General features: G+C 29.6%; 10 protein-coding genes across 15 annotated transcripts; 5 read left to right on the forward strand and 5 right to left on the reverse strand.

Moving 5' to 3' along the window:
* Window positions 1-18134: 18134 nt before the first annotated feature.
* Window positions 18135-21838, forward strand: LOC113848885 (pentatricopeptide repeat-containing protein At2g30100, chloroplastic). Of its 2 annotated transcripts, XM_027478275.1 has the most exons (3): window positions 18135-19222; window positions 20234-20915; window positions 21679-21838. In XM_027478275.1, the coding sequence occupies exons 1-3, from the start codon at window positions 18464-18466 to the stop codon at window positions 21699-21701; spliced, it is 1464 nt and encodes a 487-aa protein (XP_027334076.1). In that variant the 5' UTR covers window positions 18135-18463; the 3' UTR covers window positions 21702-21838. The 2 variants fall into 2 exon arrangements, with proteins under 2 accessions (XP_027334076.1, XP_027334075.1); XM_027478274.1 differs by lacking the exon at window positions 21679-21838 and having other exon boundaries at window positions 20234-21604.
* A 4580-nt stretch (window positions 21839-26418) lies between these two features.
* LOC113848882 (ethylene-overproduction protein 1) lies at window positions 26419-31257 on the forward strand. Of its 2 annotated transcripts, XM_027478272.1 has the most exons (5): window positions 26493-27129; window positions 27235-29037; window positions 29275-29566; window positions 29650-29959; window positions 30570-31257. In XM_027478272.1, exons 1-5 carry the CDS (start codon window positions 27065-27067, stop codon window positions 30788-30790), a joined length of 2691 nt encoding a protein of 896 aa, XP_027334073.1. In that variant the 5' UTR covers window positions 26493-27064; the 3' UTR covers window positions 30791-31257. The 2 variants fall into 2 exon arrangements, with proteins under 2 accessions (XP_027334072.1, XP_027334073.1); XM_027478271.1 differs by having other exon boundaries at window positions 26419-29037.
* A 398-nt stretch (window positions 31258-31655) lies between these two features.
* LOC113848884 (inactive receptor-like serine/threonine-protein kinase At2g40270) lies at window positions 31656-36908 on the reverse strand. Its single transcript, XM_027478273.1, has 10 exons — window positions 36734-36908; window positions 36498-36621; window positions 36089-36227; window positions 34637-34708; window positions 34413-34559; window positions 34182-34322; window positions 33411-33958; window positions 33050-33240; window positions 32845-32977; window positions 31656-32407 (listed from the first exon to the last, which is right to left on the reverse strand). The coding sequence occupies exons 2-10, from the start codon at window positions 36601-36603 to the stop codon at window positions 31797-31799; spliced, it is 2088 nt and encodes a 695-aa protein (XP_027334074.1). The 5' UTR covers window positions 36604-36621; window positions 36734-36908; the 3' UTR covers window positions 31656-31796.
* Window positions 36909-41927: 5019 nt separating this feature from the next.
* Window positions 41928-46551, reverse strand: LOC113848886 (amino acid transporter AVT1I-like). The gene is made up of 3 exons (XM_027478277.1): window positions 46142-46551; window positions 43220-43827; window positions 41928-42698 (listed from the first exon to the last, which is right to left on the reverse strand). The coding sequence occupies exons 1-3, from the start codon at window positions 46332-46334 to the stop codon at window positions 42183-42185; spliced, it is 1317 nt and encodes a 438-aa protein (XP_027334078.1). The 5' UTR covers window positions 46335-46551; the 3' UTR covers window positions 41928-42182.
* A 7950-nt stretch (window positions 46552-54501) lies between these two features.
* LOC113848888 (uncharacterized protein At5g39865) lies at window positions 54502-55931 on the reverse strand. Its single transcript, XM_027478280.1, has one exon. It carries the CDS (start codon window positions 55494-55496, stop codon window positions 54804-54806), a length of 693 nt encoding a protein of 230 aa, XP_027334081.1. The 5' UTR covers window positions 55497-55931; the 3' UTR covers window positions 54502-54803.
* Window positions 55932-61022: 5091 nt separating this feature from the next.
* LOC113848887 (LRR repeats and ubiquitin-like domain-containing protein At2g30105) lies at window positions 61023-66628 on the forward strand. Of its 2 annotated transcripts, XM_027478278.1 has the most exons (10): window positions 61023-61339; window positions 61430-61524; window positions 62081-62236; window positions 63458-63568; window positions 63677-63777; window positions 64136-64273; window positions 64860-64908; window positions 65062-65127; window positions 66060-66179; window positions 66311-66628. In XM_027478278.1, exons 1-10 carry the CDS (start codon window positions 61180-61182, stop codon window positions 66419-66421), a joined length of 1107 nt encoding a protein of 368 aa, XP_027334079.1. In that variant the 5' UTR covers window positions 61023-61179; the 3' UTR covers window positions 66422-66628. The 2 variants fall into 2 exon arrangements, with proteins under 2 accessions (XP_027334079.1, XP_027334080.1); XM_027478279.1 differs by lacking the exon at window positions 63458-63568 and having other exon boundaries at window positions 66311-66491.
* A 1555-nt stretch (window positions 66629-68183) lies between these two features.
* On the reverse strand, window positions 68184-77425 carry LOC113848881 (ubiquitin-activating enzyme E1 1). Of its 3 annotated transcripts, none has more exons than XM_027478270.1 (7): window positions 76973-77425; window positions 76369-76712; window positions 75431-75648; window positions 74163-74957; window positions 69847-70715; window positions 69305-69737; window positions 68184-69071 (listed from the first exon to the last, which is right to left on the reverse strand). In XM_027478270.1, exons 2-7 carry the CDS (start codon window positions 76697-76699, stop codon window positions 68475-68477), a joined length of 3243 nt encoding a protein of 1080 aa, XP_027334071.1. In that variant the 5' UTR covers window positions 76700-76712; window positions 76973-77425; the 3' UTR covers window positions 68184-68474. The 3 variants fall into 3 exon arrangements, with proteins under 3 accessions (XP_027334071.1, XP_027334070.1, XP_027334069.1); XM_027478269.1 differs by having other exon boundaries at window positions 68280-69071; window positions 76369-76715; window positions 76973-77329; XM_027478268.1 differs by having other exon boundaries at window positions 68280-69071; window positions 76369-77305.
* A 3319-nt stretch (window positions 77426-80744) lies between these two features.
* On the reverse strand, window positions 80745-84615 carry LOC113851638. Its single transcript, XM_027482179.1, has 3 exons — window positions 84142-84615; window positions 82422-83514; window positions 80745-81035 (listed from the first exon to the last, which is right to left on the reverse strand). The coding sequence occupies exons 1-3, from the start codon at window positions 84489-84491 to the stop codon at window positions 80745-80747; spliced, it is 1734 nt and encodes a 577-aa protein (XP_027337980.1). The 5' UTR covers window positions 84492-84615.
* A 5314-nt stretch (window positions 84616-89929) lies between these two features.
* On the forward strand, window positions 89930-103605 carry LOC113851637 (rab3 GTPase-activating protein catalytic subunit). The gene is made up of 22 exons (XM_027482178.1): window positions 89930-90211; window positions 90311-90354; window positions 90478-90541; window positions 90765-90876; window positions 90963-91039; window positions 91130-91227; window positions 91531-91702; window positions 92409-92622; window positions 93836-93947; window positions 94440-94549; window positions 94662-94754; window positions 96183-96311; window positions 96459-96592; window positions 97017-97106; window positions 97214-97287; window positions 99454-99604; window positions 99713-99784; window positions 101290-101329; window positions 101953-102245; window positions 102715-102892; window positions 102962-103173; window positions 103276-103605. Exons 1-22 carry the CDS (start codon window positions 90113-90115, stop codon window positions 103570-103572), a joined length of 2865 nt encoding a protein of 954 aa, XP_027337979.1. The 5' UTR covers window positions 89930-90112; the 3' UTR covers window positions 103573-103605.
* A 16360-nt stretch (window positions 103606-119965) lies between these two features.
* LOC113851207 (protein LIGHT-DEPENDENT SHORT HYPOCOTYLS 6-like) lies at window positions 119966-123075 on the forward strand. The gene is made up of 3 exons (XM_027481679.1): window positions 119966-120726; window positions 122841-122894; window positions 122987-123075. The coding sequence occupies exons 1-3, from the start codon at window positions 120204-120206 to the stop codon at window positions 123073-123075; spliced, it is 666 nt and encodes a 221-aa protein (XP_027337480.1). The 5' UTR covers window positions 119966-120203.
* The last annotated feature ends 3921 nt before the right edge of the window (window positions 123076-126996 follow it).

The following is a 126996-nucleotide window of genomic DNA, read 5'->3' on the forward strand; positions in this document are numbered from 1 at the left end:
AAGATATTTGTGATTTTGACTGAAATAAAAAAGCAGTTAAAAAATAATAAAAATAGAAACTTACTTTCAGAGAAAAAATATAGAAATTCAAAAGCTTAAAAAAATAATTTTAAATAAATCAGAATTACTTTGTGATTGTGCCGTAATCAATAAAAATATTTCATAAAACTTAGCAACTTAATTATCCTACTGTATAGAATCAAATTACATACATAATTCAATTGGTTGATTAATTTATTTAAGTTAACAAAATTATATATATTTTTATTTATTGATGAAAATATCTTAAAAAGGTGTAAATGTTTTAGATTAAATGTCTTAATAGATGCTATATGTAGCATAGTTCTAGGAGACAAACCTAATTATTATATACATAATAAACTATCCCTCAATCAGCAATAATAATATACAAGCAATCATAAACTGCATGTACTATTCTTGATGTTAGTCACTCTTCCCCGTCCCCTTGATTATACTCCTTTTCTTTTATTTCTTTTAATCTATGAACTCTTTTCGAATCGGTAATTAAACGGTTGGTTTGAATTAATATTGAAAAAAAAAAAACTAAATGGTATTAATTTATTTTAAGCAAAATCTTTTCAAAAAGGAAAAGTATGAAAAAAGCTAGTATGTTATCAGTTTTTCATTTACTTTTTAAGTCTTACAATTATCTATAACTAATTGATAAGTAACCAATTGTGTCAATATTCGTATAAAATCTTTTGTATCAAATAATTTTTTGAAAAAAAAAATCATTCTAATACTGCAACAATAATAAAGGCTCATTTGTTTTAAAATAGGCTAGAATTAATAAATTTAAAATCATTGATTACTAATAAGATGTGTTTAAATTAATTCCCACAATAAATTTCACATTAAAACATATGTCACGCTAAGAGAAACTGATTCTCATTAAGTGCATCCACGCAAACTCATTCTTTAATTATTTCAAATTTGTATATATATCTTGGCCTGATTTCCTTTCACTTTTATTGTTTGAATAACAAGTTGCAGAAAATGCAATGGAGGCTGAACACATGCAGGTGGATAGCATAGCAGCTGAGCAAAACCTGACAGAGGAAAACGAGATGTACTATGTACCCACCATGCCGGATATACATGAAACCAACCACTTGACTGTGTGCAACTGCTTGGGACCGATGGACCCAGATTTTACAAGCGAAATCCTTCCGAATCCTAGCCTTAGCCATCATCGTTTTACATGAAACTGCGCGTTGTATTTGCATTGGTTGTCGTGTCATGGATCGTTTATTGTGTGTTTTATTTATGTTTTATATTTTTGACAATGCGTGTTTGTAAGACATTTTAGCTACAATTTGTGAGATTTCCCAATTTTATGATTGCTTGAATATGATGAGCTTGCAATTTCATGGTTGGTTTTCGTCTTTAATTAATGTGCATCTATATACTTGACTTGTATCTTGTCAAGTAGCTGTGACCACACTTAACAACGAAAGATTGAGGATTTTAAAATCTTGTATATTTGTATATACGAGTGTGAAAAATATCATATCTTTAAAGTAACTGCAATTATAAGCAGATTAATTTTATTTATTTATAATATTAAGGATTGTTATATAACCACAATTGTAGTTTAAAATACTGATAAATGGAGTTATTAAAGAGATCTTGAAGGAGAATAGAGAGGAGTATGAGTGCAAATGACTCTTTTTCCGAAAGACAATAACAGGTATACAAAAAGTGAAGGTGAAATAATGGAGGTTGAAAATTATCGAGATTTTGTCACGTAGGCATGATAAGATAGCTCTTCTCCATCCACAAATTGCAGTCCATAAAATTTGCTAGCGATTATTGTTGATTGAGCAGCATAAATTGAAAATACAAATGACTGTTCGTGAAAAAGAGAGAATACTTCTAGAAGGTACTGACATGTCTTATCTTTAATTTCTCTAGCATTAACTTTCGTATGATCTCTTTCATCTGATGATGAGTATAGAATTGTGTTGTCAGTGGATATTTTAAAGAACAAAGAGAAAGTGAATAAGCCGAGCCAACTCCAAAAGAAATTAATAGTTGAAGGACGGGCAAGAATGGGTGCTACTTGCAAATTAAGTCTAATCTGACCTCTATTACTTATGGCTTTCAAAGGTTGTCTTCGATATAAAAAGTCTTATATTAGCAGACTACTAACAAATTATAACATAGATTATAAGTCTAAATTGTTAGTGGGTTATAATTCAAAAGCTTTTTCTTTAAGTAAAAAAAGTATTTATTTTGAAAAATAAATATCTTAAACGTCCTCTAGATTCAGTACACTTGACTTGTTCATATATACTATTGATGAAATGAATGAGTCTATTCCAGGCTAAAAGATTAACATACTAAAAAAGTATAATTATTCATTGGGAATCATTTATCACATTTAATCGTTATGTCTCATTTGGTTAATGGTGAAAATGAAATAGAATGCATCAAAAGTTTGATAAAACCTTCAAAATGAAAATGTGGTCATCCAAAAGGGAATTTGGTATTGCCTAAAAATTTAGATGAAATTGACATTACATTTCATTAATATCCAGAATGCTTAAAAGCAAATGTAAATTCATTTAACTAATTTATTTGTTTAGCACACACCAAAATTAAAGTTCAAAAAATAATTCTTCAATTTCAATTGGGCTAACTCTGTTTATCTAAGACTAAAGTAAACTTTGAAGTGATATCTCTTAAAAAGTAACTCATTAAATTTTATAATCTTATTTTAAATTTATCTTTTAAGAATTGGAATGCAATATTATGTCCCTTTTAATTAATAATATAAAGTCAATCTACATTATTTTTCTTAAGATATTATTAATCTTAAGTAAGATTTTATTTATACAAATATTTTTTTATTATTCTGTTAAATATTATTTTGAGTTTCTTAATGAATTTAGCAGAGTGGAAGATGGAATTTTAACCATGACAGAAAGATAAGAAAAATGTCAAACAAAAGAAATTCAAAAATCTAATACATCAACCTAAGAATTCAATCATATGTGGCATAATTCACCATAGATATCATTTAACTTGTTTTGAATTTCAATAAGCTGTTAATATCCAAATTCACACTAAAAATTCTCCTAGAATTCAATCAATATGTGATAACACATCCACAATTGGAGAACCTATATCTTTAGATCCCATTGTTGAACCTAAGTTAATTATAAGTGTTTTCTTCTAATTTATTTGATTCTCTATTTCAAATTTTAAGAGAATATATTATTCTAGAAATTTTAACTATAATGTAACTTTTGAATTAAAAAAATATAAAATTAATAAATAGTTTTAACTTTAATTTAAAAATTTTTATTTTTAACTTTAACTATAAAATAAATTTTAAAATTTTTAGCAAATTAAATCTTAACTGGCATGTCAGTGGAAAAATTGGCTGCACTAGGATTAAGGATCCGTTTCAAAGTGTGAGGGGTTCTTCTGGCATGAAAGTTCCACTGGAGACAGCTTTCATTTTTAGCCTAATTAGCAACTTGTCCCTTAATTACCGTATCAACGCACACTAGTATCGGGATAAACATACTTCACATACAGCATCAATATTAACGATGCTTCAGATATTTTAATTGACCAAATTACCCAATCCAATTACCATAGAAATTTTAAAAAAAATAAATTGAAGACTTATTTATTATTCAATTGAAGTAAGTTAAGATTATAAAATATTTTAATTTAAATTAATAGATAATGATTAAGGAGAGTTAATTTAAGTGATACATCCTTCTTTTTTTAAAATAAGACTTATAATTAGAATTTTTCAAATTAAAAAAATTCCTGGGAGAACTAAATTCGTCACATTGTAAATATTCTCTACTCAATTAAGAATGTCTCTTACCAAAAAATACTTGTGGTCTAAGAAAATCAATAATTAACAATAAATAAACTCTTTTTTATTTTATAAATAGTATTACTTTAAAAGAACAAAATCCAATTGACAATAAATAAACTATTTTTATTTTATAAATCTTATTAGTTTAAAAGAAGAAAATCCAATTCAGTGACAGTTTTGCATGATTTATATATTTTCATTTTCATTTGTGTTGTATACAAAATGAATATTTCAAAGTATAATAATACTTGAATTTTTCTTTAATTAAAAGGGTAAAATAGGGGCATAATTGGCAAACAATGGTGTGTAGTGTGAATCTGCTTAGGACAAAAAAAACTATAAGAACAGCTTGCAGTCCATAGCATGGAGAAAGCATAAGGTTGATTCTGAAACTGTGAGTAGAAATTCCTCTTTCTCATTCACCAACATTCAAGTCTATTTTTCTTGATCAGGCTTCATTTACATTAAAGTGTGCATGTGTAGATCTTAAATCAATCCGTTATTTCTTCTTTTGCAGGACCATAGATAGAGAACAGTGAATATGGATGCAAACAGAAAAATGGTTGGTAGTGTTCAGAAGAGTGGGCAACCAGAACCAGAGATCACAGCTCATCCTAAACCCCCTTTGAGGCCTTCACCATTTCAAATGTTCAAAAAGAATATCTATGGTGATGCTGCTGGCACTAGCAGTTTTCCACCTCAAGCAGGTGAAAACAACATGGTAGGGACCCTTCCAACTACAGATGCAGCTTCTGGTGCTGTCATTCTTGACTCTACCGCAAAACAAGATGATCAAATCCAAGATCCACGTGATGTTGATAAGAGGCGAAGAAGGTGGGTTATTTTATTTTACTTTTAAGTCGTAATTATGAGATTAAGATTGTTTAATTTGGTTTCCATACTTGTCATTAATTTTTCCTCTTTAATTTCTTTGCAGGGTCATGTCAAACCGACGCTCAGCCCAAAAATCAAGGATAAAGAAGCTTAATTATTTAGCTGAGTTAGAAAATGAAGCTAAAACTTATAAGGTAATTAGTTCTTTGAAAATTAATGGTTTTAAGAAGTCTTAACACTGGCAAAATTGATGTTGCTTGCCACTAGAGATTAGAAATTCAAATTTTAGATGTTAATCCAGACAAAACGTAGGTACAGTTTTTTATTAAGTGGTTTTGATATTATTTTTTTATTTAAAAGTAGATACTATGAACATTTAATATTGTTACAGCTTATCAAGAAAAAAAAAATTAATTAAAAAATAACACTAAAAACATCTTTAAAAGCTGCATTTGAATTTTATCCCATTAATCTTCTCCGGATTCCATTAAATGAGAGTCTCATGCATTGAACATCCCATTAAATTAAATCAATATTGTTATGTTAGTGTGGCTCCATATCTGACCATGTTTTAAACATATCTAAGTTACTCTAAGGTTACTGTGTTTAATGCATATGTGCAGGATCAAATTACTGAACTTGAACCACAACTTGCCTTCTACCAAAACCAGAGGCAGCTCTTGATGTCGGAAAACCAGACATTGGGCAATGAAATGGCAGTTCTTGAGAGAGAAACATCAGTCAGTGATGGTAATTAACGTTACTATTAAGCTATCATCAGAGTCTTATCTGTAGCACGTAGTTTTATTTGTTTCTTTTTGTCTTTGCATGCCCACAGCAAAGTTGTTTCATATATTCCAACTGGCAAAACATTACTAGTCGAATATTTTCATTAATTTTGAGGCTCTGTCCTTTAGCTGAAATCAAGAAGTACGAATGGGCATTGAAAATGTTGAAGAAACTAAAAGTGGCGCAACTACAGCACTTGCAAGAACAAATTATTGTTTGTGATACTAGTCTGGTGGAGCCAGTGTCCAATGATCCAATCTCAAGTTCTCATCCGGATTCATACCAAGGTAATTATTATATAACACTGCATTTGTTTTTATTTTTGCAATGAGCTAACATAAATTTGTTTTATAGCACATAAATTGTTTCTTTTCTGTTTGGGTGCATATTGGAATTTGTGTTTCAACATGTTTACTTACCATTACCATGAGAAAGATACAAGAAGACAATAAAGATAAGTTTAAGATAAGATTATTAATATAATGCATAGAAATAGAAATAAAAGTATTATAAAAAAAATATTGCAAAAATGTATTAATTATATAAATAGTATAATTTTTTAAAAATAATATTGAAGTGAAGGTTAGTGACAGTTTTTTTGTGTCCAAGTGATGTACAGTTGTATACATTAAACAATACTATAAGAGTTGATTACAAGTTGTAATAGCACCTGACAACTTCTCTTGAATCATATATCTGTATAAAAGCTGATTACAAGTTGTCCTTGTTCTAGAAATCCTGAAAAGTGAGAATGTTTTAGACAAAAAACTAATTGTCTGTATCCACGCAAACTCACTCTTTAATTTTACTGTTTGAATTAAAAGTTGCAGAAGAAGATGGAATGGAGGCTGAACACATGCAGGTGGATAACATAGCAGCAGAGCAAAACCAGACAGAGGAAAACGAGATGTACTATGTACCCACCATGCCGAGTATGCATGAAACCAACGACTTGACTGTGTGCAACTGCTTGGGATCGATGGACACAGATTTTATAAGCCGAAACCCTTCCGATTCCTAACCTTAATCATCATCCATTTACATGAAAATGTGTGTTGTTTTTGCTGGATGGGATGGTTTCATGTTAAGTGCTTTACTTATGTTTTATATTTGTCGTATTTCGTAGTGAGCTTGGACATGATACTTGCAGTTTCATGGTGGTTTTCGTCTTTAACGTGTGTATATCTCGTATCTATAAAAAATTAATTACTAAAACATTAACTGCTACAAGAAGACAATTTAATTTATAGACGTTAGATTCCAACTTTTGATTAATGGCATTTTTTATGTCTGATTTTGAATTCAAAATTTAAATTTTTTTCTTTTATTTTAATAAATTAAATTTTAAAATTTGAATTTTATTTAAAGTGAAAAAAAATCTAGTGAGTTCCAATTTTTATTTTTGGAACGACTTTGAATTTAAAATTTACATTTTAGTTTTTCTTATTTTAATAAATTTAATTTTAAATTTTGAATTTTAACTTTAAATAAAATAAAAAAATTTATTTAAAATTCAAATTCAAATTATAATATCGAAATGCATCACATATGACATGTAACATGTTCTTATATATGAAAACAAAGTGTATAACATTCGTTAATTAATAACATTTCCGTTTCTCAATTTGAAATATGATTACTGTATGTGATTCATCATTGGTTTAAACTCAACTTAAACACTCGTACTGGATTTTTATTTTTACTTTTTTAACAAAATTGAATTCGTCTGTCTACTAAAAAAATGTTGATTTAGAGAAAAAATTAAAAACAAAAATATTCGTATATCTATTAAAGACAAAAGGACAAAAGTAAAGACAAATTTTATAATATAAAGACGAAACTTAGAAATTAAAATAAAATAAAATATTTAATATTTCAATGGATCGATACAATTTATCTTTAATTCTATTTTTATTTTGAGAATATATATAAAAAAAATAGATTAAAGACAAATTTTAGAAATGTAACTAAGTAGTCTCAAAACATTCTGTCTCTAGTTTTAGCTCTACCTAATAAAATTGTTTTAAAAGAATAGTATAGAAAAATAAAATTTGTCTTAAATCTATTTTTCTCTCTAACCTTAATACTATTTTGATAATAATTTTAAAATGATTAAAAATAACACTGCTAAATTATAATTATTACCTGTAAATATTTCCTGCAATTTTTTTTTTAGAAAATTCTTACAAAATTTCATGCAAATTTAGAGAAATTTTGTTTATTTTCTATAAAAAAAATTAGTATAAAAATTTACAACAATTTATTAAGTTTCCTACAAAAATTTTCAGAAATTAAAAAGATAAGAAAAGATCATAATTTTCTACAATTGTTTTTACTAATATTTTCATAAGAAAAATTTGAAAAACAATTGCAGTAACTCTTAAAACTTCTTAGGTTGTTTCTTTGTAATAAAAATAATAGAAAAAGTTTAATATTTCTTAAACATTTTTGTGAAAAATTTTTATAGAAAAAATTACATATAAATTTATAGAAAAACTTAACGATCTTATAATTTTGACCGTCAAATTATTGTAGGAAATATTTGCAGCAAAATCTATAAAAAAATACTTTTTTGAAATTTAAAATAAAATATTAATTATTCACAAAAAATTAATGAACTAATTTTCTCATTATAAGAAAATAAAATTAATTTTTTAAAATATAAAATAATTTAAAGATATTTATAAATAATTTAAGAAAATTTTATATTAATTTAAATAAAAATATTTTCTATTGACAAAAGATATTAATTGATTTGAAGTTAAATAATAATTTTAATTTTTTATATGATTTACTTAATATTTTAGTATTTATGTGAAAAAAATTATATTTTGACTCGTATAATTTTGTTAAAATTAATTTTTATTATTATTGAAATTATAAAAGAATATTAATATATTTTATTAGATATTAAAATAAAAATAATATATTATATGTAATATTAAATTATAAAAATTTTCTAAAAGATTAAAAGTTAATTTTTAATTAAAATTTTATTCACGTTTTTTTTTTCGGTTTTCATTCTTGTAAAGATAAAAGAAGTCGTTCACACTTCTTCAGTTACTCTTACTCGACCTCTCATCTTAGCTTGGATGGATTTCTAAAAGTATGAAAATCTCTTGGTAGAGTGGGTAAGTATGTTGACGACTCAGTCTTAGAAACAGTACAGTGCTGTGAAGATTTTACTTTCTCAAGAATCTTAAACTGTTGCATAATCTAAATTTCTTGTAGAATCCACAGCATTAATATCAACAAACTCGGAATCTAAAGTTGACTAGAAGGTCTGCGGTGAAGCGACCCCTCCATTTACACTGTTCTTATAAACTCCTGGTTGCTCAAAATTCACATTTTTCCAACTTCATGCCAGTATCATATTCAGTTTCTCTTCCTCGTCATTTTATTTTTTCTTTTTCCATTTTAAAAATCTTCAAACTATTTTATAATTTGCAAAACCTAATAACTTTAGCTTAACTTTTGTTTTTTATGTTGAATGCGTTATTATTATTATTATTATGTTGGATGCGGCTGAAAATCTTTGAACGTGGAAGAATTTTTCAAGTGTTTATATTAACTGAAAATCTTTTCCAAATTTATATGTTCAAATGTCCTCCATCTTATGTTATCTACCTGATGAAAAATTCTTCAAAACAGTATCAGGATTTTGACTAAGTTAAGAACAGAGTTACAAGTGAGGTTGAGAAGAAGAGATGTGGTCAAACTCACAACTTAAAACACTAGTATAGTTCTGAAATTGATATTATTAGTTAATTTAATCTTAATATTATAAAAAATAATAAATTTAAAAGAATTTTCTACCATTGACTTGGTCTCTGAAACTAGAAACAGAAAATAAATGAAAATAAAAAGGCGAAATCCACCACCTCCGACTCTTAAGTAACATGAGTGAAGGCACCACCACTTTCTGCTGGAACATGTCTTTTTTTCCTTTTTTCCAGTGCAGTTAATGTCCAGAATAAAGAAGTGAACTTTTATCTTCTGTTATGAATAGGAGTCGGGCTTTATTTCTGTAGATTAACCGCAAACTGTAGTCACAAATTAACAGTCTAAAAGTTGTAAAGTATTTATAGTCACAAATTTGTTTGATTTATGTTTTATATATATACTTTATAAAGGTGGTGATATGAAGAGAGAGCAAGAGACATGTCATGCCATAGAATTTATATCCATGAATTGCTTTTCCCATATTTTGGCAATAACGTTAACATATGTGTGCAAATGTAATCCATTCTCTCACATCTACAACCCTATCTCAAGTTGTTCTAATGCAATGGTGGAGCTTCTTTGTTGTGATTATTAATTTATTAAATTCACCGTATCTATATATCTAGTGTCATATCATTTCTGTATTTGAACATGTGATTATCATGTATTGTCATTTCATTTGAAATTTTTTAGTGTATTATTTTTAAATTTTATCTCATAATTTTTGTTAAAATTACTTTCAAATTTCATAAGCTTGTGTCAATAAGTTCCATGTATTTATTTACTAGTACTAATTTTTCACATGAAAATATTTATTGTTAAAAAGCATAAATTTCTTTTTTTTAGTAAATTTTTATTTATTTATGTATCATTTCTTGATTTTACACATAATTTTTACTTTTACACTCATAGAAGAAAAGATCATAGTTGGATGAGTCCTTATGCAAAATCTACTTATATATGTTTCATGTCCCTATAATTTATTTAACACATGATTTACTTTAATATTTGATCTCATTGATTATGTGTTTATTGACCGTTAAAGTTAGTTGTTATCTTAAACTTATTTATTTTTATTTCAACTTGATTTAGGAAAAATTTGAATAAAAGAAGCTTGAATTATCTTCTCAACATTCATCTTTGGAAGGAGATGATGGCAATGGCAATGAAAAATTAATAAACGTGCCACATAATATTGATATATGGTAAGAAAAAATCAAAAATCTTTAGTCTTGGATCTATAAGTATGATTTTAGTTGCATCTTCAAGTCAACCAACAAATTTAGAGGATGTTGATGTAACTAGAAATCAAGTTCAAGTTCTAAATGAGTCATTACAAAGGCAAGAGTAAGAAAAAATAGAGATGAAAAAGAAATTGAACAAAACTAGAGAAATGAAAAAATAGTTAAGTGATACTAAAAAAGCTTTAATGCAATATTTAGAATTTACTGCATCTATCTCTCATCCATTGTCATCACTTCAATATAGTAGTGAAAATAATAGTGATGATTATAATAATATTTGATTGTAATGATTATAATAGTTTTAAGAATTACATTTAATATAACATTTGACTATGTTTTTTAATTACATTTTTTTATACTATATGTGGACATAGACAGAAGTAAACATTGTGGTTATTTGTTTCAAATTTTAAAAGTTCACTAGATTATAAGATTTTCTACAAATTTACTTATTTGGCATTATTGACTTTATCTTTAGTAATGTTACAGTGCTCTAAAACTCTAAATATAATATATTATGATAAATTGCCTTATTATCTTTGTCAAAATTTATATAAACAATTGCAACCGTATCACAACCTCTCATACAAATCATTTTATTGATTTACAAAATTTTCTACAAATTTATTTGTAAAATTAGTTGTATAAAGTATTTTCTTTTTGTAAATTTTTTTTAAAAAATTTCTTATTTTCTTAGAAAATTTTTCAATGATAAATTTGTAAGAAATTTACTTATGGACTTTCTTGAAAATTTCTTAAAAAAATTAAAAATACTTACAAATTTGCTTACAAAATTTCTTGAGATTTTTTTATAATTTTTTTATAAAAAATGTACACGCATATTTTTGTAAATTTTTCTTAGAATTTATCTGCAAATTTATTTGTATATTTTTTAAGAGATTTTATTGCAAACTATTTTTGCAAGAAAGTATCTATAAATTTATTCCTATTAAAATTTATAGAAAATTACCTACAGATTTTATTTTTCGCAGAAATAATTATCCACGAAAGTTTTTCTTGTGATAACAAATTTGCATGAGGTATGCTTTTTTTTTTTTGCAAATTTTTGCAAAAAAAATCCTAAAATTCTAGTAGTGGTATAAGAAATTACTTGTAAAAGTGTAATAAATTGTTTACAAATTAATTTAGAATATTTTTTCAACTAGTGATGTAAACTTTCAATTTTTTTAATTATAAATTGATATAATTAGTTTATAGCTTGAAGAATTACTATTTTTTAATTTATATATTTATTTCTTTGTAAAAATATATTCATTAGTATTAGTATATTAGAATTACGGATAAACATAAAAATATGAATTAATTGAATAAAATATTTCAACAGATTGAACATATTAAATTAATATACTAAATTTTAGTTAATAATCTTAAAAAATATTATTTATTTATTTCAGAATTTTAAATACTAGAGTGAGTTCAGTAGTTAAATCTAAACAATTTTATGATAAATTAATATTAATAAAAAATTTAAAATCGATGAACATATTTTTTAATCAGTTATGCTATTTTGTAGTAATTGAATTTTGTTTTACGAATTGTATTGGTAACTAAGTCAGAGTGGCAAGATGGATTCAATTTGCAAGAAGATATATTTTATCCCAATGTTGCATGGTTTGCGATATAATTTGGGGCGTGGTATGTAAACATGGCATGTGACTTCCTAGATACAAGAATTGGGAGGCTATACTTATTTAGATTTCTATTTTATGAATCGAAATTTACATAGCATTGGATTACTAGGCATTCTAATCCTATTTTTTTGTTTTATTTTGTAAGTTATTCAAAATCCTAATTATGTTTTATTTTATCTTCTTATTTATCCTAATTTCTAATAATATTTTTCCTGCTTTGTCTTCTGATTTACCTAGAATTTAATTTTATTTACTTACTTGTTATTATGTTCTATGTTGTAACATTATCTAAAATTGAAATGTTCTAAAGGTGTTTTGGGTCACAAAGGATCCATGATTAGGACTAAAGTTTTAAAACGTGATAGGGAGATGTTAATGAACTATGCAACTAGGCATAAAAATAGGTGCTTTACTTTAATTAGGTTATGTATGTAACATAATTATTATATATAAGTTTTGTTTGTTACTTGTTAAAGGTCTTATTTTTAGCCTAACTTATCCTGTTTGGATGGTTTGATCTAGCTTAAAGTTTGCTGTAAAAAAATCTCTTAATAAGCCACTAGACTTAAGTAAGTAAATAGACTTAAAACAGGCCAATAAATACACAACAATCAGATCATAAACAAACTTTTAAATACTAATTTTTGAATAATAATATTATATATATATATATATATATATATATATATATATATTAGTCAATCAGGCTTAATAGGCTTCGTAAATAGTTCAGGTCAATCATATTTACTTAAACATACTTTCAAAAAAATTTAAATTTTATTTATTTATTAAAAAAGTTAAAACAAACTAAGGTCGCAGTCAGACTAACTAAATTGTTTTCATCTCTACATGCAATAATATTCTATTAACGATTCACACTTTTTTCTGAATATTTCATTAAAAAGTTTTTGTTGGATTATTCATTTTGCAATCATTTTCCTTGAATAGTTATGCTATTCAATATGAATTTCATTGCACAAAGTTCGTATATGTGTAGGTCTTTTAATCACATGATGCGGCCACAACATCTTAATAGTTTTAACTGCTTCAACATCGAAATTAACTATATCAAGTTGCAATATTGCAACCTACAATGGTCACATTAGGCCATATCCAACTGCATCACAATCATGTTTCACCCTCATCAAAGTTCCAAACTCCTAGAATCTATGTTTAGCCCAAAATGCAGAATATCAGGTTTAAGCTGCTCATAACCACGGTCTAAACCATAGCTAATTAAAAAGATTAACAATCTTGACCAATAAGATCTGTTGGCCAATTTATCATGATTTTCATAAGTGAATCTAAATGTCAAGTCATTATTGGCAAAGAGTCATCTTCCATTATGCATTAATGCTTCCTTTTTGGTATATAGTCCAGAATATCCATAATATACTGATGTTAACTTTTTTAGCGAGGTTATTTTTTCATAAACAAGATTCGAATTCAAACTTCTGCTTAGTGAAGAATTAGGTTAATTTTCCTATTACATGTGTGGCACGACCGGCAAATGAAGCTCCATTTTGCAGGTTAGTGTAAATTTGTGTGGTTACCTCTAAATTGGAGTTCAATCTACTGACATAGTTTAGAATGTTCCTTAAGCTTTCATTCAACTAGCATGGTAAGAGCAACAGTGTTTCATTTCAACATTCTTTATCCATTTTTGTAGAAAAAATGCTAAAAATATAACTAAAAAAATCATAGTAATTATACAATTTTTTGAAGAACAAAAAACTTCAAAAGGAAACAATTATCATATAGAACTACTATTTTTTTTAAAAGTAAAAACAAACCACCTGTAAAAACAAGAATTAAAAAGAAAATAAAGCATGCATATCATGACATCCGTTTTTGACCTTTTTAGGGCCTTACACAAAATAGAAAATTAGGTCCATTTTAAAAAAATTATAAAATGTAATAAAATAAAATAAAATAAAAATATATGCAAATAATTTTATTAAAATAATACGACTTTCTTAAGTGAATACAATTTTTTTAATAAAATTACAAAAAAAATGTTCTTTCATTCAAATAATTCCTATTATATAATTAATTACAAAAACATAAAAAATTATAAAAAATAAGTTCTATGAATATTTTGAGATGTAAAATCATTAAAGATAATATTAACATCAATGTTTTCTAAATATTCCTTCTCGATTGATAAAATTATGAGATTATTCAACTGTTTTTGTGACATTGATGACTTTAGGTAGATTTTGATCAATTTTAGTTTTGAAAAAAATTCTTTTAGCTGATTATAATCTTTGGGACTGTAAAAAAAATAAAAATCTATAAGTAATTAAAACATTTAGATAGTAATATACAAATTTGACAAACTCAAGAATTGTTTAATTTTAAAAAAAATTAAAATTCTCCATAAACTTTAATACTATGAAGAGTAGAATTTGAGAATTAAATGAAGTTTTAAATTTAGAGAAGTTAAAGAGTTAACTATGTTTATGACAAGTGAGATACAATAAATTAAAAGATCTTTTTTATTTTTTTTAACTACAAACTATAATTAAAAGCTAGAATTTTTTTTCACCTAAAAATAAAACATAATTTTTTCGAGCTTAAACTTTAAACGATCGCGCTTATAAACTATCCTCAGTGATTGTAGCATGATTATTGTATTAGCATATTAGTATTACAAATGTTAACCAACAGGTATATATATGGTGGCTTGTTTTGATATACATGCCTAATTTTTCTTTAAAAATGTATCAAATTCAAATATTGCGTATCAGATCATGTTATGCACGCTTTAATTCAAATAAAATTGCTTGCCATAGAGAATACATTCTAGACTACAAAAATATATTATCTAAAATCAAAATTAGGCTTTTGGTCAACTTTTCCTTCTGAGCTGAACTTAGAGAACAATTAAAGGACAGATTGAGTTATAAAAAAAAAAATAATAAAGAGGAGCAAGCAGGAGTGCACATAGATATAAGGCGAAAAAACACGTGCAGAAAATGAAAAAATAAAAAAACATGAGCCCATGCTTTGGAGGAATAACCATAGGACACGTTATCATGGATATACCAAGATGTTATTTCAATCAGTAATGTGTGTAAGTTAACTTCAATCATTAACTTGGTTTATAAAAATACTTCAATTCAAATCAGTGACGAATAATGTTACTTTACTAAGTCGTCGTTGATTGAACTATGTATAGGTAATAAATATAAATAATTAAAATATAATCATAAAATAGTAGTTGTGGCATGATGGTATTTACCTAAAATAATTATAAAGTTAAATAATCATTCGTTAACTATTTTAATTGCATAATCAATTTAATAATCTATTCGAACCGATTATGCTGTACTAGTCAGTAGTTAAAACCAGGTTTTACAACCTTATCTGTGTTCAACTGATCAAAAGTAGATCACTTGCAGTTCAACCCCTGTAAGTAGCAGCAACAACCACCATCATTCACCACCATAAAATACCACAACCTTGTTTTATATATATATATATATATCAGAAACGAGAAACATGCACGGAATTCTTCAGTCACGACCAATCCCCTGTCACTATCGAAACCTCACCCACAGCAATAAAAGCCTTGTTTATGGGGGCCCAAGTTATTAGACGAAAATATCCTCAAGATACCTTTGAAAATTGAATTTTAAATATATATATATATATATATATATATATATATATATATCTTATTTAAAAGTTATAAGAGATATATAATATTATAAAAATTTATAGTAATTTTTTTTTGGAAGGATAATCGGTTTTGGTGTTGGACATCTTTGCTAGAGAAATAAAAATTATTTAAGAATTAAGGCTTTAGTAGTAAAATGAGTGTAGTTAGAAAGAATTTAAGCAACGGTTGCAATTATTATAATAATGATGAAATAAATATACATTTTAAATTGTTAAATCATTTGCTTACATTTTTTTATAACTATGATATGTCGGTACATAATATGGTTTAATGTTAATTTCAGTAGTGTTTTTTTTTTTACTAGTTTATGTTGCTCACTTTTTAACGACTAGATTAAAAAAATTTAATTGTATCTTATATATATATATATAATTTATTTTGAGTTTAGTGACCCAATATTTAATAAAATTTAAAAATTTTAATTGCTTATGTTAAATAATAAAAATTTTATTTTTATATTTTAACATATATTATATTAATTTTGATATATATATATATATATATATATATCAATAAAGTATCAAAAAAATTTTACAAACATGTGATAAAAATTTTAATCTAATGATATTTTACAATAAATTTATTTAAATTGATAACATTTAATGTCAGCGATAATTGACTTTAACAATGTTAAAATTTATAGTGACAAGTGCACAATGAATCGATGTTATATTTATTATTGTTTATGTTGTTTATACGATAAAAGCTTTTTAACTGATTTTATACTTATTTTAACCGATATGTATAATATAAAATTATTTATTTTACTTAAAAACGTTGGTTTGAGTAGTAAGTGATTTAATATCGCTTTAGCAATATTTTGAGTTCAAATTTATTTAATTTATAATTAAAATAATAAAAACTTTAGTATGCAAATCTAATTTAAGAATAAGTAATATTGAATTTAAGCTTGAGTGTCTTACTCTATATAGATTTGAGACTAACTTTTGTTTTTCTTTTTATTGGCTAAATTTTTTTATACCACAAATCTTTTTTTTTTTAATGATGTTTGACACCTTTTAAAAAAATTGTCTTTTTAATTATTTTTATTTGAACTCTAATATCATATAAAGATTTTAGTATGTGATTCCAATTTAAATAAAGAGGAAAATGATTAGTCTTAACTCTTAAACTTGAGTGACCAATTTATTTAAAATATTTATATTTAAACTTTAGGCCTTCTATTTTATATATCTATTTTTATTGTTGGCTAAGAATAAAAGTTGCACAATTTAGTCCAATATTAAGTGCTTTTGGCATTCGGCAGTTCCATCCACATTATAGGCAATGCTGCCTTCTTTTGGAAATTACCAAGTAAATCAACTGGTAAGTGTCAGAATCACTCCTTTTGGGCAATACCTACGCTAAGATCTTTCAACACTTGCCAGAGAGTGGCTTACTTGAGATGGATCCATACTCCATGGTCCCTAACTGGAGAATTTAGGGTCACTAAGGTAGCGTTTGGTCTCGGTCGAGCTGGGACATTGGTGTCTCTTCTCCTTTAAACTTGTGTCCACGTGTTTTTTTATGTTTGTGTTTTTTCAGCGAGTGTTTTTGTGTCTCTGTTCCAATTTTTTTATCTCTGAACCAAACACTACTGTGATAACCCGTAGCCAGTAGCCACTCCACACAATACAAGAGCATCAATCACGAAATGTTGATGCTTTTAAAGTTTCCATGATATCTCAGCTAGTTTGAAGGGATCCATCGAGTCATGGGGTAAAATTAAATGTACAATATAACCATTTTAAGATAAATGTATAATGAATTTCTGTTTTCACATTTTCTTGTGCATAATTAGACGCGGAATCTTATCTCAATTTGGTAGATCAATTTTATATTCTTAAAAAGAGATTTTTGGGTGGCTATATATTTTATTTTCCCTTAAATACTTTTTAATCGTTCTGTTAGGGGTCCTAATCCTGATAATAATTGAACTTAATTGAATGATATTAATTGTGTACCACGCATAATAAACATATGGTATTATTGCACCTAAAGTCCCTGCCCCCTACAATTGTTTATATATGTATATAATCCCACATTAAAATAACATTACAATACAATAATGTAAATGAAATGTGAAAACTATCTTATAGTGAGAAACACACGTTATTTCTCTTCTTGTGCCCAATGGCTTGTTTCGTTTGGTTTCTTTAGACTAAACGGTGCAGTAGCGGTGAGAACTGTGTAGTAGCGGTTGGTACACGTATTCTCACCTTAAATTAGCCCTCAAAGGTTCAAACCTTAGCAAATTGCAACTCATGCTGTCTCTGTCTTTGTTTCAGTGCCAAAACAGACACTTTCTAGCCCCATTCTCTTCTCTTTTTTGTTATTTTTTTTCTCTTTTTTCTCACTTAATCTCTTCCGTTGAATTTTTATGGCACCAATTATCGCCTTTCAATTTTCTCTCTTCTCCCCAGTCACTTTCTTTCTTCTTAGTTGGATGGATTAAATTTGAGCGGCTTCTTGTTTGGATGCTGAGAAAAGCGGGTTTTTCTTTCTCTTCTCTGTTTCTTGGGCTTAATTTTGACTTGAGAATTCACTGAACTCAGAAACAAAAATTCAATCTTCTTCCAATTCCCATTATTTTTCTCTGCTCTGGCTGCGGATGGACACTTCTCTGTATCACTGAAGTGAATTTTTTTAATCAGAGAAAGAGAGAGAAAAGAAAATGGCCTATGCACATGGGTTTGCTCCAATATTCAAATTGGGTTTTGTGTTTTCTTCTCTTTCACCATCACAACAGAGTTACCCTTTGATGTTTCCCGCGTCACACTGTGGATTTTCCCTCAAATTCCTTGATGGGGTATCTGTCACCAGATCCTTCAAGTTTCAAAACCCTTGCTTTGGTGCAAGACACGGTTCAATAAGGGGTTTGAGGGCTTTGAAATCGGTGGAACTGGACCAGTTTGTGACCAGTGACGATGAAGAAGATGAAATGAGTGAAGGGTTCTTCGAGGCAATTGAGGAGCTTGAGAGGATGACAAGGGAACCCTCTGATGTTCTTGAAGAGATGAATGATCGTCTTTCTGCACGGGAACTTCAGCTTGTGTTGGTGTATTTCTCCCAAGATGGAAGGGATTCATGGTGTGCTTTGGAGGTGTTTGATTGGCTTAGGAAGGAGAATAGGGTAGATAAGGAGACCATGGAGCTCATGGTTGCCATCATGTGTGGTTGGGTGAAAAAATTGATTCATGAGCAGCACGGTGTTGGGGATGTGGTTGACTTGCTTGTGGACATGGATTGTGTGGGGTTGAGGCCTGGCTTTAGCATGATTGAGAAGGTGATTTCCTTGTATTGGGAAATGGGGGAGAAGGAAGGTGCTGTCTTGTTTGTGGAAGAGGTTTTGAGGCGTGGAATCCCTTATGCTCAGAATGACAATGAAGGCCATAAAGGAGGGCCAACTGGGTATCTTGCTTGGAAGATGATGGTAAGCAAGCATTTGATGTTTAATGTGTAGGTTCTTTACTTGGTTGGAGTGTCAGCTCTTGTTTGAAACTCTGAATTTGTATTGCAGAACATCTTAGTTGAATGAGTCGTTGTGTTTGTGTGAGTTGTTTATCATTTGGTTCCCTTGTCTTAGATGTTTTGTTAATTGGAGCTGAGGAAATCACTTCTTTCTGTTTTGCATTGCTAATTTGCATTCATTGTTTGGTATTGCTCTGCTTTTAGTCAGTTGATGACATTGTTGGTTAGTGGGTTGTCATTGTTAAGGTTAGTCTGTATGATATATAAGACTGGCTTTTAATTAGTGGTATTGAATTTGAGTCCTTGGGAATGCAGCTGTATTAAATAATTGGAAAGAGAGCGTTGCTGCTTATAGTAAACCTATTTAGTTTGAAAAAAAATTGCTTCCCGCAGCGGATACATGTGGTCTATATTTATATAGATATATGATTGGGTTATTCTTTCAAGGAGGGGGAATGTGTCCTCCCAATCTTGGTTTATCGTTGAATATCTAGCAATAATGGAATGGAAGGGAATGAAATGGAAACAAAACAATTTTGGGTAATTTTCCCCAATCGTTCACGTGAATTGGTGCTTCTGGTTTATTACCAGATGTACTTTTTGGAAACTAGAATAGCGTGTTTTTGGTTGTTATTCATCTTCATTTAGTCATATATGGCTTCTTCGATTCTGAATTTAAATTTACAAGTCATATCTGTGGCAAGAGCAGTGTGTGACTCCTGGCTCACCTTGTCTTTAGTATCTAAGGCCTATGATGTCCCGTATGCTCTTTATGCCAGTTTTTTGTTTCTTGGGGCAGAGAAGGTTAGGGAAATTCTTTTCTGATTACCTTGTATTTAGCCCAGTTTGTGGAACAATATTAATACTACCAAGATAGCCCCAATGTTTACAGTACTCTTCTTGGATACTCGCAATTTTGTTTCAAGACTATCTTTGAAAGGATGAGTTACTGAATAAATGTTTTCTTTTGCAGGCTGAGGGTGATTATAGAGGTGCTGTTAGATTGGTAATTCGCTTTAGAGAATCTGGCTTGAAGCCAGAGGTCTACAGTTACCTTGTTGCAATGACTGCGGTGGTGAAGGAGCTGAATGAATTTGCCAAAGCTCTTCGCAAGTTGAAAAACTTTGCGAGGGCTGGGTTGATAGCTGAGTTAGATCTAGAAGATGTTGAGCTTACGGAGAAGTATCAATCAGATCTACTATCTGATGGAGTGCGCTTGTCTGATTGGGTGATTCAAGATGGCAGCCCATCGCTTCATGGAATCGTTCACGAGAGGCTCCTTGCTATGTATATTTGTGCTGGTCATGGAATTGAGGCCGAGAGGCAGTTGTGGGAGATGAAGCTTGTAGGTAAGGAGGCCGATGGAGATCTCTATGACATCGTTCTTGCCATTTGTGCTTCACAGAAGGAAGCCACTGCCACTGCAAGGCTGCTGACACGGTTAGAGATTGCAAGCTCGCCACAGAAGAAGAAAAGTCTGTCGTGGCTGTTAAGAGGGTATATCAAAGGTGGCCATTTCAACGAAGCAGCAGAAACTGTCATGAAAATGCTTGAATTGGGATTCTATCCAGAGTATTTGGATAGGGCTGCTGTACTGCAAGGTTTAAGGAAAAGGATCCAACAATATGGAAATCTAGATGCTTATATCAAACTCTGTAAGTCCCTCTCTGATGCTAATCTGATAGGTCCTTGTCTTGTATATTTGTATATAAGGAAATATAAACTTTGGGTTGTGAAAATGCTATAAAGGCTATGAATGTGTTGATAGAAAATGAAATAGTGTGGAATGAAATGGCATCATATTCAGTTCCATTGTTTGGATTATTTAAAATTGGATGGAATGGAATGGAACAGAACATGAAGAAATGAATTCCATTCCATTGCATTCAGAACCTCTCTTTTTCCTCCCTTCTAATTCGGGGAATTATAGGATGGAATGCCTATTCTATTATAAAATATCCAAAACATTGGAATGGTAACTTTGTTTTATTTCACTCTATTCTGTTCCATTACGTTCCATATTAGATAGAAAACGAAATGGTACTGTGCCAAGTTTACTACCTCTGGTTTTGGAGGCATGCTTGTATACCTCAAGCACTGATTCTTGGTGCTTGCTTGCTTGTATAATTTTGTATAGTTTTAATGTCAAATGGACCAATTCTAGTGGAAGAGCAATCTTATAATGAGTATGTAAGATTATTAGAATCTTCTCCGGAATTAATTGATTTTGCTATTGATAGTTGATGTCATAATATTGTCATTGCTTCAACTTGGATGTTAATACACACAAGAGCATGATTTTATCTTGAGAAATGGTTAATGATGCTAAGAATACTTTTTATCTTTATTTTTTAGTGAGAAACATTGGCATTGATGAACCTGTGCTGTATAATGTCTAACATAAGATTGCTTTTACAGTACAAATGTGTGGGAAAAACTGACAGAGAGAAATTCGCATGCATTAATTTAATTTTATTAAAAAAATAAATTTTTAAAAAGCTTCATCCGTTTTGAAGTTTGTAAGCTGTGAGTTGTATTTTGTCCTACTCTAGTAATGTAATCTAATGCCATGGAATTTGAACACGTTCGTCTTGGGTTTACTGATTTTAACATATTCTTTCGCATTTGTTTATTTTTCAATGGCCCCTCGTAGGATTTTTTTTTTTTTTTTCTGATTCTCCAATTAAACCCAAATATATATATAATATGTAATTATTTGAAGACGATACTATTGCGTTGTCATTTCAATAGTTGACTTTGCTGTATTACGTTTTTGCTTGATTGTCTCCTTTCTTCAATCTAATTATGTTAAAAATACTATTGTCTTTCTAATCCAATTTTTAAGAGGTAAAGTCAAATTGTCACACTTACATTTGTTAAATATTCTTAATTTTTTTATTTTTATTTTAATCTTATACTATTTTTTAAACTATTTAATTAATCCTTCACCTTACTTTTATTTTTTAGTAATAACTTTTTGTCATTACTAATAATATTTGAATCGAAGTTTGTAATTTGTTAGATGATTAGTTCTAAAATCAATATCTTATAGAATTTAATAATTCAATTTATAAAAATTTGAATATTAAATTTACATAACCTAATAATTTATGATAAATTCACAATAAAAAAATTAATAGTTAGTAATTTTTCATTCATACTAAGTTTATAAATAATCTTTATATGAATCCATTTGCAACAATTTTTTATATCTTTTTTTTCTAAATCCATTATCTTAAACATGAATTTTTTTAATGCTCTTGATAGTACATGATGTATAAACATAATAGATATTACAATAAAAAAAATTTAACGAAGCTCTTGATCAAGGAAGAATACTATTTTATACAAGCTTAATAATAACATTCTTAATGACATCAAATATAACTTCTATATTCTTCATTTAATTTAATTGTTGTTGTGTTTCAATAAAATATTACTACATTACTTTTTGCATATTTAAAAATTTCTATGAATTCTATAAGTTTCAACACTCTATATTAGTATGTTGACAACGAATAGTAAAAGTCAATACTTCTTTTCCTCTTAACTCTAGAAAACTTATTAAATATTTTTAAAAAAAATTGATATATTTGATATAATAAGTTTATATCAATGTAATGCGTACCTATTTCTGGCATGTCACTCTATCTTTTCTATAAATATAATACTTAAAAGATAATTTGTTTTATATGCATATAATGTCAAATATAACTCTAAGCATAATAAATATTAAACATTATGTTTAGTATCCGATTGACAAGGGAGGCATCTATTATTTTGATGAGGGTGTCTTCAAGTGACAATGAAGCAATTCAAGGTAAGATATGACTGTCTTGCAAGGAAACACTTAACATTTAAATTAGAGGTATAAAACTGAAGAATATATGTAAAGAAGAGTGAGTAACAAGCCTAAATTTTCTTCCTTTGTATAGATATTAATTTACTCTTTGGCTTGGGTTTCATCATTACGGTGACATAAATTATTGAGTTGAAGCCGCACAACGATGAGCCTACTAAGCGTGATTTAAGGTTCACAGTAGATTTTAGTTAAGTTAACCTTTTCAAGTTTACAGCTATGCCCAGAAGTTTTGATGCACATTAATGGTTAATAATATTTAGATTAATTTTGAATCACAATTTACAGAGCCAGCATTGTTTATTCCAACCGGATAATAATATCTGATTCATCGAGAGCATGGACGATACTTATATATTTACACCTTTGTTATATACGTTTATGGGATTTTACTAATGAAAAGATTCTTATATTTTATTTCTTAAAATTAAAATAAAATGATCAAACATTTTTCCCACTACTATCACGTTGATTGTTGCTTCCCAGTTGATCAACGAAATGGTTTGAGGCAAAAGAGGCTTGCCATTCTTGGAACTGAAGCATTTCTGGTTTATTTTCTTATTCATGGTGTTACCACTACTATTCATTTTTTAAAACACTTTTATCTGAAATGTGATTCTTTTTTTTTTCTCAAGCACGTTGCTCATCTATTTCTGCTTTCAAAAGAAAAATCTTTTGCTCCATCAGTAGTGTTTTCTTTTACTAGTAAAAATGAAAAACAAAAAAACTAACTTGTTGCAACTTTTTAAGAAAAATAATCTAAACACAATTGTATCCTATTCTAGGAATTCATCCGACTTGCATTTTGAAAATGCTTAGATTCACATTTAAATAATCATTAATTCATATTTATTTTAATATTATTAATTAAAACTTTTGTATTAGATTCACATTTAGAACATTTTTTTTACATATTTTTAAACACCCACTTAGTCTAACATTTTGATAGACACAAAAAATTGTGCTATGAAATTCTGACGGAAGATAGAAGTAAATGAAAACTAAGAAATATCCCATCAGGCTATCAGAACTCAGAAGCAAACATGACCACAAAAGTGGTGTGATGAAATTAATGAATTAAGGTGCATGTCCATATCAAGAAATTATTCTTAGTCACCTGAACAACTCATCATGTGTCAACTTGTTTATCATCCATCACGTGATGATGTACTTGGGTTTTGATTTTCCTGGCAAAACATATATGATGGTTGGATAGTTTTACCAGAAAAAAAAAAAAAAAAGAGTAAATATACAAATTGATCTCTGAAATGATATTTTATTTGTTTTATTTCTAAAAATTTGGCTCGCATTTTGGTCCTGTGAAAATAATTATTGGTTCTAAAAAATATTAGTGGGTACAAATCGATCTCCAAATATGTTAATTTTGTTTATATTTTAGTTTCTTACTTACATTTTTGGGAGAGAAAAACTAAAATGTGAATAAATTAACACTGTAAAGACTAAATTATACAGATCAAAACTTAAAAAAACAAACATAATGACACTTTCAGGGCTCAGTTTATACATCTACTAAAAAAAATTAGTAATATTTTGTTAGTGATTATTAGTTATTAGTGATTAAATTTTGCAGCCCCGTGTCCATTGCAGAATTTGTCAGATGCAGCAAAGCACAACATTTACTTCATTTTTTAATGCATTTCATTCAATACTTTTTCTTCCCTTCATTGCTCATTTGTGAATATTCTTATTCTTTCCGCTTAGAATAAAAAGGAAATTATATATAAAAAACCTTTCTTTACTCTAGTACCAGTCTTCAAATAAGATGAAATTAGTTGAATAAACGAAAATTTTAAAAAAAATGGACAAACTGACTTGATATTTATGAATCACCAAATATATAAAATGATATTATGATATACGTCATTTTTACTTCATAATAAAAACTTTAATTTAAATATATGATAAACCAAAACATATCCATAGAAGTGATAAGATGCCTCCTCAACTCCTTTATATAATTTCATAACCTGAACATATGATCTTAAAATTTCCAACTTGTGTCAGAAGTTAATATACTTCACTGGGAGATTTGACCTAGAGATACTGCAAACAAAAGACTTGAGTTCTGTGCCACAAAAAAATGTGCCATTTGACAAATCACATTCATGAATTATTAACTATTCTGATTTGCATAGATTTGAGGAATTTTTTTCTTAAAGCTATTTGAGTCATTTTCCACAATTTGCTTTGAAGTTTCCTGGTGGGACCGCATTAAGGAAGAACATACTTCAGTAGTGTCACATGGTGATTGTAGGGATATGATCCTTTCTTGTCATTTTGCTATCTTGAGATGGGTATATATTCTCCGCTTGCTTTTGTTCTTCTAACATGAGCTCCAACTTGTGTTGATGTGCAGATATTATTCTTTTGTACATACATCAAACATACATCCAATTATTGATAGAATCTCTATGCCAAAGAGCCATCATATAGGTTGATGATGTTATAAGTAATGAATAAATAAATTTTACAAAGGTGTTGCTAGCTAGATCTACTATATATCTTCCTGACCCATCAATAATTAGGAGCCCGACCACTAACATTATTGGCTTATTTGGTCAGATTTGATGTTTTTTACCCCTTAATTTAGATGTGATCAAGCGTATCCTTGCAAATTCATGTGCTGTGGAGATGTAGTGGACCATTGTTAATTATTTAGCACATAATATTATATGCTACACATCTTAATTGGATTATATGCTGTGCAAAGAATATATAATAGAATATTAATGCTACAAAAGGAAATGCAGTTCCTCAAATCACCCTATAACTTTTCCCCCCGAAGAAAAAACAAATAAAGTGCCACGCATGATTTTGACATCCAACCAATATGAACAATAATAATAATAATAATAATAATAATTTATGGTGTCGATCACCATTTGATTAGGCAATACGTTATAAATCGATTTTGTAGGAGAAAAGAGTAAACAGAAGTGAAAGCTTAAATTATTAATATTATTATTGGGGAGGAGAGGGGGGATATTTTAAAATGTGAATACTTGTTTGTTGTTGATAAGACCACCTAACTTAAAAATAATAATTGGATTGGTTACACAACTCACTCCACCTTATGCACCTTTGCTTGACATGCAATTTCATCTCAATCCTAATATTTGAAGCTTTAATGAAAACTTAATTAATTAAGGTAAAGTTGCCTAGCAAATAATCGAGGTGCGTTTCACTTTGTTGGTGGAATAATTAAATAATCTGTGACCCTATGTCCTACTTTTTTAATACAACAAAAAGAAAAGAAAAGAAAATGATCATGGAACCAGTTGACCAGTCCAGCATGCTCATGTCTCGTATTGGAGTGGTTCTTTTGAAGGATCTGTCACTATGTATGTATGGTTCTCTCTCTGCTCTCTCTCTCTCTCTCTCTCTCTCTGGTGAAGTCAAAAATGGAGTAAGTTACTGGCTCTGGCTGAGCATAGCAGCTTGACCTGATCACACCGAGAAATTATACAAGTAGCTCCTTACTTGGTTTATTTTCCCCTTAGAGACGCACTAACCTTTTCATTCATTGAGTCCTATTCTTTGATTCTAAAAACACACATTATCTAAAGCCTGAATTTTCCACTCCTTTTTAGCATAAAGAAGATGCCAAGTTCAGTTTAGGCCATTGGTCTTCATCATCACCCATCCACCGTCTTTCTCTTCTCTGCAAACCACCCTGAAAAAACACTAGCACCTAGAAACAAAAACCATTCCCTTTTCTGCAAGATACCTAAAACTGCATAGGCCCTTTAACTTATAACTCCCCTTCCTCCCCTCTCTCTCTCTCTCTCTATCTATCTATCTATAGTTGCAAGTACAAAATGAAGTTCTTTTCCTTAAAGGATCACAACCCAAGTTTATTTTTATTCAAAGTTCAACACTTCAGCATAAGGGATTGAAAGCAAAGTACTTATATTTGCATTAGAGATGCGTGGTCTTAAGCTCACTGAACGTTTCAAGAGCACTCAAGTTCATGCTCTCAATTCCTCTTCATCAGAAACCAACGGTGGCAATAGCAACAAAGCCTCAGTGGTTACCACCACCAAATCTCATAACAACCTTAACAGAAACCGAACTATACTATCATCTTGGTCAAAAACCAAATCCAGCACCAACAACAACTCAACCTCAGCATTTGCAAACCTTGTCCCTCTTCAACTCCCTTCCACTGACACCATTGAACCCTCCATAGAACCTCATGTTAAGCCCATCAACCTTGTGGAGACCTTAGCAGAACTCTATCAGCGCAGAGAGTGTTGTTCACAGTCCAAGAAAGCATCACTGTGTGTGGAACAGTACTCTCTCTTGCGTAGCCTTGGTGACCAGAAAATACTCCGAAGATGTCTCAGGATAGCAAGGGAGAATGCTGAGGATGTACTCTCCAAGGTTGTGTTGTCTGCATGGTTGAGGTATGAGAGGAGGGATGATGAGCTTGTTGGTGTGTCTTCAATGGATTGTGGTGGTTATGTTCTTGAGTGTCCAAAGAAGAATTTAGAAAACGGGTTTAGTCCTTGTTCAGTTAATGATCAATGCCAGTGTCAGCAAGAGCCAAATCAAGAAAGTTCCATTGAGAATGTGTGTTTGTCAGATGAGGAAAGTGATGTTTTGTTTTGTGTTGGGAATGAAGATATCAGTTGTGTAAGGTGCAGGATTGCTTCACTTTCTGATCCGTTAAATGCCATGCTTTATGGTGGGTTTGCTGAGTCCAAAATGAGCAAGATTGATTTCTCAGGAAATGGGATATGCCCCAAAGGAATGAGGGCAGTGGAGTTTTACAGCAGGACCAAAAGATTGGATCTTTTCTGTCCCATGACTGTTTTGGAGCTTCTGTCCTTTGCCAATAGGTTTTGTTGTGAGGAGATGAAATCTGCCTGTGATGCCCATTTGGCTTCAATTGTTGTGAACATTGAAGATGCATTGACACTTATTGAATATGGATTGGAAGAGAGAGCCACCCTTCTTGTAGTGTCTTGCTTACAAGTGTTGCTTAGGGAGCTTCCTAATTCTCTGCATGATCCAAAGATGGTAAAAATATTCTCTAGTTCTGAGGCAAAGGAAAGGTTGGCCAATCTGGGGTGTGCTTCTTTTTTATTGTACTATTTCCTGAGTCAAGTGGCTATGGAGGAAAGCATGACATCTAAAACAACAATGATGTTACTAGAGAGAATGAAAGAATGTGCTATAGAAAGATGGCAGAAGGCCCTTGCATTCCACCAATTGGGGTGTGTGTTGCTAGAAAGGAAAGAATACAAAGATGCTCAGCATTGTTTTGAGGAAGCAGTTGAGGAAGGTCATGTTTATTCTTTGGCTGGTGTGGCCAGAACTAAGCATAAGCAGGGTCAACCATATTCAGCATATAAGTTAATTAGTTCTCTCATATTTGAGTATAAACCAGCTGGGTGGATGTATCAGGAGCGTGCACTGTACAATATGGGAAAGGAAAAGAGTTTTGATTTAGATGTTGCAACTGAATTGGATCCCTCCCTTTCATTTCCATATAAGTATAGAGCCCTGGCAAAGGTGGAAGAGAAGCAGATAAAGGAAGGAATTATGGAGTTGAACAAGTTTATTGGATTTAAGCTCTCCCCTGATTGCCTAGAATTGAGGGCTTGGTTGTTTATTGCACTTGAGGAAAATGACAGTGCAATAAGAGATATTAGAGCATTATTAACCATAGAACCTAACTATATAACTTTACATGGGAAGATCAAAGGGGAAAACTTGCTCGAACTTCTAAGCCATGGAGTTCAGCAGAAGAGTCAGGCTGATTGCTGGATGCAATTATACCAACAATGGTCTTCTGTAGATGACATTGGTTCTTTGGCTATTATACATCAAATGCTAGAGAATGAGCCTGGAAAGAGCCTGCTAGAGTTTCGTCAGTCTCTACTCCTGTTGAGGTTAGCATCCCTAAAACTGAACTAAAAGTATCCGAGTGTTTTTAACTTTTAATTCTCATTGTGTGTATTGTCACATTGTCATGGATCATTGCATGTGACAATGACTAGCTTATTAAAATAATGTAAAGTCTATTTTATTCCTCTCTATGCTTCCTAGTATTTTTGCACAATGTAGCTATTTTCTGTCTTGAAATTAGTATTCAGCACTATTTACAGTACCAAGAGAATTCCTCACAGGTTGAATTGTCAAAAGGCTGCAATGCAGAGTTTACGTTTGGCTAGAAATCATTCTAGCTCATTGCAAGAAAGGCTAATTTATGAAGGATGGATTCTGTATGATACTGGCTATCGCGAAGAAGCTTTGGAGAGGGCAGATAAATCCATTACAATTCAGAGATCATTTGAAGCTTTTTTCCTAAAAGCATATGTTTTGGCGGATACAACTCTGGACCCTGAATCTTCCTCCTATGTTATTAAGCTTCTAAAAGAAGCACTTAAATGTCCTTCAGATGGTCTTCGCAAAGGACAAGTGAGTGATCTCTAATACTATTCCTACTGCTAGTGAAGTAAGTATCATACACTTATTTGATTGTCTTGTGCAATATCTTGCAGGCATTGAATAACTTAGGTAGTATTTATGTGGATTGTGGCAAGCTAGAACATGCAAAAGAATGCTACAAGAATGCTCTTGCAATTAGGCACACAAGAGCTCATCAAGGTCTGGCACGTGTTTATCATCAGAAAAATCAACGAAAAGCTGCATATGATGAGATGACCAAGCTGATTGAGAAGGCAGAGAACAATGCCTCAGCATATGAGAAAAGATCAGAATACTGTGACCGTGAGATGGCAAAGGCTGATCTTGATTTTGCAACTCAACTTGATCCCCTAAGGACATATCCATATAGATATAGGGCAGCAGGTACTTTCCCTTATTTAGTACTCTCCTAATTACCATTTGATTTTACTAATTTGAGACACAGATTCAGATAATAATGTGCCAGCCTTGATATATCAATCTGCAACCACTAATCAGTTCCATTTTCATGGTTGGTGAAAACTTTTAACTTCAAATTTGTGTTCTGATTCTTACGCCAAAATCATCATGCAATTGACGAAAAGAGAGAAAAAAAATGTAGTAGCATATTTAATTTGGAGAGATCATCAAGTTCAGAAATGTATCCAAGTTCTATCTATAGTTTCATTCCTACTTTAAACGAAGTTTTGGGTATACACATTGAAAAGAAGTTCATAGAATTTGAATTTCTACAGGACAGTTACTACTTCAGAAAATAAGTATAATTACTACTTCATCTGTTGTCCTTGCTTTCTTTGGTCGTCAAAAATATATTATGAAGTTTCAGTTTGAAATTTTATGTTTTAGATGACTTGGTATCGACGGAGTAGGTAATAAACCCAATAGGTAGATACTTTAATCTTTACACCATTCAAATTTCACATATTTTGCCACCAAAGATAAAAATATAAATATAATAATGATTATTTACATATAATGTCACATGTATGAACAGTGATGATGGATGAGCAAAAGGAAACTGAAGCAGTTGAAGAACTCACCAAAGCCATAAAATTCAGGCCTGACCTGCAAATGCTTCATCTTCGAGCAGCATTTTATGAGTCAATGGGGGACCTATCATCTGCTCTTCAAGATTGTCAGGCTGCACTTTGCTTAGATCCAAACCATGCAGGGACACTTGATCTGTATCAAAGGACTAAAAACTTGAACTTTTAATCTCAAAAGTATATTGCATCAGAAAGATAAAATGTGGTAATACTGGTTAGACAATTAATCGGACACTCCCAAAAGACCAAGTTTTTCCCTCAAATCTCACAGCAACCGCCTAAGAACAAAGAGAATGGGATGGAGGATATCATATGGATTGTGGAAACAAAAACAGGAAGCAATACTTTTTTGGATGAATCAAGAAAAAGATGGATGAAAATGACGAAGTTATGTGTTTATATTATCAAATAGGGAGGATGATTAAGATATAAATTGTAAGAATTTCAGAACAGTAACTCCATTGATATGATATGTATTCTTGTGAGTCATATTTACAGAATTTGTCTCACGGTATTTAAACGTCCTCTTGTACAGTTACAAGGTTATAAAGAGATTCATACCACTTGATTCCTACAATGTATAATTCATTTCCTGCACTTTTTTCTTTTTACTAAAAATAAAATTAATCTTCCCGGTTTGTTGCTGTTCTTGATCCATAGTATTTCGTACATCAAGTGAACAAACAAATCCCCAGTGGAAATGATGAGATAGTATTAATTTTTGGTCTCTGCCTCAATCTGCAAATTCTATCTTATCTTAAGATACCATAGTGATATTATTTTCCAAGGCCAATATTTTAGTGAAAAACAATTCCTTAATGTCTTGATTTTATCTTCATATGACAAAAGGGTGGAACTCGTTTCTTTGTCATCGAAAACCAACATAATCATTTCTCTTGCTCTGAGCCTTTTCCACACTAGAAGGAAAACAATATTCTCTTAGAAAATCATAAAAACAAAAGGATATATAGGAAGTAATCTTCATTCCTCAAATATTTACAAAAATCAATTGCTCTATTAAAACAAAAGTTGTCTCTTCTATTCACCTGACTTCTGTTAGCTTCAAAAGAAGAATCTATAACATAAGAAAAAAAAATTAAAAAATGGCATCAAACTCCAAATTCGGAGTAGATGCTCAGATTATTATCCCAATACACAATTTTCTTTATATGGCGTTATGGATTAAAGTCTGAACTTAAGTCAGTGGACATAATTTCTATTTCTGCCCACCAAAGAGGGGATGGTTTGGGAGTTGCTCCGTCAGGTCCCATAGCAGTGATTTCCTTCAACTTAGCAGCAACCTCTCTCATAGTTGGCCTTTTTCCGGGATCTGGATGAACACAGCTGTTGATCACTTGTGACCATTTTTCAATTTCATCTGCTCTCAAAGAGTTAAGGCTTGTATCTACCAACTCTCTCAAGGGTTGCTCCCTTATATATTCTGCTGCCCAATCTGTAACTAAGCCATTGTCTACTGCATAGGGAACTCTACCAGTAATCAATTCAAACAATATTACTCCAAAGCTATAAATATTAGATTTTATACAAGCTGAAGTTGTTTCTGCAACTTGTGTGGCTTCAGAACCCTTCTTTGTATCAACTATGTCATTCCAGAAACTAAGATCTGATAATTTAGCAGCATAATCTTCAGTCAGGTATATAGAGGAAGATTGGAGGTTTCTGTGGGCAATGGGTGGTGTTAGCTGATGCAAGTGCTCTAAACAGTAGGCTATTCCCATAGCTATCCTCATTCTCATTCCCCAGTCTAGTTGTTCTGCTTCTCTAACTGCAAGACATACATGAATGATGTCAAAACAAAACACTAATTACCAGTAAAAGACACAACTTTCAACTTGTGAAAGAACTAATCAATTTGAATACTTAAGTTTTGAATTGAAATCCCAAGACTGATTTTCTATTACCATGCATAAACTCTCCTCTCTTATTTGATCAAACAATCTTTGATATCTATCATATTATGAAACTGATAAACCTTTTGGATAAAGATGTATGGTAAAGGCCTAATAATAGCGTTTCATTATATTTCTAACACAAGAAATTGCTGATAAAAGCTATGTTAATAACTTCTTACTAATAAGTATCGAGTAATAAGGGAAGGATACACCATAAATATAATAGTTGCGTGTTAGGATGCAATGATTCTTAAATCATATGCTTGGCAATGTAATCACGCAAGTAAAATTTGAACAAAACAGCACTCACTGTGTAGATGTTCAAATAGTGATCCATTTGGAACATACTCAAAAACCATCATCCTTGTGAATGGATTATTCTCTTCACAATGTCCAATAAGATTCACAAAATTCTTGTGGTTTACTCTTGATAGCATCTCGATCTGGAATCACAAAAAGGAAAAAGTTTAGAACAAAAACCAAATCAAAAAGTGTGGTGAGTTTGCTAAGCATACCTTCTTTCTGAATTTAGCTTCGACATGTTTTGACCAATTTTTGGATGAAGTCACTGTAGAGCATGCTACAGCTATTTCAACTCCACTAGAGAGAGTTCCTTTATAAATAGTCCCATTTGGCAGAGAACCAATAATGTTGCTGAAGTCTTCACAAGCTGCTTCAAGTTCTGTTCGTTTTAGACTTGGAACACCTAAATCACATGCACAATGAGTATGCATATTCCAAATAAAGAAATATTGTAAAAGAAGGAAAAAGACTACAACATAAACTTTATTAGGTAGAGTTAATTTGAAATTTTCAGTTTTAAATCTATAACAGAACTTGTCAATGATGCAAGTAAAATATATGAGCACAAGTTACCTGTTACAAATGCTTTCTGCAACTGGCCACTCAACCCTGTGGCCCAAGGTTTTACAGCTACAACCTTGCTGCTTCTGATGCAAACAAAAGCAATGCATGACACCAAAATCAGGAAGAAGCCTCCAACTGTGGACCAAATAATCACAAGATGTTGCTTTGGTTTTGAACTGTTTGAATTCCCTTGGTTTAAAGATGAAGCAGGAGAAGGTGTTGAAACCCAGTTGGAATGTGGTGGTTTGGACACAACAATAGGTGGATTTGCTGGAGTTGGTGCTACCATAGGTGAAGGTGAAAGAGTGAAAAAGACACTAGAAAGAGATGGAGAAGGTGAAGGGGAAACTTCTGGAGATGTTGGTGAATCTGAGGGACTTTCTGATGGTGATGGTGATGGGGGAAAAGGCTCAGAAACTGGTGATAGTAAAGAGGAAAAGGGTGATGGTGATGGTGAAAGAGTCTCTTTGTCATCAACCCTCTTAGTTTTGGGTGAGTTAGGTGCTACTTGGAGAAGTTGCCTTCTGTATGCTATATCCCCACGCCGGTCAATGCGCCTGTCACAAGCACACGATTTTAAACATAATTTGATGTATCATATATGAAAAATCTAATGAAAAAAAAAAAAAAAAACACTCTAAGCAATATTGGACTTATAAGAAAATAAAAAGAAAAACCATTAAGATCTATGCTGTGGATAAAAGGAATGTAAAGCAAAAGCAAAGTTTAATTCAGCACTAACATAAGCATTTTTTACTAGCTGCATGATTAATTGCTTACCATATATTAGATATGCTAACACATGCTTCTCTAGAGGTGGCACCAGTTAGTTGTTCTTCATGCACATGCAATTCAGAAAACTTCTTGAGCTCATACACTTCTGGAGCTAAGTTGGCAAGATAGTTATTATTGTCCAATAAACTGTGGTACAAATTTGATGATTTAACTACAAAAAATCAGAAAAAAAAAAAAGAAGAAATTTGTGTGTATTGCATGAAAAATTCAACTTACAGGGTAGTTAGGGAAGGATTGTTGCCAAGGTCTTCAGATGGAAATGGTCCGCTAAAGTTGTTAAATCCTAAGTCAAGAACTTCCAATTCCTCTAGTTGCAGTATTTCCTTGGGGATGTCTCCAAAGAAATAATTGTTACGCAATATGCTGCATATGATTATAAGGGTTGTTGACAAATTCTCATTATTTTGGCATAGTCAATAATGGCATGCACATGTTCTTACATTGATTTTATATGAACCAGCTTCCCAATTTCGGGTCCTAGTGTTCCGTGCAGACACAGATCTTTTAAATTCCTGCATGTTGAATAACCCTTAATTCATGTACATTGGATATACAATGTTCATTGGACATTTGTGGCGAGTAATTATTAATTAACAATAATAATATGGACTGGCAAGATGAAAAGCATAGCTCATTCAATTTCCCAAAAGCAGACTCGTCCAAATCAGAAGCAAAACAAATACAGTTTTGAAATAAGTAAGAAATTTATAATCACAAAAAATAAGTTGAATTAAATAAATCTCTAATCAAACTATAATTATTTTATTAACAGTGGCATGGTTACCTAGAAAAAACCTTAGGCTATTCCAAGCTTTATTGTTATATTTTGTCTCTAAAATATAATAGTAGCACAAAATTATTAAACTCGATAAAAAATTAAATTTTCAAAAATTAAATTTTCAAAATATTTAAGAAATCAAAATCATAATCAATAATATATATATATATATATATGTATATGTATATGTATATATATTTTCGATTGTCAATTTTTTTCCCAAATTGTTAATATATTATACTTAGATTACATGGTCAACTCCCCCATGCAACTTATACCCAATTACGTTTTATTTTTGGTCGATGGGTAACTACTGTTGGCGTTACAAGCCACATCAATGAGAATTTCAAGTATTAGTAATAATTAATCAGAGCCCAATTGGACTGTGAGCCCAACTAGTTATTTTATAATTGATCTGTTTCTTTTTTTTATCCTAATTTGTCCAATTTTTCTGGGTTTATTATATTATTATTATTATTATATATTTTTTAAATTTTTATTTAATACCTTATTTATCTTAACGACAAAAATGCTACAAAAATGGTTTCGTCATGAATCTGCACCGTGTATCCCAAAAATGTAACAACTCAAATATTTATCCATTTTCTAATTTATTATTCCTAATATATTTTAAACTATTAGTCAAATTTTATTAAAAAACTATAAAATCACGTAAATGTCACTCTTATTCATAATTTTATACGGTTTTAAGAAATTTCAACCAATAAAATATATTAAAAAGTATGTTGTGTTCTTCTTAGGAGTGAGACTCTGGTATATGCAGGACAATAACTAGTACCAACAAACACAACGCTCCCAAATATTCATGTGTACAAGTTTATGTTCAGTCATAAACTAAGCACGGGAAAACAATTGTAAAAAGAAAATTGCAGGTTGACATGAATATGCAACTTTTTATCATGTAACTTCTTAATAAACTTCATGTATGGTTATTGAATATAAAAGCTTGATAATATATAAACTGAGATATAAAGAATTTAACATGCATTGGTAGATATATATATATATATAAAGAGTTCGGATGATGATAAATGCAAAATCATATAAAAGAGAATTAGCGTGAAAGAGAAGCAGCATAAGAGGGGTTGCTTACAAGGAAACAACATTGCCGTGGGAGCACTCTACTCCGAACCAAGAGCAAGGATCAACCACTCCTTCTTCACCATTCCAACTTGATAAAGCCCCCAATGGATCTCTCACCATTCTCTCCCTCATCTTTTGCATCGCCAACCCTACACCATCTCACACCAAACCACATAAATCTATGAAACAACCTCAAGAAAAATAAACCCGTGATAATAAGGGTCTTATTAATTTTACATATTATGTCAACTTTTTTATTAAAATTCACGTAAAAATATATCTTGTGGACGCTGGTTAACATTCTTTAATGACAATTATGAAGTGGTATACATTATTAAAAATAATTATACATTATTAAAAACAATTAAAATACACACATAAACTGATCTTGAATCATACGTTTATTTGATGCAACTCACCTTCACTGTTGAGAGTGGAACACCAAATATGTTCCATGGAGAACGAGAATAAAGAGACCACCACAACAAACACGCGGCAGAGGTTGAATCTCCACGGTTCTTCCATTGTACGAGAAAAGCACTTCTGAAACAATATTCGATGGTTTGGTCCACTTTGTTCTTCTTCTCACACACACACACACACACATATATAGAATAAAGGACAGAATGATTGGAGAAAATCAAATCAAACTCACCGACACAAAGTATTTTGAGTTAACAAAATGAAACGGAGGAAACGTGGGACAGTGTTCAGGGAAAGTGAGACAGAGTCCGATAAAACGGCTTATTTGATTTAACGTTTTTGCGGCAATCAAGTGTTTGACGGCACGGTGGTTTTTTGTTCACCGTTTCAGAGGATTGAATGTTGGATTGTGTCGTGGAGTTGGAGAAGTCAGATACTCTCATATATTCTATTTATACGTGTAATGATTTTGTTTTCACCTCCTACATAAACGCACGTGTTCATCATATACACTCTATCTTGCTTTATTGAAACAGGTCGAAATTTTAAATAATTTTCAAATATCCAAGGTTTTTTTTTAAATATTACTAGCTATACAAATCGCATAAATAACCTTGCATGTACGAGAGGAGTTTTAGTATTTATAATAGTTAATTTTACAGTTGATAATAATTCTACTCGTTTCAAATAAAATTTTATTTTTGGACGATATTAATGTAAAATTTTTTATATTATCAATCAATTAGAATATATCATAAATATAATTTGTATTAATTATTACAAAATTAATAACTTTTACTGGTATGACAATAGATGATCGGGTGATGGTGTAAATTTTTTTTAATACTATCAGTATATTTAAATTAAAATTTATGTTAAAATTCAATTCATATGGTTAAAAATGATCTTTTAATGTACTTCAAGGTGTATAATAAATAATATAAGATAATAAGTACAAGATACATGAATAAAATAGACGTAAAGAAGAAGTAGTGATGGAACAGACTTTATTACTGCAGTCAGCCTAATTAACCAGAATCAAAGATTTTATGCTCAATCTAATTGATTATATTTTATCAAATAGATATAAGTTCTCTGTCAAGCTTTAGGTGATATTAAAGTTCTTTTATTATAATTGTTACATGATATTTCTTTGAAAAAAATATTCTTTTAAATATTTTAATTTATTAGTTTATTTATTAACTTTATTACTATTTTTGTACTTTTTAATTTTTGACCTTTCAAAGTTTTGGTTTTAAAAAATGAATAATAATAAATATTGTTTTAATATTATTTATGTATTCTTACATAATTATACTCTGTAACACCGCTGTCAATATTCATTAACAATATCATGCCGTGTTTAACAATTTGTGTAAATAAATTCTTCAAGTACTTGAAATAAGCACATATCAGTCTGCTATCGAAATAAGATTTTGATTAATCATTTATAACTCAGTTGACGTAGGATCACAACTGCAATTTTAATATTTGGATGTAACGCTACCGTTTGGGATTCAATTCTAATGTCCCTTTTTTGTTTCCCTTACCTAAATATTTGTACCTTTAATGCATAACAAGCTAAAGCTTTGATATATACTATAGCTGATCTAAATGTAAGTGAAAATTATTATAAATTATTTAATATGTAAGATTATAATATCTTTAAATACTCACATAATTTTATTTTATGCCAGAACATAATATATAACTGTATAATTTTTAAGATAGTATGACTCTTCAATAGAAGAAACAGCACAGGGTAATTAGATGTACGGATTCAGACCAATAAAAATATTCAGCATCATGTTTGAAAAATTATTGCTTGTTTGAAGTTTTAAAAGTGATTCAACCGTTGTGAAATGGTTTTTTTTTTTTAACTAGTGTTTAAGACATATTTAAAATTTCAATAAATAATGCGTTTTTATTGAAAATTGTAGTATTGAATATTATTAATGTCTTAAATTCTATAATATATTATATTTAAATACAAATTTATGATACATATTTTTTATTACATATTGTTAAGTACGGGTTAGAAATGTTATTATTATAAAACTAAAAATATACACAAAATCCATAGCATTTGACCTTTACACAACTCATCACTTGGCTCTTTTGTTTTGTCTAGATCAATTGCACTAAGTCTTAATTTTCTTAAAATTACAACATTTTATAATTAAAGTTAACATAGTATTATATTATTAAGCAAAGCATATACATATATACGAAAAATTCTACGTGGGTTTTGGCAGCATAGGAACATTAACTGCTTATACGTCACTCATATATGGGCCAACATGATATGAAACATATATTTTTATACAAGCATACACCTATTGGCAAAGATGTTAAGCCTAACTTTTACGGTGATGGCTGGCTTGAAATTTAATTTCTCAACTGGGTGGGAGATATTTGAATAGGTCCACACCTCCACATATGTATCATTTGATTGGAGTATCTAAGAATCTTCTTATATATGTTTTCTTGACCTACCTAAAAGCCTGCAAGAGACATAACATATATATAACCCTTAAACTTCAATGTTTTAGAATATACCCTTAATTCATATATTTTGGTGCTGCTGGTCCTGACTATAACTTACATTGTTTATGCCATAAATATTATTAAACTCGGACTTGTATGAGTGCCATGCATGTGGACCAAAGTATACATATGGATATTAAAGTTAAGGATAAACTTAAAAATTGAAAAGAAAAGAAAAAAGGATTAGCTAGTTAATTTATGCATGTTGATGTTTATTATCAAATGAGAAAACTTGGCGAACAATGGAAGAAGAAAAGATCATGGCGTGAAAGACAAGTACGGACAATGTTGGGGTGGGTGTTTGAGTTATAACATCTCATTTAGCAAAAAGAAAAAGATGAGGGATAACGAAATCCAATCTTCTCTGAATGGGAGATGAGAGAAATTAAATGGTGACTTGTGATAATTATTCATTACCTTTCTTTCAACAATTTTTTTCCAAAGATGATAATATATTATCGTGGGAAAACACCACGTTAAAAAATATCTTTCCTCTACCACCAAATTGGCTAAGTGAAATAACTGAAAAAGAACAAAATTTGCGACCACATCCCAAAAAATAGAATAAAACTATCTTCTAGAAACTTTGGTGTATTGATGTTCGATCTTTTAATCTTCGTTTCGAGCTTACATTTTGTGTCCGATTTTGCAAATGGTCCCATTGTTATGGAAATTATTTAATTCAACGGAAAGATAAAATCTCTTAATTTGATTCTTCATGAGCTCGAGCAAATTACTGAGAAGAGAGTTATATTTAAAATACAACACATATTAATTTATGTAATATCTTACATAGTTTAAAATTGAGTTTAAACATTTAAAAAAATTATTAATAACCTCAGTAAAAAGTTATCACTTTTAGTTATTTTTCATGGATCAACTAGATCAATTTTAGATAACATTTTCTATATATTTTAAACACACCCTCTCTTTTATTTAATGCCGAAGAAGGTCATTCAAAGCCAACATCACAATGACATCGGAATTACCAAGAAATTGATGTGCCACCTTATGCATTAACTTTGAGTAAGCACTATCGTTGGTATCAGTTAAGGTGGTGATATCAAATTTTTAAAGCTATAAAGTCTGTTATGTTGAACATGCCAGAAAAGTTTTTTATGGCCCATCCATCATGTATTTTATATGTATAACACATGTACGTATAATAATAGATTGTACACCTTAAAATGTCTCAAGGTGAGGGCTACAAAATTCATTAACTTCCTGAATCTTTGTATATGCAGTGCGGTTTATTTAATTTAATTAATGGAGTCATGCTCATGAGCTAAAGTGGGCCTGGGTTCATCTCTTCTTTATGAGCAAATAGACAAGACAACCTCCTTGTTTTAGCAGAAAACGGTGTACAACCTGCTCCCAATGTGACACTCAATCATCTCCACACCATACCTTATCTTATTCACATGCTTCTTAATCTTGTTCAGTGGAAGGTTTGGGAGATCCCTGTTCCATTCATACATCACAAGACTTGACTTTGTTGGGAATGGTTCGAGAGGAGTATTAGGAATATAATCTTTAAATTTTTAATTCTTTAAATAAAACATAAAATTAAATGAGTCATAATATCAATTCTTAACACGATGTAAAAATTTTGATTTTCATACATTTCAAGATATAAAGGTGCTAATCTCACTGTCTAGATATTTTTCAGAAGTCTTTTTTTTTTTCCAGTTTAAACGACGAAGTAATCTTTCAATTAAGTGTTTGAAGATTTTACAATCTTTCAATATTTATGAGGAAAACAAATAATGCTATTTTTCGTGACTTATAAAAGATAAGCTACAATAGCTAATAATTTTTTTTTCCTCAAAGAATAACTAACTCAAATTATTAAAAGAATAAATTGAATGAGATTTGGAAACTATTAAATGTGATTTCTCATTAACTAAACAACATTACTTAATTTTTTTTGTAAAAAAAAAAAAAAAGACAAACTACTGTAAACTATTTAGAACTATAAGTCTAAAATTGCATTCGAAATTATTTGCTAGTGTTGTTCCTATTATTCATTTAGTAAAATAACTATAATTTGTTGCAATTGATAACTAACCCTATTGATTTTTAATGTGCATCAATCAAAATCAACCATCTATTGATCATGAGAGCAGTTCATAAGAAACAGAAGTGTTATTTGCTAAACTTTTAGAATATAAATGATAGGTCTAAATACATAATAATGCATACTCTAATAAATAAATTTATTAGAGAATATAAGATGTGTGTACCTAAAAAAAATTAAATTCATTCTTTTTTAGTTTCAATAATTACCTTATATTTTGAATTTCTATTTTCACTTTTTTGTTATGAAGCTATCACGTTATTTTTATTTTATTTTCTATAATTTTGTACAAGAAACATTAAAAATGTTTTTTTTTTTTTGCTACTTTATCTACAAATCTTTAAAACTAACAAAATGAAAAGAATATAATAATTTTGTAATAAAATTTTAAATATATATATATATAGAGAAGAGAACAAAATCTTTTCACACTAATATAAATCTAAAAATTTTCATTTAACTTACATCTAACAAGTTATAATTTTTTACTTCATTAACTAATTTTTAAACTTACACTAATATAAAAAAATTCTTCCTCGTATATACATAAACGATTTTTTTAAAACTAAGCAGTTTCTAAATTTTTCTTACAATCCAAGCACTCAATTTTATATGAAGTAACATATATAAGTACATCCATGAGAGCAAGATATATGACCCAACTCACAACAGTTCATTCTCATTTAAAAGCCCAATACCCTACATTCACATTATAATTAAATAATATATTTTTTTTTTCATTATTAATATTATTCAAATAATTCAATATTATTATTTTAATAAATAAATATGCTAATCATTACGAAAATTCAACACTATTTTCATTTTTATTATTTATTCTCTCCCTTGCATGAAACAAGTGGTCAAAACATCATGGGATTTCCTATAGGAAAACAATTCTCTCAAACATGATCAAATGAAAGTAAATATCTGACAAAGATTAAGCCTCACAAAATGTTGATACAATCAATCGAAATATTAACAGAAGCACATCTTTACACATTCATGAAGCTCCAATTATTGCAACTTCCACGGAGATTGATTGTGCACTTGACACTTACAAATTGTGAATTATATCTAACAGAGATGTATATGTACCCACAACAGCAATAGTAACACCCATTACTATTATTGAATAGTTTATTATCATTTCAGACCCAAATCTCTTGTAAGCTTCTGAAATCTTCAAATAGCACACTGATGGTACTATAATTGAAGCTGAGACGCTTAGTAATGCCCCAATAAATGACATGAGGTATCCATATAAGGGAATGGCCACAGCTACAATAAGAGTACTAATGAGCATTAAGGTACTAACAAGTATATGTGTGAGCCTTTTGTTGTTATAGCATGAAACCTTATTTTTTACAGCATTTATGACTGGACTAAGCATCAATGCATATTTGGCTATGGGATTGACCAAGGTAGTGTATATTGCTACTTGTGAACTGAATTTCCCTGTTGGGAGGTTCAAAGTCACCTGTGAGTCAACCTCTTCCCCAAACATTAAGTAGCCCAAAAAACCTGCTGCTGCATAACCAAGTGTGCATACAGAAAAGCATACAAAGAGAACCTGCCAAAGCACGGATTTAAACTTATAATTTAGTATTTAAAAGCAAAATTATGAAAATGAAGAAGCACTAATCCATGTTTCTTTAACAATGCATTGGGTAAATAATTAATTAGACACTTAGGTACGTTTTGAAACTCGACTAATAAGTTATATTTGACCATAAAATTTTCAGAAATAAATTAAAAAGAACTTATTCTAATAAGTTATGTCGAATAACTTATTCAAATTAAATGAAAAGAGTTTATGAGAGCTTTACGTTCTTCTAGACAAGACCTTATTTTTTATCACATACGAACTTACGTTACAAATGCTTAATATAGCAAGCAGAATTTTTAAATATAGAAGGGTACTAGAATAAGCTTATTTCAATACATGTAAACATTATTGAAACAAGTTAAAAAAAAGTTTATAGAAAGGTCATAGGTCATTTCCATAAACTTAACCAAACACTTCCAATTTACAACTTAAGTGTTTATACGTAAGTCCAAATAAACTTCATATATAAACTGTTTTGTACTTACCCTTGAGAACTGGCTTTTGTTTCTCATAGAATGGTAGAGAGTGGGAAGAATTGGATGAGCACTGTAACAAAAGGCATATAAACTAACTGCAGCAGGTATTCCACTCAATCTGAAAAATGTTCCCTTTGCATGAAATCCTGTGCCATCAATGGTGCCATTCCAAAATAGAGAGAGGAGAAAAATGGAAGAAGCCAAAGCTCCACTAGCAGAGACATAAGATAGCAAACTCAAATCCTCTAACAAAACAGTAGGCAAAATAACAAGGGCAGCAACCATGGCAAAAATTGTTGTTCCACTAATTGTTGACCCGGCGAGGTCAAGTTGCACATTTGGTACCAGTTTGTTTAAATTATCACCCTCTAAAATCAGAAAACCTGTTACAACAAGGTAGAGCTCAGAATTCATCGCAATTGACACAATTAGCCTCCCTTTGTCTCCAAATGCGCGTTGACCTATGTCAGGGAAGGTTCTTATATCAGGGTCCATATCCATGCATCTTTTGACCAACATGCCAGTGTAACAGCAAGCAATTGCAATCACAAATAGCAGTGATATGCTTAACCATCCCCCAGATGCCAGTGCATAAGGCATCGATATAATACCAACTCCTGAAACCATAGCAAAGATAAATCATGGTAATGTAAGTTTTAATAACTCTTAACAACAACTTAGTATATTTCTTTTCTTTTCTTTTCTTTTCTTGGATCAATCCATTGAATAAAGAGAAAACTACAGATAAACTTTTCTTGCTTTTATTTTTAACCAGTTGAAGAAGTGAAAATCAGAAAATGAAAGTCTCTTCCTGTTTTTCATTATCCTCTATTAGTGAATTAAACTTTACTGAACTAATAATTGACTAAACATGAAAGGTAATAGGATCACACGTAAATGTTCTTTTATTGAGAAGTGATGTGTTTTATTGTATAATAAATTTATTTTCAAAAATTGATGCTTGACACAATAACAATTTTGGGTACACGACCTCGCAATACATGAAGACAATAACACAAATCATGTTGAATTTAGATTTGAGAAAGCCTGCCAATATATTTTATAATATATTTTTAAGTTTTAGTTAAATTTTATTAAAAATTATAAAAATATAAGAAAAATCATTAAATTAAAAATAGAACAGACAGTTTTTTTAATTTCTCAATAAATTTTAACAAATAATAAAAGTGTCTCAGAGGATATATTTTATAATAAATTTTAACAAATAACAAATATATATTATTACTGGTATAATTTTCTTTTCAACATAATCATATACTATTAATAGTATAAAACAATCCAAATTCTTTTATACACTTACTCAGTATTTTTATTTTATTTTTCATCTCTCTTCTTATTACATTGTTTATATATTATCAATAGTTCTCTCTTATCTTTTTATTTTTATTCTTTATGCGTGTATAACAACAATCTTTAAATCATATCACCGCAAAAGTTGTTTCTGGAAATGGGACAGCATCCACATAAGGGAATATGTTACAGTATTCTTTATGCCGACACTGTGTCCTATTCAAGAAATAGGATACAGATAAATATTTAGTTTAGTGTGTTTATATAAAGCTTTTAAAAGGAGTCTGTGCACTGTGATTCCACTTTTCTTACTTCAATCTGGGTGAATAATTTTACTACCAACCTGATATTTTTATATTCCATTTCTCTCAATTACCTGCACTCTCTTAATCCACTGTTACATAATTTTATCAACTTTTCATGTTTTTCTCTCTATTCTTCAACAAGGGTGTAAAATGATCATTGTTCTGATATTACTTTATTACTGCATTTTTATGTTATAACAGCACATGTTTAAACAAATGATATAATGTTAAAAGAACTCAAATAATGTGAAAATACATTAATAATTGATAAATATTCAAATTAATTAATGGAACGTTTTTGTTCACACTATTCTATGAATCATTCAAACATCTATATCGATAAAGTGTTTTTTCTTTTTAAAGTTACTTTATCGATGAAGTTATCATGTCAACGTTCCACTTCCACTGCGATATCTCAGTCATGAGTTGTCATCTATATCGTATAAATACATAATAAATTACAAAAGTAGAGACAAACAAAAACAGAGTAGGAATATTAAATATAAAATAAATCAGAGAGGCGTATGAGACTCTGTGCTGATTCAACTTAATCGATCTGATCTAGGATGATATTTTTATTGAATAATTTTGAGCAAAAACTTATTAAAAAATTATTTAATTAAAATATTAAGTCATGAAAAACATTTTGTCCTTAGCAGATCATCATGCATTTAAGAAAATAAAAATACATCTTTTTCTGATGGTTTTTATTTACTATTATATTAAATGTTTAATGTAACGTGTTAGTCATATTTTTTATATTTTTTTCTTTTCTCCTTAAGATAAACAAATTATTAAATAAAATTTTAAACAAAAGTAAATTTTTTTTAGAAAAATCAAATAAAACTTTAAACTTATTAATATTAATTAAATTAATAAGTCAAAGTTTCCCTCTGACAGAGTAAAGGGAAAGTGAGAAGAAAGAAAGAAATGTTAAACTTACACTGAAAAAGTAAATTAGGGATTAAAAGTTTGAATTTTTATTTTTAAAAATTGACTTTTTCTTTACTTAATTTGTAATATGTCTTGGCATTAATTATTCTTACCCTAATTTAAAATCTGAAAAGCAAATCTTTCTCCTTCCATTAGTACCATATATTTTAAAATGTACATTTTGTCTAATAACAAGATCTTCAATCCTCAATAGATAGATAAAAATAATTAAGCTAAAGGGTAAAGTTGAATTCCAACAAAAAGCCTTGCCGAAACAAAGATACAAAAATGGGAGCAAAACGCTGGATAGATGACATGGTAACAAACAAAGATTGTGAATGAAAGACAAGAAGAAAAAAGAAAGGGCATGCAAGAGAAGAACCTGAGAGGGCATTAATAAGATGGAAGCATGTCTTGTAAAAGGAGGTGTTACCCACATAAGGGGTGTGTGAATCACAAGTCTTGGCCACCAAAGCTTCAATATTTGAGTCATTCACTTGGTGCACTTTTTCTTCACCCAAAAGGGGTATGGTGATGGAGGAGCAACTATCACCTTGTTCCCCAGCCATGGACATGAGTAGAAGGCTGTGACTCTGTGTGCTTGTGGCTACAACAATATCTTATTATCTCTCTGTATGTGGTGAGAAACAGATACACATACAAACACACAGAGAGAGTACCAAGGTCCCTTCTTTCTTTTGTAATTTGATACACAACAAAAGAAAATGATTACAATTGGACCTTAAAATTAGTGGTGTACCTATCCAGGACTCCTCTCGTGGCTAGGCTCATGGGGACTTGAGTCAGGAAATTCACTTATATATAAAAAATAAAATAAAATTAAACATATTTCTAAAAACAAATTGTTTGTTCACATACTTTTTCTTCATACGCCATTATGTTTGCCAGGTAAGATATATTTTATAATTGTTTTATTTTATGACACCAATTTATTAAATTTTTATATTAAATTATTTTTTCCTTTTTTATTATATATCAATAAAATAATTTTCTATATTTTTATGGATATATAAATTTTTCTTTATTTCTTTCTTTTTTATGTACAATTAATTTAGAAAATTTATGATTCTTAATATGACATATTTTATAAATTTTAAAAATATTTATTCTTTTTAATATTTATTTCTTATAAATATCAAACCTTTCTGATGTCTTAGCTAGTAATATGATTATGAAGATTAATTTTAAGCAGGGATAAATTTAGAATTTCATCGTTAATTTTTCTTTGTGTTAACAGAAGAAATAAAAATATTAATACAAATATTAAAACATTTTAAACATTAATAAATTGTATTAAATATTTTCTTCCTTCAATAATTAAGTAAGATCTGAATTGAAGGATGTAGAATTATTCTTTGTGAAGTCCTTAAATTCAGTAGGCATGCCTGCTCCCAACTCTCTCTCTTCCTTTACTTTCTTTGGTGAATCTCATGGGAAGTACCAACCACTAACATTAAAAAGAGATCTTGCCTTCAAATATAAAATTTCCCAAATGCTGGATTTTCCATAGTTTGTTTCAAACCATTGAAGATGATGATCCAAGTGGGAGAAAATAATACCTTATTAGGTCGCATTCACATGTATCTGAACCTAACTTTTTGACTTCAGATAACTCCACACATGTGGAAAGTCTCCAGAGAAAACCTCAAATGCAAAGACTTATCTATATTTAAAAAAAAAAGAGTTTATCGTAATCAAGTCTCTAACACTAAAATACACATGCCAACCACGTGTTGCACCACCAAAACCTTTGTTTTTTTTATCGTGAGCGTGCAGAGAGTATGACCACATGATTCCCGCTTTACACGAGACAGAAAAAATATATATATAATATTTTTTATACAAAAGTAAATATTTATTATAAAATATTGTAAAATAATTTCATAAAATTTAACATTCCATTTATGGCTATACATATAAAATCATATATATATTGAATATGACCAAATGGGAATGGAATTAGCTTTCAATCAATTTTGAAGCTGTTACTCAGGGGTCAATGATTTAACGTGAGAGACGACTGCACTCAAAAATCAATGTCCCGCTCTTGACTGAAAAATTGAAACGGCAACTAATATCACTTAATCTTTGTTAACGACGCTCAATACAAGAGCGATTGTTAATTAACATAGCATGAATTATTTTAATAGTATTCATGCTCTCCGTAATATTCTATTATTTTAATAAAAATTATTATATATAATTTTTTACTGTGTATTTTTAAATATAAATTAAATTTTTATTTTTATCTAATATGATAGATGAATTTATTATTATAAATTTTTTATATACATAATAATTCAAACTCAAAATTTTAGTTAAGTGACTCTAACTAACTTCATTTTAAAGTTGCATTAGTGAATTTTTTTAAATAATTTTATTTTTTGAGTGGGTGAATCATGGTAGCATGTGCAGAATTCCATTGCATTAATTTTGGTCATGTGAGTAGAAAGGCAAACAACGTAGCTCTCGCACTTTAGGAAAGTATTCCCTTCCGTATGGATCTAAGAAATTCCTAGAATGTATTTTTTTCTGCTTTAGTCATGCTAATAATATTTTTTAAAATATTTTAATATTTTATTCCATTTTTTTATTAAAATAGTAACTTTTATTTTTGTATTCATAAAAATATAAAGACACAATTTAAGATACATTATTTTTTATTATTTTATTTATTATAATACTGATATCAATAAAGTATTTATTCATTCATATGAAAAAATAAAATTTAGATGTAGTTTTACATATATTATTAATATTATTCTCTAATTAAAGTTATAGTTTCACTTCAAAAAATTACACAATAATGATTGAGATTGAATATCAACACAATTGCCTTAAAAGTTAGCGCACATTATTAAGGTAAAATTTTAATTTTAATTAAACAATGACGTAAATAATACTGATAATAATATATTTATATATTTAAATTTTATCTTTACTCATACAAGTGAATATATTTACCTACGAGTTATTAATTTTATTATTTAATTATTTTTTAAATATATTATAAATTTGTTATATATAATTATTTTGTATAGATTTTGATGAATTAGTTATTTTTAATAAAAAAATATTTTATGACTAATCAAAATTTTTAAAATTAATTATTATTAAAAATTATTTTATTTATAAGACATATAATTTAATAGTTTAAAAGATATGTTAGTAGCAGTTCTTATTAACGAAGTCCATCCTTTGACGCTAGAAGACAAGAATATTTACTAAATTTCATTAAATGACTGTAATTATTTTTAAAAAAATATTTATTTTATTTTTTAATCATAATTTTTTACTTAAATTAATTGTTAGTTCTTATAAAAATTTTAATGTTAATTCTTATATATTATAGTAACTTTCATTCTAGTTAACAACAAACCAAATCAATACTCTCACAGATATCATAATATTTATATAAGTATGTTTCTGTTCGTATAAATATCTAAAATTTTATTTAAAATCGTTAAAAGTATTTTACATTATTATAGGTTTGTATTTTCTTTAAAATTTAATTATTTTATATTTTTTAAGTAATAAATTAGATACATATGTGTGGTAGTGTTAAGGAATAATTTTGTAATAGAGATGTCTTATCACAAATAACTTCGCGCAGACATACTTATTTACGCCGTGATTGATAACATACGCTGTGAGGTATCTTTCCCTTTCGTGTTTCTATTTACGCCACATTCTGTGGAGACAAAAAGACCAACTTAGCGACGTGTTGGCCATGATTGGATTCATGCTCAAAACACTTGTATTAATGTGACCTATTTTCACTGCAACTCCTATTTACTGTCTCTCTTCCTTGTTTTTCAACTAAAATATTATAATGAAAGGAATGTTGATAACATATTTGATAATTATTTTTTATTATTGATTTAAATTTATTAAAAATTAAAAAAAAAAATTGAAGTTAAAAAGAGTGTATTAAAGAAAGTACTATTACTCTTAAAAAATAATGTTATAAAGACTTAGTTTGAGTGATCATAATGCATAATACTCCAGATTTACACTTTTCACTTTCATGTAAGAAAATTATTTCAGTGAAAACAGTCTCATAATATGTAATCATAATTATAAAATATGCTATCTCAGTAGATACGTAGCATATACAGACTTAGCTGGTTCTGCAATTGCCAGATTATCAAACATTGAATGCTTCAGGCAGTGCTGCATGGGGTTTTTACCCCATTCTGCCACGAAGAAATCGATGATCAGTGACAATTAATGCGGACTCACCAAAAGATTCAAACCTCTATATATACATTGGGAGGTTCGGTATCATGGTAATTGGTCATTCAATGTGCTATCTATTCAATTCTAAATAATTGAAGCTCTTTATGATGAGGAGATATGAAACTCAACTTTTGCTGGGGGCATTTGTATCTTTATTTTTATTTTTATTATATTGCATCACTTATCATATATACGTGTGTGTGTATATATATACATCATTTTCCTTGCAGAAGTAGCCTTCATTAGAATAAATTACGAAAGGCAATATATAGCTTCTGGTTTAAAGCAAAAAATGGAGGAAAACAAAACACTACACAAGATCCCCTACTTTTTTTTATATGTCTACATTAAATATAATGTCCACTACCTTAAACACACACCAGACAAAGAATTTAATCCCTTACTATAATATACTGTTACAAACGACAGATAAAGCCCCCACAAGTCACGACCTACAGGTATATACAAACTCATAGACCCATATCATAGTTTTGTTTTTAATGTATAAAAGAAAATTTGGATCCCCTGCAAGTTCTCTCTAGTAAAATATTTATCATTAATTTTTTTTATTGAATTGATAAAAATTTAAATTGGACAAATTATATATAATTGATCCATATTAGCTGTTTAATAGTCAAAATTTTACCAGAGAAAATTCTGCTAAAGGATTCAAATCCCTATATGAGAATGCATAACTTTTAAAACAACGACTCAAAATTATACCATATATAGATATTGTTGATAGGAATTATGACCCACGATTATTAATTAACTCCTTTATATTTTATGCACAGATGCTGACCTGTACTGTACCCTATGTCATGCAAAAGATCAAATGATTGGAGGGAAGATTCACTGTTATCCCTTTTATAATAATATATGCATGTAGATGCAGTACCACATATGTATCATGCCTAAATCCTTCAACTTCATTTGAAGGTTTTATTTCCGATTGAGCAATAATGCAGATCATGTTTCTTTTCATTCCCACTCCAAATATTAAAAAAAGGACGAAGTTCGAAATTTTTAAAAGGGAAAAAGAGAGCAAGCGTTTACTTTGACTTGGGACTATTTCTTTTCCTCTTTAGCTATATATGACTCCACTAAAGTATAGGCTGTAATTTAGAAATTAAAGTGCATAAAGATTTAACTGTTAATAATTATAAATTTAAATTCTGACTCATTTAGGGTGGTTTCACGTTATATTAATTTTTGAAAATAATAATTATTAAGTAAAAAAAAATATATTGACAAGTTTAAACCTCATTCTACATTTCATATCTCTTTAACTTTATTTAACTTTATTATGAAGTTATCAACCGAAAAACTATTCAATTAGTCTCTAAAATTATATTAGTATAGTCTCTAATATTAAAGTCTTGTTCATTTTATATGTATTAGACAAATTTAAAGACTAACGAATAGTGATATTATCACATTAAGCATTAAATTGATTAAAAATTATTACCAAGCACGTGGATTATTTGATATTGATTATTTCAACTTTATCATTTACGGTGATTTTATCAGACTTGAAGAGAATTACCTTCAATGAAATATACTTATAGTTTAATTTTAGGAGTTAAACTATTTGATAAATAAACATTGATAATTTTACTAATCATTTTAATGTATTATTTTAGGATAACAAGCATAGGGGTAGTGTTGATTTTAGATCAAATTAAGAAATATGACACAAATAGATTTTGCCTTTCTTGCTGGTACTTTGGAGTGGAACTCACTTTTTTTATAGAAATATTTGTAATGTATTTTTTTAAACATATTTTTATTATTAATTAAAAATTATTTAAATTTATGAAATTATGTTGTTTTTAGTTTAATAAATTTCACTAGTAATAAAAAAATCATTTCATAATTAAAAAATAGTGAAAATGTGAAAAATCTGGCGGAATTTCCCTAACCTAGCTGGTCTCACCATTGTGATTCTTTGGTAATGAACCCAGTCTTATCATGGACCAATCAGAATAAATAGCAGGCATGCATTGTAATATGGATCCAAAGATATTTGAGAGGGGTGAAGGAATATGTTGGGAACAAGTTCTTGGGTGAGGAAGGGGTGAAACTTCTAAAGCATGTGCTATAGTCCATGGTCCAAGGGGCTTGAAACTGAGTAGCAATGAAGGAGGAGGGGTGGGATCGATTTGGGTGGAACTTAGAGTTTTGAATTTTGGGTGTGCATATTCATCCTATTGTGAGTTCTGGAGCATCAGACTTTGAGGAATTTAATGCAGACATCAATGCCTTGCCTTAACCATTGAAATCATCTTCCCAATAAAGTATGTTTGGCTGTGAAGCTTATAACCATTCTTTCATAGGATAAAAAGAAATGAAGTACATATTACAATGAGAGGCACCGTATTAAGAAGTTGGCACTGGATTTGAACATCAAAAAACATTAAATTTTGACTTTTGATTACATGATATTTTTAAAAAATACATATATATGCATGATAAACAATGAAGCCACCAATGACTACAAGTGATTTTCCAGCTTCAGCTATATTTGTTAATGGGCCCTATTAAACATATATACTTCATTATTGGTAAAGAAAATAAAATTATATAGATTGTGAATGACGATTCAGCGCAATGGAACTAGCTTCACTTCACGACAAGAAAATGATGTTTACAGGATTATCTGATTTAAGTTTGATTTTTCTATCTGGGTATTTTGTGTTTTGTAATTCTGAAGAACTTTTGATGTTCTTTAGTCATAAACTTACTGAATTGGGAACTTGTTTATTTTATCTGTGAGCAATAGCTCGATATTATCTGATTAAATTTTCCTTAGTGAAACGATTTTATCATTTTCCTACATTGAGTGCACGCATGAATTGAATTGTGAACTTGTCTTTGTAGTTTAGTGTTTGGAATAGTGTGGTCTTTGAGGCAACAAAGCTCTCTTGCATAATTTAGGGGAACTGATGGTTGTATTACTTGTACTAGTTAATCTTATGAATGTGCTGATTGGGGTTTTAATGAACATCGTGAAATTCACTTTCAAAATTATAATAATAATAATAAATGCTTCCAAAACTTTACATAACTTTAATTAAACTGAACCGAACATGTTATTAGGCATTAGTCTATCAACTCATAAACCAAACTTTTTTTCTTTTTGCATTGTTTGTTTTTAAGAATCACACTACTCCTTTAAAAAAATAAAATCATATTAGTCATTTTCGGAAATTAAATTTAAAAATCCACTTTAGAAATCTAATATTTTGAAGTATTTTTGGAAGGGTGGTGGTAAAAGCAATTACCTTTTGCCCCTCAACTAAACAAGTCCCCAACTTTGGTTTTGTCCAATCTGAAACAAACCGCAAGTTTGAAACAAGGCAAACATGAACTAGTATAGATCGTTGAATAAGAAAAAAGAGAAAATTTATCCAATATTAAAAATTATCATATTATTTATCCAATATTAAAACTCATCTCAAATCCCTGTCAAATTTTCAAATTATTAGACCAATTAGTAAAAGAGTTCTTAAAAAATTCAAAAATTTGACATATAAAATTAGAAATTAGTAACTTAAATTTAATATTTCTCAAAACAAAATTCATATAACTTATGCATGCTAGAACTTTTTTTAAATTATCTTTTAGATAGTATAATATACCTACAATTTTTTTTTTGTAAAAATACTCTTAAGATATAGATCAAAGAATCAATAAATAATATATTTTTTTTATCAAAAGTCATTTAAAATACATGAAAAAATGGCAATAAGTACATTTTTATGATTTTTTAACAAATTTTTTTTATTACGACTTGTTAGCATTTTCTTATATATAATTTTTTTGAAAGATTTTGAAGAAAAAGTCTAGTGAGTCATAATTCAATTGCATGATTTACTTTTGAAATTAAAAAGAAATCTCATGTATAACACATGACATTTTAGGATTTTTAAAATACATTGTTTTACTTATATTTCATATTTTGAAGGTATTACTTGATTGTTTAAATTAAAAATCTTCTATAAATTTATAATGAACTAATAACAATCATATATATTAAAAACACCTTTTCAATCTAAATTTAGAATCTAATATCAAAGATACATAATTTACCCTGAAATATTAATTTATTGTAAGTTAAATTAAATCAGTAATTGTTAAGCTATGCTTTTTTAAACCACCTCATTACACTAACTGATTTCAAATCCAAACTCTATTATATCCAAATTTCAATTACACAACTTAGATTAAAAGTCATTTTTCATTTGGTTCTTAATTTTTTACTACTGAGAAGAAAAATAAACCACTAAAGATAACAATCCAGAAGCATTCTCAACCCCACTTTTTTTTATAAGGAAGAAAAAGGAGCCTAGCTTATTTTCTTCTTATGATAAAAATGTACATAATTTATTCGTGGTTACATAAACTTGATTTTGCAAATATTTGTTTGAGAATAAAGAAAATCCAATATATATATATAATCATACAATTAGCTTAGGCAAAAAGAGAAGAATGTGATTAGGTAAGAAAGACGAGTTAGCCAGCATGGGCTTCACATTCCATTCATCTACACCTCTTGGGCCTACACATTGCTTACAATGCCCATAAAACTATAAAAACTGAATAACCCAAAAAAAATAAAATATATATATATATAACCAAAAAAAAAAAAAACTAAATATTTGAAAAAAAAATTGTCTTTTTTTATTTTAATTATGTTGGTCCCACTCACTCAAACTGCGACGAGAAAAAGATCATCATGATTCATGAGAGAGAGAGAAAGAAGAAGATGCGGGTGCACATAGTCAACAAGAGCAAGAGATGCACCTGATCAGGCCACTCTCATTGCAAGCAGCACACGTCTTGAACCCACCTTTCTCCGCGTACACCTTGCGCGCACCGGAACACTCCCCGCAAAGAACAAACCTATGATCATCGCACACGTGGCACGAGCGCAAGTGAGAATCAGCTGCGGGCAATCCTTCGAGTAGCTTCTTGAGCTCGCCACTCTCGTGCAGCCACCTCACCTCCTCGGCCCCACCGACGTACCTCCCGTTAATAAAAACACGTGGCAGGGTGAACCCGGTTTTCCGACCAGTGACCCGACGAAGCTCCGAAAGAAAACCCGAATCCATGGACACGTCTCGCTCGTCCAAAGCGACGCGAAACCCACGCAAGATGGAACACACCGTTTTGCAATCCTCGAACGTGGGACGGACTACGCGCAGGCTCGTGAAGTAGACCACCACGCGCTGCTCCGAACGAGGAGGGCGCGGTTGGATGGCGCGTGGATCGTCGGGGGCGTGAGGGGAGACGGAATAGGTGAGTTTGGGGTGAGTTGACCAGGCTCGAAGGAGCGAGTTGGCGAGTGTGACTCGGTGGAAGATGGAGGGTTTGGGTTTGGCAGTGGAGGGTTCATCTAAGAAGAGGGTTTGAATGTCTTTGAAGGAAGAACAAGAGAATGAAGATGAAGTTGATTTGTTCCATGGTCGCCACATTGAAGGTGGAAACTAAAATCGAAGCAAGCTTGTTTTTAATTTAGGGTTATTTAGTGAGTTTGGTAGGGAAAAAGGTGAGATTTTTGAAAGAATTAGTAAATGGGGTGTTTTGGATTTTGTTTTGTTTGTTTGTTTGGAATAAAGGGTAGAATTGATTAAAGTTTGGATTTTGGTGACTGGGGAAGGAGATGCAGAAGTGGAAGGTTTGTATCTTTTGTTGTTTATGAGAGAAAGAGAGAGGTTGAAGGATTAGGGAGTGAGTGTGAAAGAGGTAATAGTATGAAGATGGAGGAAGAGTGGAGAGGGAGATTGTGGGGGTGGTTAAGGTAGTTGAAGGGTTGGTTTATTTTGCTTTTATGGGGGGTTTAAGAGGGAAAAAGGATAGATTGGGAAAGATTGAGAGGCCCATGTTGAAGTTTGAATAAACATGAACTCATTTTGAAAAAACAAAGATGAAAAAACAAATATATATACATCCTAATTACAGGCTCCACATGCTGCAGAAGCACTTTCGTCACCTTAATTAGAAGTACATGGTTAATGTACTAGTTTGCCATAATTTCAGAATGAGATTACCATGTTCTATCTTTGCTTGATCCGGTTTAATAAAACTTCAGATCGTTACCATATTGTAACTCTTATTAAATAATTAAATTTGATACTTTAGTTTCATTGTGTGTTTTAAATAATTTAATATTTTTATACTATGTACTCGCATGCACGCAACAGAGAGTCGAATGAAAAATGTGTAGCAAAATAATACAAAGGATAAGAGCTCTCTCCCTGCAGGTAAATACCATGAATTTGATTACAGTATTTTAAAATGTAACATTAATGGGAAATGAAAATTCAAGATTTGCGGCAGAGTGAAGTGAAATTGGCCATAAAGGATGGTTCATCAATACTCGAGAATGACTCGAGAGGGTGATGTTTTGAAGCTACAGAGCCGAATGCTCATTAATTGCACAGATCAACACTTGCTTGAATCATCCTCTCTACCAGCAGACACTGGCAGCACAACCAACACCAATTAGGACAGCATTGATGTTTCTTTTGTTATTATAGTATCATTTTCTTTTCTATTGTAGGTTTGAAGAGGAGAAAATAAATAAATAAATAAATAAATAGGTTTTTTTTTAATGTTGGTTTTGATATATCCTACTTAACACATGTATCAGTTCATAGAGGTTATTTTAATTTAATATATAATTTTAAGTTTGAATTTTTAGAGGAAGAATTTTATTATTTATAATAATTGTACTTAATTTAAATAGGATTAATGGCCTTTAATAAAAAAATATTTACATTCTAGATGAAAAAAAAAGATACATAATAACAACCTATGTATAATTATTTTTTAGTTTAATTATATTTTTATTCTTACAAAAATAATATTTTTTAAAATTAGTCATTCAAAAAAGTTGTTAAGATTTAGTTTCTAGTATTTTTTAAATGTAAAAATTTAGTTTTTATTGTCAATTATTTTAATATTATATTTTTGAAATATCAAAATTTGTAAAATTGTCTCTTTTTTCTCAATTTAGTTTTCTTCTCTCTTTTAACTTTTGTTCTTCCTCATTATGTAGATGAAGTTATGGAAAACAATAAAGTCAATTATTTTTAATATTATATTATTGAAATATTAAAATTTGTAAAAGAGTATCTTTTTTCAATTTAATTTTCTTTTTTCCTAACCTTTATTCTTCTTCACTGGTAGATGAAGTTGTGGAAAACAACAAAACACTGGTGTTTATTAATAACTTTGATGGAGTTTTGTCTTGACTTGAAATTTCAATAAATGAATAAAATGAAATTTGAAATGACAGAGAAATTGCATGACTCATAACCATTGTTTGTCTCGTAGTTAAATTGAGAATTTTCTAAATGTGATTAGGATTTTGGTTAGATCCTTCTCTTCTTGCTCTTCTTGCTCTTCTTGCTTTGTGAATGTTCCTTTATTTCTTCCACAGTACATATAAGCCTCTTATCCTTCTCGGTGGCACTTTTTCTAATTTCAATAAACAATGTTTTTTGCTCTTAATCAACCACATTATCATTTCTCTTCTCTGACTAAAGTTTTCCTTTGAGTTATGGGACACTCTATTCGAAACTCATTTTCTTTTGAGTTTTGGGGGAAAAATTGGAAATACAAAATGTCTATAAACCATATACCCTTTTTACTCCCAAAATGCCTTAAGGAGAAACTAGGGGTCTTTATTTAATATTCAAGTCGAAGACCTTTTTGAGTTCAAGGTTGATATAAGATTCATTCTTGGAATCACATCCCGTAATGGTTGGAATAACTCGCAAAATCTAAGTACAATTTTTTTTTTCAAAGCTCATGCACTACTTTAGGGTTATTCATTGTGTGATTTTGAATTCTATTGTTTGAGATTTTTTAAATGGATTCTATTTAGTTGAATGATTTTATGTTGATTGCATTTGAAACAGGTATTTTGTAGATTTTTTTTTTTCTACATGACACAGATATAAAACAAAAAAGTTTAGTATTTCTTCATTTGTGTCCTTAAACCCACATAAAAAAAATCGATAAAAGAAATAAAAAGTAAAAATTAACTATACTAAGCAGTATATATTAAAGAATGTAAAAGGGCAAGGGAATTGCTCATGTGACTACTTGGGTCATATGCAATTATAACTGGATCAAGGAATAAGGCATGCTTGAAAGTACATAATCAATGGCTTCCAAAAAGCTAAAGGTTTTAATCCACCAACACCAAGTGGGTGGATACTGAAAAGTTTCACATGGTGGTAGCAGCAAGCAGGGTAAGAAAAAGTGAGAGGGAGGAAGGATCCAAGATGGTAAACACTAAGTCCAACCCACATGCAATGTTGTGACTAATCTAACATTGAACAATCTAGAATGCTCACCTTTTCTTGTTTACATTCATGTGAACCAATGTTGAGGTTTTTCTTGATTTGGGTGAAGCATTGTGCATTACACATTGCTAGCCTTGACTGCTCAGGCACCCTTATATTTTTTACATTTAAATAAACATTTCACACTCACTACCAGAAGAGTATTCAGAAACTTAGAAAATCTGTCTCGCACTATTGACTACACCATGGTTTGGTGTTGGGATCACAGCCTGGCTTAAAGGCAAATTTATAGGATTCCATTGCATCAATTTTTTAATCACCAATGGGGTACCCTGCCACAAAACAGTATGTTAAATGATAATATTAACATTAAGATATATCCAAAGAGAAGGTTGATTTATATACTTATAAACATTTTAGATATATCAGTTGTTCAATTCTTTCTGTCTCCTTATCTATTGTGAGAATTATAATAATCAAACATTTACTCATTATTTATACAAGTTACTATATTCATTTATGTATTTTTAGAATATACTATAAATTTATGATATATAATTAATTTTTTATTTTGAAGAATTAGTTATTTATTTTTTATAAAAAAAAATAGAAAGAATGTATAAGTAACTTTTATCTTGGAGTAGGATGTGATTTGATGTGCTTAGATATTTAGCATTTAAGATGGAAAATACTTTAAAGAGTGGGAGGGTGTAATTTGTAAGGGCTAACCATCAAACATGAATGAGTAAATACTTATTTAATATTTAATAATGTTATATAAAGGATGTCACGAAACTTTTTGTTAGAAGGAAGAAAGTTAGACAGCAGTGTAACACAAAGTAGCTTAAATAATGTTTGATTTGTAGGGTTATGCAGATTCTATTTTGTTTTTCTTTTCCTATTTTATGATTAAGGTATCTAAAGTTGGATAACAGCTTCCATGAAAAGTCACTCTTCACATTCTGAACATAAGAAAAAGTTGTTAATATTAATATTCAAGATTGAATTTAAGTAAATATAAATAATAAAATATTTTTATATTTTTGCATTAATAATATAAAAATATTTTTAATAAAAAATTATTATTATTGTGTGTTTAAAATTAACTTTTAATATTGAAAATAACATAATTGTAATAATAATAGGGCACTATTTACATAATTAAAAGTAAATAAATTATTAAAATATGATATTAATAAATTTTAACAATATTTTTAATAAAAAATACTTTTAATTTCTTAACCTATAAAAAACATATTAACATCAATTCTGATAACTAATTTTGAATATTTAAAAATAGTATTTCTTATTAAAAATGGAAATATTTATTATATTTTTAATATAACAAATATTTTTCAATAAATTTTTTAAAGTTTAAAATAAATCCTAATAACAACACACAAAATTCTATATTTACAATTTCTGCCACATTGGAAGGTATTTATTTTGGTAAACCAAAGTCATCAAAGCCCAAGTACCTAGCCAACTATTGTTTATAACATCATCAGAATGGGGATATGTAATTTAAAAATTGGAATCAGTTTGGATCATAATTTTCTTTTAACATGGTTGGATTCTTATATTAATTAATCCAACTAAGGGAGGGGATTGCCACAAGATGTGCTTAATTGAGGTTCTCTTGTTCAATCAGTTTATTTTTTAAAATTTAAAAAAAAAAAGTTAAATGAGAAATTTTTTTAAATAATTTATTTTTAATTTAAAAGAAAAAAATTTCTTTTAATAATTTTTGTAAAAATCTATTCAAATTACAGCAATGTAACAAATAAGATTAAAAACCAAGCCAAACAAATGTTTTAATGTTTTTGCTCAACACACTAACCCCAAATCAATTCCCACATTCTTTGAAGAAACACTTTATTATAAGATTGTCCAACTTATGAGTAATACTTTGACCACATAGACCAATATGGGATCTTAGCTTCTTTTTGCCGTCTACTATCTTAAAAGTGCTTCTGAGTTCTTACAGTGAACTTTCTTGATTAATCCCAGTTCACACATGGCCACATGATTCTATTGTCATCAAGTAATTCATGGGCTGTGAGCAACTCCAATTTTGCTTTATTATCAGTCAGCACTGAAAATATTTTTTATTCATAGCCAGCCAGAATTACATTACCATATCCAGCATGAAAAATGTTAAAGGTACTCTTTAATTTCCCTCATTGGAACCTCGGTAATACCATGTGAACAAGAACAGTTCTGTACTAGATCCAGGTGTTTCTTCTAACCCTCCAAGGAATGGCCAGAGAGTCAATGTTAGAAAATAATCAGATCAATTTACCAAGATCAGTTTTCAACTTACAGATACATAAAACAAATACATGTTAAAGGCATATATTGAGAATTTAGAATTCCAAGTGTGTACTTGGCTAAGAATTAAAACATCATTATAAAAGGAAAAGACAAAAAAGTTTTATAGTAGGATCTTAACTATAAAAAATATTTTTTAATTATAAAGGATCTTAACTGTAAAAATTGTGCAACTTATAACTTGAAAATATTATAAACATAAACGTATTAGATATTAAATGCCGTTTTTTAATTTCATTTTTCCTATTTAAATTAAAAGAATAAAAATGAAATTAAATCCTTAATATTATATACTTGCTATGTATACTTAAAAAAAAAAAAAAAAAGAGCAAGACATAAGCCAGAGAGGAGACCCTGGCATTACTGATGCAAAATCTATTGTTATTTGAATCCTTCCAAAACCAACTACGATAGAGTGTGTTGTGTGATGTTCTGTTCCTAACTTCGTAATACATGGTCTTCCTCGAATACTCACAACAGGCTTCGTTTCAATATCATAGGAAACGCTGAAATGGAACACAATTCGGATGCCACCATAACGATCAGCGTCAAGTTCAGTGGTGGCTCTATACCCATCTCAATCTCACCCAATTCAACTATCAAAGATCTCAAATCCCTTCTTCTACCTGCCACCAATGTTCTTCCACGGGGCCAGAAACTCATTTTCAAAGGTTTCACATTTTTTTTCTCTTTCACGAAACCCCTTTTATTCATTGATGTGTGAAATGAATGAACCAATGAATGAATGAATCATCTAACAGGAAAGGTTTTGGAAGACCCCATGACGTTGACCGCATCCAATTTGACTAATGGGTCCAAACTCATGCTTGTGGCTTCCCAAGGTTTACATCAAGGGGTATTCTATGTTCTAATATTCATTTCTTCTTTTCCCTTTGTTGAGAATGTTAGTTTCATGATCTTTCTCTATATTCTGGTGGGCGTGTGTGTGTGTGTGTGTTTTGCTATGGAGATAATTTCAATAATTTTTTATCTTGAAGCAAAAATAAATTCGACTATGTTTATAGCATGATGGCTCCAACTTCAGTTAGTGAGATAAAGCTTTGTATTTATTGTATAGCATGATGGATCATTAACTATACTGTATGATTTGATCATTATGTTTAATTATAGCTTTATGGTTATGGGGTGATGTGAACAAATGGAAAAGGTTCACAAAAATGCTTTGACTTTGTCAAGCTGGTTATGAACAGACTTGATGGATCTTTTCATATGGGAGATGAATGGGGCTAGTTAGTAGTTACTAGGTAGAAGTGGTAATGATAAGATGAGATTGATAAACTTTATCAAGCTTCTCATTGGAAATAAAAACTGTTTATAGATGTGAATAGTTTGCGTTTGTTTATATGGCAATCAGAAAAATACAGCTTGAAGATTTCAAATTTCTTGTATAGGATGGTCCCGTCTTGAAAAACGCACAGGTTGTCCCCAGACTGAGGAAAGATAGCCACCCAGACTCTAGCAATGACATGAAGAAATTTCCTGTTAAGAACAGATTGGAACGGTGGAAAGCAACAGGAGTTATAGCACTGTCTGAATGCAACTTGGAGGTAATAAACTGTTTATGGTGTTGTCACATATTTCAACTACTCGTCTAGATTCTTAGATTTTGATGTCAAGTGGAAATTGAGCTATGAAGTATGGACACTTCTCTTGCTTGAAGGGTTGGAGTGTCCAATACATTTTTTACACCAATATGACACATGTTGAACTCTCCTCATTAATTGTTTGATCAAAAATATATTTTTGGTTAGTTTGGATGCTTGAGCTGACACCTCTATATGGATGAGCACTAGTTTTAGAAAAAAAAAATTCAGACATTCTAAAAGCAAACTTAGAATACAAAATATTAAAAAATAGCATCCCTCTTTTATTCTGTGAGACTCATTATCATAGGAAGAAGGTGAATATGCAAGAATATACAAATCTTGATTATCAATTTAGATCTTTTGTTGTTTTACATAATTTCATGTGATTTGTGTGTGCATGTGTTGTCCCAGTGTCCTATAATTTGGACCTTAGTTGTGTCAAAGTGTGTCCTTGTTGGGGTCATGTCAGTATCATGCCTAAGTCTATGCTTTATAGAAATTGAGAGATTAGGAACACACTAAGTGTTACTAATGACAAACTTTTGAAGACATTTTGCATTGAAATCATATTATTCAAATGATATTATATGGTTTCAAAATATAACGTGATTAGAGTTAGGCTATTAGCTCCATTTACAAAACAATCCATCAAAGCATCATAATGCATAGTAGATTTTTCCCCCTCAGTATAAGAAAATTTTAGGGGGATCTGATAAGGAATTTGAAATCTACAGTTTGCAACTTTTCAGGCATAATCTATTGTTATTAACCATTTAGTAACCTTGTTCTAGTGGAAGGATAGTTGCCCAGTATCATCATTTATGGCAGGCTTGTAAACAGTATACATCACTCATCTTGGATTCTTCATTACATGACATAATCCTAAGCAACATTGAGTGAGCTGATGCGAACATGGGGGCTATGAATCAAGGAACATTGTTAATCAAAAGCAAAAATTAATAATATTGGCTAGTCCTTTAGAGTAACCATGCCTAATGTCGATTATTCATGACTAAGAAATTGCTCTGTACCTTACTGAATCCAGAAAGGTGAGAGAGTATTAAGCAGCCTATAAGGGAAAAGAAAACCCACAAAAATAAAATTATTTTTCTTTTCATGAGATTTAATTGCTCGTCAATTGTTGTATGAAATGTCTTATTTCTTAAAAATTTCATTAAATAGGCCGTACCTAATGAAGTGTGGGTTTGTGGACGTTCTGCAAGAGTTCTAGATTGCAACAACAATTTGATTAAAAATGTCCCTATAGAAATTACTCGTCTTACTGGTCTAGAGGTAACCCAAACTTCTGTCTCTCTCTTTTTAGGTTTTTTGTTTCGTCTACATTCAGACATATTTGTTGGGTAATATTTAACACAACTTGCTATTTTCAAAATGTTGCAGAAACTATTCATTAATGCAAATGACATAGTGGATGAATCAATTAGCTGGGAAGGACTAACAACTCTGAAGTTCCTTACTGTATTATCATTGAACCATAATAAGTGAGTAAATATAATCATTTACAATTTCAATGCATGCCTGTTTTCTTTTACTTGCATTAAACAACAAATAAAATTTTGATTGTATATACTCCATACCATCATAATTTGCAATAGTTGGCTTTTGGAGTTTAATGTAAAATACTAGAGGTTGCTTGCATTGTGTCTCATGCTAATATTACCCCTTATTTCAGGTATTCCTTATTATTAATGTTATTTTTGTTCATCTTGTTCAATTCTTTGCATATTTGGAAGAATTACTTCAATTCTTTTTACCTAACCTTGCCTGATCTTTATGTTTCAAGTTCATTGAGAATTTTGTCCCTTGATGTCATTTGCTTATTTAACATGTCTTCTACAGTTTAACTACTTTGCCATCTGCACTAGGACCTCTAACCTCTTTAAGGGAGCTGCATGTCTCCAATAATAAATTGGGTGGCCTTCCTAATGAAATACGTCATTTGACACAATTAGAAGTTTTGCGCGCCAACAATAATAGGTATCATTTAAAACTCTGTACCTGTATTTATTTACTTACTCATACAATTGTAAGTTTGATCAAATTTTGTAGAACGCTGTTTCATCGATGTCCTATACTTGACTTGTTTATTTGGTCCATCTAATTGATTTATAGGTGCTAGGTTTACATGTTGGTCCATTCTGTGTTATATTTCGAATGCATGAGTATATAGTTACATGCTACCCTTGTATCAAACCTCTCCTTGTGTATCAAAATAAATAGAAGATATTAATGAATTTAATATTTTATATTTAAACAAAAATCCAATCCTTATTTTTTTAGCCAACAAATAAAATAAAATTGCAAAGGTCAGATTCAAACCCGTGTTGTTCTTGTGCCAGTACAAGAATATGTCATAAGTAGCCCTTATCCATCTTTTTCATCAAATTTTAGTCAAGTCTATGGGACAATGCTAATGACATCAATTAGCTGAATGAACAAGTTTATGCAAAACCCATCTACCTCTTGCAGTAAATTCTATTATGATAACTTTATTAACAAATTACTAAGTGATGTTAGGTAAAGAATTGTTATTTTGATTGGTTTGTGTTTCTTTTTTCTTCAGGATGAGTACCATCAGTGAATTTATAGGGAACTGCCATTCTCTTGTTGAGGTAGAGTTGTTCTTCTGCTTCTCATTCATTTCTTTCTTTTTTCAGAAGGATCTACCTAGTTGACACAGCATTTCAATTTATAACATTAACTGAAAAGAATCTTTTTTCTTAGATGATGTCTGAACTCTTCATATGCTTGTCTAAGTTGCGCAGGTTGATTTCTCATCGAATTTTCTGTCAGAATTGCCAGAGACATTTAGCAGTTTGAGCAATTTGAAGGTAACCTTTTTCCCCAGTTTACACAATAAGAAAAGAAAATTTAAGGTGGATTTGTTTTCAGCGGTTTATTAACAATTTAGTTTGTTATCTTTAAATAATTTGAAAAGTTTAGGAACTGTGATCATATGATGTTTCGGTTTCATTCTTGTACCTGAGAACTACACTCTGACTACTCTATGTTGATGCATTAAATGAAGCCCTTAATTTAATTTCTAAAAAACCACATATAACGGTTGGTTAATATTTAACATATAGACTCGACTTTCCCAGTTTTATAATAGTGAATTTTCACGTGTGCATCCCTTTTAGCATGTGAATTATATAGATTTTGCCTTGATGTATAGGTGAAATCACACATACACCCCTTCTTTTGGAAATTATTGATAGTAAGACAGTCCCGCCCCCATGATAAGTTCCCACTAGAGATGTATACCTTCAAATATGTTAGTGTTTGTTTTCCTTTTTAAAAACAGTTTTCTGTTTTTAAAAATAAAATTCAATACAAATTTGTATTATATTTTATTTTTAAAAACAGAAAACTGTTTTTAAAACACTAATCAAATATACCCTTAGTGTATTTATTTTAACAATACTCTTCTCCTTCTCAGGCATTTAATAAATTTGAATCTTCATGGTAGGGAATAAGGAAGGAAAAACGTGCATAAATTTAAGTTTGCAAGTGCCTAGGAATCTTTCTTCATATATATAACCTACATTCACTTATTTTAGAAGGAATATTTATAACTTGCTAAAATACTGTCTAAATTATAAGTTGTATATTAGCAAATACATACACACACATATATACATATATTTGCATACTGTAAGGAAGGTTGTAATTAACTGTGTATATGTATCAATCTTCCCTACATATATCTTACTCATGCCTCAATTAAAATGCATCTTACTCCTATACTCTGTTCACTATGCAGGCATTGTATCTTAGTAACAATGGGATGAAGTCTCTTCCATCTAAACTATTCAAGACCTGCCTTCAGCTTTCCACTTTGGATCTCCATAACACACAAATAACAATCGATCTCCTTCGCCAGGTCTGCACTCTTAATTTTGCATTACATATTTTGAAACACAACAAATAACTAATTAGTTGTGTCAGTTCATTGAAGCATAAAATGCCTAAAAAACAACAGCTACATGACAGTGATGCATGAATTTCTTGCAGTTTGAAGGGTGGGACAATTTCGATGAGCGCCGGCGTTCTAAACATCAGAAACAACTGGATTTCCGGGTTGGAGTTGCAAAAGATTTTGATGAAGGTGCTGATAAAAACTAAATAGAAATGAGTTTGATCATAATTAATGCTTTTCAGATAATCTTCATGAAGTTCATATCCAAAATTGATGGCAGTGCTTACCTTGCCTATGGTGGCAAACTGAATTTGTGATATGACTTTGTTCTACAGAGATTTCCTTTAAGTGATTGATAAATACAATTTAGTTATCCTAAAACTGTGATTATTATTATTATTATTATTATTGTGCTAACCAGGGATAGTGCCTCGCTCTTTTAGCTATTGCATGCCCTGTGTCTTCTAGAGTAAATATTTTTGTTAATAAGAATAAATATTTTATTGTGATAAATTTGACTAAATTAAAGATATGAGATTTTTTAATTAAAAAATAAATTATAGAAAGGTAAAATTAAAATTAAGATTGACTTCAAAAATTAAATATTCAATGCAAGAGAAGTCAAATGATGAAATGAGAACAAATAAATCTTAAAAATGTTCTCATCTAAATTTACCACTAAATTTTAGAATACTAAAATAAAAAATAGTAACCTAGTTTTTATGCAATAACATGAATGATTTCTCCCCCTCCTTTAAATGAAAGCTACTTTATTTAGTTGAAGAGGAAGAGAGAACTTGGAGGAGTGGGTACCGTTATTTAGTTAATAAACTATTATATCATTATAAAAAATTTAATAAATTAAAGATAACTTTGTTAGTATAATCTATAGCATAATAAAATAAAAGAATTTTAAACTCCCTCCCCCTCATTTTCCCTCACCTCCCTTCTAATTTTGTAAACTAAAAATAAATATAAAAATAAAACCCTCCCGGGGCTCTGACTTCCACACCAAGGATAAAACATCAATCACATTATTCTTTAGAATATGAAAATTATGTTCGTAGTCCCCAAACTTGAAGATTAATTTACTAGCAAAATACAAATTGAAATTAATTTAACAATTAATTACATATTTAAAATCACCCAAGCAATTTTCATAAGTTTAACTTTTCACTTTGCACCATATAAAAGTGAGTAATATCATTAATTTATAAAATTATAAATGTTAAATAAATTAGTCTGTGAAACTTTTATATAGACTTATTAGTTTTTATTAAACAATTTAATTTAATTATCAATTTTTATCATAATGATATCAATTTTATATTCTTAAGTAATACGTAAATGGCAAAACTAACACTCACCCTCCCACTATCGATGCTCTCATTTCTCCTCCCTATTGTCCACCACTACTTGCCTTGAGTTGCGGTTTGTCGATTTGAATTTTCAAATCAAGGAGGGAAATAGTTTATGTGAAATTGGACCAAGTGACAGAATAGTGTTATTTTGTATTTTTGGCCATATATCTTCGAGTATGGAGAGGTGCAAAATATTCTAGAATAGAAGGGGTGTCATTGATAAGGAGCAAAAAGACTTCAAGAAGAAAAGTTAGAGAATGTTGAGATAGTGAGTGAGTATCGTTGTTATTTACATGAGGTTACTTTTTGAAGTTACTTTAAGAGATTAAAATTAAATAGTCAACGAAAAAATCTAATTATTTGAATGCTAAGAAAATTTACAATCTTTATTTATTTAAATTTACTTAATCCAACTTTCTAAATTTTTAAAATTAATTTTCTTTCTATTTACTATTTTTTATCTTAACAAAATTTATTATCATAATTTTTGTTTGTGTTTCTTAATAACGGAGTAGTTAAAGATTTTAACTATCAGTCCTGTGAATACTTCAGTTGATCCTCCTTTTTAGTGATACTTCTCGACAGCACCTGCTTATTCATTGATTTGAAACATCAATAACCAATCATTTACCCACCTAACAGAAATCACAACCAAAAAACGAGAAGGGAAGGGGATGTGATGCAGAAGAACAGTTAGGTCAGGATTGAAGAAAGATCCCAAAAGCATTGAAAGAAAGACAACGTACTACGAATGAAAGTTGCTCTTTCAATTCATATATGAACTTTGACATGGTCAAGAATGTGCCTTTATCCATTATGAATATGGAGCATGAGAATCAAACTTGCTGTCCTTTTTACCTATAAGTCTCAAACACACCTCTTACAAGATGAAAGCAACCTAACGAAAATAAATTGATATTTGAGGGATGTCAATATCATTATCTTCATCATCCTCACATGCCACAACAACATCCAAGTGACGACGGTATGAAGGAATGTCCAGCTTGGCTACTTCCTTAGCTAGATCTGCAATTTTTTTGTCCATTCGCTCTTTATGCCTAGGGAACATACTATTATAGAGAAGGCAACTTCCACAAGAAATACTATAAGCATTCAAGCCTTTTGCCTTCAGCCACTGCAGAAGTTCCCTGAGGGTAGGATTGTCTCCAAGAATCCATCTGTCCCAAACAGTCCAACTCATATCTTGATGCTTGATAACCTTCGGTGGAACAGGTTCGGCCATTGAAAAAAGAGGCAGTGCTAAGTTAGCAAAGGTATTTCTGTAGTCTTCAACCTTGTGCCCCCCATCCAAAACTTTGTAGAGCTCCAGGCAGACAAGACCAGTGGCCATGGCAGTTGAGGTTGCAATTGCAGGAATGATCCTTCCAGCAATAAACTTGGCTTTAAGTTTGTCAACCTCAGGAATGCTGTAATTCCGAGCCCTCATATTGGCAAGCCCAGCAATAACATCCATATGGTAGTTTGTATCATCATCCTGAGATATTATGGCAGAAAGAAAGTTCATCAGTTAATAAAATATAATTACAAGAAGCACACACATACATGTATGTAATGAAGAATGAGTTCATATCCGAGCAAGCAAACAAAACCTACACCAGTCAAACAATTTCAGACATAACTACAAAATGAGACAATTGAGAAGATCACAGAAGGAACATCAAAGTAAAAATCCAGTTAGAAGAAAAGTGCAATTATGGAAAAACAGACCTTCTCAAACTGAATAGGTTTCATTCTGAATGTTGGTGGCAGATTACTCCGGCACCTCTCTAATTTGATTATTAGATCATTAATAACCGCTGCATCATCCACTGAAGCAGTGGAGAGAGTGGTGGCTTTCTCATCTGTTACTATTTTTGCATCTTTCTTGGGTTGAAAGTCAGGTACTATCACCTTATCAACAGCTTCAGCCACCTTCCTCTGGTTCTTCACCCAATCAGGGATTGGGATACCAAATGTTTCTGCCCGTAAAATAGCAGCTGCCATCACAAAGTGTAGATGACCCAGATCAGAGGAAGACAACTGTAGCGGATGAGGAAATCTTTTTGGTGCAGACCAGAAAGGAGCTCCAGTACTGGTTGCAGCATCTTCAGGGAAAGTGTAGATCAACTGCTTCACCCGGTTAGCAAAATAATCCTCAAATCTGTGGGAAAAATAAGTGTGTAAATGAAGGACACAGAAAACTTAAGATGTTCTGACCACACTAATATGTAAGAACAGATAGACAAGTATATACTATCAAAGGAACATACTTTAGCCGAGCCCAAGTAATGCAATCTTCAAAATTTTCACACTTTTCTGAGTCAAGGCACTCAAGAACACGCTCCAAGTTATCCCTTGCTTGAGCATCTCCAGCATTTGTCATTCCATTAGTATATTCAATTGGGTTAGACAAATATGCATTTACTTCAGCGGGAGTTTTCTCAAGTAAACCCTCAAACTCTGATCGCGCCCATGTCAAGCAATGGTCGATGTTGTGTGGAAATGAGTGTACAGTGCACATGGGTGCCTGTTTCTCAGGTGGATCTCTTGATGCACCATAGTTTTCAGTTATGTGGGGAATGACCATCTGGGTATTGCATTTAGCTCCAAGAGTTCCGGACTCAAGAAGAGGCTTTTGAAAATACAAGCATCTCTGATCAACATATAGTCTTGCATTCACATTGTCCAGTGCATTTATTACAACACTCAAGTTTTCCCAGAAGGTATCATTAAACACATTTTCAGTTTCAGTGCCAACTCGATTTTGTAGAGCTTCAATATTAAAACTAGAATTTATAGATGCAGCAGCTGAAGCAGCAACTGTGGACTTAGCCTGTCCAATATTCCAATCACGGAAAAGGAACTGCCTGCTTAGGTTACTCTTCTCTATCACATCATCATCAGTAATAGTCAACTTCCCCTGACTTCCACAAGAAACTCCCATGAGAGCAAGATTTTTCAAAAATTCACATCCCAGAGCACCAGATCCAACAACAAAAACCTTAGAATCCTCCAATTTATTCTGTAACTTCCGTCCAAATACTGAAATCTGTGCATCATAACGACTATTTATTGGCCTGAAATCATTTGGGTCCACTTGTTCTGAAGGGAGTGATTCCACAGAGTCAAAGTAGAAAAACTGCAGAGGAACAGAAGTTAAAATCATAATAAATAATAAAAACAAGAGTATTATATGCTTGATAATAATTCTCATTGAAGAGACAGAAGACAATACTTCAAAATACCATAATATCATGACTGTTGAGTATGATGCATCACTACTTCAAAACAACAATAAATTAAGTTTAAACCAGCCAGAATATATCACTATGCTTTTATTCTATAATCTCTTGACTTGCACTGGATTATGTGCACTCACAATATCATGTTTGTAAAAATCCTCTAATGCACAAGAAAAGGGGTGTAAGATCACAGAAATCTACCTCAATTATGTCAATAGAAGACCATACTATTCCCACGATTCACACACAGCAAAAATGACACATGACAGGGAAAGAAAGCAGCTACAGACACTTCCATGAATTTATCCTATGTTGCAATTAATCAATACTACTCAGGTGATGCATCCACAGCTTTTTTTTTTTCTCCTCCTCCCACCCTCTTTCTAGGACACACGAATCAAGCTCGGATAGTAACATGGCGGCCAGCACCAAAAATGATATGGCAAGATGATCAGTATTCAGAAATTTTAAGTACAAATTAGATAATTTATACTATACATATACATGCTCAAAAATTTTAAAAATAAACTCAACATCCATGACATACTCAAAATTAAAAAGTCAAAGCTCTTAAGCAAAACATACAAGAAATAGCAACCAATCCCAACTGAGATGTTGAGTCTAACAATGGCTAGATAGGTTGATGCAAATGGCAATGGAACATTGATAGGTTTAAACATCTCATTCCTGACTATATAGTGCATGAGATAGTGTGTTAAGAGACCCCATTGACTGATCTGCATGACAAGCCTATCTGGAACTACTCTACTAAGTTGTGCGACTTCCAAGCCTATTTCCAAGTTTGGAAATCCATCCACAAGTTGACTGCCCCTCAAAGAATTAAAACCTTTGTCTGGACAGTCTATAGATGCTCATCTTGCTGAACTTTGTAGTATCTTAACAGTTTTAAAGTTTGCTTGAGAGAAAGGTGTGGATTGATACAGATTGTCAATTAGCCTCACACTCACACCTTACTCAACAAAAGCAGAATGATCATTATCCATGTGCCACTATTCTTTCCATCATTGAAGATTATCGTATGATTGATTGATTTCTTCATATTTCACATGTTTACAGGAGAGGATCGTTTGTTCATAGTTGTAATAGTCAATCAAAACAAAGACACAGAACCATAAGGCTAAAGTAAAACATGCAATGAAGGGAGAAATCCTATACTCATAAATATTCAAAGTGTAACCTTATAACCTTATACCATCAATGGAACTATAAAAGCTTATTTTCAAAGTGTCATACCGGTGTCTAGATAATATAACATTAAACATACTATACAAACACAAACCCATATAAAGATGAAGTAAAGAAGCAAGTACTCATCCATAAAAGGATGGAGAAATAGTGCACTATAGCAGTGCTATTGTGCAGGTGCAGCACAGTGCGGCAGTCGGCTGCCACATCACGAAGCGTTTCTCATGTGGCGGCAATTGCAGGGGTTTCGCAGCCAGAAAAAGAAGTTTGCTGTGTGCGATTGCACAAAATTGGAAAAGCAAGAAACCCTATTCTGATTTTTGCTAAAACACGGCGTTTTAATTATTTTTAAGGGTAGAAAGGTCATTTGCACTTTATAAAATATGTATATCGATTTCATCTTCCCGTCATTTGCACTTTATAAAATATGTATATTGATTTCATCTTCCCCACACACTGCCTCTCTGCACGAAAAGCCGGGGCCCCAACATAGCAGTTTCTCCCCTCTTCACCAGCTCATCCATTGCATTTTGCCAGAGAAATCAGCTTTTCCAGCATCTCCTCTGTTTTTCCAATCACTGATCACTCTTGCTTCAAGGAGATAAAGCTATGCTTTTCTGCTGTTTTACTGTTCACTTATCACTCTTGCTTCAAGCTCTGTTTTGTTTGCTGAAGGAGATAAAGCTCTGTTTTTTTAGTTTTTTGTTCACTGATTACTCATATATATATATATATATATATATATATATGAGTAATCAGTGAACAGAGCTTTAGAGTTTTAGGGGTCAGCCACTATTTGTGGCTATCCGAGATTAACAACTACATACTCATCTATGAAGCCAATAAGAACAAAGTTGAGAGAAGAAAAGGAAGCATTAGGTATTGACCTGAAACTGAAAGTAAGTCCCCTATTAAGAGTTGCTGACCACCAAAATGATCGTTGCATTGGAGTATTGACCCCAAACCGCTCAATCTCATTTTGGACAAATAACTAAAAATATTATGCAATTCACCCTTCTAACTAATGCCCCCAAAGTTTTTTTTTTTTTGCACATGATCAAACAACTTTAGATGATTTTCAGACATTTTTTCACCATAGGTGCTACTCCAATATACTCTCATATAGTATCATTTCTTGAGCAATCACTCATCAACCTTAACATTCTCATTTCTTGAGCAATCACTCATCAACCTTAACATTCTCATTTCTACCACTCCCACTTTCTTTTCATGTTATTCCTTTAAAGATCATCATTCATTATTATATATAACAGCTGGTCATATTACATCTCAACAAAACTTTTCTTTCAGCTTAATAAATATTTTACCATCACAAATAACTTTAAATGTCTTTCTCTACTCAAGCACATTTTCTCTACCATCAGCAAACTCAATTTCTTCCTGTCTTCTATGTTCAATCACATTTTCCTACTACTTAATAGTATAGCTCATAAGTTTAATCTTTTTATAGTTTTCACGACTTATATATAGTAACCAAAGTGTTCTTCCATTCATTTGGCTTACATTTAAATCTCAAGATCTTATTAAAGAGCTAAATGAGTCACTTAAGTCCTTATTTTCCCAAATTACCACAGGAATTTTTTTGGGATCAATTGTTTCACCACTTTTCATCCTCTTAAAAGTTTATGAATTTATATTAGGCAGCCTTACCTCGCATTTGCAAGAGGTTGATTCCACAAATTGAATTAATGACATCCTAGTCACATGCCCTCAACTCTAACCATTGTACCAAGGCATCCTTCCATAAATCCAATACTCAAACAACAAATAAAATACAAAGGAAAAGGAAATCAAACAACTGATTCATAGTCAAGATCAAATTATGTATAGAACAATCAGGCCCAACAGAAGTTAAGACTCAACAATGAATCTATCTTATTTAGAAACTAGATTGGATAAATTCTACTGCATTCAACAGGTAAAGAATATTATAAAAGAAACAACAAAATTAAACATCAGCTGAAACAGTAAACTGAACACACCATCAATCAGCTAATTACTTAAAAGGGAAAGCAATTCTACCAAAAGATATATCACCTAAAGTCAGTTTCACTAGCACAATATAAAATATTTCAAAATACCAAGAGAAAATGACAAGACACTAAAAACATGTTTACCTGAAAAAGGGGGTGAAACTTCCCAGAGCATGCCTTGACAACCTCTTGTCCAACAATTCCACCAAACATGGCAGCCATAGGGTTCAATACTGCCCTAGCACCAAAAGCAAAGTGTCTCAAAAGTTTGGGATTTATATCTTCTAATTTCCCATCACCTGAGTTGTCATTAATACTAGTGGCAAAAGATATAAGCTTCTGTGCATCTTCCTCTGAACCAGCAACAGGGAAGCGACCTAACTCAGAAATGAACTTATCCAAAGCCTGGAATGCTAAGTGAAGGAGAGTTGGGCGATCAAACTTTGAAAAATCACTCAGAAGAAAATCGCCGGGATCACTGAGTGCTTCCCTGAGTGGCTTAAAGTTCAATACCTTCGGTTGTTTGACCTGCGTGACAATACCACCTTTCTCATAGATACCATAATTTGTGGTGTCTTCTTCAAGAGTAAAAGAATATGCTCTAGCATTTCTAATCTTTCTTGGCTTTCCATCATTCAATTCTTTCATACCATGAATTTCAGAGAATACAACAAGATCTCCATCCTGAAACTCAAGCCTCTCATCATCAACACAAGATACTAGAGCGGGATTGTCATTGCTTATGGATGCAATTATGCCAGTATGGGGTTCTTCTCCATCAACATCAAAAACAGTGAACTCAGGCCCAAAATCACAAAACACAGAACCAAAAAGGCCTCTAACTTCAGCTTTAATAAAAGCAATAGGAGGCTGATGACTGTGACAGTAATCATTGAACTCAAAGGCTTTTTCCAGACTAATATCAGTAAAAACAACAGCCTACAAAATAGTTAACAAAAAAACTGTAAATATACCTAAATAAACCAGACGCAAATGTATTTACAGTTGGAAATAAGACAAGACTTCACGTTACATTACAACATTAGACAATAAACAAGGAAAATCTCCAGTGTTACATTACTTGAGAATTATACAAACCAAACAAGGATTAATCTTATGAAGAGAGGCAACAAATAAAACATACAGAATAGTGTATCCCTACCAATGTGATTCATTTACTAGAAAAAAATTTTAAAGATAGCAAATGTGATATGCAACAATAATCACTACTACTGTTGACCCTGTCTGCAGCAGCTATGTGGCCGTTACAAAACCTATCATGGTATGAATTAATTAACAAATAATATTCTGCCATGACTGAGAAGTGAAAGTTAGCAGTACTAATTCACATACAATACATTTCAACATAGAAATTCACTCAAAAAGGAAGATTAGACACTAGAATGAGGTACCTGAAACTTAGAAAGGAGCTCCTTTGTCAGCCCAGTTGTCAAGCTCTGGACAACCACTGCATTGTTGAGCTCCTGCAATTTACTTACAGAAGCCACTGCCCTGTTTTTACCAACATCTTCTTCTGTAAACACAAAATTACTGGACAGATCCCACAGCTCTACAGTCCCCTCATCATGCAAAGTCACAGATTTGACACCAGCGAGAATGAGATTCTTTGCTGCAGGCAGTAAACTTTATTAGAATCCAAAAACCTGATTTAAAATTAAAGAGCTAGCACTATTCGAAGTTTGAACCTAAATAGCACAACCATTACATGAGAAATCAAGTCACAAATCCAGAAATATGGTTCAAATTATGAATTACAAGACACTAGTTCATTATTCTAAATTGAATGCAGTACAAATGGTTTCTGAGGACTTCCAAGTAGAACGGCAGCCAAAGAAGATGCAACAATGAAGAATCAAAGCAGTCCATCAAGACACAGATAACAAATAGCCTGACCGAACATTAAAATAAAACAATTCTGAATGTAATCAGATTGCATTTATTTCAATAGAAATCTATCATCATTAACAACAATTAACAGGACCAAAACTCGGAACAGTTGCATTACTCTGCCTCCTTTTCCAGATGGCAGGGTTTGCTAAGCACAAAATCACTAAATCTACCAGCATCAATCTCATTCGCTAAGGACTGAACAATTTTCATCTACAAAAAGCAAGAAACTGAAAGCGCAAGGAAAAAGAGGGAGAGAACCATTAACAGAGTTTTACCAGCAACTAAGATGGGCACAAATCGAATTTATTATATGAGTGGATGTATGATCCATAATTCTTAGATTCTCCTAAATTCAGCAAACAAGAACCACCACAACCAAACCGAGACGTCCATAACAGCAAAAAGCCTTTAATAGAACACAAGAATTCAAAAATTTTACCAATCTCGACGCCAAGACCCTGCATCCCTGAGACGAGGATGCTAGAAGCAAAGAGCCTCCGCATGGTCTCTCGACCATAAACGGCAAGTTGACGGCTGTGCAGATCCTCATCGATATCTGGCGGGTTGGAATCGCCTAAAGCCATAGCTAACGCTCCCTCACGCAAGTTCCCGCTGTCGCTGTTATTGTCGCTGCCGCTAAAGCTCCGGTCACCGTTCCTCACCGTGGAATCGGCAGTTGCGGCGGCGATCCGATTCTTCTTGGAAAAGGAACTGTTGTCGGTCTCTTCTTCTACAACCTCTCCTTCGCAGGGTCTCTTTCTTGGAAGCATATAGTGCAGTGAACTGCTGAACACGCCACGAAACCGAACCGTCAACACAGCAACAAGAAAAGCAATCAAGAACCAAGAACTAACACCGCGATCGCCAAGTGGATCGAAGTCAAAAGCAAGATACAGAAACCGCGCAACGATCAAGGGAATCAGGACAAGGAAAAACCCTAACCCTAGCTCACGAAGCATGAGTACTATTCAAGTACAAAACAGCGATGCAAGAAATGGAAGGAGATTAACTATTAGCGATTAGGGAAGGGAGAAGCAACGTACCGATTGGAACTTCGGTGCGAAGGAAGAGAGGAATGGGACCTGATTGGAAGCCGAGAATCGGAGACAAAATGAGAGAGAAAGTGGTGCTTTTCGTTCGGGTTTGTGCTGCGTTTGTTGCTTGTGTTAATGTTTCTCTCTTTCTAAGAATTTTGGGTTTTTATTTTTCGTAAGAAAGAGAGTGAGTGAGGGTATTTATGGATTTGCAAAGAAAGTGGATTCTACTATTCTAGGGTTTGGAATGAGGACATGACAGGTGCTACCATTTCTTCTCTCCCTCTTTGGTTTTCTCAGAGAGAGAAGAGACGACAGAGGAGGCAAAACGAGAAGCGTTTAGATAAACGAAACTGGTAAGGCCGTGATACGTCGTCGTTTTTCCTTTTCCCTTACATCAACGACCTTTGCGTTGGGTTATACGGCTCTTACCGTGTTCCGTCGAGCATGGAATCCAACAGTGCAAGAAAAATCTAGAAGATGCTAGAAATAAAGTGAAAAGAAAGAAAAGTTATATTTGTACTTTTACATTCTAGCTCTTCTACGCGGCTGCGCTGTATTGTTTCTTACATTTATATTTTGATTTTATAGATTTAATTGTTATTTTTTATTAACAAATAAAACTTGTAGACAATTTTATTATTATTATTATTAAAAATTCTTACTTTTATTTAAATTAGTTGTTTAATAGTATTTTTAATTTAAATTTCTAAAATAACGGTTTTATTTTCTAAAACTCTCAAAAAAATTGAAAGAAACAAACAATGATTTTAGTATATTTGTAGAGAGTTATTGTAGAAACTAACATAAATTTTATTCATTTGTTAATTTTTCAGTTTGCTGAATAAAAAATGCATTTTATATTTTGAGGACATTAAGTATATTTATATTTCTGTCTCTTAATTAATTATCATGAGAATTTGTAGAAATTTAAAACAAACAGTAGAAAAATATAACACTACTCAATATTGACTTTATATAAACTTTTGTTAACTTAGAAAATTTTTTAACATTTAATATTCTTAATTATCTTACATAATTATGGAAATTTTAAATTGGAGAAATACATTTAATTGCTCCTAAAAATTTACGCTTATTATTTATAAGTGAGAATACTAACTTAGATAGTTAATTATATTAATCGCACCTAAAATAAAAATTAGCATCAAAACTTTTCCAAACATATTAACTAATTAAGGAATATTATTTTCAATCCAAAATAATGACAGTGAGGCCGAAATAAAATTGCCCACTATGGTTCAAGGCCCAAACTATTTACTTTGCAGCATTTTAGCAAAAAACCTCCATTAACAACTACATTTTCAATCCAAATATAAATGAGATGTAATTAAGCTTGATACTAGGTTGCAGATAATTTTATTTGGCTCAAGTTTATTAGTTTTAATTATTTTGAAATATAAATCACATAATTTTTTTAAGAGGTTAAAGTGTGTTACAATTTAATCTATTGTAATATAAATCTATATTTTATATTTTCTCTTTTTATGTTCAACAACTGATTTTGAATTCATAACCCGAATTTAGGATTTTGAAATATTAAATAATGTTGATAAAGTTTCAAAACTAATAATGTAAGTCTTCAAAATACCATTTCATGTGCTAAAATTAAAAATTGAAAAGAAAATAAAATTACTCCTAAAAAACTTATTCATAATCATCAATTACCACAACAAATTCATTTATATTAAGATAAATTAAAGTATACACATATTGATATCTTGAAAAAAGAAAGGGTAATTTCCAAGACTCTCGCTAGTAACCTGTTTGCGCAACACTTATGGGTTTCTGATTCGTCACTCAATGATTACCTTTTTGTAATTTTTTTTCACTTAAGAAGAAATATATATCTTTTATAATAATGAAAAATATTCTCAACTAACATTTTCAAATTAGAATCATATTTTTTAAAATTAATTTTCAAAAGTATTAATTATTTTCATAAATAAATTTATAGTTTGCAAATCATTATTTGATTCAATGAATTGATCGGTCTTTGCCATGTGAAACAGGCTCATATGAAATTGTCGACTTTATCTCTACATTAGTTGCCATCTTTCAATGCATCAATTCAACATATGTAGCTTTTATAACAGAAGCTTCTATGTTGTCTTACAGTTCGCAAAGCTATTTCGTGTACAAGCAAATATAAGGTTTAGTACATTTTGTAATTAGCTCATTTAATAAAATAATTTATTTTTACAGATATAGTTTTTTTCTTTTCAAAAGAAATTCACAAATAAAAGGTATGCCAAACATGTCGTTCGATAAATGTCCTGTGCATACACTTTTTGGCATAAATCATGCACACATAATGTTAAAATGTACACTGTTGATGTCTATTGTTGATGAATAAAAAAAAATCCAATTTTAACTCCATGGCAGCATTTTAGGCAAATGATCAAGTGTTTAGTTTTAAAGATCTCAGAAGAATGTAATCGATTTTGATCAACTTATGCGAGAAGCCTTAAGTGTTTAGTTTTAAGGAGTGACGTAAAACATTAATAACACGATATTACATTTATTCTTCTTCATCTATAAACAAAGGGAAAAACTTATTTTTATTTATCTATTTATGTAAAATTTTAAAATAATATTAACTACGATTACCTTTTTTGTCCATATAAACTAAAATAATTTTTTTATAAAATTAATAATATAATTAAATAACATTTTCAATTTTAAAGTCTAAAATGAGCATTTCCTCGAATAAAAGGGAAAGTAGTATATTCTAATCATCCACCGTAAAATATTAGCATTCAGCAAAATGAGGGGAAAAAGAAAAAGACAATCCTGACACAGTGACACATTCACATGCGTCATAAGCTGCCTCGGGTCAGATTTGGACCGGTCATAATGCTAAGATTCCTCGTTTCAAAACCTTTCACTGGCTCCGATTATTATACCACAAAGAAGCACATGATAAGTTGATATTTTAGTTTATCATGCAACCCTTTTAAGAGCATTTTATTGAAAAAAGAACAAAAATAATGTTTCTCATTAACACAGATTTCACGATCATAGAAGTGCTTTAATATAATCACAACTGAAATGCATAAAACTTTGTTTTTTATGTTATTTATTTATAAATTCAACCAAAATTAAATCTAAAGTCTAGGTAGAACATCACACTGTATTAATATAATTCCTAGACGTGACTTGAATCAATAGTTCAAGATGAGAAAGTTGTTGCATTATTCCCTTCTATAACAACTTCCAAATAGGTTCAATATGACCATGGAAGCAGATATGCATAAAATTTTATGTTCCTAGCACAAACTGGAAATAGGTTACATCGATCTGGTCCAGAAAAGATGAAAAGGTTGGATATATCAGGAAAATTGGAAACATGGTGTTTGGTAGATGCACAACTAAAGAAACACAATATTAAATGGGACCCTTAGGATAGCCATGAAAAGAACAAAAGAACCTATTAGCTTACAAATGAAGTAGGCCCCCAAAATTGATTTTTTTTTATTCGTCATAGAATGATCCTAGTTTTCATCTACTCATAACCCAACAATGTGGAACGTATTTTAACATTTCCATCATTCAGGTTGCCATCATAAGAAAAAAAGATGTTGATTAATGATGGCAAAGACATCATAAAGTGATTGTACAAAATTGTCAAAAAAAGAAAAGTGTAAAGGAAACTTTACATCTTTCATTACTATTATAAAAAGCACAGAGAATTCATGCTTACGTATGAAGCTCCCTTGACAAAGGACGTTTGGTATCAATTACTATCAACACACAAAAAACTTTACCTACTGTTGTTGTTTGGTCGCAGCAATATTGCCAAAATTTCAGAGAACTGAGGACGTTTTGAAGGGGTGTTGTTCCAACACTTTGTCATAAGAGACTTAAGAGTTTGAGGACAGTCCTTTGGGATCTCAGGTCTAAGGCCACAAGCAGCAATGCCAACTGCTGCTTGCACAGGTGAATAAGCAGAGTATGCTGCCTCACCAGTTACCATCTCCCAAATTACCATGCCAAAACTATAAACATTACTCATCCATGTCTCTGTGACACTCTCTGGATCGCCGGCAATTATCTGTTTTCAAGAAAAAAAGAGGGATAAGAAGCTAGTTAGCTTGGGGGACAGACAATTCCTGTGGTATGGAATAAAAAAATGGACACAAATTCATATGCAATATTACATTCATGTAAAAATACAGTAAAATTCATACACTATCAATCATACAAATACAAAGCCAAGTAGCACCAAATTACACTTTCAACTTATAAATTTTTCTTTGTTTTTATTGAAGTAAATTTCTATTTTTGTTTAGAATGTTGGGGAAAATAAAATTATAAGGATAACTAAATTAGTCCTTTGAGCATTTTTTTTTATTGGCTTCAAATTGTTTCTCTCTTTTCTCTGTGAAACAGTGAAAGAACAGTTTTATTGGATAGTTTTTGTTCATAATTTTCTGCCTGCGGACAAGGTTTGAAAGGCTCCAAGTAGCTTTATCAATAGGACAAAAACAACTGCAATACTGGGACAGATCATGCTGAACCTTTTCGATGTGCAGGCTCCATTTTAAATCAATTCAGGTATAATTGACATTACAGAGTGCCACACTGATTTGCCTAATGATATACTGTAGTGTTTAAACAAAGGCATACACCATATAAAGTGAAAGCACAAAACAATTATTATGACATGTTAGGCATGCTCAAACAATGATGCCTGGACAAGTGACGTAATGCATATTTTAAATCTAGGCTAGATCTGCATTGCATTCCACATGCAATGGATCTAAACAACATCCATCCAGGCAATAAAGCTAACAAAATGTTACTATACGTTGCTGGCTGAAATCTAGCACTTTGTTTTGTGATCAGCTAGCCCTTAAATTTTATTCCATTGGAAAGGAATACTCCCCCTTCAACTTTTGCCTCTGTTGGGCTGTTCTAATATTGATACAATTTTATTTCCCCTCCTCTCTTTTGAACCAAACAGTCCATAATAAAGAGCAGACACCAAAGATAAAAGAGCTCAAATACTTTAGATTAGAACTTTAGTTTAATTAAGTGCAAAAGGAAATAAACAAAACAACCAGATATAGAGAAATAGAGAGAAGAAAAACCATCTAACAATTTGATCCCCAGGCTTTAGTAAGAACAAATCAGGCTCAAACGCATCTAAAATAATATTTAAATTTTTCAAGAAATGTTGTTATTATACAGCTCAACACAAGTGTTCTAAAGTTCTAGAGTAATGACACCAAGTATAGCTATACAAGCATTATAAGCCAAAAAAAAACCTTGTTTTCTTTGTAATGCTGGCCAGAATTGAATCTTCTAAACAAATCTGATTGAGATACACGTTGCTAGGAATAAGAGAATTATATAGAAAGAAATTATAACATGTTAAAAGATTTTCGGGACCAGCAATTATTTCACAAATTTGAAAAGAGTGTGATTAGGGGCAAACCTCTGGAGCAAGCCACCGATAACCATCAGTTTCGTAGTCCATTGCCTCTCCAACACTCTTGCAGGCAGTGACTATACCCATATCGCCCAAGCAAGCATTCCCATGATTATCCAACAAAACCCTCTGTATATTAAGGTCTCGGTATGCAACACCATGATCATTCATAAATTTGATGCCCTCGGCCACATCAACTGCAATTCTTACGATATCCTTACTTGGAACCTTCTTGTTCTTTGACATTAAGTCATGAACAGATCCGCCTTCCATGAATTTCGTCACTACACATAACCCATGATTGTCATCTACGCAAACACCACAAAACTGCAAAATATTTTTATGCCCACAAGTCATCAGTGCTAGCAGATCTTTCTTGAGCTCAAACTCATAAGAGTTCCCTTTCTCACACCCTTTAAGCTTCTCAATGCCAACCCTTTTCCCCATGTAGGTCCCCTTAAATGAATTTGGTCCAATCTGTTCTGAAAACTCAAGACTATCCGAGTCCAACAACCACTTTTCGATCTCATCCCCACCTGACTGAATAGTCTGCCATTCATCTACCGATACAAGAAAAGATGAACTAGGCAAGGGCATCTGAAGCTGAATCTTTTGGCTCAAATTCTCAAACATGTTTCCACAGTATGTATCACCAACATCTTCTTCAATCTCTCCAAGTTCTCTACCACTGGAGTTCTCCTCTTGACATCCACAAAGCCCGAACGGAAGCTTCACAGCACTGGCTTTGGGCCTCTTCATGGCAATCTTGAGAGCACTTTCAACCCGGGTCCTAACCAACTTTTCTTGCCCAGTCCCAGATAGAACAAGAAGAAGAACAATGCCAAGGGTGAAACCTTTCTTCTCAAAGATCTGAATCTTTTTGCAGCAGATGGAGTAACTATCCAACACAGCTGACATTGCAGGCCACGAAATTGGAGAGTTGCAAGCAAATGTCAACTTGAACAAAGTCCCCTGAAGCTGAATCTCACCGTCACCCTCCTCTTGAATCAAAATCGCAGCCTGCTCATCTTCCAAAGCTTGTTCCATCAACTTTATGTGAAGAAACACATCTTTCACATCAAAACCCGCTTGAGAATAACTGAAAACAAAAAAAATCACTTTTTCAAGAGAAAAGAACACAACCAAAACATTGAAATTAATATTCACATTATCATTCACATTCGGATTGCAACTCTACCCAAATTGAAAGGCTCAAACTTCAGAGCTTCTAACATAGAAGGAAGAAAAACCGAATTCCTAAAGGAGGAAAAGAAAAAGATTTGTCAAACGTGTAACCTTGTCACACAATGAGAATATATGTATAATGTATTTTTACCAAAATCACACGATCCAATACTACAAAAATAATGTATTTATATCTATTAATGCTACAAATTTCAATAAAACCTTACTATTATTGATTTCTTATCGTGTCTCCTTGATCACACATTAAAAAAACCGAAAAATAAGAAAAAATAAACCATCACTTCAGTGACCTTCAACACACAGCAGATTAACATTCACAATTTCACATCCACATTGGATCACCACTCAAAAACCCATTTCCCAGATTAAAAAAAAACCATCATTGAAGTGGAGACCTCAATAACACCAGATTGACATCCACATTCACACGAACCAAGTTAAAAGATGCAAACTTTAGAGGCCAAAACAGCGTAACCGAACCAACGAAACCCAAATTCAATTTAAGGTTCGGAATCCGAACCTGAGAGGCAAGGAATCGTAGTGCTTGCGAACGTTGCAAACGAGCTTCTCGGGAAGTTGGCTACCAGGGTAAAGCTGAGTGAGGTTACGAACAACGGTTCCCCAAACAAGGTTACGAGAAGTATCGGGTTTGGAAGATTCAAAACTAACGTTAATGTTGAGAGAGTTCTTAAGTGACGCAATGGCTTCGGAAACATTGCGCGTGAGCTTCTGAAACTTCTTGTGGACGATGGAAGAGTCTTTGGGGGGTTGAGGTGTTGTTGGGTCTTGTGGTTTTCGCATGAGGACTTGCTCCACCATGTCTTCGTCGCCGTTGCCGCGGCTCGACCAGCACTCCAACGCTCCGGCCATTCCGGTTCGGAAAAAAGAACCGAATGCGAGTGGAAGAACCGGTTTGAGGAGTGAAAGGAGATTCAGGTGATGGGTGATGGTGGTTTTGGATTTGGATTTGTGTGTGTGTCCATGTTTTTGTTCTGACACCAGAAAATGGTTACTGCGGTGTAATTGCAACGGGGTTGGCAGGTTTTTGTCAGTCTTTATCTGATGCTTCAAATTTTTATAGGGCTCATTTTTTACTCAATTTTAATTTAATCGTATTGACATTTAATAATGTTAAAAGTAAATCAGATCAATCTATTTTATAAATAAAATATATTAATTTTGGTGTTATGGATAATTAAATTATTAAATTGATAAATTTAAAATTAAATGCTTTTAAAAATAAATTATATAATTTATTATAAAATTCGTTTAAAAGACTTTATATAAAGTTTGTAAAAAATAGTTTATATATGTTATTATTAATAAATATTTATCAAAACAAGTATATTTAATGTATTTTAATAAAAAATTTCACTTATGATATTTATATAGATTATTATTTTTAAATATTTGTAAAATGAATGTTTAAATAATTAAATTATGAGTTTGAATGACTTATTTATTATAAAATGTCTTAAATAATTTAATTTATAAATTTTAATTTTATATTTTTTTAACATAAAAATTTATTATCTTAATACTTATTTTTTATTATTTAGGCTTTTCTTCATATTTTTTATTTTTTATTTTACCCTTCTATTATTTTATAAAAATTTGGTTTTTTATTTAAACTTGAATACCAAATTAATATTTTAAATGTGAATTAAATTTACATATTTTAAAAAAAATACCAACTTTAAACTTAAATGACAACAAATATTTTAAGTAATTTAATTTCATAAATCTCTTATTTATATTATTTAATTTATTGTTAACTCCAATATAAAATTTTATTAACTTAATTTTAAAAAAATAGCCTAAGCCTATTTTTAATTAAACTCATTCAAATTAATCTCAATTCGAGATAGATTGGTGGAATGGATTGGATATTAGTAAATTTATAGTGTTTTAAAAAATGAAAAAAATATTTTATACTCTATTATATGTAATCATAACTTTCAATTTTAGTAATAAAGTTAGTGATATATTTAAAAATTATATAAATATTTTTTAATATTTTAATATAATTTAGACAAAATTTGATACCTTAAATATTTTACACTTTACTGAATGTTTATATGGGTATTTGAATTTGAATTGGCTTATTTAATTGATAAACAAATATTTTTTGGAATGTTTTGACGATATTTTTTAATTGTAAAAAATATTTAAATTTGATTGATTTGGAACTGCACTTAACTCATTTTTTCTTAAAAACGGTATTTACTTTTTCAATTTTTTTAAAACAATTATTTTGTAAAAAAGTTTACATCTAAACATGCGTTAATTTACATATAATTCTTATAATTTAGATTTTATGATTTTAGTCTCTTAAATCATTTTATAAAAATTAAATTTCTTTAATTTAAATTACGCAAATGAACTTTTTTTTAATTTGGAATTTATGATAGGTTTGTAATTGAATTAAGATACAAGATAAAACTATCGCAATGCAGTGATGATGATATACAGTGGAAGGTGCATGATTATGATGTGCGGTGGTGATAGTTGGGGACTGAATGAAATGGATGCAATTGAAATGATGGCGACGGTAAAGTTCTTCGTACCTGGCTTGCAATTTGTTAATTTACATATATTGTTCTAGTTCGTTAAATAACACCAATATAGGAGCATTATGGAGATTATGAGAAGCAAAAAATAAAAATAAAAATTATATATATATATATATATATATATATATATATATATAAATGTTTAAGGGAGACTAACAAAGCAGCAATTTTGATTACAAATATACAACTGTTAATTTTAGTATTAATATGAATAAATAATGTTTTGAAAGAAAATTTGTTTGTAATTTTAATAATATTATAATATAAATAAAATAAACAATAATGTATTTAAAGTTGTATTTAGATTAAAAAATATTATTTTATGTGATTATTAATTTTTGAAATTAAAAATATTATTGTGTTATGAATAAAATTTATTAACAATAAGTATAATATTTAATATGTATATATAGATGCGTTTTAAATTAACTTATTTTAATATTCTATATTGATGTTTGTTTAAGTAATTAATTTTTTTTATTAATTTTTTACAGTTAAATTTTTGATATTTTACATTAAAATGTAAGAGTGTAGGAAATAAATGAAAATATAATATTTGAATAGAACAAAAAGATAATTATATGAAACATGAAATTACCTTTGAGATATTAAAAAGAAAAATACATACAAATTTGATATGATTAAACTTAAAATTACCTTCAAGATATTGAAAAGAAAGACACATACAAAATTGAGATTATCTATTAATAACTTAATTTATACACTAATTCAATTAGTTGATGTAAGAGATAGAAAACACACAATTTTAAATACATGTAATGATAAAACATTAATTATATGATAAGTGCATATCAATAATAATATCATAAAAATATAATTGAATTATATATAAATATTGCAGTTAGTTAAATTTTTCATGTTGTTACACAATTATTAACTTTAAATTTATCTTTCTCACTTGTTTACATTTTTCTATGTATTCAGATTTATATATGTATAAAAATTGATTCTATTTAAAAAATTATAAATATAATAATAAATAATTTTAACATCAGTTTTATTTTCAAATAATACTTTCAACCTACAAAATCTAAGATAATAAAAAGATGTAATATAAATTTTAAATGTCTATTTAAACTTTCTAATTTCAAAAAAAAAATCCTATTTTTATTTTATAAATATAAAAATACATTTTAAATTTAAATTTTTACTAATCCCTGCTAATGGTGGACTATTGGATGTAACCAAAACTTTATACTCCTACCCATGTTGCGGCTCCCTCCAAGTTTTTTTTTTTTTTTTCTCTTCCTAAAATGTTAAAGAATAATAAATATATAAATATATTGATATTTATATTTAGAGTTTTGTTAATTTCAACTATTAAAACTAAGAATAAGTAGTTAATAATAATAAAATTTTATTAAAAAAATATTTATTATATTTTTATAACTTTAATATAATAATTATGTATTTTTTTATAAAAAAAATTATTTGTAAATATTTAAACTCAATTCTAAGATGAAAATAACTTCTTCCCACCTTGTAGAATATCACAAACTGTTAGAAGTTATCAATCGTAATGTAATTTCTCTCAAAATATTTCTAATAACGTGTTAGTTGAGAGGCATTTATTCTTTTATAAATTTATATAGTGATTTCTGGAATGAGAGAGATCTATGATATTTTTGACTAAAATGAACCTTTAACGGGGTTTATTTCAACATGTTATTAGTAAAATAACTATCTATTTGCAAATATATATTTAAAGGTTTTAGATACACTATAACTATTTTTACTGAAGTTATATTATCATATGTACTTTTATAAAGAGTTGAACTCAAAAAGATATACAAATGATATATAATTTTTCTTCTACTTTTTTTTTTTTTTTTTGTTTTAATGAAGAGTCTTGCTGATAGTTGTTTTTCTCTTATTATCTCGCAGTCATTTCCTCAGATGAACATTTCTGTTCTCCAACCACATATATATTTTTCTCAATTGATAAATCTATTAACATACACTAAAGTAAAGCAAAAAAATCAATATAAAACATTGATATAAAATCTATTAAACGTTGTTGAGAGTTGATTTAAAAAAAATGAACAAAATTAATGTAATGATTATTTTTATTTAAAAATGTTTAGATAAAAAAGAGAGGGTTATACTTAGTGGAGAGTTTAGAAAAAATAAGTAAATTTAGAGAGTAAAGAAAGAGAAAGGAAGAGAAGAGAATAGAGGATTAATATAAAATTCTCTAGACTAAAAACTTAACAACATAAAATTGAAAATATTTTAGAATGTTTATAAACTTTTAACTTTTAGTTTAAAAATAACAAAATAATAATTATTACATCAATATTCTTTATTATTTTCCCTTTTTAAAAAAATTAACTCTCAATTTTAATTAAATTTTAAAGCATAACCAACATTGAGAAATATAGAAAAATAAAAGTTATTGCTTTAGAAAATTCATGCAATTCAGCCATATAATTGATACATACCATATTTGTACACGTATGTTAGCAATAAGGGATAAAATGTATTAAAAAAATTAATTTTTCAGTGATATTAATTTGTTTGAATTTAAAATGCTACTTCTCTCAATAAACACATAGAACACCTTTGTTGACATTAATGATTAGGAGAATAAATATTTAACATGAATTAATAAATGTTGTGAAAGTTAATTTTTTTCTCCAAATTTTATAATAAAATTTACTTCTCTTTTGTCAGTTCTGCAACTCTTTTTTATCTGTGATTTTAATTAATGTGTGTTTGGTAGATGAAATTAATTATGAAATTGGAGGCTAGAATTAAAATTGTACTTCAAAATTTTAATTATCATATTTGAATGTCTATTTGAAATTGAGATTATAATTTCATGAACCATTCTATAAAATTTAATGACAACTAAATTTGGCTCACTTTAATTTTTAATTTTAAACTAATTTTTATGTAATTAGAATTGAAATTATAAGTTTAAATGTTAATTCTAATTCAATGTTTCTTAGAGAAGTTATATTTTTGTTTTTTAAATTATTTTACAATAACTCATAAAATTAAAAAAGGTTATATATATATAATATTTAATTTGTACGCCCATTTTTCCGAGGAGGAAAAATTTTCACTTCTTACTCTTTAGTCTCTATTTACTTACATCCTCTAAAATGAGAGACTTAACTTTTAATTTGTAAGTAAATTAAAGTTATTCATTAATTAATACTTATAAGTTTTTTCAAAATATAAGAATTATCACGGTGATTTTTTTTAGTTTTTTTTATACACGCATAAAAAAATATTGAAAAACTTAACTTCAACTAAATTTCTTTCTTTCCTTTAAGTCATTACCGTTCTTTCAAATATAAGTATAATAGATCATATCCTTTTAATACGTATTTATTTTTCAATTCACGCAAAACACACTTTTAATTTTTTTAAAGAAAATTAAATATCTTATTATAGGACAATCGCTCTAAATTAAGTAAATGGTTTATACTCTTTTCTATACGGTGTAAATGAGATTTGTTTGGTATTTTTAAAAATTTAAGGAATTTTTTATGATACAATACATAAAAATAATTATATATAAAATGATATATAATATTAATTTTGAAACGTTCATACAATAAAAATGATTACAAAAAAACTCCATGGATTGTTATAACTGGATGAAGGGATTATTTTACATTTTTCCTGGTAAAAATCGAGTTATAAGGAAAGAATACTTTTTTCATTTATATTACTTACCCGTCACAAAAAAAAAAAAAAAAGTTTATTATTATTAAATCCTGTTTTGATTGATTCACGTTCAGATCTGAAAGATGATTGCAATGTTTTGATCTCGTCGGAAAAGTGAAGGTGAATATGAAAAATCGAGTGGTTTCGTTTTGATGTTGATGGCGACGACGACGATGATGATAATACGCATTCCCTGAACCTTGTTGTATCTTTGATTCGATGGCGTCCTCCAGCTCCGGCAAGAAGATCCAAGCTAATGCTACCGACGACGAACTCACCGAACAAGAAGAAGAAGAAGAAGAAGAAGAAGAAGAAAGTGTACGTTTTCTATTAACAAAATTACCAAATCAATTTTGTTTTTGCTTCCTCTACTTATAACGGTTTTGAAATGTTCTGATTTGTTTCCATGCGATGCAGCTCGAGCACTTCGATGATTTCACTCTTGCTTCTTCGTGGGAACGGTGTGTCTTTGTATCCCTAATATGCATTGTTCTGTGTGCTCTTTGCATGCATAGAAAGAAGATGCAATTTGTTTATTTTATTTTTAATTTGATTTAATTATGATGGTAATTGTGTTTATGTAGGTTTATTTCTGAAATAGAGGCAGTATGTCGGCTTTGGATGTCTGATGGGCCGAATAATTTATCGGTAAGTGTTGGAAATCGCAGAATTTGGCATAATTGGAATGCTGGTGGTGTCAAAAGAACCTTACTTCACAAGTTTACGTGCTTGTTTGTGAAATGATTTATTCAATTACGTTTTTGCAGTGGTTTTTTCGTTATGCGTGTTGAAAAATGAAAGTTTAATGCCATTTTCGTTTTGGATTAGAATGAACAGCTTTCGTTCTTTTTTCTTTTTTTTTGAGTTATAGAAGAAAGGTGCAGTTCTCTTGGAGGATTCTCGTGATTTGTACAAGGTGAAATCTGAAATGAAGTATGCGATGAAAACTTACTGCATGGAGTACTATTTTGAGACCAATGCAGGTGGTTATTTTCTTTCTTTTGGTTTTGGGGGGCGGGGAGGTATTGGACGGTAGGTTGACGTTTGGTATGCAATGTTTTGTACCTAGTTGATTCAGGAAAACCGGTGGACAGGAATTTTAATTTGCATGATCTGCAGTTATGTTTTGGCGTAAAGGAGTTTTTGGTATGGCTTAATGTTGCGTTTTTCCTTTCTCTGGAATTTTAATGGTTTCACTGAGGATAAGGAAGCACTTCTTGTCATGTATATCTCTAGGTGATAGCTCCTCAGAGTGCAAGTGGTGTGGTTCTTGATGCGCCAGAGGCTAGCAAGCTCTTGAGTGCTGTTGCAATTGCTTTGTCTAATTGTTCAAGGTGACTATTGTTCCTTGTTCTGTAACACTTATTGAGTAGTGAAAATTTAGAATAATTTGTGTGCAGTGGCATATTTATGCTTACTTTTATGTCTGATTGTAAATGTTAACCAAGTGTAGCTTGTTTCTCATTTATATTTGGGTTTCTGTCTTGCTCTTGTTTGTAGTTGAGAAGTTACTGTGTTGTGGGATTAAAATATTATGGTTTACTGGGTTTAAATAAAGAGATTGTTGAAATATCAAGTTTAGTTAGGTTTAGGCAACTAAAGTGAAGATTTGCTTTCTCATAACATTGGCTTCGTAGTTTATGGCCAGCATTTGTTCCAGTTCATGATCCTTCTCGCAAAGCTTATATTGGAATTCAGAGCATGGGTACTGTATTTACTAGAAGGTTTGAAGCAGATCGAATTGGTAGTCAGGTTCCAGTAAAACTTATGCATTTGGAGGGGCTGTACGAGTTATTTGTGTCTAAGTTTGTGAGTTCCTGTCCCAAGTTGTTTAATTTAATATCTACTTGATTTTTTTATGTTGGAACAAATCCATTTTTAATTCGGCATTCCCCTTCTTTGTGCTTCTATACTTTGCTCTCTTCTTTGAACTGAAGCAGATGTAGTTACTATTTAGTGCTCTGATAAAGTGGTTTACCATTTAGTCTAACCTTTTCCCTAGAGGAGAGAGAATATCTTGAGTTGAAATAAGTAAATGAATGGATAATCATCCAATAACAGGGATAATGCAATGGACAAAGTTTATTTGCCGTGCCATGGGTTCATTGGCATCGTTCTCCAATCAAAATTAGAGTTTCATCTTAGTAACCTATGCATTAAAGTTCACTATGGATTACCGAAATGAAACTCCATTTAATTGGAGAACAACACAAAAAATACCTGTAGTATTGCAACAGTTTCCTAAATTAATGTTTTTTACATTAATATTATTTGCTTGAAAAAATTGGAAATTTGTTGTGAGCTAAGAGAAAGTTATTTGTGTGGTTTATTCTTTTTTGTCTTTATTGTATTCTGGCTTGCTTTACCCAATATTTTGCTTGGAGACTTTGCATACACAATAACCTCTTCCTCATAATTTATGCTATAACTAGCATTTTTGTAAAATTTTGACTTCATGTCTGCACTGTGCTTTAAACTTTTGTCTGTAATAATTAAATTGTTTTTGATACTAAAGGCCTACTCCACATTGGATCTATCTGTTCACAATTTCAAAGTCCGATTTGCAATGAAGCTAACATTCAGAACACTTCCCTATGACGATGACTATATGAAAGATGCCAAAATTACCCAATCTGGAGAAAATCTTTCTGGTGAAACATCCAATGGGAAGCAATGGGATGATGATTGTTTTTGGAGTGAGTGGTATTCTGCAGAAGATCCTGTTAAAGGTAAATTCTAGGAAGTAGGGTAGGTAAAAGTAGCTTTAGGTTCATGCTTGGATGTTTTCATTACATAGAAGTTCTTAAGACTCAGTTACATCTTTAAATTTGTTGTAATTAGAAATGTTTGTGCGGGCATGTTGATCATAATTGACAAATAAATTGGGGATCATTTGCAAGCATGACCAAAGAATTTTAGATGCATAAAGCACCTTTAGCTCTTCTCAATAGAATAGACATCTTCTCATGTGCTTTTGCACATGTAATCTGATTGTTTTGAAATTTTATCATTGTCAATAATTAGTATTTATGATACAAATATTAACTTTTAATGGGATAGTAGTAAAATAGTCCTTATGTTGAGGCCATGTTCATGTTTTGTACATTAAGTTCTTATTGATGTACATGACCTCCCTCAACTTGGTTTGCTGGCCATGTGTTAAGTGATCTTTTCTTTTATTTTCTTTTTCCTCTTAGAAACACAGAGCGATGGCTAAGTTCATACAACTTGCATATCAGCAAAACAAAGCCTCATTAACAGCATCTATCATGAAACATAGGGATGAAACAAAGTACAGCCACATGCTACTCTCTATTTGCTAATATCAATAAAACTAGAGATATATAGTGAATTGTGATACTTACACATTCACAATAAGGTTTTCTCTATACAATGATTTTTCCTTATACAAAGACTTACATTTGGGTCTTAACTTTAGAGCTTAAACACTGGGATAATTAAGAGAAATATGTTTTGTCTCTCTTTAAAATTTTCTGCTTAACAAAGAAATAAGCTGCAAGTATGCAAACTGCGAATCACTTTGATTGGAGGGGATGATACTAGAGAGTTGCAGTGAATATTTTTCTTTATTTTCCACCTCCCTTCTGTATCTTTCCATCAAACCGTGCAATAGGCATATAACCTCTTTGACATAATAGCGTGGCTTATGAGCCATGTATTTGCTGAAGGATAAACAATATTTTGAGAATAGAAGATTATATCTGCTTTATTTGTTTTGTCTAGCCCTCAAGAAGGAACTTTGGCCTAAATTCCTTTACCTTCATTTGTCCCTTTGAGAAGTTTGTTTGGTGACTAAGGATATTTTGGTGATTTGAATTTTTTTTTTTTAATTAATAAAAGCTCTCCAAGCTTCATTATTTTCATGAAGCTCTCAGATGTCAATGCCAGTTCCATTTAATTTACGCATAAGGCTGCATGCAGGTTTTGAACTGATTGCAATATGGTCTGAGAAGATGGTTGAAAGTTCTATGGAAATGGCTGAAATGGAAAATGCCTCACCTCATGAAGCTGAGAAGTGGATGATCTCTCTAAGGTTTACTCCAAATTTTAAGTTTTTAATCTGTATAATGAAAACCAAAATTCTCATGATAACTAGTTGCTGCTTATGTTAAAATTAATTTTCTGCTGCTCAAAGTATATAATAAATAATGATGAGGTTTAATATGTGGTTCATATCACTGGCCAATTTACAACTACCCAGAATTTTCATTTTCTTCAGTATCAAATTGAATCTTTATAACACTTAAAATGGTTTGGTGGGTTCTACTTCTATGTAATCACCATCCTTTACTTTTTCCTCTTTTAAAGCTTTCCTTAAAAGTGGTATACTTTCTTGGTATAACAAAAGCACCAAGTTTTTTTTTTCCTAGTGGCAGTGACCTAGTGGCAATAAATAGATTTAGTCTGTTATTATTTTATGAAGTACAATTACTACTAAAACCAATACTCATAAATTTGACTTCTTATGCTCTTAAATAATCTATGTAAGTCAATTCTTTTTGTGATATTATTTTTATTCATATAGACTTGAAGGTTCAAGTGGGAATCGGATTGGATTTGCATCCCAGTTGCATCTTCTAGTTGATGCATTGCAAATGTCATTTGAGGCACAATTTATAGAAGATTTTGTTTCAGGTTCGAATTTTTTTAGTGCATTCTGTATAGTTTACTTATTCAGCTTGATGCTTCATTGTTAGTAATGCATTTCGGTGTATGGTTCAATATTTTTGCTTCTTGTCTGTTGCAGTTGAAAATTCAGGTTCTGATAATTTAAAATCCTCAATGGTTATACCTCCACCAACAGTTAGAGATCGTGTATTGAAAGAATTGTTTATTGAGGGTACGTAGCTTTTCCTCTTCCTTTATTTGGCTTCCATTCTGGGTGAATACTCATGTACCTCCATTGTTGTTGGTTTATCAATTGTTAAAATGTCTCATATTGGTTAAGAATATTGATAGAATACTCCTGATAAGTGTGGTTATAGAAATCATGAATCACAATTTGAATAATGTGAATGGATCTAATTCACTCACACTACGATACAAGTGAAGGGAAAATTATAGAATGGCCTGCTGAATCATCACCTGGAATGCCAGAATTATGCAAGTCAAGCAGAAAATCTTGATTCTGTTTCTGGAGGCGATTAAAAACTGCTGGATATGCAGCCACCAATCTGGTTGCCAAGTTGGGTGAAGAAGATGGCTCAATGATAATGGGCTCTGTTGTTTTAAAGTAAAAAGGCCCAAATAGAAAAGGATGTGGTTCTATTTGTCCTTTCTGAAATTTACTGTCTTTACCACAGGACCATATGATTGCTAGTGAAGTGTTACATCTTCCTTTTTTTTTTAATTGGAGGGAAACTGAATACTAGAAGTCTTTCCTTCAGTTACCATTAGAATAGAAAATTTAGTTTGCTTAGAAATAGTAATCTGATCAAAATATAAGAATTTGATTAGAACATAAACCAACTTGATCTATTTGTTATATTTAAGTTATTTGTGTTATGTTTTTTAATGTTAAAAGTCAATTTGATTTATGATTCACCATTTAAATTCTGATTCGATAACCTTGAACATATGACTTGGCCAAATCTCCTCTTTGAATCAGTTTTTGGAGTTGAGTTTGGTCCACTTCAAATCCTGCAAACTTCACCCTCCACATGTCTACTCCTAGGCATTAGAGGATGTGTGTTAAGATGTTCCATACTAATTAGAAATATGGTCAGAATACTTCTTGTGAGAATTGGCTAGTTCTTCTCCCTTAAGTTTGTTTTTGGGGTTGAGTTAGACTTGATGTGTTTCTAATATTAACCATTAGATTTGGCATCCACATCCAATCTATGATAAATCTGCTAACAGACCCAGCTACTGGCCTTGGGACATCAGAGTGAAGAAATAGCCTAAGTGTTATTTACATTTTCCAATTTGAAACTCATTATTTGAGGTTGGTGAAGAATTGCCTGAAGATTACTATCAATTGACAGAATATTTATTTTCAAGGACAGACATGGTTCATTGGGTGATTGATTATTCATTTCAAGTAAAGAATGCCAAATATAAGTGGTGGGTGGAACAATGCCAAGCACTAGAAACAAATTCTTGAAAGGAAAATTTTCCCTTGTCTCACATGAAAATGACTATAATTTGAGGGACATTTCCATTCATTTAAAGACTTCTTATTTTTCCTTTTCTTATTTTTTTTAACGTAAGGTCTATTTGATACTTCACATCATTTTGTTATGATCAGTGATATAACATCTGCATGCAGGCATACAGTTCTATGATTTCGCTGATGGACATAATAAGACTTCTCGAGCTGTAAAAGGCGCACCTCTTGGATCTCTCTTTGCACAATTTTGTTTACATTCTCTTTGGTTTGGCAACTGCAATATACGTGGTACTTACCAATAGTAATTATGGTTTGTTGTATAACCTAAACCGAATAAGAGAGTAGGAAAGTCACCTATAAGGAATTGATTTTCTGTGATGTTATTTGTACTGTATATTTTTCATTTGTATCACTTGAATTTGGTCTCTTTGTCAGCTATTGCTGTGCTTTGGATAGAGTTTGTTCGAGAGGTTAGGTGGTGCTGGGAAGAGTCACAACTATTACCCAGAATGCCAACTATTGGATCAATTGACCTTTCCACTTGTTTGATAAACCAGAAACTTCAGATGGTAATTTATTTTTATCTTTAAAAGGATTACTGAAAATCTACTAGTGTGCTTGTTTGCTTTGTATATTTTATATGAAATTTTATGTTAATTTTTTTTTCTAGAACATTATTTACTTTTCCTTTTTGCCAAAAATAAAACTTAATAGTTAATTCACTGTTTCTTTCAATTTGGAATGAATTTTCTCGTATTATTATTAGTTAGTGTATTGGGTATAGAAATATAGTTGTTTATAATTTTGATATGCACTTCCTCTACCTTAATTGCATACTGGGCTTGTGGCTAAATAAAATTCCTGGTTCCACCCCTGGATTGTTTATTATAAGAAAAACTAGAAATGATTCAGTGAACTTGGGTGTTTTGGCTTTTATATGTTATCAAGTACATTGTGATAAAATTGATGCAATTTTCTGGTTTTGTTATTCAGCTTGCTATATGCATTGACAAGAAGTGTCAGCTGAATGAAGATTATCAAGATTGTATTGGAACTATGGATCAAATGGACTCCATGAGTGAGGTCACAAACCATTTTAGTTGTTGAATTGATTATTTCTTTACTGTAGTTTATTCATTTTATAGTTTGCATTGCATTGTGAGTATTATTTGGTCTTAATTGAATTGCAGGAAGAAAGCGTAGTTGGGGATGGCTCATTCAGTGTACAAACGCCTAGTGAGGATTATTCAGGGAAAGTTGACAGGTGAACTTAGCAAGTGAGAGCCTGCTTGGTTGTTATCACCTGCATCTATCGTCTTACTTCCCATTAGATAACAATTCACTCTGTTATGGCCATTTTTTCCATTTTTTATGTCACCACTTCTGCTCTTAGCTAAATTAAATAAGTTTTCTTGTGCATATCAATATTTTTTAATTTATAGGTAAATAGAGTATACTGGTTAAATAAAGGGGGTGTCCTTTGTTCCCTTTGTTGTTTGCTTTTAGTGGTTGATTTCTTGGGTTGTATTTTAATAGGAGGATAGAGAGGGATTTGTTGACCTTGGGACTCTGTAATCAGTGCTTGTTTAGGACTATCTTCATTTTATCCAATAGCATGTTCTATAATCACTGCTTATTTAGGACTCTGATTAATGTAGGGTGACTAATAATTGACAGATGATTTTGTAATTTCCTATTATTTTGATTTTTATCATGGTAACGAAAATCATTTAGTTAGTGCAACCTTAATTTTGTTTACCTAAAGAAATATGGAATTTTGTTGTTGCCCAATTAAATTGCTCTAGTAGTCTAGTATGGCATGGTTAGGTTAGGGTTAAGGTTTAGGTTATAGCATTTTGCTGTTGAAGTGTCACAGACTTGCTCTTTTTTGCATAAATATATTGATTGAGAGTTATTACCTTCTACAATCCAATGAATGGAACTCAAAACCTAAATTTGAATGAGTGTATAGACAATCCATTTGATTATATCACTTTCTCTTTCTTTTCAATTATATGATTTATCTCTAGTTTCCATTTAGGTAAACGGTTGGTGGTGATTCTCTTATTTTCTATGTCAGAGGATTTATGACCTAGGGGGACTCCTTTTGCCTACAGCTAGGACTTAAGCTTAAAATAAGTTTTAAAGTAAAAATCTGTTCTACTTTTATTTGAAAAAAATTTCAGCTCTTGCAGTTGAGAAAAAATAGAAAAATAAAAAAGACCTTTTAATTCCTCACACTTTACTTGGTAAGTCGACTCATTGACTTCTATAAATTCAAAACTTCATTTAATTTCAAAATTTTATTCTTCTTAGTATTAAAGTTTATGAAAAATTTTAGTTTTCTCTAAAAAATTAAATAGTTATTGAGATTATCAAATCTGCATATTGTTATCTAAATGTTTTAATCACTTATAAAATATTTTTACGGTTTCGGTAACTATATCATCAACTGAAAGAAGCTTTTTAGAGTTAAAGTTAATCAAAACTTACCTAAAGTCATCAATTTCACAAAATGGTTGAATGGTCTCGCATTTTTATCAATTGATAAAGAATTTTTAGCAAACATTAATGTTAATGTTATCATTAATAATTTTGCATTTCAGAATACTCATAGAACTCATTTTTTATGATTTTTTGTATTTTTGTAGTTGATTTTAACATAGGATTTGTTTAAATGAAAGAATATTTTTTTTTTATAATTTTATTAGAAAAAATTATAGTCACTTAAAAAATGTATTATTTTAATAAAATTTAATCATATGCTTTTATTTTATTTATTATATTTTATAATTTTTTTAAAAGGTCTTAATTTCTTATTTCGCCTAGGGTTTCATAAAGGTCAAGGATGGCCCTGCCTACAGCTTTCCTCTTTAAGTCATCTCCTGTCTATGCATAACAATCTCCCCTTTTGTTTCTTTTAACAAGCAATATCAAATATTTCTTGAAAATTACTTTTTGCTGCAACCTCAAGTCAGTAATTGTGAAATTTCTGATTCTGAATATGATTTTGCTTCTAAGCTACCTTAATTTTGTTCACCTTTTAACAAATTTGGACTTTGAAGACTTTAGATATGTTCCTGAAACATTAGGTTTTTGGTCTTTGGTAGATAATAAAATAACAATATGTTGCAAGCATGCAGACCATATGAGGCATTATTACTTACGTCTTAACATGCCCTTTGTGTTCTCTGCTAAATTTGGTATCAATAATCATTAGGTTCTTCTACACTTATTTTTGTGCTTTTAATGTCATGTAGCTCGTGTGTCAAGTGTTTGCTATTAAGAATAATAATGGATTTGTACCTCAAGTTACAAATTTTATACTATAATATCCTTGGAAATGGTTCAAGTACTTTGTAGCACAAATGGTGTCTAATCCTATGCTAATGCTGCATGTTTTCAACTACTAATGTTTTACACTGTTCAGGGGAGAAAATCCTGTTAGCACAAAGCCAGGAGATGTGGATCTGTTGCATGAGAAGAAATCTTCAGACTTGATCAGGAGGGGTTCAGCTGGTATTGTTGATTCTATGATGCTTCTCAAGTCATATCAAAGTATGCATGCCCCATATACACAGGTTGTTCTTGCATCCAGGCACCATTTGGCATTTTGTCATCATTATGCGGTAGTACTTCACCAGTTTTTTAAGAATATAATCCCTTTAATCTTGATTGCTATGCTACAGGAAGCACCACTTATGACCGAAGACATGCATGAGGAGCGGCTTCAGGCTGTTGAAGCCTTTGGTGATTCATTTGTAAGCTCAAACTCATCTAGTGCATATAATGATAATAATAATAATAATAACAACAACAAAGCCTTGGACCACATAGACCTCTCACATTTCACATAGGGAGAATTGATTGAAAACAAGATGCATCTAACAATTAATTGAGGTTATATGTAAGGATTTGAATCATGTTTCAGTGGTATAAATTGAGGATATTGCCTCTTAATTATCAATGAACTTGAACCATGCCAGTGCCTGTGAATTATCAACCAGACATCACACCTTGCAGTTTTGTCCCTGTAATTCATACTTTAACTTCATACATCTTTGTCTCCTAAAGTGGTATGAATTACATGTGGATGTGATGCAGCAGCCTCTTATTGCTCAGTGTATTGTTCTACAGTCTCAAGTAATCTGCGTAACATGACGATGGATTAATATTTTGTAACTGATTACAAGTTTACAACATTGTTCCTAAAAAACATTATATTGCTTTGCTTGGGGAAGGATGATATCTATAACACCCTATCATTTCATTCACCATGATGTGTTCATTTGATCTTTCTATCCCCTAACCAATTGTATTGTTTTTGAATACCTGCATGATGCAATTTTCACATGCACACGCATATACTTAATTTTCACTTTTGGTCCATTTATTTTGGATTATGTGCAATTTTGGTCCCTCAATTATTTTATTATCTTAGTCCCTTTTTATTTTTAAAATCAAGTAAATTTGATCCCTCCATCAAATTTCTTCTACCTAACCTAAACCCTAAAATTTTCATTTTCTATCCATATATTATGGGGTTTTATGATAGATTTGGGATGTAAACTCATTTTAAAGGTCATGAATTTAGTAGAAATTTGATACAAGTTGATGATAGGTGGAATTGATTATTTTTGTGGTTGATGCTGTAGCTCTTTTAACTTTTTTGTAGAAACTATAGACATAACCATGGATTAAAATTGTCTCCTATACTATGTGATGTGAGAAATGGATAAATTCTTTGGATAGTTGAATCCTCTTACATCTGGTTGACATAGTAAAATGAAGAGACTCAGGCTCAGTTGTGGAACTTCTTATGCACAGTTATAAATACTATTATTTTTTATTAGGTCCCTTTACTTCACTTGAATATCAAATCAAATATCAATACATAAGTAGAATCAAGTCCAGAAGTTGATGGCAGTTTAAGATCTTTAGGAGACAAAGATGTATGAAGTTAAAAGTATGAATGACAGGGACAAAACTGCGAGGTGTGATGTCTGGTTGAGATTATTTATGAGGTTTTTCTTCCCTTTTCAAAAGCACTCTTAGAAAGATACACAAACGCACATTAAATATTCATCTCCTTCCTGAACTCTTTGAAGCTAAATTCTTATTTGATTAAATCATCCATATTTATGCTTGCAGATATAGAACTCCTAAATAGATGTGTTAGGATTGATATGTTTTTCCATTCTTTTTGTTGCATTGGTACTTAGCAATGCCTTTTTGATTTTATTTTTTTTTATACTTTTTTTGTCAGAATTTTTCTGCTCAGCTGGAAAAGGATATCTTAACTTCAGGTAATAACATATACATTTTGTAATCATGCCTCAAGTTCCTTTTTTGTTTTCTCTTACAAAATCTCGCCAATTCTGATTTCTGAAGCATACGCATGTGATGTTCAAAAACAATTTATATGTATACTTACACATTTACAAAAGGATCATAATATTTATAATTGGTGTAAGTAACATTTGATACTCCATTCATTAATGGAATGATATTTTTATCAATCTTATTTTTCAAAGTGTTATGTTCACCATACCCACCAAATATTTTTAAAAATTAGACATTTTATGTTGTTTTTATTTTTAACAGTATATTATATGTTAATTTTTGTAAGAGAAACTGATGAACTATAAATTGATTTTCAAATAAATTAAATTTTTCAGGTGTGGTGTGCATAATGAGACATTTTTCGAAGAAATTTTTTATAGAAGAATTCTATTTCTTCTATAAAAAAAAAAACTTGATGAATAATACGACATTACATTTGTTTTATGCTAGTGTCAGCTTATTCTGACCCACATGGAGTATACTCCTAGTAGACTTGTTTTTTCCTTTTCACTTCATAGGGCTTGATAGCACATTCAAAGATTCTGCATTATAATAATATGACCAATAATGGCTTTGTTGCTACTAGATATGTCAGCATTTAAAGCAGCAAACCCAGATGCTATTTTTGAAGATTTTATTCGGTGGCATTCACCTGGGGATTGGGTAGAGGATAATGATCCTGAGGGAAGTGGATCATCATCATTATCGTCCAATGCTCTTGACAATAAGAAGGCAAAAGAAAGTTGGTCTCCACGAGGGCAGCTTTCTAAGAGAATGTCTGAGCATGGAAATTTATGGAGAAAGCTTTGGAATAGCGCACCTGCTCTTCCTGCTTATGAACAGAAACCTCTTCTTGATCCAAAAAGAGAAGGAGAAAAAGTAAGTAATTTTGTAGAAATTTAAATTTACTTTGTTTTTGCTTTTGTTGTCTGAAAATTTTATTATTGATTGAACCTAGTGATATCATATGATCCATGTAGCTAACCTTATCTACTAAGATAAGGCTTTGTTATTTTTTGTTTTAGCTTTTGTGAAACAGATTGTTTTGCCTCTGGGAAATTTATGCTACAATAGCATTATTTTTGTTACTTTGTTTATCATGCTGACTGAACAGTCAAACCATTAAAACTTGGCATCCATTTATTCACTTTTCAGTCTAGACAAATCCAAAATGTGGATCTTAATGATAGTAGGAGGCCATGCCCCATGAATCTTACAGATTTTTCCTTGACGTAGCAGCAATCGTATTCACCGTATTGTTGGACCCATTTTTGGATTGCTTGGGATATGCTGTTCCCTCTATGTATCCCTTGTTTTCTACATAATAGATATATTCTTAATTTTCCAGGTTCTTCACTATCTCGAAACTCTACAACCACATGAATTGCTTGAGCAAATGGTATGCACTGCCTTCAGAGCCGCAGCCGACACACTAAGTCAGACTAGTTATGGAGAACTGAAACAGATGGAGACTGAGGTGCTGCAACTTTACCGAACCTTGGCATCTGCTTTGAGGCCTTTGCAAGGTATTTATTCATTAATTTTTCTCTGATGTGGAAAAGGATAGTTTTTAACCTATTTCCATTTTGTTGCAGTAAATCGCTTGTCTGCAGACAGTGAAACGTTTGAAGACTTACGACGACTAACCGTTGCTTTTGAACGTGTTGAGAAATTATTGACTTTTGCAGCTTCTCTTCATCGCAAGCTCATACAAGCGCCACGCCTCTCCAGAGAAATTTTCACTGGTTACTACAATTTTTATATTCAAACAACGGGAACAGGCTTGACAGAGGACATTGCTGAAAAGGTGAAATGCTTATATGCCTTGAAATACCTTGTTTTGATTTGGCTCATGTTCCTGACCATTGAACTGACATGTATCCTCTATCCTTCGTGCGTTTTTGCTTAGGAATTTGACAAGAAACATGAAGTGAGGAACAATGAGAGGAAAGTGTTGTCAAATATGTTTGTTCCTCCAACCGCTAACCAGTCTTGGAGAAAGGTTTTGAGCATGGGCAATCTCCTCAATGGTCATGAACCGATCCTCAGAGAGATTATTTTTTGGCTGCGTGATAGAGTGAATTCTAATCACTATGCAGCTCGTAGTGGTAGTATTTCTCAACAAGAAATTGAAACTTATAGAATGTATATATGTGGAACGTCAAATGACCTACGTGTAGCTCTTTCTGTTGTCTCGTGTGATTAATATTATGGTGTTTATTTATTACAATTATGATTATATCGCATCTGGTTCTTTAATTTTATCATTAGCAAATGCTCCTCGCAGAACTGAATCCAACCATAAAATGGAAATGGTTGGTTGAATTCTAAGAAGAGGGATCAAAGTGTAATTGAAACTTTAAATATACTTTATATTCATTTTTTAACCTAAACTGGAAGCTTATCTCTTTTACCAGAGATTGCCCAGGGTTCTACTATACCATTATTTGTATAAAAAAAATTTATTTAGGGGCATAAAAGAAATATAATACTTTCTTCATTTAGTTGCTTAAGAGGATTTAAATTATTTTTAATTAAATACTAAAATTAATGGAAAAAATGAACAAATTAAAACATCTTTTTAAAAATATCTCAAATGCCAAATTTCCAATTATAGGTGTTGATATAGTCCGGTGTAGGTCATTTGGGTCAGTCAGTTGGGTTGAGTTTAAGTTTGAACTGAGGGGTTTGGAAGAGTTGGAATTGATTTATGAAACAAAGTTAGATATTTTCTTTTATGAAAACAACTTACTAAAATAAGTTATTGGCAATATTCATCAAAATAAATTTTTATAGCATATTTATGACATTCTCATGTGATAAAGAAATTGATTGAACAAACACTGTATGTAGTCAACATATCCATAGCCTAATGATATTTTGAATTGATAAGTTGTTAGTTTATGTGAGTTACAAACCATTTGAACTCACTAGTTCACACATTCGTTATTAATTTGTATAATAGAAGTTTTTAAATACTAATTTTTAATTAATTATTTAATTATATTTTAATTAAAAATATAATTTATTGTAATAAAATTTTAAAATAATTAAAATATGGATTTTTTTAAAAAAATATTGAGGTAAATTTATTATAAAAAAAGCTTAATATTTATAACAGTTAATTACGACATTTATGGATTTTCATTATAGCTTAGTCCAGTATGAGCTAGTCATTACTGGGGTGGGCTGGATCAAATGTTTGGGCTAATGAAACTTAATATTTGCATGAGAAATGATATATACACAAAATTTTCGCATCATTCTTATAGAATAAAATAAGAAAACCAATCAACCTAACATATATTTTTTTTCTTCAATTTTTTAATGGCCCAAACAAGTAAAGTGTAAAAATGATATAAGATTTTGATATGCAAATATCATTTTTGTTTCCATACTTGCATTTATGAGTTGCATAATATTCAAATGTACCTCACATCACTCAAATACTAAATTACGATTTATATAAAATTTGATTTTTTAATCATAAATTAAGTATTTTATTTTCCAAATATATTTATTAGTTGTGGACCAACATTCAACTTAGCAAAATAGGATTAAAGTCAAATTAAATGAACTGTTTAATTCAACTTATTTTTAAAAAGACAAATACTTATATTTACTAATTTTTTTAGAGTTTTAAGAAAACAAGTGATTATTTATGTAAAAATAATCTCTACTAAATTCAGTCCATGAGCTGTTTATTAAAGGAATATAGATGAATTAGGTTTTCTCATGTTTTTATAGGAGTCAATTAGTGTACTAATTACTTAACTCAAATGACTCGTAATACACGTGATAATTTTTGTGTTGTTAATCTAGTCCCATCCTTTTTATTCCTTTCTTTAAGATGGACTTCTTGGATTTAGATCTCTTAAAATTATTTTAGTATTTCTTGTTGGTTTTGGATTTTTAGTCTCCTTTAATATTAAAAAAAAAGACTTAAATAAAAAAAATTGTGCTATTAATAGTATCCATAGATTCTGACTTAATGATAAGCATTTAATTTAATTGACACGCACTCACACACATAGTAATAAGCAATTAATCTAACAATATTAATATAAAAATTTGAAATGTTATTTTAACTATAACTAAGCTATTCTTACATGACTTACAACATCAAAATTAATTTATTTATAATAAATAAATAAAATTTGAAGTCTGTAACGAATCAAATATTTTGTTTATAATTATTAACCTATATAAAAACTCTTGTTGACATTTTAATAACGAAAAAGGCGGCGCAACAATTGACGAACGTCAATCAAATAACAGCATATGGGAAAAATATATATAATGATTGATGTCATTCGAATTTCATTAACAAGTACAAGGAAAAAATGTTTCGGTGTCTATATAGAAATAAAAAATAATACATAATAGATAATATAATGTAATAAAAATAAAAAAAGTTGTTAAATAAATATTGATACCGTTTAACTATTTATAAATTAAAACTGTAAATAAAGCTATAAAAAAATTTATAATTATTTAATCCAACCATTTTTTTCTCTATGTGAAAAGGAAACCTGAATTTTATAAAAATACTTGCAAGTTTTTCTTATGAGCTTTTTAAAATTTAAATAAAATTTACAAATAAAAAATAGAGGAAATTTTAAAATATTTTAATTATTAACATGAATATTCTATTATATTGAATAAAACTAAATTAAAGTTTTAAAATATTAACACAACTTGTCATAAAATTTTTGCACTTTGTATAACGGGTTCGAGCTACTCGTGAATGTTAGTCAGAAATTTTCTCTTAAGTGCCCAGCAAAATGGTACACAAACACGAGGTTAACCTAGAACATTAATTATTAATAGTAGTTAACCATGGATATTATCATGTTTAGCCTAGAATCTTTCTGGGTTTTCCCTCAGTAGCCATATTAGGTTTTTCTAAATCTTATATATGATAAACAGATTGATTTTATTCTCAGCAATGCATCACGAGATGAGAATCAGAGACCCACTTGTTGAGATAAATATTAATAATAGAACAAATGTGCCATTCAAAGTAGTTTTGTCATTCATTGATGCAGAAAACAAAAATAGTTTTGAAGAATAATGCTTGTCAGGCAAGTTGGTACAACTTGATTGAATGGATAACGAGTATGTTTGTTTTAACATTTTGCATTAATCAAATTTTGGTTAATGTGTTCATTAATGTCATTTTTCTTTATAATAAAAAATTTATTCACTAATGGGAATGAACATCATACAAATAAATAAATTTAAATTCTGTCGTGTTGATAAGTAACACAATATGATCGTATTAGAGAAAAAAATATTAAATAAAACTCAAATCAAAGTTGTAAGTTTTATTAAGAAGTCTAAATTTAAAACAAATCGAGCTTAAATCTTAAGCACGAATCAATAATGTCTCTTAGTTAAGTTAATTGTGATTTGGAATTGGATCTACTTTTTCCGTACTGATTAGGATATGATCTAATAACCACACAGATATATTATCCAAAGAATCGTTAAAAGCCCAATTAAATAGAAGTGACAAGCTCAAATTTAGATATTTAATTTGATTTTCTAAAGTACGAAACTTAAGATGATAAGGTTTTTTAACTGAGTAATACTGTTGTATAATAAAAAATGTAACTTATACTATTTTTCATACTTTAATTATAATACCTTTGAAAAAGAGGATGGTAGGCTTAGAAAATAAAGCACATATCATGATTTTAATTAAAAAAATAATATGCTTTAATTATCATTTGTCACTTTACTATTTTGTGTTCTGAACACGCTAAGAATTTAAAGTAAAAATGAACTGAACCTGATTCACGTTTAGAATTAAATATTTAGTGTATAAAATTTGTTAAATTAGACATTTATAAGAAACTCAATATTAAGACTGAATAGACTTCAATATTATATTAAAATTTGACTTTTATTTTGTTGAAGGATAGTTAGTCATCTTTGTATAATGAATAAGGCTTAATTTTTAATTATATAAGGGAAACTTTGTTAAGAAAATTATACCTACTTTAATAATCTTTAAATTTTAAAAGGGATTAGTTTTGACTGTTATTGAAAATATCCTTAGTGTAGAGTTAAAAAAATTAAAATTTATGATTTATATTATTATGAATTCACTTGCAATATTCTCTTTCGCTTGGGTGAAAGAATAAAAAGTAGTTTAAAACACTCATTCTTATCCATAAAAAATGTGTTATTGGCTTGGCTTTCAATAATAAATATTAAATGGTCCATTAAATTTGGTCCTTTTGACCCATAGAAGGTGAGAGTTAATGCGCTAAGCAACCTTTTGAATTCTATGAAAGCAACTTTTATTGTACAATGCAGTATTCTCGACCTCATGCTATTGAAAGAACAGAAGTGTTAGAAATATATTTTTATCACATTTCTAATATATTTTCAATTATTTATTAAAAATATAAAATTTTTAAAAAATTATCAAATTAGAAACAAGAAAGCATGAAACTTGTCTGGTTTTATAATTTTTAATAAATTTTTATGATTAAAAATGTGAGATAAAAATGTATTTGATAATATATTATTAATTTTAAATAAATAATAATAATTTAATAAAAAGAAAAATTTAGGCTCAATAAAATTTTTACTTTTATTATTATAATTATTTAACGAAGATTAAAGTTTTATATTTACAATATAAAAGTAATACATCGAATAAAACTCCATTATTGTTTGAAAGATAATATTAAAAATAATACAATACTCTCTCTAGTCTTATTTATAAGAAATAAAAGTAAATATTTTTTTAGTTTTAATTATAAGAAACATGAGATATATTTGAAATATATTAATTATTAATTTTTTTATTATTAAATATGTGTTTATGAGTTAATGACTACACTAACTATATTGTTTGATATTAGAAGTATTTTTGAGATAAAATTTATATTTATAAAAAAATATAATTGAATTAATTACTTTTTTTAGTCTAATAACCTAATCTTTTAATTGCTTATTGGTAAATGGTTGTGACCATGTGTTAATTGTTCTAGTTTATTGTAGGTGTGGATGCTGGAAGCTAGATATGGCAGACTAGCTTATGCTATTCAACGTCCATTAGTTCACAACAAATGTTCTTTGCAGTGACGTGATTTGTTAAAGGTTATTCATCAAGAAAATTCATGGTTGGATGAGAAGTTAGATAGGAATGTGGGGGCAGATTTGCACACTCTTTTTTAGAGAGATAAGTGGGTAGGTGAAGTGCGATTATGTGAAGCATTTTCACGATTATTTGCGGTGGCAAGAAATGTTGAATCTTGTGTATTGGAGAATGATTTTCATGATAGCAGAGTTTGGGATGTTAGTTAGTGAAGATAACTCTTTTAACATGATATTTCAAGCTTTAATCTTTTGTTAGAGCTTGTCGCTGGAGTTTCTATTAAGGTACAACAAGAAGATAAATAAGTATAGAAGATAGATTTTTCAGGTTGTTATTCAGTGCAATCTACATATTCATGGCTATTTGAACTTTTTGGTGGTCCTACTAATGTAAATTAATGTACGGTAGACGCCTTGCAAAGGTTATGGAAAGGGATTCTCCCTTTTAAGTGTCTAGTATTTTTTTGGCAATTGTTGTTAAATGCACTTCCTTATAAAAGTTTGTTGATTGATCGTAGTGTTCAAATTGATGATATAACTTGTTTCTTTTGTCATGATTTGGAAGAAATTTTAACTCATTTGTTTTTAACGTGTTCAGTTTCATTCCAAATCTAGTATTTTACGGCGCGTTAGCTTGGATTATCACTAATTTTACCTTCAGATTTATCAACTCACTTGCTTTCCTGAGTTGGTGTTGGTTGTAGTAAAAGAGAAGGGATGTGTTTATTAATTGTTTGGGTAAATACAATGTGGTCTTTGTAGTTACATAGAAATAGAATAGTATTTTTCAATAGTGTTTTATATGAGAAGGAAGTCATAGATTCTATTATTCTGAAGTCTTGAAAATGACTATCACTTGTTAGTAAGGGAAAAACTATTTTATTAGCAGATTAGTATCTGAACCTACGAAATTGTTTTCATTTTAACTTTACATGAGTATGTTTCTAGTTTTTATTTTTTTGAATAAGTATGATTTTTTTTCTTTATATATATATATGGATTTTGAATTCTCCTTGAACTTTCTCTAATAATATATATTTTGCTTATCGAAAAAAAAACTTAATCTTATATTTCTTATAAATAAGATTGAAGAGAGTAAAAGATAACATTAAACATTAGCACATATTATTCAAGTAAAATTTCAATTTTAAATATATATATATATATATATATATATATATATATGAGAAGGATATTTTTATACTAGTGTAAGTCTAAAAATTCTTACATTCAATCTGAACCTTTCATTTAACTTAAATCTAACGGGTTATAATTTATTACTTCATTGGCCATTAGATTTAAGTTAAATGAAAGACTCAGATTGAGTGTAAGAGTTTTTAAACTTACACCGATATAAAAAGATCTTATTCCATATATATATATATATATATATATTAAAAGTCTCAAACCTGTAAAATTTATTTAGATATTCTTTTAAGGAGTAGAAAAAATGAGAAAATAACAATCCTGTCCGTGTTGTCCAAGGTTTATATACATTTCATTTCATTTATTTTTATATCTTTCTCTCTTATTATATATCACGTTACACTGTTCCGTAGCAGTGTGAGGATGAGGAAGAAAATTAGGGTGGTCCATTAGTAAGGCTACACAATTTGGAGAGTGCCCATAATGGAGTCCATGTTAAATAAGTTCGTGTGAAAGACGTTAATGTTTATATTTTTTTATTTTAAAAAATGTTAAGATTTAGCTTTTAATAAAGTATTTTTTTATTAACTTCTAATGGTTAAGTTGAATTGGTTGACAAAAGTTTAATTTAATGTATGTTTGATGTAACACATTATTATCCTAACTACTTAATCGCTATATAGTATTTAAAAAATAATAATTCTATAAGAGTTTAATTTCTAAGAAATGAAGTAAGTAAAAAATTAGTCTATCTTTAAACCTTTTTTATTAAATGTTAAATTAGTTAATAAAAGTTTAATTTAACATTGTTTAATATATTTTTATCATAATCAATACATTATTAAGATTTTTTTAATTATATCTCTCTTTTATTTATATATATATATATATATATATATATATATATTTGTTAAACATTAACATTTTATTAAGGACAACTTTAGAGTACAAGAGATATTTTAACCCATTATAACTCTAAAAATAATTAATAATACGTATCAATGAATTATTAATCTAATTCATATATACAATTGATCTTTTCATAAGTCTTTGTTGCTAGCCACTCTTAAAAATGATACTTAATAAAGTTAAATATTTCACTAGCATTTAATACATTATTATTGAAGATAATATTATTCTACTAAAATTAAATTATCTATATTACTACAAACTATACTGTTACAACTCCTTTTCATTTCATATATGCTTAATAATGTCATGTACAAATTTTTACATAAGCATAAATTGGCATAAATTGATACCAAACTATTAAAACATCATATACTACAATTTCATAAAGACACTGCAATAAAAAAAATGTAATATGTTCTTTATTTGTATTAATGTTATATATATATATATATATATATATAGAAAAGAATCTAAATAAAAGAAATAAAGACAAAACAAACAACAAATCCCTAGATATACAAAATGAGTCACATTCTACCTTAATAAAGGTAATAAAAAACTTAGAGCTTATTAAGAAAAATACAATTTTTTTATTTATAGTGAGTTAATTTAGCTAAATGATTAATATAATGATTCATTCCTCTAAAAATATGATTAATTTTAATTAAAAAATTATTTCTTTAAGCAACATATGTGAATGATATTGATTAAAATAAAATAATAAAATAAAGAGATAGTTAATCGCATTTTTTAATAGCTCATAATTCTATTAAAATCCTTGTAAAATAATCTAAATAATTGATGAAGTCATTAACAAAGTTGTCATATAGTTAGTTTAGTATAAAAGGGTTAACAAAATTTTTGTAAAATAAAATAAAAATTATCAACTCATAATTTTTAAATAGTTACTTAAAAAATAATGTTCTAATTATTCTTGTTATCAATTTTTCTTAATAGATTCAAATTAAACCAATTATTGAGGCAAAAAATAGTTGATATTGTTTAGTCATGATTTTAAGTAGTCATTAGAATTTGTATCACATTCCCAACATTTATGCTCTGATTAAAATAGTAACATGGTTAATAATTAACACACATGATAATGACAAATTAAAACTCCATTAATCTACTTAGCATTTAAAAGTAAGAGGTTAATAACACAACTAGTTTATTTATTAAAGACTTAATTCTAACTGATATTTTTAATAACAAATTATAAACACAACAACATTTATAGAATTTAAAAATTTATTTAAATTAATATTTTTAAATATTATTATATACTTCTAATACGATCTAAATCAAACATGATTATCTTTAATAGTTGAAATAAAAAATAATATATTCTCCAAAGATAAATGCATGTTGCTTGTTTGACTTTTATTAATTAAAAATTTTAATATTTGTAAGCTATTCAATATTATATATAATTTTTAATAAAGTATTAATATATATAATTTTTTATTACATATAATGTTATACAAATTGAAAATTTCATAAAAATATTATTTGAAGGCATATAATTAAATAGGGTCTTGGTGTGGACCGTTATGTATAGATCCGTAACACTGTGACTGGGGAGAGGAAGATAATTGGTGTGGTCCATTATTAAGGCTACACAGAATGGACATAACAATTACTGTTATAGACAATAGTCTATAGCATCAGTTATAGCTCTCCTAACCATCCCCTTTTCATCATTTATCTCAATAGACTATAGGGTACAATTTTATTATTGTTAGTCGTTTAAATTTAATTTTAAAGACTGAAATTAATAAAATTATAAAAAATTCTTATACTGGTGGAAAAATACTTGTATATGCTTTTAAAATACTGCTTTATATATAAAAGCTGGATAGAATACAAAAATTATCAATAAATACATATTTTAATAGCATAAAAGTTTATTTAATTATAAAAATTATAAGAAAACATAGTTAATAAATTTAAAATAATTTTATTTAAAAGTATAATAATAACATTTTTATAATTTTTATATATTTTAGATTTAATTAAGTATCTTATTTTTACAAATATTGTATAATTTTAACTTAGTTCTAATAATTATTTTGTGAAGATATAATTTCTATTTTTTTAGAAATTATTGTTTAGTCGTTTTTGGTGACATCTGCTGAGCTTTCATTTGGATCATATAAAATAATAATTTGTAAAAAAAAAGTGTGAATTATATCACGATAAAATATTTTATATAAATTAAATTTAAATTGAATAATTTTTATAAAAAGTAAATACTTAATTCAACCTATATTTGAACGTAATTTTAATTAAGATTATTTGTTGAATTTACAATAGAGCTATAAAAACATCTATTAGTAATACTCAACTCTTTAAGTTTTCATAGCTACTATTTTTATATTTACTTTTTATTGTCTTTTTATCGCTCTCTTTATTTTTATTATATTACTTATCATTTTACATTTTCTTTTCATCAGCTCGTTTTTAAGGGTCAACCTGTCATTTTGTACGATAAAAACCCTCCAACTATTCGGCACGTGCCAATATCTTTATGAAACGTGGTGCTGCTTAGTTTACTAATTTTTCTAAATATTATTCGATTGTTGCATTATGTCTTACGTGTTCAGGCAGTTTGATATAAAATATTCATATACTTATTGTCTATTTAGTCTAGTTAACTTATATCACAAATCTTATATAAAATATTTTGGCTTAAATATATTTTAATTATTTATAAATATAATTTATTTTAAATTATTATTAGTTAAATTTTTTTATTTTATTATCTAATTAATTTTTTTTTAATTTTATATCTTACATTAACTTCTGTTAATTAAACCCTAAGGTGACTTATAATTTGCCACATCACCTCAATCTCTCTCCTATATCTAATCTTGAATTTACACATGATGAATGTTTTCATTACCTCTAAATAGAACTTATTTTAAATTACTATTTATTAAATTTTATTTTTTCATTTTAATACTTAACTATTTTTTTTAATTTTGTACTTTACATTAACTTTCGTCAATTAAATAATAACATAGTTCACAGTTTATCATGTTACTCTCAATCTCTCTCCTCCACTTAACTTTTAAATTTTTACATTACAAATTCACCTTTAAAAAAAAATTAAAATTCAAGCATGCAGTATTTCAACTTTAAAAATGTTGAAAGAAAGAACGCTTAAGTCATAAATTGATAATTAAAAATATTTTTTGAAAAGATATATTTTTTCTCAACCACGTCACCATTACAAAGGTAATATCAGGTACAAAATTAAAAAAAAATAAATATTAAAAAAATTAATAAATAGTAATTTAAAATAAGTTATATTTAGAGGTAGTTAAAATATTCATGACGTAAAAATTTAAGGATAAAATAGAAGAGAGAGATTAAGGTGACGTTACCCTTTAACTAACAAAGTTAGTGTTATATACAAAATAAAAAAAAAAATAGTTAGGTAATAAAATGAAAAAATATATACAATAATTTAAAACAAATCTTATTTAGAGATAATTAAAATATGTTTAAACCAAATATTTTTTCAATAAAAGTATTACGATTATGACTTTTATATATTCAACGACATAAAAATGTCATATATATAAATTATATCACTGTTTATTTATTTACACTTATTTCACACCAATATAACCGCATGAGACGATTATTAATAAAAAATATTAATAATTAGAATTATGCTTTTTTAAAGAAAAAAGCTATAAATTTTGTCTTTATTAGTATTTTAATTATGTAATGTTGATTCTTATTTTAATTTTGATTTGATTTTTAATTTTTTATTCCTTAATTTATAAAATATTTTTAAAAGGAATATTTTATTTATAAAAATTAGTTTTATTAAAAAATATTATTTATTTTCTCCCTCTCTGAATTTAATAAAAAATATAATATATTCTAATGAATTTTTTATCTCCTTTTTCTTTTTCTTTTTTTTTTACTTTCTTCCTTAGATATTCATGACAAAAAAACTCTACATTTTGACGATTTTTTTTTTCTCTTTTTATCCTTTATTAAGTTTTTTATAACATATTTTTTCTTGTGAATTCGGACAAAAGTTTTCATTTCAACGAGTACATAAATGTTTTTATAAAACATATTTACAATACATTCTAGATTTAATCAATAAAGCTCTTCTTTATTATAGGTGATTTTATCAAGAAAAATATTAATATTAGTTTTTATAATTAATATTAAGTGTCGACAAAAGTTATTAAAAGATAAATCTTTATTATGTTATAAATATAATAAATAAATTTTAATAAAATTTATTACTAATAAATATTTAAAGTTAACTTGTAAGAATTAATATTGACAATAGCGAGAATAAAATTATTATACATGGTAGTTATTTCTAAAAATTATATTTTATCAATTAACTATAATAATTTATTTATTTAAAATTTAATACATAATCATCATAAATATATCGTCTTATTCAATAATTGATTATTGTTTTTTTATAGGCAAAACAAATCTTATTAAAAAGAGTTCAAGGGGAACTCAAAACCCATATACACAAAAAATTAATTACTCAGAGAAATAAAAAGCAAAAATATACTTATGCAAAATTAAGACAGATGCAATTTCGTGGGTTCAAATACCAATCAGCTAACATAATAGTTTCTCCCTTACTAACAAGTGATAATCATTTCCAGGATCTCAGAATAATAGAATCTAGGACTTCCCTCTCATCCAAAATACCATTGGAAAATATAATTCTATTTCTATGCAACCACAAAGACCACATTGTATTTACCCAAATAATTAATAAGCATATTCCTTCTCTTTTACTACAGTCAACACCAACCCAAGAAAGCAAGTGAGTTGATAAATCTGAAGGCAAAACCAGTGAGAATCCAAGCCAACGCGCAGTAAAGTACCAGATTTGAGATGAAACTGAGCATGTTAAAAATAAATGAGTTGGAAGTTTTTCCAAACCATGACAGAAACAAACAAGTTATATCATCAATTTGAACACCACGATCAATCAGTAAACATTTACAAGGAAGTGCATTCAACAACAATTGCCAAGAAAAAACTGGACACTTAAGAGGGATCTTCCCTCTCCATAGCCTTTGCCAATAATTGAATTAACAAAATTTAACTATATGTACTCTGTTAATAAGATTATTTTATAAATTCTCATCGAGTATGAATTCAAATATGAAATTGAAAATGCTACTTCTACTCACTCTATGTTAATATTTTGAGAAGTTTTTTTTAACCTTTTTATATATATTATATTATTTTCTTTATATAAAACAGTCAATAATTAAACGTGATAACTTATTTCTTAAAGCTTTCTCTGTCTCCCTCACGAAGATAGGAAAGGATCACTAATTTCAGAGTTCCCTGATTTAGCATTTTTTGAAATAAGTTATATTTTTAATATATAGAAATAAGCGTTTTTAATATATGGTTTTAATAAAATACAAATTTAATTCTTTAATTAATATCTTAAGATTATTGATTAGCTTTTTTCTATATTTTTCTGCTAAACATTTGACATTAAACATGAGACGAATCCCGTTTAAAATATTAAGACTACATTGGTTATGAAATGACGTATGTGATTTTACTCGCACAGTTACTTTTGCTTACCTGCAAATTGCTTTCCATGAAATCCATGCAAGACCCATAAAATAATGTATGCTTTACACATTATTTTGTTGATTCTACGTGAATCTTAATGAATAACAAAGCGTATATTCCTTTCGTTCTCTTTATAAAGAATAAGAATTATTTAATTATAAAAATAATACCACATTTTAAAACATGTTAATTATTAATTTTTATATTTTTATTTAGCATAATATTTATGTAAACGAGTTATACTATACTTATTTATTATTCTTATAAGTGAATATATTTATGAATTATTTCTTTTTACTTCTTATTATTATAATATTTTAAAAAGTACTATAAATTTATGATATAATTATTTATTATTAATTTTAATAAATTAATAAATTACTTATTTATAAAAATACTGAATAAAACATTAATAACATTTGTTAAAAAGATATAGCGTTATACGAAAAATAATTAAAACTTAAGTACGCATATAGTCATTAAAAAATTGCTGTTTTCTTTGTCTTTATCTTTTTTTTTTTCTTAAGTCTCTTACCGGAGATTTAAGGTATGTTTGAATAATAATTTAATTAAACATTTATTCAATATATTGTTATCACATAAATAGTTTAATCATATCATAAATTTAATAAAAAATTATAAATAATTTATAAAATATATATGTTATTTTTATATTTAAGTTTTCTCGTAAAATCTTTCAAACATAATTTTTAAGGACTAGTAAAAAGGAATGTATTTTAAATAAAACTAATTTTAAAAAAAATTTAAGTGTGGCATTTAAATATTTGTAATCAATAATAAAAAATTACTTCAATAATCTATATAATAAACATAAAAATTAAAAATAAATGTTTTCTATTAAAATAAAGATTTGATTATAATTAACAAAAATAACAAAGTATCTAACTTAGTTCTATCGTATTAAAAAAATGAGACTGTGAAGGACTAAAGCTGTGTTGAGTCAAAAAGTTGTATGGAAAGAAACCCAACTTTTACAAGGACTCCGAATCTAAACCCAACATATAACGTTTTTTTCTCTAAAAAATAAATTTTATATTTAATGTTGAGATTGGTTTTATTTAGTTTTACTAAAATAATTGACGAGCTTGGTGAAATGGATAAGGGTTAAAAGAAAAAAAAAAGAGTCGAAGAGAAGAAAAGCTAAGGCAACTAAGGAAGTGCTAAATTGTGTGCCTAGAAAAATGGTGACGTTGTAATAATAAAATGCATGGAGGAATTTGATATATGGGATGAAAATGAGGGTACAAGAGGTATCTTCAAAGATAACATGACCATGAAATATTTGACCATCTTCAGACCCTCCATTTATTGCCCATCAGATCCGCATAATAATAAAATATAATGCTCCACGGGGCACCGTGTGCGTGCTCAGCACGCGCGGCTGAGAAGCGAATCAGAAGAGCGCGTGGCGAGCGAAAGAGACGCAGAGAGAGTGGAGATGCGGCAGCAGTGTCATGTGGAGAGGGGCCACCATGTGAAATTGGGAAACACTGTGGAAAGTGCAAATGGGCATTTCTCATCAAATCAAAGCAACCATTCAACCTTCTCTCTCCTATCCATTCATTCAGCACGCCTTTTTTACGTCCCATCACCAATCTCTCTATAAATATTCCTTTTTTCTTTTTTACATCCATTTTATTCGAATTATTAACTGTATTTTCAAACTCTTTTTTTTTTTATCTTAAATTTTATAACCATGTTTTTTCAAAATATTAAAAATGCGACTTGTTAACACATTTTCATTTTAAAAGCTAGTAAACAAATCATTTTTAATAGTTTAGTTTCGATAATTTGTTATAAGTAATTTTATAAGAAAAAGTAACATAAAATATTCAAAAAATTATTTATTTTTATACTAATTTATTTACAATAAATTTTTCAAACATTTCTCAAAATTAAATCAATAATTTTTTAAAAAATTACAAAAATTTTAATTTTAAAAAAATTGTAGGTGGCGACTTTTGACAAAAATCATCACAAGCAATTTTTAATAATTTAAAATATTTTATCACTGTTTTAAAAATAATAATTAACAAAATTTAAATTTTATAAATTTTTTATATTTTTAAAATACTATCACTTTTTTTCTTTATCTTTAAATTTTTGTACCTTTACTAAAAAATGTGAATGACAATTTTTAAATTTTATATTTATATAATTTTTAAAAATATATATATTTTAATATATATTATTTTTAAATATCATTATAAGAAAATAATCTACTAGTATACTTATTTATTTTTAAATGAAATTTTAATAGGTAATAATAATTATATTTTAAAAAAATAAGTTACAATTTTAATTTATTATAATAAATACATATTAATAACTCTCCATTCTTCATACATGCAGTATCAGTTAAGATTCATTAATGTACAATGTCAAATTTAAATATTTATTAATTTTTTATAAAATGTGATATTCATCAATTTAATCGTGAGTTTAAAGATTTATATAAAAAAATTAAATTTTATTAAATATCATTAAAAATTTAATAAGTATTTTATTTTATTTTATTTTAACAATTAATGTATTTTAAAATATAAAAAATAACAAATTTTAGGCAAAATACTTATTAATATTTAAATTATAAATTTTGATATACACAATCATTCACATGATTTAATATTTAAATTTATTATTTTACATTTTATAAATTTTTTGAATAAGTTTAAGTGTTCAAATGTAAAATTTAGTATCAATAAATAATGACTATATTTAAAATTAATTTAATTTTATAATTTATATATAGATAATTACTTTGTATTTTTATAAAATTTAAAAACATAATTTAATGCTAAAAGGCATCATATATAATTAAAATATATAATATTTAAGAAAATTAATAAGAATTCAAATAAGTTGTCAATATTTTATGTATTTTAAGCTTCGTTTTTAACAATAATTATAAAAGCTTTAAGAATATACTATCATATTTTTTTATATAAAAAATACTTAATATGTGATTTTATAAATTTAAATTTTATTTTTAAAAATAGTTATAATATTAATTGTTGTCTTATATATTAAATAAATAATATATTTATGACATAATTTAAGAGTGAGTGCTCTATCAATATAACAATATTAAACATCAATACTTTAAAAATGATTTTTTTACTTTTTATGCTTTAAAATTATTAAGAAATCATTAAAAATAGGATATGAAACAACACTTTTTTAACATATTCTAATTTTTATTTGTATTTATTAAAAATTAAAAAATATAAATGATATTTAAATATTTTATAAATTTTAATAAATTTAAATCAACAATAAAACCGCATTTTTAAAAAGTATGTTAAGTAATATATTACTTACTTTTTTTATCTACTTATCCCTCAAACAGCATAAATTAATTCATTAACGTGGCCTTTTTTTTTATATTTCCATTTTTTCATTTTAATCTTTTATTCCTATTTTATTTATTCAAAATATGTTTACAAGTTAGTTAAAAAATTTAAAACAAAACATCTTAAAAATAGAATATTCAATATTATTAATAATACACTTTTATCATAAATTTTAATATAATATCCATTTATTAAATTTATAATTAATATTCTTAAAATACTAATTAATATGACTCTTTCCCTGTGTTTTCTTTATTTTTATTACATCTATTATTTTTTAATGGCAAGACATATTCACATCTTTAAAAATTAATATGTTTTATTAAGTTTTCCTACCGTTTTTCATAGTCTCTCTCCAAACCAGTCCAAACAAAACGCTCCCTTCTTCCCTTTCCCACTCTCGCTTCTTTCCTTTCCTTCTCACGAAAAAGAGAACAAAAACCAGAAACCCTTTCCCGTGAAAACATCTATCTCCCTCAACTCAAACACTCGTAGGTCTCATTCATTCATAGAAACCAAACACATACCTCGTTCCTTTCACTTTCCTACAATTCAAAACATTAACAAAAAACACCTAAAAACCTCACTTCCCCAATCGAACAACAAAAAAACACTCACCCGAATCACATAGATCACACAACAAAACACACACAGTTACCTAAATTAAACCTAACCCAGCGAGTTCTAGAAGCTTCTGATCATGGACTCAGCATCAGGAGGAGCACCTGAAGCTCCATCAACAGCTGTTACAACAACATCTTCGGCACCACAAGCTGAAGGATCATCACCTGCACCACCGAGCCGTTATGAGTCACAAAAACGCCGAGACTGGAACACGTTTTTGCAGTACTTACAGAACCACAAGCCCCCATTGACGTTGGCACGATGCAGTGGTGCACACGTCATAGAATTTTTGAAGTACTTGGACCAATTTGGAAAGACAAAGGTTCACATATCTGGCTGCCCGTACTTCGGGCACCCAAATCCTCCTGCACCTTGCGCCTGCCCGTTGAAGCAAGCGTGGGGTAGCCTTGACGCGCTGATCGGAAGACTCAGGGCGGCCTACGAAGAAAACGGTGGCCGCCCTGAGTCTAACCCGTTCGGCGCAAGGGCAGTGAGGATTTACCTCAGAGAAGTAAGGGAGGGTCAGGCTAAAGCCAGAGGGATCCCTTATGAAAAAAAGAAGCGGAAGAGGTCTACCGTGACAGTGTCGGCGGTGAGTAGTGGTGCAATTTCTGTTGCAAGTGGTAGTGGCGGTGGTAATAATAGTGGTGGTGGTGATGGTGGTGAACCTGGTTCTAGTGCCGGTGTAAGTTCCACGACTGCCACAGCTAATGTTACTACGACCACCGTATAGTAATTTTAATTTTAATAATTTTTTATTTATTTTTTCCTATTTTTTTTAACATTATTATCTATGCTTAGTTTTTAAGGAAATTAATTGTGATTATGGCTTATAATTAAGTTACGTATTTATTATGGCGATTTTCCATTAACAAAATTTTGGTGTAAATATTGTTCAATTGTTTGTCTCATATGCGCAATCATTAATCTCTCGATCAGCTATTGTGCTAGCATTCGTAATGTCATTGTTCTCATGTTTATTGCTGTAGTTGATATGGCACTTCATAACTAGGTTTCTCTTTCTCGTTTATATGTTTTGCTTCTGATTTCGGTTTTTAAAAATAGTTGCTTATGTTAAGAACTCAATGCAATACAGTCAAGTTATAGCCCCTTTTTTTCATTGAACTTCTTGTAGGAATGAACTTGCTTTTAGAATAGAAAACTCCAAAAGCATTTCATTTTCAGTAATTTAGACTCAAATGCCTCGTTTTCTTCATCGTCCCTTTTGTGGGGTTTACTGTTGGAGAGCGAAGGAGAGGGTTCAAACAGTGTTGTTACATTTTATTCTCACTAAGAAGTGTATATTCCGATGATGCCATTGAGGAAACTAGCAAGAGCACATTGTCACTCTTCCTTCATAATGACATTTCTTTTTTGTCTCGACCTGGTGAAGCTCCAATCAGTGGTGTGCACTTGGAAACAATTTGGCAAAAATTGGAATAATAGAAAAAGGGAAAAAAATTACAATGATGTCTTAATCCCTGATTGTCATCCTCCAAAGCTAGAGAGGTAAGAAGGCGATGTCAAAAGAATTGACCCTTTCATTATGATTATAATCTTAATTTAATTTGGAATTGAGGGTAGTTAATTAGAATTATTTTATTTTTATTTTTTCCCATAATCATTGTCTAGTTTTAGTAGTGGTGCCGCTGTGAAGATGGGCAACAACATAGAACCAGTCAATTAGAAGGTCTAATCCTTCTTTATCTAAGACTACTACTACATGCAACACTGTTCATATGGTCCCCGGGGTTGTATATTGAACTGCTGGTCTATCAGCAATGATACACACGTGCACTTATCATTTTGCAACAATTTTTTGCACTTCTGTTTCAGGTGCCTCCTTTGCAACTTGATCTAAGATTTTGTGTTCTAAAGATTTTGTTTTTCAGTTTTAGAATTTTGGATTATTTTTCTCTTTTGTTTCTGGCCGAGGTAAGTTTTGAGATCATAACTTTATTCACTACCTTCCCCTCTCTAATACCTTACTCTCTCTCTCTCTCTCTCTCTCCTATGATGCCTATTATTGACATATCTTTCCGTGATAACAACACCTACTAAAAGATATAGGCTGCAAGCATCAACCAAAAAAAAGTAAAGCCTTGTGATTGCTGCTCATATTTTATTTTGGTAACCACCACCTAAGTGTGAAAAGGACCATTAGCCAACCGTCCCTTACATTCTTATATTTTTGTTTACATTATTCATTCATTTGTATTATCTTAACTCAGCTATAATTTATTTATTACGTTCTATTTGTTATTATGGCATAGACCCACCAGGCCCTCCAAAACAAATCGACATTTTTGAATTTTAATTTGGAATTTTGGACCCATATATCCACTAAAATCATGATCCATCTACTCATGATAATGCACCGAAATTATTTCTTTGTATTACTTTTTTGTTTGGTTCTTCTTTTTCTGGCATTATTTTTATCCTTCTCTCTCTCCATAAAGAAATATTCATATATACTTTTGCATTTAACAGGAACTTTCGCTTTCTGGCCTTTTGTAGAACCACATAATTTCGTGTAGGGAACTTTATTTCTCACTTTCTTTTGTTTTTTCTTTATTATGTGCGGTGGCCACTTTAGCCATTTCAATTTCTAAAAAGTCAAAAAGAAAATTTGGATATATCCCTTCTTTAAAAAATTAATAATAAATTCTTAAAAGAATCCATGATCTTGCTTCTTCATTTTCCCTGATCACAGACTCCTCTCTTCCTCTTCCTCCTGTTTCTTCATTACTTTTATCTGTATATAAATGTCTCATCCCAGTTTTACCCTCAAAATACATCCAATACGATGAAATATTCATTGTCCTATTCAAAGTTTTATTTTTAATTATTGTACTACAGTACGTGGGTCATTGAATTCTGAGCAGAATAATAAGTGCGAAGGAGCAATATCACAGGTTGATCACCAGGAGGAAGGGAATCCCACTTAGGTTCTGAAATTTTTTGCTTCTTCTGTCGCCATATAGAATGGTACTCTTTACATTGGCCATAGCATCGTGTACTTCATTTATGAGAGTTGTGGGGAGAAGGGGCGTTTTCTGTTGGGTGGGATTCGCTTAGATTTAGAAGTTGGTTTTTTCCTTATTTTTAAGGCACCTGCTTCTTGTGATTGTCTGAGACAAAGACCATTTATTTCAACAGTGTCATTTTTAACGTTATGTTTTGGAAAAAGAATATATACTTCAATATTTGTTTTGTATTATATATAACTTTAACCATGAGTGACTGATTGCACTAGAAGTAGACCGTAATCTTAAATAAACTCTATGTCTAATGTTAGAAATCTAAATTGACTTCACCTAGCTATTCTTTTCATAATTTCTATAGCCCTTGCTTATTTAATGTGTATATAAAAAGAAATACATACAAAAATTTGTACATGATCTCGGAATGTTAAATTTGAATCTTAGAATACCCATTAATGAGTAAAAAAAGAAAAAGCATTAGGCATTGGCTAATTAAGGAGGCCACACCCACATGGCATTGTTTATACTCACAGAAATAAACAGAAGAAACAGTAACACGTGGGGTATAGTGTCGCGAGCATGCAGCAATTTGAACCATATATTTACGTGCAAATTTTACCAACAGATGAGTGGCACTTGTTAACAATTAATAGTAGCACCAAAATGGATGTGGGGATAGGTGTTGTTTGGCAAAATTTCGATCCAGCTGAAAAGGGGCCCCTTAAGTAGTAGTACGGTGGAGCTGTCCCTTGTTGTTGCCTTTTGCATTGTAATCCTGTGATGATTTTAAAACTTGAAGGAAGATCATCAATCATTATCTTATTGTTTTGCAATAGGTCAGTGATGTGTGGTGGCCTCTTGGTTTTGCTCTTTTTCGCATGTTGTGTGTGACAGTAAGTTTCAGATCTCTTTTGCGTGCAAAACACTGTCTGCACATACTCAACCCTGCCTTTGTCTCTCAGATCATAGATTTTCCCTTCTCTGCTCCAGTCCTTGTGCTCGTGCGTTCATTTCATAAATGTTTATGATGCAGAGATATATAGTGTTAAGTATTTTTCTCTATTTTGATTTATAAATTTTTATTAGTATCAAAGTTTGTTTAATACTGTTTTTTTTTATCTCTCTCGGTATATACATTCAAGAGGTATTTATGTAACATTTTTATAATTTAAGGGGCCAAAAAATGACCTTAATATCTAATAACGATTAAACCATTGTGGGGACAAATGACTCCAAAACTTGTAATATATGGCTCAAGAAATCAAAGGACTGCTAGGTTGTACATAGTGTCCTTAATAGGGGGTGGGGTTAATCGTTTGGAGTAATTTTATTTGAATACTGATACCGTCCGTACATTACATCTTACATGGATATAATCTCATTTTATGATTATATTTTATTTACTTCATTTTTATTCTTTTTTGCATATTCACACTGAACTTCTGTTACCTCTTATAAATGCAATGTGTACTTAGTATTAATGTACACTAATGTAGACATCCAGGCTTATCATGGTGAGTGCAAAGGCAAGCACTAGCTACAAAGTTGAAGTCCTAATTTTGACAAAAAGGGTCCAAATTAATAGATCTAATCCAATAGAAAATATCCATGACACGAAGAGTTTATTCAAATAAGATTTAACTGAAAAGTTTGAAAAGTTTTGCTTATTAGACTTAATTAAAAAAGATTTTTCAACTGATTTGAAACTTAACTTTTTAAATTAAATAAATTTTTAAAGAAAAGTTTTTACCTGTCATTTAATAAAAAACTCTGCCTTAGTCAAAGTTTGATGGAGGTTAAAGGATAAACCCTTCAGTTCACAAATGGCATAACGCATAGCTTACTTTCACTCGCACCTAATTTACATAATTGCAACATAATGTATTATATAATATTGAGTGGAAACCTTCACATTTTGAAACTGAATTTTCAATCTTGTTCACTTTTTCCCAGCCACAACCAAATACACTGTGTCACTTCAATTATATTCCACCATCAGATTGTCAAGCCACCACCCCTGCTAGCAACTCCTACAAGCAATTGCACCACCAAATAAAGACACAGATTATTTTTATTTAATGTCTTTAATTGTCCTTTAAATTTTTAGATTAAATGATAACTTGTGGGTACGTAAATCTATAGTGAATAAGCCTTTACTTTTTTCATTTTCTCATTTTACAGAAAGCAAATCTTTCATTACAGTAAGTACGTGAACTTTTTATTATTGTTTATCTTTTATTTTCGAATTCTTAATAGTGTGTCAACTCTCCAGGATACTTATAATGTTTATCCTTAGTAGATATTAACTACATTTACGTACCTAATGTAAGATTTGAATCTGATTTGCATTTACCTAAGCCTATGCCATGACATTTTAGTGGGGATTAGTTCCACTCTCAAAAGTTATGAAGACACTCCATGGGAGAAAATTGTAATTACATTCATAATTTTGTGAATATTATTGCTTATTAAACTATACATCCCTCTTATTAAATTCCCATAAGAAATTAATAGTCGAGTAACAATACCTAAAATGGAGAAGATAAGCATGGTTTCTTATATATCACACAATCCCGATTTTCCTCATGGAGATTTCAATTTGAAGAATTCTATGAATTATTTGAAATCACAGATACCATTTTCTTATTTATTTATTGGTATATAAATGATTGAGTATGATGCATGTCTTGTTTAATTTGAATTGAGAATAACAAAGAAAGCAAGGAAGAAACGTACAATAATTCACATTTCTTAATCAATAGCAGGAGATTACTTATAATTTATGTAATTTGGAAAACTAAATAATGAATGGAGATCTTTTGATCAGCTTAGCTGTCATCACAATCATTGATGACGTATCCATTCTTCTCTCCAACCCTAGAAGAAGCGACACCGAAAGAACTTTATTTTGTTGTATTGTTAAATGATGGTACGTAGTGTGAGTGTTTCAATTTCACTCAAATTTTAATTAAATATGGATTTATAGTTTTTAAAATGATAATATCTATTGCTAATGAATTAACGGACCTCACCACCTGACGCTGCCACAATGGCCAGTGACAGCACCCTTTACTTTTAAGAAGCTAATGAAGAAAACTGCGTCTTTCATTATTATATTTAAATGTTTCAAAAACTTTTGACATTCGTGGATATAAAATGCAAATATTTTCAACTAAGAAATTAAAAAAATAATAAAATAAAATTTCAAAATATAAATAAAAATTAGTTTTGATACTTTTCTTATAAATTTAAAAAGAGCTCTAAAAAATTGAATATTTAATATTACTCGAAAAATAATGAAGTCGTTGGTGGCGTATGATGAAATGGGTGAGGAGTATATTTATTATTGACCCATAACGTATGTCACGGGTCATTATTATGTAAGACTTTAATTAATAGGGATAAGATGTAGATATGGGATCCGATGGTGTAGTATACTAAAAGGGAATTTGCTTACTTCGTCCACAAAAAAACAAAAGAGATAGTTTATGTTTATGTACACTCAATGGAATGATACTATTTTGTTTCGTCAAGGATATGAAATTACCCTAATTTATCAAAGAAAAAATATGTTCTTCAACCATGGAATGTGATGCATTTGTTTATTACAAATACTCATTTCACACTAGCATATTCACACATGTCTCTCCTCCCAAACAATTTTCAGAGCTTTCTAGTTTAAATATATATATGCATCTAGTTTTTATATTTGCTTCTTCATTTGTTTTTGTTCTTCTTGTGTTTCTTTTTTATTTTATAAATTTTTTGTTTCGATCTTCATAATTAATTTGATTTAATAAAATTGACATGTAATCATCTTTTAATAAACTAATCTAAAACTAAAATAAAAATTCATAAAATAAAAGTATATTAAAACAAACAAAT

This window comes from Abrus precatorius, unplaced genomic scaffold (assembly GCF_003935025.1).
Source record: "Abrus precatorius isolate BTA unplaced genomic scaffold, Abrus_2018 Scaffold9, whole genome shotgun sequence".
In the NCBI taxonomy this organism is placed as follows: Eukaryota; Viridiplantae; Streptophyta; class Magnoliopsida; order Fabales; family Fabaceae; genus Abrus; species Abrus precatorius.

Bases quoted from the DNA above. Each gene is read 5' to 3' on its own strand.
- LOC113848887 (XM_027478278.1), top strand. From the start codon at position 61,180: ATGGAACACAATTCGGATGCCACCATAACGATCAGCGTCAAGTTCAGT. The intron at 61,340-61,429 runs GTTTCACATTTT...ATCATCTAACAG, and splicing joins CCAGAAACTCATTTTCAAAG to GAAAGGTTTTGGAAGACCCC. The intron at 63,569-63,676 runs GTAACCCAAACT...AAAATGTTGCAG, and splicing joins CTCGTCTTACTGGTCTAGAG to AAACTATTCATTAATGCAAA.
- LOC113848886 (XM_027478277.1), bottom strand. From the start codon at position 46,334: ATGTCCATGGCTGGGGAACAAGGTGATAGTTGCTCCTCCATCACCATA. The intron at 43,828-46,141 runs GTTCTTCTCTTG...CTATGGTTTCAG, and splicing joins TCTTATTAATGCCCTCTCAG to GAGTTGGTATTATATCGATG. The intron at 42,699-43,219 runs GTAAGTACAAAA...GTGCTTTGGCAG, and splicing joins ACAAAAGCCAGTTCTCAAGG to GTTCTCTTTGTATGCTTTTC.
- LOC113848882 (XM_027478271.1), top strand. From the start codon at position 27,065: ATGCGTGGTCTTAAGCTCACTGAACGTTTCAAGAGCACTCAAGTTCAT. The intron at 29,038-29,274 runs GTTAGCATCCCT...AATTCCTCACAG, and splicing joins CAGTCTCTACTCCTGTTGAG to GTTGAATTGTCAAAAGGCTG. The intron at 29,567-29,649 runs GTGAGTGATCTC...AATATCTTGCAG, and splicing joins ATGGTCTTCGCAAAGGACAA to GCATTGAATAACTTAGGTAG.
- LOC113851637 (XM_027482178.1), top strand. From the start codon at position 90,113: ATGGCGTCCTCCAGCTCCGGCAAGAAGATCCAAGCTAATGCTACCGAC. The intron at 93,948-94,439 runs GTTTACTCCAAA...TTATTCATATAG, and splicing joins AAGTGGATGATCTCTCTAAG to ACTTGAAGGTTCAAGTGGGA. The intron at 99,785-101,289 runs GTAAGCTCAAAC...TTTTTTTGTCAG, and splicing joins AAGCCTTTGGTGATTCATTT to AATTTTTCTGCTCAGCTGGA.
- LOC113848888 (XM_027478280.1), bottom strand. From the start codon at position 55,496: ATGTGGCGACCATGGAACAAATCAACTTCATCTTCATTCTCTTGTTCT.
- LOC113848881 (XM_027478268.1), bottom strand. From the start codon at position 76,888: ATGCTTCGTGAGCTAGGGTTAGGGTTTTTCCTTGTCCTGATTCCCTTG. The intron at 69,738-69,846 runs GTATGTTCCTTT...TTTTTCCCACAG, and splicing joins ATTACTTGGGCTCGGCTAAA to ATTTGAGGATTATTTTGCTA. The intron at 69,072-69,304 runs GTCTGTTTTTCC...ATAATATCTCAG, and splicing joins AACCTATTCAGTTTGAGAAG to GATGATGATACAAACTACCA.
- LOC113851207 (XM_027481679.1), top strand. From the start codon at position 120,204: ATGGACTCAGCATCAGGAGGAGCACCTGAAGCTCCATCAACAGCTGTT. The intron at 120,727-122,840 runs GTGGTGCAATTT...CCCTGATCACAG, and splicing joins GACAGTGTCGGCGGTGAGTA to ACTCCTCTCTTCCTCTTCCT. The intron at 122,895-122,986 runs GTCTCATCCCAG...ATTGTACTACAG, and splicing joins ACTTTTATCTGTATATAAAT to TACGTGGGTCATTGAATTCT.
- LOC113848885 (XM_027478274.1), top strand. From the start codon at position 18,464: ATGGCCTATGCACATGGGTTTGCTCCAATATTCAAATTGGGTTTTGTG. The intron at 19,223-20,233 runs GTAAGCAAGCAT...TTTCTTTTGCAG, and splicing joins ATCTTGCTTGGAAGATGATG to GCTGAGGGTGATTATAGAGG.
- LOC113848884 (XM_027478273.1), bottom strand. From the start codon at position 36,603: ATGGAAGAACCGTGGAGATTCAACCTCTGCCGCGTGTTTGTTGTGGTG. The intron at 36,228-36,497 runs GTGAGTTGCATC...GAGATGGTGTAG, and splicing joins TTCCACTCTCAACAGTGAAG to GGTTGGCGATGCAAAAGATG. The intron at 34,323-34,412 runs GTAAGTTGAATT...TTTGTACCACAG, and splicing joins AATCCTTCCCTAACTACCCT to TTTATTGGACAATAATAACT.
- LOC113851638 (XM_027482179.1), bottom strand. From the start codon at position 84,491: ATGGCCGGAGCGTTGGAGTGCTGGTCGAGCCGCGGCAACGGCGACGAA. The intron at 83,515-84,141 runs GTTCGGATTCCG...TTTTGTTTTCAG, and splicing joins TACGATTCCTTGCCTCTCAG to TTATTCTCAAGCGGGTTTTG. The intron at 81,036-82,421 runs GTTTGCCCCTAA...TCTTGAAAACAG, and splicing joins ATCGGTGGCTTGCTCCAGAG to ATAATTGCCGGCGATCCAGA.